The sequence below is a fragment of the Bemisia tabaci genome, chromosome 4 (assembly GCF_918797505.1).
Source record: "Bemisia tabaci chromosome 4, PGI_BMITA_v3".
NCBI classification, from domain to species: Eukaryota; Metazoa; Arthropoda; class Insecta; order Hemiptera; family Aleyrodidae; genus Bemisia; species Bemisia tabaci.
The window spans coordinates 13,216,597-13,360,179 of record NC_092796.1 but is presented as its reverse complement, the minus strand read 5'-3'; the positions used below and the strand labels follow the sequence as shown (position 1 = coordinate 13,360,179).

General features: G+C 36.9%; 9 protein-coding genes across 17 annotated transcripts in view; 4 read left to right on the top strand and 5 right to left on the bottom strand.

Moving 5' to 3' along the window:
- Ipk2 (Inositol phosphate kinase 2) overlaps nt 1–9,392 on the bottom strand; it is a 9,626-nt gene extending 234 nt beyond the window's left edge. Inside the window, exons 1-6 of one of the 3 annotated variants that reach the window (XM_019046087.2) lie at nt 9,263–9,392; nt 7,794–7,985; nt 6,655–6,831; nt 5,865–5,989; nt 4,483–4,618; nt 1–2,616 (exon numbers count right to left, since the gene is read on the bottom strand). The exon at nt 1–2,616 is cut by the window's left edge and continues 234 nt beyond it. In XM_019046087.2, coding sequence (XP_018901632.2) covers nt 2,309–2,616; nt 4,483–4,618; nt 5,865–5,989; nt 6,655–6,831; nt 7,794–7,905 — 858 coding nt within the window. In that variant the 5' untranslated portion in view covers nt 7,906–7,985; nt 9,263–9,392 and the 3' untranslated portion in view covers nt 1–2,308. Of the gene's footprint in view, nt 2,617–4,482; nt 4,619–5,864; nt 5,990–6,654; nt 6,832–7,793; nt 7,986–9,123 lie in introns of all 3 variants that reach the window. The other 2 variants (XM_019046086.2, XM_019046085.2) reach the window with 2 other exon arrangements.
- Nucleotides 9,393–9,400: 8 nt separating this feature from the next.
- LOC109033458 (CWF19-like protein 2) lies at nt 9,401–22,209 on the top strand. The gene is given in 12 exon segments (XM_019046084.2): nt 9,401–9,592; nt 10,235–10,472; nt 11,599–11,811; nt 12,486–13,277; nt 14,929–15,144; nt 15,146–15,199; nt 16,525–16,590; nt 17,515–17,727; nt 18,137–18,253; nt 19,070–19,225; nt 20,782–20,964; nt 21,898–22,209. Coding segments are annotated over 11 exon segments (2,214 nt in total). The 5' UTR covers nt 9,401–9,592; nt 10,235–10,406; the 3' UTR covers nt 22,036–22,209.
- A 2,580-nt stretch (nt 22,210–24,789) lies between these two features.
- LOC109033461 (calcineurin subunit B type 2) lies at nt 24,790–37,558 on the bottom strand. Its single transcript, XM_019046088.2, has 6 exons — nt 37,404–37,558; nt 36,582–36,621; nt 35,008–35,184; nt 33,770–33,891; nt 33,123–33,245; nt 24,790–30,426 (listed from the first exon to the last, which is right to left on the bottom strand). Exons 1-6 carry the CDS (start codon nt 37,404–37,406, stop codon nt 30,379–30,381), a joined length of 513 nt encoding a protein of 170 aa, XP_018901633.1. The 5' UTR covers nt 37,407–37,558; the 3' UTR covers nt 24,790–30,378.
- A 289-nt stretch (nt 37,559–37,847) lies between these two features.
- On the top strand, nt 37,848–53,051 carry eEF1gamma (elongation factor 1-gamma). Its single transcript, XM_019046113.2, has 10 exons — nt 37,848–38,014; nt 38,139–38,288; nt 39,374–39,437; nt 41,110–41,252; nt 42,630–42,793; nt 47,348–47,499; nt 48,245–48,359; nt 49,932–50,101; nt 51,416–51,540; nt 52,722–53,051. The coding sequence occupies exons 1-10, from the start codon at nt 38,003–38,005 to the stop codon at nt 52,875–52,877; spliced, it is 1,251 nt and encodes a 416-aa protein (XP_018901658.1). The 5' UTR covers nt 37,848–38,002; the 3' UTR covers nt 52,878–53,051.
- A 984-nt stretch (nt 53,052–54,035) lies between these two features.
- NTPase (ectonucleoside triphosphate diphosphohydrolase NTPase) lies at nt 54,036–69,898 on the bottom strand. Of its 4 annotated transcripts, none has more exons than XM_019046111.2 (12): nt 69,641–69,898; nt 67,915–68,044; nt 67,056–67,208; nt 66,494–66,573; nt 65,437–65,580; nt 64,229–64,340; nt 63,451–63,619; nt 62,638–62,784; nt 60,785–60,948; nt 58,901–58,957; nt 57,730–57,836; nt 54,036–57,035 (listed from the first exon to the last, which is right to left on the bottom strand). In XM_019046111.2, the coding sequence occupies exons 1-12, from the start codon at nt 69,668–69,670 to the stop codon at nt 56,958–56,960; spliced, it is 1,371 nt and encodes a 456-aa protein (XP_018901656.1). In that variant the 5' UTR covers nt 69,671–69,898; the 3' UTR covers nt 54,036–56,957. The 4 variants fall into 4 exon arrangements, with proteins under 4 accessions (XP_018901656.1, XP_018901655.1, XP_018901657.1 ...); XM_019046110.2 differs by lacking the exon at nt 69,641–69,898 and adding an exon at nt 69,293–69,483; XM_019046112.2 differs by lacking the exon at nt 69,641–69,898 and adding an exon at nt 68,977–69,102.
- LOC109033480 (mitochondrial 2-oxodicarboxylate carrier) lies at nt 68,681–79,291 on the top strand. 3 transcript variants are annotated; one of them, XM_019046116.2, is made up of 8 exons: nt 68,681–68,845; nt 70,944–71,097; nt 72,011–72,225; nt 73,705–73,767; nt 76,205–76,357; nt 76,688–76,807; nt 77,706–77,887; nt 78,965–79,291. In XM_019046116.2, exons 2-8 carry the CDS (start codon nt 71,025–71,027, stop codon nt 79,080–79,082), a joined length of 924 nt encoding a protein of 307 aa, XP_018901661.1. In that variant the 5' UTR covers nt 68,681–68,845; nt 70,944–71,024; the 3' UTR covers nt 79,083–79,291. The 3 variants fall into 3 exon arrangements, with proteins under 3 accessions (XP_018901661.1, XP_018901660.1, XP_018901662.1); XM_019046115.2 differs by lacking the exon at nt 68,681–68,845 and adding an exon at nt 69,509–69,714; XM_019046117.2 differs by lacking the exon at nt 68,681–68,845 and adding an exon at nt 70,024–70,045.
- A 3,271-nt stretch (nt 79,292–82,562) lies between these two features.
- On the bottom strand, nt 82,563–105,874 carry LOC109033455 (uncharacterized). Its single transcript, XM_019046080.2, has 13 exons — nt 105,708–105,874; nt 102,719–102,829; nt 101,921–102,109; nt 100,406–100,548; nt 99,002–99,206; nt 98,040–98,162; nt 96,543–96,690; nt 95,052–95,234; nt 93,645–93,733; nt 92,703–92,884; nt 90,095–91,752; nt 88,668–88,990; nt 82,563–87,519 (listed from the first exon to the last, which is right to left on the bottom strand). Exons 1-13 carry the CDS (start codon nt 105,708–105,710, stop codon nt 84,793–84,795), a joined length of 6,084 nt encoding a protein of 2,027 aa, XP_018901625.2. The 5' UTR covers nt 105,711–105,874; the 3' UTR covers nt 82,563–84,792.
- Nucleotides 105,875–106,912: 1,038 nt separating this feature from the next.
- Nucleotides 106,913–112,393, top strand: AP-1-2beta (adaptor protein complex 1/2, beta subunit). The gene is made up of 2 exons (XM_019046081.2): nt 106,913–107,156; nt 108,323–112,393. Exon 2 carries the CDS (start codon nt 108,499–108,501, stop codon nt 111,217–111,219), a length of 2,721 nt encoding a protein of 906 aa, XP_018901626.1. The 5' UTR covers nt 106,913–107,156; nt 108,323–108,498; the 3' UTR covers nt 111,220–112,393.
- A 1,401-nt stretch (nt 112,394–113,794) lies between these two features.
- On the bottom strand, nt 113,795–140,827 carry LOC109033457 (phosphoribosyl pyrophosphate synthase-associated protein 2). 2 transcript variants are annotated; one of them, XM_072299361.1, is made up of 7 exons: nt 140,415–140,827; nt 121,918–122,037; nt 121,288–121,397; nt 120,594–120,772; nt 119,248–119,526; nt 117,033–117,179; nt 113,795–115,965 (listed from the first exon to the last, which is right to left on the bottom strand). In XM_072299361.1, the coding sequence occupies exons 1-7, from the start codon at nt 140,441–140,443 to the stop codon at nt 115,807–115,809; spliced, it is 1,023 nt and encodes a 340-aa protein (XP_072155462.1). In that variant the 5' UTR covers nt 140,444–140,827; the 3' UTR covers nt 113,795–115,806. The 2 variants fall into 2 exon arrangements, with proteins under 2 accessions (XP_072155462.1, XP_018901627.1); XM_019046082.2 differs by lacking the exon at nt 140,415–140,827 and adding an exon at nt 124,550–124,888.
- Nucleotides 140,828–143,583: the final 2,756 nt, after the last annotated feature.

Here is a 143,583-nt window from a genome sequence, read left to right as displayed (position 1 = left end):
ATTACCTATTGATAATCCTACCATTTTTAAGGTGAGCTTGAAAGAGTACATCAGACCCTTAAACCTACATTCATTTATAAAACTATAAAACTTGAAAAATTAAAAAAAAACAAAATTGGCACAACTTATTTCTGTACAACCTTTGAGGATCACTTGTTTCACAAATTTAAGAAAAAGGGGGGGGGAGGACAAATGGTAAACAATGATAGAGAGCAGACAAACATACTGATGGTGAAACTACGCGCTAAAACATGTTTTGCACAGACAGCAATGAAAAATGTTTCAAAATTTCTCTCCTACTTGATGTTTTGAAAAAGAAATCGGCATTTTCCAATTTTAACCAAGAACTCCTTCATATGCAGGAAAATAAATCAAGAAACTTTTTGAGAAATGAGTGCATGGTCTCCCATTTCTGAAAGGAGAGTTGCAATGCTGCAAACTTGAAAACGTGTCTTTTTAGCGTCACACAATCGATAGGATGAAAATCTTGGTTGCATCTTTTCGAGGAAGATGAGATGTTTCACAGACAAAAAAAGAAAATTTTTAAGACCCTTGTCTTAATCTGATATCAATGATGAGATTCTACAAAGCTAAGATTTCACAATTTGTTGAAACGTGTTTCCTTGGGTGAGGTCTAAAAACTCTTCAGGAGTCTTCTACAAAAAAGGAGCTTTCATACCTTCCAAGTCTTTCCTTTCTTTACAATACATTTTCCAAAATGGGCAACTGTTCACTTAGCTTCTACCAAAATCTAATCTTGTAAAAAATTATTGGCGCAAAATTTCCACAGAAATAAGGCTAGTAAGTGCTTCAGGTCACTCAGGTTTTTTCTTTTTAAACTTATTTTACTAAATGAAGTACTGGCAAGAATTTTTTGCAGGGTTACAATGTAGTTTTTCTTAGGTAATATCTTGTGAAAAAAACCAGACAGTTTATTAAAAATTTAAAAAATCGTTCCTGAGGGGAGAAAAAGCTAATCAAAATCCGACAGTCGATTTGACGTAGCAAGGCCATACCTGAAGCTGAGTTAAGCCAATCAGTAAATGCCTTTCCCTCGTCTGGCTACATGGTCAGAGTCCGTCAAAAATATAGTTCCATACGGATTCAATTTTTGGCATTCTCCAAACAGGGTCCTTTTGCCACTTAAATTAAAAAAAAACTGGAGAAGCTTTGTTCACTCTAAACTTTTGGAAGATTAATTTTAAACCAAAATGGGTGCCACTAACCTGTTCCAACTTAGACGATATTACATGCATGAATATTGCCTTACAAAATAATTAAAAGGAATTCAAATGTACTGATTGAAAAATAAAAAAAAAGTGAAAAGCACCATGTCTGTTTGTAAAACTATTTTACAAAACAATATCAGAGTGAGCAATGATTTTTTTCGTTTTTTTTCAGCAGTTTTTGACTTCTAATCTTGCCTCATTAAGGACTGTCCTTGCTAAGCATGAACTCCTCAATACAGTCTTATATGTAGATTTTCTATGAGAGTTTCTGAGACTCTTCTTCCCATCTAGCTACTTTTTAATTAAAAATTTCTGACAGGTTTTTTTTTAAAATACCATCACAGCTCTCCCTACAATTATGGATTGAGCTAAATATTAGAATTTATTTCGATCAACAAATTGTAAAAAAATAAAATAGAAAAGGTCCATGTTCATGCTACTAGACAATATAAAAGTATTCAAAAATATTTCTAAATAGTTACTTCGCATGATCATTCATTAGAATAAGTAGTTAAGTTCAATTTTGATCAATAGATTTAAGTAGAGCGGTCAACAAGGAACACCGATTTAATATTAAACGAGAAACGCCAATTTAATAACTCCTTCTGGTTTAAAAAAGTCAATTTGTCTTGTGCTATTGACCCCTTAGAGAAAATTCTTAAGTATTGGTAATGTTCATTACAGCTAAGTAATTATAAGAAATCAAAAGTTTTGTGGACATTTTCTGATTACTTGAAGAGTTTCCAATACTTTCCGTGGCTTTCATATGGTAAAAAATGTATGCTAATAATTAATAAAGACATATAAACGGGCACATATATGACATATGTGAAAGGCACTTGATAATACTTAAATATACTTTGCATCAAATAGCAGATCAGAACCTGAAGAAAAGCATACTTCTACAATAAAAAAGACAATATTTTTTACATAGAAAATGTGCTTTGTTCATGTAAACAGCCAGAGCCAATTGAACAAAAGGCAGAGTAAGATAGAAGAATAACAAAAATGAGGAACATTAGCATCACCTCACATCAATTACAATGTCATGGTTCCAAAACTGTGTTCTTGGTACAAAATTATGTGGCAAGGAAAGATCTAAAAATTTCAATTAAGTTTTTCAGACCATTCAAATAATTCAAGTCTAAAACGTTGGTATCCTCTACAACATGAGCAAAATCTATCATAACTGCTTTTACCATTGAGTCATCGACCGTGGATTTTGAAGTTAATCCATCAGCATCATAGACGAGCAAAATAGAGCTTGAATAGAAGGCATAGTTCTTTTGGGTTTCGAACCATCGTTTAATGCGCTCCAGCTTCTTCAGAAAAGTAAGAACCAAATTTTCATTCAGACCGTTGTCAGCATTCAGAAATGTTTTTAGCGCTGGGGGAAAAAAAATATATAACACTAAAAAGACACAAACAGAGAGAAAAACCCAATTTTATTGAGGCAAGAGCTCCATTTCAGTTTTTTCAATGATCCAATGATTACAAACTGATTGCTGTTTGATACAGTGTGTTGTCTAGACAGAGTGTTAAAGATTCTGCCAACATGCATGTAATTTCAGTATAGTACTTGAATTCTCATTCTGATGAGTTTTTCCTCTCTATAATGAGGATATCAGTTTGAAACTGATATTAAACGCACATTGGCAAAATCACCGTTCAAAACCATACTTTTCATTATGCTAATGATTGAGATTAAGATTTAAAGTGCAAGACTCAGACACTGCAGATATTACCTTTCAAACAACTTTTGAGCCCCAATTATGTTACCAAGAGAGCATGGCCGTATAATTAGGTGAAACCTATCACCTTTCTCACTTTTTGCTTTTAATGGAAAAACCTCGACACACAATTAATACACACTCTTCTTCAGTTTTGGATGGAGTTAAGAAACTAGGGTGACTCATTTCTATCTAAATAGGTCAATGCCGTAGTATAATTTCTGCAGCAGGATGCTCAGAAATGCACACATTTTTAGCACAGATTGTGAAATTAGGAGTGATTTACCTGTCCTTGCAGGAGCTATTATCATATTATTAATGTATCGTAATTTCAACAGGTCTTTTTATGATCCTTTGAGAGGAGGTGACCCTATCTTGTTGTAGCATACTGCACAATTTTTCTTTTCTTTTTTTAACACTTTATTGGCACTATGAACACTTTTTTCTAATAATTTATGTATATATTTATCATTCTACCTCTTTTTCTCTATTGCTAATAATTGTTGAATTTCTTCTTTACATTTATAAATTTAATATATTTAAATGCTGTTTATGAGTACAGCACTGAAATATGATTAACTACATTCTTTTCTTAATACATATTATTTCTTCATTGTGAGTATGATCGGTTTTTGAAAATGTTTTAATTTGTACAGAAAAAAGTGATCCTATCTTGTACCAGCACTTATTCTAGTTTTTTGGTTATCCAAATGATTTCAGACTTTCTAGATGTGTTCATCCTGATTATATAGTCACTTTCAAATAGTGGAGTGCGCTGAAATCTTATTTCTCACTCACACATTACCTGGATGCCTATTGAGCTCACAAGCGACACAAAAGCAGGTGAGGCAAGCTGCAGCTTGCTTGTTCTGCTTTCGTTGCACCGTTGCCTACGAGAATGGAGAGGCCGTAACTACGATTCTGTGACGTCACACTAGTAGATGAAACTCGGCCGCGGTTTAACACGCGTTCTTATGGGAGAACGCTTGCTGCGCGATGATTTCTTGCCGATATCTCTTTCAGGGTTGATCTGACGCAAAATTTCATAAGAACTGTTTAGAAAGAGGATGAAATTTCACTTTAGAAAACTACCTAGTTCATTTGTGACATTGTCTAAATATCGAGGAAATGAATGCGTAATACCGAAAATCGTTACTCCACTCAGATTCAAACGGGCCGCTCCAGCCGCTCGCGCAACTTCGGCTGATCGAGAGCCACTCTGATTGGTCCACGCAGCGACTGCCTCACTCATCGATGCACTGATGACCCGGAGATGCTTGTTGTTTTCGGTAAATATCTACTAGCTTGACGTCACAGAACTGACTAGTTACGGCCTCTCCATTCTCGTAGGCAACGGTTGCACCTGTAGATTCAAAGGGCAGCCAAATGATATACAAAAGAGACACAAGGTTTCATTGCACGCCACTGCTTTCAATAAGAAGCTACTCTTTGGTTTGCTGTGGAAAAAGTATGCAGCAGACCTATTAAAAAAATAATGGAGAAAAAAAGCCGAACATATATACCTGCAGGTAGTGTTGTTTTATTCAAATTCCTCCCAAAATCTTTCCCAAATTTCAGGCATCTATTGCTGGTTGGACTGTGCACTATGAATCCAGGTATGCAAAATCCAAAATCACGCTTTGATTCAATGTACTTGGCCTGGTGAAGAAAAATTTAAAAACATGGCAATTTATGGCTGCTTAAAAATGTCAATTGAAAAAATCAGTGGGTAATATAAAAATTTAGAGATAGAAAGAGACTTAGTAATAACTGCCAGGCTACGCAAATACATGGTAGCATGGTATATGTCTCAGTCATTTCCCATGAAAATAATTGTTTCCATTGAAAAATACTTGGACCTAATTGCCCTCCTCGATTTTAAGTTATTCCATTTTGCGTTTGCAAGGACTCTTCCTGAAATCATGACTGGGATATACTATGTATTTAATTTTGTGGACAAAATCGACAATTGTGACGAGAAATTAAAAAAATTGTGACTGAGTTACACATCCCAGTATATTTCAAGAGATTAAAATACTTGTGAGGGGGAAAGCAGTACATTGCATATTTGTTAAATTAAGGATCTTAATTTGAAAAGCTTGATAACATGAAGGAAACGCCACTCTCCTCGGAAAAATTTTACATTTGGAAAAAAAGTGGGGAAAGAAAGAGAAATAAAGTGCATTTGTCCTCTACTGATACTTCAAGATGCTTGAATTTTAATCAGCAATTGAATCAGCTCTGTAATTTGAAAAGACGCCTAGAATGGTCTGTGATTCAAAGTCGGAATAGCATACTTTGCGTTTTGAGCTGGTAGAGCCAGAAATTCTTAAATCGAAAAGGTTTTGTTGCAGATTACATAGTAAGATCAGCAAAAGGAATGACCAAACTTTTGTTGCCACTATCTCCGGTTCACATTACAGATGACATTTTTTCCTTAACCACACAGCTAGTAAACTTCAATCTGAAGATAAGGGTAAAATGAAGAATCTTAAAGTGTTGGCTTAGATGGAAGTTACGGGATTGACACCTTAATCACTGAAAGGGGTGCAAAACATTCATTAATATAGGTGTAAGTTTACAAATTATAGAGTAATTAGCTTGTCAACTTAGATTTATAGTTAAGCTAGGAAAGTAGGACTCTCTCGGGAAATTACTTTACTTTGAATTTTTACCGACCCGCTCTCTGCAGTTTGAAATGTAGTTATTTCAAAGTTCCTTAGATAAAAATCCCCCACCCCTCCAGTTTAGAATTAGCAATCATTACTGTAATTTTTCTGAAAAAGCTTTCACTAGGTTCTTGCAATATTACATTTTTCTTTTCTTTTCTTTTTTAGCAAAGAGCCATACGATTAATTTTTCTTAGCCTCCTTAAAATGAGAATAATGATAAAATGAGTACTTACATCTTCAGCAATTTGTTTATTCTTTGGACAGTTAGGCTCCCATGTCTGAGCTCCCATTTTCACATCCATCACACAGGGCTTTAAAAATTCATCGGTTAAGTCCTCCAATCGAATGAATGTGACAACTAAATTAAAAAAATGAGAGGTGTTTAATCGTCCCTGAGCAGAAACTTGAAAATGAGGAGTTTTCTAGAGTAGGACTCCAATGACTTGAAGACTTTTTTTCAAAATATTTAAAAAATGGAATTTTGTAAAAACACCTCCACATGCCTTTACTATGTACGTATTATTCTGCAACTTTTGGACCCAGGTGATCATTTTTTTAATGACGGGTTTAAGGATGACATAATTTTTAGTGGGGGGGGGGAGGGAGGATATCCAGCAGTGGAAGACTGTTGGATACAGTGAGAGGGGAAAATGGGTGATGTAATTTATGGACGGCCCTCACTAATGACTGGATTTCATATTATGATTTATAAACTTCAATCTAGAAGATTAAGTTTCAACATGAGTCACCCCCGAGAAAATAAAAACAACTTTGTGTTTTTCTCAAAAACAGATTTATCATTATGGAGCCTCTTTTCAGAAAACTTCTGAGTTGAACCTTATAGGAAGTAAGAGCAGGAGTAGTCTCATTTGTCTATTGGTCGTTTACAGTTAATCATACCAAACTTGAAGAAGGTTATTCAAATTTATGGTGAAACACTCAAGCCAATGTTTCTCTAACTTTCTCAGTGAAAAAAAGTACAAAGGATGCTAGAAAATACATATATTAGAAAGTACTTTTTACCTTTGTCATTCACCTTCAGATCTACAGTGCCCAAATATTTAGGAACAAAACTTTTCAATTCGGTGTGAACTGCATTATTTCTTACTGATAAATTTTCATAAAATCCTATTTCTTTCTTTCCTTTGATAGCATTGATGATAGGCTTAAGAATGCATCCGGAGTTCTCCTTCAAGATGCCTGAAAATATGCAAAAGGGTTTAGTTATTCACTTATCCAACTTACAAGATTTTAAACACCACTTTAATGATGAGGATTTAAGGAGTCAGAGCCTAATGAAAGTCACTAGAGAATGAAGGAGATGAGTGGCATTTTTGAAAAAATTAATACATCAATCATTTTGAACAGGGCACACTTCAAAGAAATAAGGGCTAGAAAATTCAAATCAAAAACTTAATTTACAGCTCTGCAATATTAATTCAAAAGTCTAATGAGGCTGTGAGGCTAATTGTCGTACTTTAGCATTAACTTGAATGCAGAGAGTATGGTTGAATAATACTGCTGCTTGAATGATACTGGTGCTGCTAAGAAGAGATAGCCAGCTTAGGTCCAACTTGAAGACAGATGATTTAAATTATGACAAAGCAGAACAGGATGTATTTACAAAAAAATTCTTATTCTTTCTTTCGACCTCTATGATGAAAAGACTGTAATGCTCTGGAGAATGAGAAAAACTTTATATTCAATGACAATCTTTCTGACATCTCTATTAATCTTGGTCGCAAAAAAAGATCATCAAACTTTTAAATCTTTAAAATTAAAAGTTCTATAAAGAAGAGAGCACACATATTCTATTAGTATCACCCGTTTTCAAGAGTGAAGCTAACTTTGTGTTTAGTATAAACAAAGGAAAATTATATTTTGGAAGTTTTTAGCAGATCTTAAATCCTTAAGTATTTCTTCTTCAGCTTTACAAAACTTCAAAGGAATTCATGTTCTTTAATTCAAGTAATTTGAATGCCTTCAGAAAAAGTGTGTCCTGCCAATATGAGAGGTGTCTTAATATTTGTTCTACATGATAATGCATCTTAGCGGCTAGAATATGTCTTCGTTCTCCTTTTGCTGAAACTAAAAGGGTTCATTTTAATTATTCAATGAAACGTAATATTACAACTCAGAAGCAATAGAAAAGTAAAATTTACCTATGGAGCCATTTGTAAAATCATGTCCCCCAACCTGATTGAAAAGTGTGGTATTTTTCGGAAGAATGTTTCCGTGATTCTGATTATCATTGGGAACAACCTTTTCAGCCATCTTGAATCAGCAGAGAAAATAATTGGATTAATGCTGAAGACAATATTGAGAGCTCATCCCATTCCTTCTAACTTTGTACGCTGGAACAGAAGACGCATCCACTAATATAAATGCTGGAAGACAAAGTATTGGTTAGATCAGCACTCATGCAGTAAGTATGTCCTTTGAGATATTAATCACTTCGAATTTTATCATTGATCGTCTTCATTAATTTTTCCATGGACCGCTAGATGTATATGGGGTAAAGTTTGCACCAAACTAGTTAAATAACTTTCAGAGAGTAATGAAGGATCTAGGTATTGTCTTTAGTTCTGCATCAAAACAAATTACAGATCTCTCTTTTCCCTCTGGAAGTTGGCCAACTTATTGAGTGTAAACTACATTCGTCAGTTGCGGTTCTGCATTGTACGAGATGCTTTCTTCTGTCTTTAATGGCTGAACTAAGTTCTGAATAATCACAATGCATGAATCACGCATGAGGATAGACACACGCACATTCAGGGGATTGACTCCAATTATGAAACTGGAAAGATTTTAAACTCTAAAATGACGTCAGGTGAAATTAAAGAAATTCCAAACAATTAAAATAGCAATGTTGGTTGAACCATACATCCAATCAACTTCGATTAAAGGGCATGGCATTATCCATGGAACACATGGCGGTTCAGACCAATGCCATAACGTTCACGTTCCGAGCAAAAAAAATTCCAAGGGTGGTAGCGTTTATGGTTGTTTTTTTACATGATTTATGCTTTACAGATTAGGATTCTGCGTAACCGCAACTTCAACCCACCTCAGGAAAGCAATATAAGCATTCCAAAGGAACGCAAATATTGGGCTGGACCACGCCAGTGAACCGGAATTAAAAAAGTGAGGCGTTTCGTCGCATTCCGTTGCATTCAGATAAATAAACAAGCCCTCAGTTGACAACTTGAGTTTTCATATGAATAACCTGAAATAGGTTGAATATTGAACAAATTCTCTGATGTTAATGCAGTTTAAGTAGACACATTAACTGACGGTTAGAATTTTATGTGAGTCATTCCCATCTCTCACAGTAAGTAATCAAACTTTTCTAAGACTTTAACAGCCAAATGTCAGGAGTCCAGCCATAGGCTAAAACTTATTCATTTGTAATTTTTGGAAATTGACATCCAAAATTTTAGAGAATATGGCTTCAAAGAAATTAATAGAAGCAAACCTTGGTGAGTTACTTACTTGCTACTTACAATCTCTGTTATCACTCATAAGGAGTAAGGAGGACAGAATTACAAGATTGGTTCTGTAATAACACCAATAGCAAAAAAACTGGGAAGGTCACGTAGTAAATGTAGGTTGGTAGGTGAAGTATTATTACCAAAAATATCAAATAGTTTAGTTTACTCGGAAACTCCTCCACTTTTTCGGTGGTAAGTTTGATAACACAATATGCAATAAATTGGGAAACACACTAATCCCTCAGGAAAATTGATAACAGATAGCAGCACTTACTCTAACCTCCCATGAAGTATGTAAACAAACTTTCAACCTCCTGAGTTTTCCTTTTCACTCTGCAGTTTCAGATTAGTGCCATTTTTCTACTCGTTCTTGAAGTTCACCCAGTTTATTAACTGAATTTTTAGCTAGAATGGGACACAAAAAAAAATCCAAACACAAGAAGAAAAAGAAGAGACATTCGTCAACTTCTGTAAGTAGTCATCATAGTCATCTGCGCCCTACGCTCACTTATTCTTACACTTATTCTTTGATCATTCTACATGATTTACGAGCATTTACGTTGTAAGTGTCATTTTCACTCTTAAGACTCAGATTTAACTTTCATTGTTTGTCAAGTCTCGGAATGAAGCTGAAGCTTTGCCTGCCGACAATAATATCTGAACCAAAAGCACAAAATGTCATTTACAGTTACCAACTGAAAGCCTTTAAACACAGCAAATATGAAGTCAATTCAGCTCATGTATGAAGCATCAAAGAATTTACTATTCGAAGAAACCACAGAGGAAGTTCTAGGTTCGATACCCCAAAAAGCTCAAACAATTCGATCACGAAACACCTAAAATGGAATGCACCGAGTTTATGGCAACACAGCTGTGCTGCACCAGAGCGTTTAGCAACAGAGATAATTGGCGTTACCTCCGTCATTGCTTACGAAAGGCAACGGCTCTGTGTGTCTGAATGGCTCGCACCTCCGCAAAACCACCTCTCATGGTGATCAACAGAATTTGTGTTTTTTGATAGTTCTCTAATTTCATACTTTTAATGTCAAAGCAAGTATAATTTGCTAGAAAACTCTGCAAGTATTAATAAGTGGATGTCTCTTTATTTTCAGTCCTCAAGTAGTGCCAGTGCTGAAGAGTGGGTAGAAACTTCCTCCAAAAGTTCATCCTCTGCCACAACTGCGTCTAACAGTACGATAGCCATTACAGGAGACTGTGCCACAAAACGTGATGACTGGATGTCCATGCCTGGATTTATCCCGGTGGTGTCAAAGGAAAAAATAAATGAGGAAAGGAACAGGGAGCGGAAAGCTGAAGGAATTGGAAGAAAAAGATAAAAAAACTTACAAAGTAATTAAAAATTTATTTCAATTTACTTTTTAGGGAAAATACATCGCTAAAGTCAATAATATCCTATTTAGTATCCAGATCATCACTCGCTGAACAGTTTCTTTTGGAGTCCTCTTTTAAACCGAGGAAAAATACAGATGATAGGTTTTTGTTTTTTTTTTTGTAAAAAAAGAAGCTTAAAAGATATTCCTGAAATATGCAAATCTCTGGGGGGATCTCTGTCAGTGTCACAATGTCACAGGCAGTTGGTGAGTTTCAAATGAAGCATTGACAAGTTGTCTGCCGCGCCAGTTGTATCAACTGGCAGTGAGAGTTCCATAAGCACCACGATAGTTGATTCGACCAGGATGCAATTGCTTGTGTTGAACATTCATCGGTCTTTGGAGCCTTGCACATCCTTATGAATGACAATTGGTATGTCCCCAAGGGCAAGATAGATGGCTGAAGTTTTGTGCTTTATTTTGGGAGGAAATATCGTTGTAGGCAATATGTCATGGATTCTCTTTTATTGATCAATGTAGCCACTGGAGCATTCCATTGTTCACCATTTGAGAACGCAGAATCCCTAGATCAGTCTTATGTTGTTATAGTCATTGAATTGGAGGTTTGGTTTCCCACCCCTGAAGTGGTGGTTTGTATTACAGAATATATCGATCAACTCTAAACAATGATCGGTGGTGCTGAATCCTTTGGTAAAGGGCTCTATTAGTCGTCACGTCAGCATTAATTGATTAGTTTAAGAACGCAGCTTGATGATCGGTTTATCATTTTAAAAAAAACCTTTTTATGTCCCTCTCCTAGGTCCAGCGCTGTAAGTACTAAGTTTGACTTCACATCTGGTTTTTTCATCCAATCAAAATGATACACTACTTAATCTTGCTACATTTATTTTGTGCTCAAGGTGTAGTAAAAATCTTTTGAATGATCCCTTATTATTAAAAAACAAAATTCTGCATTTTAAATCACATCAAAAAAAAAAAAAAAATTGTAATGATTTTCCATCACAATCTTTGAATACCTTGTAATAATAAACAAAAAGTTGTAAGTATCAAAATTTAAATTGAATGACAAGTGACATCATTGATATGATTATAGTTTTCATCATCATAACTTTTACTATTTTTAGCCTGGAGAAAGTGACCGTGAGTTAAATCCATATTGGAAAAATGGAGGAACAGGTGTACCAGAAGAGGACAAAAAATCTGCTGAGCCGAAATTAACCAGTGTTGACGTTGGTGATCGAGGACTAGAATGGCTGCGAAAAGCACTTGTGCGGACACAAGAACAAGCAGAAGCGGAAGGGAGAAGTCTTGAAGATGTAGCAGTAGAGAGATGGGGGGTAAGCATCAATTTTGATTTTGAAAGGTGTATACAACTTACCGGTTGAAGGTTTACGTTGAATTCTATTTTCACATCTCGTAAATAGGAAAGGATAGAAAATGAACTTTATAAAGAGCTAAGTTGAAAAATTCTTTTGAGAAATGTGTTATACAATAAAAGTTATTTCAGTTTAACAACTTGGCACGAAAATGTACACCCGAATTTGCTGTCCGTTCATGACTGTCCATTAAAGGAAAGGACGGAAGTGCTGAAAAATTCAAAATTTAGATATAAGTACAAGTGTTGATAGAAGTTTTCGAAGAACATTTTTTAGCCCATTCTGAAATTTTTTAATTCCTGAAATGAATTGCAATTTGTATTTCAAAATGTGCTTTTTGGTTTAAAAGGTAGGTATTAAAGGTTCAATTTGCCATGTTTGCCATTGGCACAAAAATATAGTAACTGCTCTCATATTATCCTTTTGAATACTTAAAAGTATTTTTCATGGCAGAGTCAAGTTGTGATGTTTCAACCCAACCTACAAAAATTGTTTGCCTAAAAAAATTTTCTGCCATAAACTTTAATCTACTCTTCTACCAATGGTCTCATTTTTAACATCGATTTTGACTAATTGAATTCTTGTCATCCGCTGATTGAATGATTTTAAGATTTGATTTTGGTTTTATTTTACAGTCATTAAACAAGTTGTACGAGCTGATAGAAGAGGCAGAAAAGCAAAGTAAACGGAGTAAATCTTCTAGAGGCCAGGAAGCATCGAGAAGCTCAAGAAAAGGAGATAGGAATCAGCGTGGAGAAGATGAAAGGCACAGTAGATCCCATAGAAAACGCAAAAGCAGGTCTCGTGACAGGAGACGTGAGTCCTCGGATAGCAGTGATGAACGATATCACAGGAAGCACAAGTCCTCTAAAAAACGAAGTCAGGAATACAGTTCTGACAGTAGTAACGATGATAGACTCAGCAAGAATCGCGGTGGGAGTAAGTCTCGAGAGAAGCGACATTGGGACCCAAGCTCTGATAGTGATAGTGAGGATAAATCTAGTAGAAAGCGAAGGAGTAGGAGTGGATCAAGAGAAAGTAGAAGGAGATACTCTGACAAAGCAAAATATCATAAAGACAAGAGGAAAAGTGATGACCAATCAAAGAAGTTCCAAGCACCGAAAGATGATGATGACTTTACCTTTGGCAGTCATCCACAAACTAATATTAGCAAAAGTTCGACGATCCATGGGCAAAGCAGACCATCGTGGAGGAAAAGTGATGCTAGTAATAGAAAATCGCCTGGATGGTCTCCCAGTAGAGAATTACCTTCTGAACAGAAGACTATTGTTAAAACAAGGGAGTCCCCTCCAACTACTCCCATTTCGAGCGTCAGTGGAGATCAAAATCCTTCAGAGGAGACTAAAATTCTCACCGAGAATGAACTGGCAGCCAAAATGATGAAAGCAGAACTCATAGGGAATGATGTAAGTATTTGATTCCTCTCAGAGTGGGCCTGTTGCAAACTTTTGCTAGAACAAAAATAAGAGTTGTTCTTTATAGATGATGTCTCAAAAATCACGATGAGCGCATCGACAAACTCAGAAATGCACCCATAACTTCACTATCTGCGTAAGAAGTTTGCATTTTTGCAAAAAAGGATACTACGGCACAGGTGAACATTTCGTTAGAAGAGTCATTCCATTCAATCACTGCTCAACATGCTTGACGTTTCTGCGCGCAAGTTGAGGAGAGCACGAGGTCAATCATGGCGGATATCTATCAACGCGAGGAAAATGTGAATGTAAACACGCCCATTGTTATCAGGTGGCTAGAATCATTATCTGGTCAAATATGTTTTGGCAGATTGGCGTCGGCTATTTTGAATGTTGTGTATTATCCTTGTGAGCAAGGGTTGGATGGAATGACTCCTCTTACAAAATTTTCACCTGTACCGTGGTATCGTTTTTAAGGCGGGAAACTCAAAAAATGCAAATTTTCTTATGCAAATTGTGATGTAAGGAGTGCATTTTAAACTTTGTCAATGAGCTCATCGTGATTTTTGAGACAGTTACTGATAGAAACAACACTTATTTTTGCTCTAGCAAAAGTTTGCAACTGGCACATTGTTTATCCTTGTATTTAACCTCTGTCAATAAGCCATTTATTTAATTTTGGTAATACGATGAATGAGTCAGTTGAGCGAATCACAGATTGTTATTCAAATCATATAGGTTAGTTAAAAAATAATATAAACTGTAAATGCAAACGCATGCATCACCAACGGATAGCATGGAAGCACTTCCATTTACACTACTATTGGGCATGACAATATTAATCAACATGTTCCTCAAAGAATGATTTCATCATCAGTCATCATTAATATCGAACGTAATAACTTGACATTCGGACAAGTAACATAATTTTTACCACTCCATTAGTTTTGACCATCATAAACTTATTTACACAATGAGTTCATTGTGCCTATCACAGAATTGTGTTTCAATGCTTTGAGCTTACAGACAGCAAGAAATAATAAAATCTGTCTAAACGCCAAGTTTTTACTTCCAATATTGAGAAAGGAAATCTTCATTTCCCTTAATATATGTATTTCAGTATTTTATACTCAGCTCAATTGAGGCACTGGATGCAAAAAGGGTTCTTGATTGCGGTGTTTCAGAATCTTTGTTGCTAATTAATCACTTAGAGAAGAATTTATTGGGTGATTTCGCAAGAATTCTCTTCATAGAAAATTGTAAAATCATGAGGAATATTTAGTGAAATGGATGCATTCTCTTTCCTTACAACGAATGAAATATTAGAGGAGACTCTGAAATACTGCAACCGAGAAGTGCCCTTTTCGCATACAGTGCCTCAATTATGCAAAGTGCCAAGTTTTGACTTAGAATTTTCTCGGACACAGTTTTAATAGATTTCACTTTTTTGATCGGCTACATTCGAACTTTGTTTTGATCTGAGGATGCATTATTTTTATCAAGACCTGAGCTGTATCTGCCATTTAACCTTTCTTTTTTAGGAATCAGTAGTTTATTTGCTAATAACTTGAGTCATTCCTGTTAGCATGATTTGTTTTCTGTTGATGCTTTCTTGTAACTTTGCGAGTTATTTATCTGTTAGGCCTTGGTGGCAAAATTGAAGAAACAATTGGAAGAGGCACGTCAGAGAAACAAAGCAGGAGGCAGCCAGGCATCCCGCAGCCGAGCAACTGAGGAGGTTGTTGTTCTGACCTCCACAGACAAAAGAGGTTTCACAAAACCTTTATCTTCCTCAGAAAATCCCTATGGAGACGGCCGTGGTAAGAAACGAAAGGAAAAGGTTTCTACTCATCAAGCTGGGTAAACGTGAGAGATACTTTGCTGATGATGATAAATATACCCTTCAAAATATGGTAAGAAAATCTTGCTCTAACTTCTGTTGTTTTTCATAGGTATTTTATAGAGGTTTTGATTCAACACTCATGCGAAATGAGGAAAACCTTGCTCGAAGTTCATCAGGCTTAAATGGACCACTAGACAAGGTACGAATTTCAGCATTCTGATACATGTTTCATAATTAAAATTTCACGTAGAACACGATGCGAACAACAAAAATTACCGAAATTAAATACTTACGAAGATATTCAATGATTCTTGATGCGTGAATTCAAACCACCCGCTCATGAAAACTCAATGCTCTGCGTGATTCATATCGCGCGCTAAACGTTATCATGGCAGTCTCAGCGCTATAAAATTCTGGCAACCTCAATCTTGACGCTTTGGATCAGCTGTAGCAAATTGCCTATAGTTTGAACAACACATGGTGGGAAATGAACATTACTCGATTGAGAAGCTTGTCATGACAACGTTGTAGTGCGCGATTTGACTCACGTAGAGCTTTGAGTTTCTTGTAAGCGGGCAGTTCAAATTCCTCGTCACCAGTGTGAAATACAAATGTTAATATCTTTGTCAGGAGTTGGTTTCAGTAATTTTCGTTGTGTGAATCGTATTCTGCGTGAAATTCTGGTTACGAAACATGTATCAGATTGCTCAAATTCAGACCTTGTCTAGTGGTCCATTGTAAATTGTGCTCTGAAATTCAGGTTTAGAAGCCAAAAATGAGGGTTGCAGGCTTTTCACAAAAATTTACAAACTGGTGTAGCCCTGATTGCTGCTTTATCCTTGCTTTCTTTTCAACTCCATGTTCTTGAATGAAAAATCTTCAGTACCTCTTGAGCATCGTAAATGGCTCCTAAAAATTAGGCTCTTCAGCCAAGAATTTAAAACTAGCAACGAACGTTTTAAGTAATTTTTGCCTCTCTTTGAAAATTATCATCCCTCAAACCTAAACTAAACTACCAAAAACTAAAGTCATGTAGAAGAAAGAAATTATCGGAAAAACTACCTGTGCTGTGTTTTGAATTCATTGAATAATTTAAATTCAAATTTTTACCGTCAAACCAAATGTCCCCCCCGCTTATCTGATAAAAATTGGTGAACAAGCCAAGGGGAAACTCAATGTTTTATTTTGGCTCAATAGCATTTTTGAGTTGTACACAGAGTGTTTTTCCAGATTGATTCAGACTGGTGCTGTAATTCAGAAAGTAAGCAACCTGGTGAGTAGCTCTTGGTCTCACTTGGAAATAGATGTTTAAAAAAATTTATTGAGACATTAGACTTTCCTATCATTTAAAATTGCTGATAAAACTCGTACCAAAATTGTATTTCTTGTTTTCAGTTCGAACGGGAGAAACTAGACACAGTCGAGGATTCAAACGCTCTTTTTGCCAAGCTTGCTTTTAAGGTTAGTTTCTTGTTTTGTCCTCTCTATTTTACCATGAAAGATTTTCAAAAGAATCATAGTCCAAATACTTTTGTGCAACTGAAAGTTCGAGTTATAATATTTCAATCTGCTCACAGCATTCATACCTCAGCCAACCTAAGTCAAACATTTCTTACGTAATCTTAATCCTCTAAAACGATCCTGCAAATTAGTTAAATTTCGACTGATGCAGTATGGAATGGAAAATTTGTTCAAATGATGATAAACATTAGTATTGGAATAAAACAGATTAGTAGACAACGTTTGAAAAAAAGTCGTGCCTTGTCTCCATAGAATATCACAATGAGAATAATTCTCATTGTGATATTCTATTCATTGTTGATGCCTGAACTTCTAGTTGCTCTTATAATTATTATAAGAGCAACTAGAAGTTCAGGCATCAACCCCATAGTAGAATTTAAGATTAAGATTAGAATAGGCCATTAAACGAAGTTTGAAACCAAGAATTATCATTGCACATGTTTTCTTTTGTTGACTCCTGGAGACCACAATTTTTTTCCAAATTATACTAACTAGTGAAAAGTCAGCGTTGTGTATGTTTGTAAATTCAAACTTTGACATGCCCAAGAAGCCAAGTCAAACCTAGTAACCCATGCTCAAATGAAAGTGGGCGTCGAACTAATCTCAGTCTGTTTTATGACGAAAAAGTTTTCTTCACTGCACTGTCTTCACCCAGACAAGCCATTGAGTTATTTTATTGAATTTTCTCTGGAAGTTTTGAATGAACATTTGATTAAGAAAAACGTCTCTCGGTTCTTTAATTCGAACCTTATTGAGGTGTTCATTTTGATGTTACGTTTCTCCCACAAGTATTTTATAGAAATACAAATTTTTATTGGGTAAATCTGGCAATTTATTTTTCACATTACCTTTTATATTTTACAGAGTAAAATTGGGGAGGATGATGGAGCTTTTGATATGGAGGATGTTTTTATGGAGCAAGCGTCTCGTAAAGACTCAAACCAAAAACTTGAAGAGAAGCAGCGGAGTCAGGCTATTGCAAAACATAAACAAACTCAAAGAGTTCTCGAGAGCTGCATCCATTGCTTAGAAAGCGAGAAAATGCTGAAACACACCATCATTGATATTGGTAACAAAGTAAGTAACAACATTCACGGAGAATTCTAGAGAAATCCCCAGAATGTCGGGCTTTATGATCATAGGGGCGTTCTTGGTTGCTACATGGCTCAACCTCCAACAGGTATTCTCCGCCCTCAGAGGACCACTTTGCAGCAACAAAAATCTGGGTAATATGTAATGAAAAAATCTGAAGATAGAAGGCTCAGCGAAAGATTATATCTTGCTATCAGCCAAAAAAACATGAATATCAGTTTAGTAGATCTTCAGATATAATTCCAAAAAAGGATACAATTTTGAGAATAGGAAGCTTCTACTCAATAATGACAATGCTGTTTTTCTGTCTTTGACTCTAAAGCACAGCAGAATGTGATTTCAGGGATTTTTGCTCAGACAACCCTCTAATGCAGCCTTATTTTCCCTTTGACAGTGTTACCTGTGCGTACCATCTTTTCGATCCTTGTCAGAGGGCCATTGCTTAATTGTTCCCTCCTACCATGTTGCCTGCGCCACGCAGTTGGATGAAGAAGTTTGGGAAGAAATGCAGGTAAGTTAGTGAGCGCATGATTTCTGACAACGTTCCGGATCCTATCAAACCTAATTTGCCACAGATTGCACTACAGTGTTCTGGAAAAACATCTATCAATTAAAGACAACCAGTCTCTATAAGTCTACAAACAAATACCAATGGCCACACTTTAAGTATGCGCCATCCAAAAATTTTGCATCCGATCCTATTACAAGTTCTCAGAATTTACAGCATTTCCGACAAAATGAAAATTTTAAGCAGAGACTGTGCTAACCTGCGTTGCTCACTCAGCAAAATAAAAAGCGAAAAAGTGGTTTTGAGTATTTTTGTCAATTTACAATCTAAAAAGGAAATGGGAAAAATACGGGAAGAAAAATGCGTACAGGTTTTGAAGCCTTTGTTAGTCCTTGAATATTCTTATAACTAGGAAAATTGCCTAAATGTAAGAACTCGCTCACCTTAGACACGAGGGCAACATTTTCAGTGTTTTATGTCCCCGTCGGTCCAAGAATCAGATTTTGATATTTCCAAAGAACCCCCCGGTGTTCATACAAATAAGTTGCCAATGGTTTAGTTGATATTTTTGTGAGCACAGAAGGTGTGAAGTTTCATCATGATCGTGCGATTCTATGCCACGAACACAGGAGAAACGATTTAAATAGCTCTCTCTTAAAACTACGTTTTGTTGACTGTAGGTGAACATCAAAACCCTATAGCTTTAGTTCGGTTTGACATTTTGTGTAATTTCTGTTCAAAAATATTCCAAGAAATTTACTCTAATCCCATTCATATTAGATCTGCCCTTTCTCCTCGTGATAGACCTCTCTTTTTCAGAACTATCGCAAAAAGCTGACAAAACTCTTTCTCTCGCAAGATGAGGATGTTGTGTTCTTCGAGACTGCAATGGGTTTCAGCCGTCTACCTCACATGGTGTTGCACTGCGTCCCCATGCAAAAGGAAATCGGCGATATGGCACCCATTTATTTCAAGGTAAATCCAATTTTCACGCGGATTTTTTTCTGCGCACCTGTTTATTCTAGCAGTTTACGTCCACACGTTTTTTCGGCAGGGAAGTTTTGGTCCACTTACCAATTGAGACCCAAAGTTAATTTGTCCACATGAAAATACTGACGACAATTGCTCACGAAGTTTTTGGATGAAAATGTGCAACATCTTTAAAGAATAAGGTTTTGCTTGTTTTTGTTTTTGTTTGTTTGGCCCAATGTAGAAAAATGTATAATTGAGATTTTTGGTAAAAATGGGAGAGCGTCAATTCCATGAGGGAAAATTCACTAAAACTGTCTACACCTTTTCGGTGCAACAGGACCTAGTTATCTTTCAAGAAAATCCCATCTTCTTATACCTGAATCGGATAAACCGTTTGATTTGCCTCAGCTGAAGGCTCTCCGATTTTTCCTGTGTACGATAACTTCGTGACGGCGCCGACGTGCCGCGGCTCTTCGAGCTACTATTTCGCCATGGAAGTTTTGCAAAGTATCATATGAGATTGAAGGCACCTCAACGTATCAGGATTGATGGCATCTTTCAAAGCTCGAAGTTCCCTCGCAAATTAAATCGAGTGACGACGACATGAAGAGAGCGGTAGTCAAAAAACTTAATAAGTCCTAGTATCTGTATTCAATAACGTTTAGCATGATTTTTGAAGTACATAAGAGTAGAAAGTGACTTGATTCAAGCAGAAATGTGCTCATATTTACCGCCGAGAAGATTTCCTTTTGAATCAATAAAGAAAATAATGCTTGTTTAAAGAAGAAAAGATGCTTTTGTAAAAAGAAAAGACACATCAAGCAGAAACCTGCTTTCATTCAGCTATTTTATTCTTGATTCATAATAAAATTTACTTGATGGTATACTGAAGAATGTTTCTGCCTAAATTGAGTCACTTTTTTCTCCAATGAAATTCAAATAAATATGCCAAACGTTATTAAATACGGATGCTAGGACTTGGTGAGTTTCTGGACTACCGCTCTCTTTTTGTGGCGAAGTATCTTCATTCATTTTGTGACGGAAGCTTCGTACTCTTAAAAGATGCTTGTCTTTCTCACTATGTTGGAGCGCCTTCAATTTCGTATGATACTTTGCAACACGTGTGTTGTGAAATAGTTGCTTGAGGCACCGTGGCACGACGCGGCGGGCGGGCGCGGGCGGCCAGCGCGATACGCGCATTAGCGCCTACGAACCTAACAGGGATACTTCAAGCATTGCGCAATGCGTGAAGTATCCCTGTAGGTTTGTAGGCGTTTCCCGCTGGCAGCACGCCACTCCGCTATGTTAGGCTCTAATATTTAAACTCGTGGAGTCAGCGTTTTTCAACTCATGATTTTGAGATGTTTGATATTCCGTGCATAGTATTTTAATGCGTTATCTACTTTTTAAATCATTTTAATACCCCTATTTTTCTTAATGAAGGTGTCCGGAATTCAACCATCTTGAAGAGTGACTATATTTCATGGTGACTTTTACAGTTTCTCTTTGCCGCACTGTCACTCTTCCGTCCTTCATTTGTTCATAACATTTATTTTCAGAAAGCCATTTTGGAGAGTGAGACGGAATGGGCCCAGAACAAGAAAGTGGTTGATCTGTCCCAAAAAAGTGTTCGACGTGCCATTCCTAAGGGTCTTCCTTACTTCGCTGTCGATTTTGGATTGCAGGGTGGCTTTGCACATGTAATTGAAGATGAGAAATTATGGCCACGCAACTTTGCACAGGTAAATTCTGTCAATATGTAGCTACTAACGGAACAAAGGACCTTGATCCACAAATTGGAAGGTGACCTGTCGATACTAGAGCATAGAGAGATGCTGTTAGAGCTGTTAGGGCCAAAAAATCACCAAAAATTTCAAATCCGCTCGGAGTTTTGGAGTTCATAGTTCCAAAAGCCTAGTTTCGAGAAAGAGCCTTTTGAAACAAATCCTGATCTGCCGTATTTAGAGGCAAAATTGTTGGATTGTAATCCAACTTTATACCCTTCATTGCTAGAAAAGTGAACTAAACCACGTGAAATTAATTCTTGAGGTTGTTCTAGAGAATTAACTGTTGAAACCTTAAAATTCGCTTTTTCGACACAACTCGACAAAGTTGTGCAACTAAAAATTTTGACTTTAAGGACTTAGGCCTTTTTTTTCCATGGGAGGTCACACGTTAACAATAGATCTCAGGTAAGATAAGAATTTATATCCCGGAAGACATGTTCAAAATCTCCAGTGAGATATGTTGAAAATGTTTGAAATCACCTCACAAGTGAGTGCCTAGCATTCATCATTTACATTTGAAACCGCTAATTTAAACTTTTTTCCTCTGTATGAACCAAAATCAATAAAAAAAATCAAACATTTTCCTCTAGAAAGACCGGAAATTCAATTTTATGAAAATTGTTTTCCTCCTTTGATAAATAGAACTTTCGTGATCAGCAGGAAAATTCAATTCTCCGAGAAAATTATTTTCCTCCTTTGATTAATAGAACTTTCGTGATCAGCAGGAAAATTCAATTCTCTGAGAAAATTATTCCATTATGAAGCAGACTAAAATTAGTTTAGTGCTTGCTTTTACTGTGGTTGGGTTTTTCGTCCAGCAGAAGATTTGAGTATTTTCAGTTTTACCATGTAAAATTCATTGTATTTTATGTTTATTTTCTTTCGCAGAATATAATTGGAGGAATGTTAGATCTGGACCACACCATCTGGCGCAAAGAGCGACCAGAAAATTTTGAAGATATCAGACGAAAAGTCGTAGCTTTTACTAAATTGTGGCGTGACTTTTCCAAGGAAGAAAAGAGCTAAATATTAAATCCGGGAGATGATTCATTTCTTGACCAGAAAAATCAGCGGATCTTCTTGTAAAAACTGATCAATCCTATTTGTAAATATGTATTTTCACGGTCTGTATATTTGTTGCTTTAAATGTAAAAATGATGTTTGCAACTCTGAAAACAGAATCCAAAACAGTTTTTTAAATATTTTCTAATTTTTTTGCATTTTAAAAATCCCTCCCTTCAAAATAAAATATCCTAACTTCTGAGTAATGTGCCCAGGTTTAAAAGAATGCTGAAATAAATATTAAACGTTATTTTGAGGAGAATAGCTTTATTGTTAGGTACCTTCAAAACAGAATCAGTAATGCAGGTTTGCTCCTCTTCGAACAGGAAGATGGGTAACTATGTTAAACCAACAACAATGTAACGAGCTCAAAAAGATAAGACTCCTAGCAGTTTTATATCCAAATTAAATAGAAATACTCTGACAGGCACGCAGGCAAGTTAAAATATTTTCAGCCCTTTGGAAAATATCGATCTCTGAAGTTTGACTTTTTTCAGATGTGGAGAGAAAAGCATGACTTAATACATGAGTTCTGGGGACTTCAGCACATACTATTCATTTATCACTCCTTAATGGATGATTATTTTTCAAGTTTTTTCCACAATTTTTCAGCAGGTATTTTCAATTGTTAAAGAAGTTTCAGGCAGTCAATTGGCCATGAGATAAAAATAATAACTCGCTGCAATGAGGCTACTGAGAGGTTCTTTTGCCCTAACTTAATGAATATTCATTCAAGCAAACTTCTTTAACTAACTTTCATTTTAATTTGATTGATTTAATCCAGAGTTACAATTACAATGTAAAGATCTAAGTGCTGATGAGTGATACATATGAGAGGATTAATCGGATGACATTAAATTTTCTGCCTTAACACAGAGTATAATTAAAGACCAGTTTGACTTAAGGGGGACCCGTAATACGAATTTCAGTAAATAACTATCGTATTTATTCGTGGATAATGTAAAAATTTTAAGACTCCTCGAAACAATGAAATCTGCAGGATTGAATTTCACATCATGTCAAATACCACTACACGTAATATGATTATGATGGAGTTTGTATTAGCTCTATAACTGGTCTGCAGAGAAACCTTCCCCAATGTGGTAGATCAAAAGCTAAGACCATTTTTAATGAGTATTTACACAAGCCGCATCATTGGAGTTACACCCCTAGACTGCCCGTTCTCAGGGTTAAAATAAAAAATTTGCCGGGCAGTTTTTGACATCAAAGTACAAATTTTTTACTGTGAGCATTGATCTAATAACTAAGCCATTTTCAGCTAGAAGGGTGTAAAATAGTGAAAAAGTATAATTATTTTTTTTTAACTGTGAGCTCCTTTTGAGACGGAAATTTTACTTATTACAATGACTTTTGTATGCAGATTCTGAAGTTAGGCAAAAAGAAGACTAAAAGAGAGAGATGTTAATATTGGCAGGATGTTCTTGACCAAAACAAAAGATTCAGAGTTTGGAACAATTACTTCTCTCCAAAGGGTTATCCAATAATTTTTTGTCGGAGCATTCTAAGTTTCACAACATTTTGTCACCAAAGAGGCTCACAATGAAAAAAAAAATTACATTTTTTTTTAAAAGTTGAGAGGGGTTCAATTTTTTGGCCCTTGCTCAAGGACTAACAATAAGAGTCTTATTTTGAGCTCCAGAATATCTCCTTAAATTTTTTAGCCTCGACCATGGGGCCCCCTTTACTTCAAGCAAATTTCAGCTGAATCTCATAGGCTAATCTTCTGACGAATACAACAGGATTTTATAATTTGATGCATTTTTAAAGTTTTTCAATTTTGACAGCACCAATTACCTGAATGGCTGCAATAATTTTTTAATCAAATTGTAGTCACCTTTAAGGGTATTCGCCTTTTTTTCAATTTTAGTCCTTAACTTCCAGAGTTCGAGTGTCGATTTTCCTAATGGGTCTTAAAGCAAAGAGATCGTCATCTTTGGCAGTTTTAATAGTCAAGGAAAAGCAAGGCTTGGGAGTGTTTGGCACTGGATTCGGCTCTGTAGTAAATAAATTGTTCAATATTAATAGTATAATTAAAAATAATAACCCTATAGTAAAATTTCAGTTTATTGCTGCGGCGTTGTTTTATAATACCTTTCATTATGAATAAATCAAAGCTGGACTCGTGTTAACAACATCACTAGTGGACGGACTCTTCAGGGTTTTCACCCATTTAAGCGTTTCTGAATTTCCTGCCTTTTAGTTGCCCTTACCTGACTCAAAAATTTTCGAACTCCCTGATTTCTCTGACTTTCTCAGACATTCAAACAACACTTTCATTTAAATTGTTTTCCTCGCACATACGCTGCATGACTTTTGCTAAATTTTTGATACAATTTCCACTTCTAGACATTCAAATTATGGAAGAAGGCACTTGGAAGTTGTTTTTCCTCGCTCAAATGGCGCCAGAACTTCAACATTTTGCTAATTCCGTGACTTTAATAGATCCCCATGAATCCCTGATTTTCTAGACTGCTAGAAACCCAGTTCTTGCTTTATTATAGTCTGTGAGCACTCGCAATTATTTGGTTTTGACAAACTATTGTAAGCACTTGACACATTTTGAAATGAACTTGTTGCATTATTGAAAGCTTACCCTATTACAAAGGTATACGCAAGAAGGAGCAAAGATTTTTTAAAAAAACTGTGGAGGTGAAACTCGGCTAGCATTGAAAGTATGAAGAGTAAAGGAAAAAAGCGTTTGAGATTCTCAAGATGATGTATTTTGAATGTAAATTTTTTGTGACTCCAATTGTTGACCTACATCTCTTTACATGAGTTTGTAAGGAGAGCTGCGTATTATCAGCAAATAACGGTTTCTTCCTTTTTTCCAGAAGCATTTTACTAACATTTTTAGGATTTAAAAGACAGTCCAGCTGCCTATCAAGTCATTTTAAAAGCTAAACTGATTGTAAAATCCAGAGTTTGGCCAAAGTCCTTAACGTAATTCACATGATTTGTACTTTTTAACTATTTAAACTCATTTCATTGACTTATGCCATATTCAAATGCTCTAAAACCTAACTGAGAGAATAGATTTCAGAGCAAGTTGAGACTATAATATTCATCGAGTGTCTCACACAAATGAGATAAACTTCATCAAAATATTTAACAATGAATTTTACAATTAAAAAAATTTCAAGCCCACTTCATAATTGGAAATACTTAATACAAGCTCAATGAACTTAACTAAACAGATGGTTAGTTTCCAATTCAGAATTTTTATCAGGCAGGTATGTATGGCCGGATTTACGTATTTGCCGCCCTTAGGCCGTCAAGGTTTTGAGTCAAAAAAACATCGTCTTTCAAATTTTAAATTGCAAAGGGGGGAAGTTGCATTTTGGTAATAAAATAATGTGTGCCAAAGCATTCTTCAAAATAGAAAACAAATTTCTCAGGTGCCGCTTTTACGCCTTGTGTAGAAAAAATCACATAATTTAAGCTGCTTTTGCTGCCTGCACGGCAGCACAGTGGCGCTATATTTTGTTTTTCTCTTTGCACATTTTTTTGCCACCCTGCAAAATTTGCCGCCCTAGGTGGCCTATGCCTAAATCCGGCTGTGCAGGTATACACTTCACGCCAAACTGATTGACCAACGTTATGAGAAGATCGAGAATCATCATTGCATCTGGCTCTAATGCTAAAATGAAGATAGCAGATTTCTAAAGAAGGCCCATTAATTTGGCACAAACTCTAGCATTGAACTGAGAGAAGGTGATCTTAGAGAGAATTACATTGGATGCAGATAGCCAAAAATTGAGATATCCAGCAAGATATGTTTGTTTGAGTTGCGACAAAATACAGAAAATGGAATTCCCTGATTTCCTCTACAAATTTTGGTGAAATTCCCTGACATTTGAGGATGTGCAGGATGAAAATGATTTAACAATTTTTCTCAGATACTTTCATCATTTTCCCTGATATTTTCCAGTTTTTCCTGACAGTGGCAATCTTGGTTGGAATACAAGTAGGTATTACTCTTAGTATTGGACAAAATTGGATCCATTACATCAGGAAGGACAATCTATAGCTGCGAAATCCCAAAAAATATTTTTTGGAAACCTTCAATTTAAGCGAAACTAATCTAACATTGAGTTCAGTCCTTGATTTGACCGATGAAAATTCGACTTTAACTTCTCGATGGTCTTCACTTAAATTAGAGGTTTCTGAAAGAGTAATTCTGAGATCAGGCACCTGAGATATTCCTCTGGTTGTAATGAATTCTAGTTTCAATACACATTAAAAGTCAAACTGGTAAAAACATGTACTTCTCAAGTACTTTAACATTTGTTTGGTACTTAGATGTTGGGTTATGTTTGCTGGTAATTCAATCTAAAGATCACATAGTTCTTCAAAATTTTGCACATCAACTCATTGTATTCATGTGAGCAAATTAGCATAAGCTTCAATACAGCTGTTGAACTATCAAACTTCAAAGAGAGTCTTGCATTAATGATGATCTGACGATTTAAACTTTTCCTGCTAAATGGCCTCGATAATATTAACACTCTGATAATTGGAAAAGCACACATTTTTTTATAACTTATGATTTGATAGATAATATCTGATAGAAAAAATTTCTTACAAATAGTGGTAAGAATATAAATAATGCGCTTTATCGACAAATAAAATAAATATACTTGAACTCAATGATGAACAAAATGAAATAAAAAGACCAAAAGGGTATAAAGAGAGAAAAACAAAAAATAAAATTGGTAGGTAAAAGAATATGTAAGTTAAAACAATGCACATGTTCAAATTCACAAAAGAAAATGGCTAACTTTATAACGAGGTAATATTTACAACAATTCACCAAGAGTAGGCCAAAGAATCACGCTTTCAAGAATCCAGACTATTAAGCACTTCTATTCAGAGTCTGGTAGTTTTTTCCTTGTTATGGTATATACTGTACACTTCCTTTACACACCTTGGACAGACAGTAGAGACAAGGCAAGTTAGGTTGAAGCATTGGATATAGGCTTGCTAAACAAAAGCTTTCGAAACAACCATAAGTATTAAAAAGTCCATTAAAAGCAATTTCAGTAAAGTGAGTGACCTCAGATGGCTCGCTCAAAGAGGTTGGAAAGCTCTGAAAGTAATTTTGCTCTCGCAAGGGCTTCAATGCCCTGGCAAATGAATCGGCAATTTTTGGCCTTGGTCACAAGAAGTTACTTCTTCATCAAATTCAGTACCTTCTTATCAATTTGCGACACAAACGTTAACATTCCAGAAGAAGTAAGTCAGTTAATAATATATAATTAAAAATCAACAAAAAATAGCTTCATCACAAGCAGTGCCTATTCTTTAGACCAAGTTATTCCTCACATTTTGAATGAGAAGATCTTGCATCCATCATCGCGAAAGAAACAATACCGCTTAGAAAAAAAGAGAAGGTGGTTGCGTTTACCGATGAGTCAATCCGTCACGTAGGTGGGTACAATAGGGCGTCAATATATCAGGAAAATCAAAATTTCAAAGTATGGAAAACTGGCCGTACTATCCATTGTTTTGGTAAAATGAACAAGGAGAAAAAATTTTATACAGTTTTTGAAGAATGATTATTTTCCATGCGCCACAGAATTTTTTGGGAAATTAAGGACCAAAATTTCTGTACCCACAAAACGATGGACTTCTTTCCAAAGTGTCAGAGATGTAAAAAAATTTGTCCCCCTCTTTCTTTGTGTGGTGCGACTTAATTGGAACTGTTCGCAAGTACTTCTGACGAAAGTGATCTGTGCTTTGCAGAGTGAAATCAATGACTGAATTGTCCTTCGAAAAAAAAAAATTCAAGAGAGCCATCTGAAGATTTACTGAAGGCGCACTCAGAATGGCCGATTGGTATTTTTTCCAATACTTTGTGAGAACTTTGGTACTACAATTGAGCGGTATTGTTCCTTGCGTACCAAATAATAATATTAAAACAAGAACAAAACTTTTTACAGTATTATGGCAGAAGGAACACCTTCAAACTCAGAGGCTTCATGGACCTCCGAATGGCGAAAGGAATCAGTGAAACAACTAACTGGATAGAAGAGTAAAAACAAAAAATTGGCACAGGAACAGACCACAAAATCTGTTTCATTGGACAAAATGTTTGAAGTTCCGTTGCATCGATACCCTATTTGCCACACTTAATGAGACAGATAGAAATCTAATTTTTCTGTTACTCATCAAAATGTAGAACTAGTAACTGTGCTTTCAATCAAAAACTGGTGATTATATGAATAGAACCTGAATATTATTCAAAGTAAAACAGAAAAGTAGTACATGCAAATTCAGAACAATCCTTTTAAAATTAATTTAAGGCTATTGCGCTTATTTCAGAATAATTATAAATAAAAGTAAAAAATAGGATGTGAGAGAAACATACTCATTAATTGGTTTTGTTTTTCTTCCATCCTAATTTGAAAACAATCGTTCTTACATACTATACACTTGAAGGACACATCTCAGTTTATTTGCTTTGTAATGTAAACATTACACAAGCAAGTTATGAAATAATTTATGATGGCAAGTGCAACTACAGTTGAAAGTAAAGAAATACTCAGCAACTGTACAGGAATATTTTTTTGGATGAGACTTCTACCTTACACAATTCCAATTCTTTGATTATGATAGAGGCAGACATGGATAGATGAAATTTCCTTTGAGAAAGATTTACGACTTACAAGGGGAACTTACGGACCTGCCGCCTCCGATTGGGCTGAATTTTTTTTTTACAGACTCTATGGACCAATTCTAGAGGTCAATTTGAGCCGTTTCCCCGAATGTGCAATAGGAAGGGCGTAAAAAATTCCCAAAAGTTGCGTTTTCGGCGTGTGATTTGGTCGTGCGGCGCGTGGCAACACTGAAGCAGCCTCTAGTACCGCTTTATCGGCCGGAAGGTTTCAGCGAAGTCCGGAGCCCTACTGCACACGTACTGGTTCCATGATAGTGATGTCCCGGGTTCGATCCTCGACTTTTTATTTTCCGCATGATCACGTAACATTTTATTTTTAATTCTTCATCCGCATTTATAAATCAAGCAGTTCCGATCACTATCCCCCCCCCCCTCATTTTACGTACATTTTCCCCCGATATTTATTCACATTGGCCACATATAATCGTATGAAACTTCATTGATATAAATTAATGAATTAAAAAGCAAAAGAAAACCTTATTTGTTACTACATTATCTTCAAATGTTTTCCTGGAAAAATATGTAATGTGTAAATAAATCGAAGAGCAACCCCAAACCCATGTGCAGGCAAGGGTCACCAAGAAACACATTATTTTAGCCCTTTGCTTTTTAATTCATTAATTTGTATCAATGAAGTTTCATACGATTATATGTGGCCAATGTGAATAAATATCGGAGGAAAATGTACGTAAAATGAGGGAGGGGGGGATAGTGATCGGAACTGCTTGATTTATAAATGCGGATGAAGAATTAAAAATAAAATGTTACGTGATCATGCGGAAAATAAAAAGTCGAGGATCGAACCCGGGACATCACTATCATGGAACCAGTACGTGTGCAGTAGGGCTCCGGACTCCGCTGAAACCTTCAGGCCGATAAAGCGGTACTAGAGGCTGCTTCAGTGTTGCCACGCGCCGCACGACCAAATCACACGCCGAAAACGCAACTTTTGGGAATTTTTTACGCCCTTCCTATTGCGCATTCGGGAAAACGGCTCAAATTGACCTCTAGAATTGGTCCATAGAGTCTGTAAAAAAAAATTCAGCCCAATCGGAGGCGGCAGGTCCGTAAGTTCCCCTTGTTAGCCTACTTTCAAAATGTGTTAATTAGTTGAAAGAGATAAAAATTTTGATTCTTTTGCTGTTACAATTAGCCCAGAAATATTTTTTAATAAACATTATTAATTTTTTTACCCTTAATTTATTCAGAAAGCAAAATCAAATGTGTACTTACAACCAGAGATCTAACCAGTTTTCGTACGTCTCTACCAAATAACCAATCACTGCCATCAAAAATTATCATATTAAACAAGAATTTTCAAAAAAAAGTTACTGTGAATAATAAAGTAGAAAGTTTCTTTAGAAATTAGAATTTAGACGGTGGAAGAGACAAAAAGCAGAATTGCTGCAAATTGATGATGAAAGAGTGAAAAAGAGAAGCAAAGACTCTTTAAGCATTTTTGAAAATTAACCTTTTTATAGGTAAAGTATATCCTAGATGAATATGAATAAATAAGTGAATAAGAAGTTATTCAAATCTTAGAGATGAGAGGTGAGTGACACAGCAGTTCAGTGAGAACGATTGAAATGATATAATTTGATTTGATGACTTTAGACGTCGACGACCATTTTTTTGTGTATATCTGTGTTACCGACAATCTGAAACAAGAGGAAAGGAGAAAAACACCATGTATAAATGAAAATGGATTGACTTATCACAGGGAATCAGTGACGAAAAGATGCTGCTTAAACACGCAATTGAAGCCTATAGTTTGAGGTTTTCATCAAAGTTGCCACCCAAAAATATTATGCAAGATATTTCATTCTTATATCGCTGACTAACAAATTTGTTCCGTATTGGCTACATTTTCGATTAGCATTGCAGCTGAAATTGAGAGCAAGTAGTTTAGCTTTCAGCCGATAGATCGCGTTGAGATCGCCGGCCTGAGAGCTAATAATTTTGTACCTTTTTCCTCATTGATTTTGCTCAAATGAAGTCCTCTTTCCTGGACCTTGCTACTTGCCGGATAGATTGTTAGCATTTGTGACTAAGTAGCCTTTGATTTATTGTGTATTGTATTGTTAGCACTAAGTTGTTCATTTTATTCGCGAGAATTGGCGAGCTTTAGTTTTGGTTGCCCGGCCACTGATTCCTCCTAATCAGTGTCTCTGGGACGAGTTACGTAGAGCGAGAATCCCAACCCGGCGATGGCTAGATTACAGACAAGTTGCGTCTATTTAGCTATTGTCACCTCTTTTGAAGAGAGGCCCGGACCGGACACTGTTGCCTGAGCACGTGCTCCGTGTTTCGTCAGATTTTTTGTGATCAACCTTGGAGTTCTCAAGCCAAAGCTAAAAAGGCATGTTGAGCCTATGGTTTTGAATCTATGAGTCAACTCCTCGGTGCGATCTTTTGTTGAGTCAATCTTCGAGAGACCCTTAAGACAAGACTAAAAAGGCTTGTTGCGCCTAAGGTCTTGAACCTATAAGGGATCACCTCAAGTGCGACTAAAACCCCCCTTTTTTGAATGCTCGCGAATTCTCGCGAGTGTTAACAGGTGAACCACGTTGCGGTCACCTATAGCCGATTTTTTGTATTGAGCTGCTAAGAAGAGAGCTAAAGTCCAGATAGCCTTGTTGCGGTTTCTGGCACTTATTTTGAGTTCTTATTCGTCTTAGTCTGGGGGAGGAAAATTCGCGTTTATTTTGAAGTTTAGTCAGACTGCCTTGTTGCAGCATCTGAACCCAATGTCTTTAGTTTTTTCGGGTCGAGTGTTGCAACTATGATGATATACAATTTGATTAGTTTCGCTCTTCTATGCTACTGCAGCTAGAAGCAGCTTTTGTTCGTTGTTTTATTCTGAGTTGCAACCTCACCCATCTTATTGATTTTTGATCAATTTTGATTTAGGTTCTTATCGAACAAAATTCACGATTTGCACCTGCGTTTTCTGATTTAAAGTAATTTGAATATACTAATAACATAGACTTCTTCACGTTGGTAACTGATACATGCAGGGTGATCTAAAAATCTGGACCCCCCCCCCCCTTGTTAACTTTTGAACGGTTGCACTCAGAGATTTAAAATTTTAGGTACATTTTTTGGTCAAAAAAGTTACTTTGAGCAACATTCAAAATTTTGGCGGGGCCTTCCTAATACATCATGGCAAAATTTTCTAGACATTTCCAACTTGAAGATTTTCAATCCTGTCTATTTGCAACTTCCTCCAAGGAGATTGTAGAGGATTGTCAAAGTATTTCTAGACGCCTCATTGCTGATGAGCAGAGAAGTAAAGTGATCTAATCATGAGAACTTCTTCCTTGTACATTACCTACCGATACTTTTATATATTTGGTAGTGTTATGAGTAACTTTCAAAAAGGAGGAGGGGAGGAAAGAAAACATCACATTTCGGATGAAAGGATAGACATGTTTGACTTTGGCATCATTGTCTCAGTTCATTTTCCATGGTAAACTTTCAAAACAAAAAAGTAAACAGCACAAAAGTAGTAAATATTGTCTTTCTATTTCTAATTATCTGATTGCTGACGATGCTGCTGGGCAGGGATCTACATTGTCTGAGTAAAAGAGGTTTCTTTCAGGTTTTTTGTTTGTTTGTTTGTTGTTGTTTGTTTATTTATTTATTTATTTATTAAGAATATTTTTCATTTTCAATCCCCCACCACCATACACACCTAAGTAATTGTCTAGGAAGATCCAGCAAAAAAACATAAAAAAGCTTAAAACTTAAAAAGAAATTAGAAATTAGGAGTAGAGTTCCCATTTTACCCCCCTTCCATACCAATGAGGTATGGAAAAAGAAACTCTGCCAACGAGCTTGTTTAGTAATGTTTAATTCCCACATTTCTGAAAACTAGCGAGTGCACAGAGCTCAGGAATTTTTCCCGATTTTTTTTAACAATATTAACCCACGAAAAACGAGTTAAAGTTAGCTCTGCAGCGTCCTATAGCCCGCACATGGACTTTAAGACATTGTGCTGCATTCCGAATGGACTACAGGACGCTGCAGTGGGTAACTCGAGGAGTGTGGTCATTCTCCGACGGGCGGCCGCAGCGGCCATTGACAGAGACCCGCCGTCTCGCGTTCAAATGAGAGCTCAAAATACGAAAATTTAAGCTCGTTTTTCATGGGTTGATATTGTTAAAAAAAAATCAGGAAAAATTCCTGTGAACTCGGTGCACTTTCTAGTTTTCAGAAATGCAGGAATCAAACATTACTAAACAAGCTCATTAATCACACTACTTCCATGACTTAGGAAAAAAACTTTGGCACTTGCATAATTCTATGGGCTAAAGATAGCTTCCTGAGAATATAGACTTAAAATATATATTACCGAACAGAATTCTTCAAAATTTATCCTTCCGTCTTCATCTTTATCGGCAAACAAAATGGTCTTATCAACTATTTGTTGTAGTTGAGTGTCTTTTAAATTATTTCCGACCATCATTTTTAGGACCTGGAAGGAAACGACAAAACTATTACTTTGGAGTCAATAACATAAGATAAAAGGAAAAGAGAAAGGAAAATGAAAGTCAATGCATTGTCTGTGATTGAGAGTATTTCCAACTGAGAGGTGTTAAACAAAACAAGGAATCGCCAGCCATGTTAGAGAGCTTTTTCTTTAAATTCAGATGATGTAGTCTCTAATAAGAAACTTAAATTGAGGAAGTTCTGTACTAAGGATGATCTGCATGATCGCTTTACACAAGTCGTTTGAGAGATATTGATAGCTATAATAATCATTGGTAGTTTGCTTTAAACTTTCGAATACCAAAGAACCTTGTTCTTCCTGTCCATTAACCGTTTTTAAAAAGCTACCCAGTTCATTGGTAAATTGAACACAGAATATTGTGCAAATTACTTAATGGTCTTCAGAACATTCATTCGAAAATTAAGGTACCCCAGGTTCTAACTTTCCTTGTACTATAAAAATCATAAAATTCAAGGTTACATGAAATCTGCCAAGATCAATAAGCTCACCTGAAATAATTCGCCATTTGAAATATAACCATCATTGTCCATATCATAGATCCTAAAGGCAAATCTTAATTTTGATTCTTTATCACCTTTCACACTAAACTGCGAGACACCTTGGATGAATTCTGAAATAAAGGAAAAATTAATTTAAGGAAAACGAACTTATGAAGATTTATGATCAAATACAATACCTATACTCATCCAACCCACTGATAGATGCTAGGTGCCCCCAGATGGTCACTTTGCAATGGTAAAAAATCAGGGTCATTGTTTGAGAATCTAAGGAGGGCTGGCACATTTGCAGATAGTGGTATTTTCACAATTTGTACATTTTAAGGCTGTTGGGGGATAACTTTCATAGTCAGCATAATTGAAGCTTAAAAAACTTCTGAAAATTTCATGACCACTTCTACTAATTAGATAGAACCTTCTGATCGCAGGAAACACAAGAATGTATGACTACAAATCATAACAGATCAATGACTTAGGACATTTTCAACCCCTATTTAGTAAAATATTGATTGCATGTTGTAAATAAACTATTTGAGTAACTGACTAGAAATTCACACCATTTTCCTGAAAAAACTATTAAATTCCTTCGCCTTTTTCATTAAATTTTCAAACACCCGTTTCCATAGACTCCTGCCCATCATCTTCAGCAAGCGAGTTGTGACTGATATTCTTAGCTCATCTTTTTCTAAAAATGTACTGCAACTCTTTGATCAATTTCTTGTTGTTGCTTATTATTGATTAAACATTAGGGCTGTACAAATATTCGCTTCCGCTGATTCGCACACTGTTTAACATTTGCAAATATTCTTGCCGTCACAAATAACGAATTTTCAAATATTTGCACTGTCAAAAATAACAAATTTCCAAGTGGCAATTATGAAACATTGCTGGAACTTTCAAGACATTGCGAACCTTGGATCTCCTTTGATCTTAACCAACTTTGCCAAAGTTTACGAACAACTGTGCAGTTGCAATTGGCCCGTGCATCTTAGTTGCTCCAAGAGTAAAAGTCAATCACACTTATTTAACGACTTTTGTAATACTTGTGAATTTTTGCGCTGAAAGAAGTCATTTTAGATTGTTATTACTGTTCATAGTTGTGAACATTTGACTTAAATTATTCGCTGTTTGTTTTGTATTCGCAAATAATTGGCAAAATTATTCGCTATTTGCTTCATTTGAGAAATTCACTGTTTGCACAGCCATGGTAAATATAAAAAAATTCTTACCTTTGAAATCAACTTCACCATTCCCATCTTCATCAAAAATATCTATTACACGTTGGACTAAAGGATTCTGTTGTAGTTCTGGCAATGACATGAATTCATCGATACTTAAGGCTCCTGAATTATCTAAATCTAACTTTCGGAACCGTTTGCCTAACCGTCTGATTTCATCAGCATCAACTGAAAAATATTAACATTAAATAAATAATAATATTAACAACAATAAATTAACATTTTTAACTCTCAGCAATATATTAAGTTTACTTAGGCATTGGACTAACCTGGTAAATGGTATCAAGGTCAATAGACTCCTCTTAGTTTGATGAGAGGATAACTTTCAAGATCTCTGAGTCCTGTGGAGTCACATATCAATGATGAAACGGCAAAAATGTGTATCTTGGTTTCGGTCAGTGTTCGAAACTCACAGGCGCCAATGCGCCAAAGAAATCAGTCATGGCACCTGAAAGAAAAAGGCTCTGCGCCGACGTGGCCTCTAAAAATTGCCAATCCCCCCCCCCCCCTCGATAAAATCCTAATTTTCCTGTTTGGTGATTTTTTGAAATGTCAACGCACGGCACCGGATTCTAACTTTTAACTAAATATGCCGTGATATATAGGCAAAAAGTCAATTCGGCCCCTGAAAAATCTACAATGGCCCCTAAAAATCAAGCTTGATGGGCCTCATGGCTCCTGAAACTCAAAGGTGAGTTTCGAACACTGGTTTCAGTGTTGAAGACTTCCTATACTACTTTAATTTTTACGTGGAGTGCTACTAAACATCATTTTTCTTCTCTAAGTAAAGAACATTCAGTGCAAATTTCAAGCCATGATTTTGGTTCAGCCTCCTCAAAGAAGATAGCATACGTAAAGATTTTGAACCACTGCAACTGAAATACACATTTTTGAGGTTTCAACGTCATTTTGCTCTGACTTGCAGATATTTTTTCAACAAGCTCATTAGAGAGGTAAGTTACCAACTGGAATCTTGTTCAACCAATTGGGTCCACTTTCCTCTTCCTGAAGCTGACTCAATATTCAGCTATTATACTTTGCATTGATTCTTTGTAATAATTGGACGTGTTTCTATCAAACGGAATTATGTGCATTATGACGTTAGCCCTGTTATGCACATATTCTTATGGGTTTCAGGGCTCATGTCTTAATGCACATAGTTCCGTTTGATAGAAATACATCCAATTGTAAGTGCAACACTAGCACTTCACATCTGTGACAAATGTAAGCTCTGGTTTATACAAGACGACACTTTTATCATGCCTGGTGGATCTAAGTGAACCTTGCATGCAAGAAAGAAAGCTCAGTCCATCAGTTTTCTTTCCAATGGTCTCATTGTATTTTGCATGAATCTTGTTAGAATCCCAAAAACGACAAGGGACTCTGAATGTAAGGGCCGAGGTTTTCAGCAGAGAGTTTCTTCTCTAATGATCTTTTCAGATGAAAGGGATCTCCTTAATAGGATGAAGGAAAAATCTATTCTATGTTAATCGCTGCAGTTAAGAAGAGAAATAAAACTTAATAGATTGCCTGTGATAGCAGGCTGATGGTATAACAATACTTACAATTGGAGCAAAGCTCCATCGGTAGTGAAGCTTCATTCCCCTGCAAAAAGAGAAAAATACAAATCGATGAAGATAAAATCATCATATTGGGTGCAAAATAATAATTTCTAGTTTCTTGACCATGTAGGTTCACCTAGGTTAAAACAGCATGAGAAGATAGCATACGTAAATAATGTAAATCAATGAGTGAACGACGTTAGCTTTATCTTCACCTAGCACTGGCCGAACATATTTCAATAGCTTCGTTTCAGCTCAACTGACTGCTGGTAACAGACGGACTAAAACTGCTGCCATTGATTATAGTAGTGCTTTAAAATTAGGTTTCAGGTAGGTTAGGACATGGTGCGATAGGGATAACCATCAATGGTGATAGCCATGTACTTGTCAATTATTTTTCTCTGCAATGGAGAGTACATCAACCTTAAAAAAAGTACACCAACAGGCGCATATGACTAAGTCAGGAGGAATAATGAGTTCTAGGGATATTAAGAAGAAAATCACAGCTAAAAATATGGGCAGCAACAGGCGACATCTTAGAACCTGTAGTGCAACCACCTAGTATGTCAAGGAACAGGGCATTCTTGGGCTGGATAGAATTATTGTAGAAGCGGTAACTTATAAAATAGAGAAAGACTGTGCTCTTGAGGATATAATAATTTATTGTAGATGAAAAATCACAAAGGGCTGCTTTGGTATCAATCCTCTTGATTTTCTGGGCTCTGATTTGTTGACAAATCAATACCAGATGTAATGTGAGGAACATAGTGGGCAATTGGACCTGCGTTATATGTCAGGGGAAAAGGAATGAAAGGACAACTTTACCATTATTGCAACGATTAACTAACTAAGACTGGAAAATACTATGTTTCACGAATTAATTACTGTGCTTTCTACAGCACACAAAACTTTGAACGATAAAATAACCATAAATAACCAACTTTTTCTTCGCACAAATTACAGTGTTGACTTTCGATGCTATCCAAATTCCGAAATTCCGCATTTCTGGGAAAGCGGATCACTTACACGATTCGTTTTCTTGATTGATCTCAGAGTTACAGGAATTATTTTGCTTTGATTTTTAATAATTTTTCTAAAAAAGTTAATTAAAATTCTAAGTACTCAATTTAAAACAAAACACAAAAAGCGTTGTTTTTAAAATCCGGAATTCAATAGTCCGGAAATTCTTGTTTGTTATATATTATTTGCCATTCGGCATCAGTGTTGAATCTGGTCCATACATTCCCCCTTCTCTCCGCCTACCTTTTTCCATCCCTTCTCTTTCACTCCTCTTGTTGTTGTATAGGTCTAGTGTTTTCTATCTCTCTCTCTCCCTTCCCCTGTCCATTCGCTGCCATTTCTTTCAGTTGCATGTTGCATCTTTGTCTCCTTCTCTCTCTCTCTCTTTCTTGTACGTGGTCAACATGGTGGCAGGGGTATGTATCTCATCTCACTTTTATCCCTTTCAGAAAACCACATCCCTTCGGTTTTTGCCTTATTTTGACATGAATTACATCCCAATTTGTTCGACAATCATGTCTGTTAATTTTTATTTTGCAGACTTTGTATACTTATCCGGAAAACTACAGGGCTTACAAGGCCCTCATAGCGGCCCAATATGCTGGCGCAAACGTGACCGTCGCCCCGAATTTCGTTTTCGGCGAGACTAACAAAAGCGAAGCCTTCTTGAAGAAATTTCCGCTTGGCAAGGTCAGTGCAAATTTATTTTTACTCTATTTAGCAGGTAGATGGATGTTACTCCAAGATGAATTTTTCCATTTCAGTTTCAGTGTTAGGTTAACTCTGTAACATTGCCTTTGCAATGGTGTGCTGGTTTTGCATTAGTTGTCGTTTCACCTTAAATACATGCATAGCTGCAAGATGCTGTCAACTCTCCATTACTGTGGACCATTTTCCCCGCATGTTATCGCACATTGAAAGTTCTTGTCCAGATCTATGCAGTCACTCGTCAACCGTTCATACGATGTGCAAGTTTATGCAAAATGGGCTCACTCCTTTATTATTGCTGGCTATGGCCGTTTAACTGCATTTCAAACCCAATTTGTCCGCGTTGGCATCATGTCTTGTTGCGGTTCCTTTGATAGACTGACTCAACATTGCACACCAGCAACTAGATGAATCCTCCAGAACTACTGATCAGGGATTTTTCACATTAACAGTTGTGTCTTAGGAATTTTCCTTGGTACTTAGTAGAGGTATAGCACTCGAGTAATGCAAATTTATTTTTGTCTGTCTTCTGAGTTGGACTTTCATGACAATTATTTGACCTGTTTTTTCCAAGAAACTGTGTAAATCATGATCAATGCATTTTTTATGATAATTTGACCTTTTGCATCAGAGAAGCTAGTTTCTGCTTTCAAAGCTACATGACGATAGTGACAGAACACCTCCTGAGTACTTGATGGTGTCCCATGAGCAGGGTAGCCACAGTTCTGGAAAACTGGGAATTGTTGGGGCATTTCATTGTGTCAAGGAAAATTCTAGGAAAATCTCATAAGAGGGAAGAATCGGAGAAGAAATCAAGCCCTGTCCTCTCAGTTTAGTTCAGTGTGCTATGCGCTGAGCTGCCCTTGGAATAGTGAGCGGAGGAATAATTTTTTATCAGGAATTGCAATTTTGTCAATTGAATGATAAACACCTCAAGTAAAGCCCGAGTTGACTGGTCAAACCATTCGTATGAGCTGTATACTAGTTCACTTTTTCTATGACCAATTACTGAATTCTTATTTCTACAAGCCACAATTTTCCTTCATGCATTTTTTTCTCGTTTTCAGGTTCCTGCCTTTGAAACATCTGATGGCAAATATATCACCGAAAGCAATGCTATTGCCTATTATGGTAAGAATATTATCCTATCTTTTCATACCGACGTTCTCTACCCACATTTTCAGCACACAATCAAAGTTGTTCTCTTTCCCTGTAGCCTGATCGCTACAGTTTGTGTTCGCTGACTGGACAAGACTAGATTTAGGAGGAATGGAGGTGTACGATTCATCAGCTTAGCCAGTCGTGCCATGTTGTTGTGCCTGTGTGAAACAGACAAAAAAATAAAATTTGCAACTCATGAGGTGACATAGGCTGTATGAAGGGGATGACGAACAAAGCAAACCAATCATATTGTAGCATTCTGCCTTAGTCTTGCTTTCTTTCGTCCACAAACTCAAAATTTCAATAAATCAAGTTGCTGATGGTATTAAATTCATCACTGTAGTCTTATCAGATTTCTACCCATTTATCCAATTTCTCTAAAGATGGAGTAGCAGGTCAGCTGATTGTCTGCTCACGAATAGTAATCAACTAAATGAGATTCGTTTGAACTATCCCAATAAATGTATCACATAATACTGCAATATTTTGTCACATCTGGGGTTTGAAAGTTTGAAATCACAGATAGCATCTCATCTTTCAACATCACATAGCCTGCTGCGGCAAATGGACCACTGATTCCCAATCATGTGCCCAAAAGTTCTGGAGAAAAGATGTCGTTTGTCCTTGGTAAATCAGACCCTCCTGTCTTAATTAGTGAATACCTTCGGCCTGGAATCATTCCCTCACTAGCCCTAAAGAGCAGAAATGAACCACTAGACACAGCATGAATTTAAGCATTCTGGCACATGTTTCCTAACCAGAATTTCTCGTAGAGCATGATTCGCGCCACGAAAACTAATGAAACAAACTCCAAGCGAAGATATTTACGTTTTTATTTCACTTTGGTTACGAGGAATATGAACTGCCTGCTGACAAGAAACTCAAAGCTCTTGAGTCCAATCGCGCACTAAGCTTCTCAATCGAGTAATGTTCATTTCCCACCATGTGTTGTTCAAACTATAAGCAATTTGCTACAGCTGAGCCAAAGCGTCAAGATTGCGGTTGCCAGATTTTTATTTTGCAGAGACTGTCATGATAACGTCTAGCGCATGATGCGAATCACGCAGAGCATTGAGTTTTCATGAGCGGGTAGTCTGAATTCGCGCATCAAGAATCGTTGAAGATCTTAAGATGGAGTTGATTTCGGTTATTTTCATTGTGCGCGGCGTATTCCAAGTGAAATTTTAGTGAAGAAACATGTATCAGAATGCTGAAAGTTGCACCTTGTCTAGTGGTCCATTTGAAAATGTGTTTTAACCTGTTCGCCGCATTTGATGAGTATACTTTGCGCATGCGCAGGACATAGCTCAGTTGATCAGTTAATTTGCGCCATCTGTCAGCATTGCTACAAGTTTTTTTTGGTAATGTTATTTTTTCTTTTTTCCGATAGATGGCATCTCAAGCGTAGCAATGCCGACAGATTGCGCAATTTAACTTGTCAGCTGAGATATTTCCCAGTCGCGTGCCCACTGAGGAAAGTCATCATATGAGGAGAATGGGTTAAAACCACTTCTTGCCCAACAAATTATTGGACAGCTACTCTTTTAAATGAGGAAGCTTCTATCAATCTCATAGTCATATTTTGGAGATCTCTCTTGAGCTATTCCTGTTCTGTTATTGTGATTTTTGTTTCTCATTGCAGTATCTAATGATCAACTTAGAGGGAAAAACGATTTTGATAAAGCCCAGGTATTAAAATGGTTGAGCTTTGCAGACAACGAAATAATTCCACCAGCCAGCAGCTGGGCATACCCATACATGGGAATTATGCTCTTCAACAAGCAAGTAAGTAACTGAAATTTTGTTTAATTCTAATCAAAGAGTCCAAATTTGACTGTTTCAGTTAAGAATTTACCTATTCAAGTTGCCTTTTTTCAGGGGTGCAGGAAGTGCCCTTTGGTCGAAAGTTTCATGAGACAGGGTTGCCACAGTCGGAATATGGGCTAATGTCTGAGAAAATTTGTTTTATCACCTTAATTCGCTTTCTAGCATGGGTTTGAGGTTTTGCACACCAAATCTTGCCATGAAAACTATTTTCAAGAATGTCCTCTTAACCACCTGTCTTATATTCAATTGTCAGGGAATTTCAACCAAACGTGTTAGGGAAAGACATTTTCCAAATTCAGTGGCAATCTTGATGAGATGTGGCATTTTTTCTCAATCACCTCCGAAAAAATTTTCGACCTTCCTAATTTTTTCAAGTGATTACTTTTTTCTTGTTTTGATCCTCACTTGCGTAAATTTCCTTGAATTTTGCATTGCATCTGTCTGAAATACTTGAAACATCTCCGTAAAAATCATAGATAGCAATAGATTGTTTGAATTTTTCTTATTATTTTTGGGGTGTGGATTCTCCCAATAATATCCCCAGCAGATTTCACACCCCTGTTTTTTTATTATGTCTAAGAAAAGCAAGAGACCACTTCTAGTGAATTTTTGCAGTACATAAACCTTAATTTTTCAAGCTAAATGATTATTTAAAACAGAAGCAAGTCCTGCAGAACCCTATCTGCATCCCTAAATTCCTGCAAGAGCCAAAGTTAAAATTCGTGAGCAGTTACTAGTGCTGCAACCTTGCGTAGGATCCTAGCAATTAACTGATGTCCAACATCAAAATAAATCCGTGGTATTCTATGAATATTGAATGTCCGCCTCAAATTGGCCCTGGTGTTCTTTTTAGAGGGCCAGTGTCATCACCAGGGGTGAAAGAGATCAAAAATTTAAGGAGCTATCCTAATGTTTCAAGAATTCAGCTGCTGATTGTTTATTTTTCATTTATCAGCTTAACCTCACTTTAGAATGGGCAATAGATAGGTTGAGGTTAGGGGGAAAGGATCTTCTGCTACATGAGGATCTTTCGCGAAGTTTGGCTGCAATTTGCCATCACTTCAGTAAATCATTACATAAAACTCGTCCCTGTTCAAAACCTGCAGTACTAATGAAGCTTAGAACGTTCACAGAGGATTTTGGTAATCATACAAGAATGAAATTTGAAAATCGTAATCAAGTGTGTCAAAGAAGATTGCCAGATCGAAGTAATAGTTGTTCCTTTTCATCTGATCGATTGAGTATTCTGGATGTCTTGCTCTGAAAAGTTATTGTTCCTTATTTTTATATTTCTCTTAAATCTCTCCTCTATAATGGTACCTCTTTTTCCTGTAGGTAGTAACAAAAGCAAAAAGTGACTTAGGAGCCTTGCTGCAATACCTCAACAATTACCTTTTAACACGCACATATTTGGTTGGCGAAAGAATTACTCTAGCTGATATTGTTGTAGCCTGCTCATTGCTTAATGTGTATAAATATGTCCTAGATCCAGAATTCAGGTAAAAAATTGTCTCATTTCAATGAGTACCCCATTTATCAATATTTCCTCCATTTATCTCTATCTGTTCAATTTCATTCAAAATTTGCTGAGAAGACCATATCTGTGGTTGCCTTATGCATGTCAAACGATCTTGGGGTACGGATTATTGGCCGGAGGCCAATTTTTTAAATGTTACGTTTGGTTTATTTTGAGTTTTTTGAAAAAAAAAATGATTTGTTTACGTAACCTTCACCTGGTGTGTGATTAGTTGTCGTCAGCCCTCTGATAAGAGGAACTTAGTGTTAAGTTTTTTTTCCTGAGCTATTCATTACATGATGTTCATTTTATTTTCTGACACCTCTACTGAAGTGACTCAGTCACGCAGATGTCAACACTTCTCTGATGATGATTCAAGTTCATTCAAGTGCTCTAGCTTGATTTTATAAAAATTTATTGGAACCATTTATATTATACTCCCTTTGTGCACTCATCTCATTCAATCGTCATTTGCATGAGGGAAGTCAAATTTTTCTGTCGATTTTGACTTTTGGTAATGTTAATGGTGGCTTTTCCTCCTAACCCTCAACTGGCATGCCGTTAATGTATTGTTATTTCTAAGTAATACTGATTTTCTTTAGTCTCGTTTTTCTGAAGAATTTTTTGCTGAAAACATGGGAGATCCATATTTTGCGTGGGTCTTCTACCTGAGCCTGAGCTACATTCATTACATGATGTTCCTAATATTTTCTGACACCTCTTCTGAAGTGACTTTGTCACGCAGATGTCAACTCCTTTCTGATGATGATTCAAGTTCATTTAAGTCATTTAACTTTAATGCTCTCAATATCAATTTTATTCTCTTCCTGCATTTTTCTCATCCTATTTGCATTCGCATCAGTAACTAACTTATTTTTCTATCAGTCCTTGTTTTGATTTGTTGTTGTTGTTGATTTTCTTCATAATTCGGCTCCCCCCCCCCCCCTTTTCCCCAACTTAAAGTGTTTTTACTTGTGATTACGAGTTGCTTCAGGTTAGGGGTCTGAAAAATTATCTACCGAAAACTTAGAAAATCCATTTTTTACTCGGGTCCGCTCCTTGTGTTGTGCTCATTGTATTATGTTTCTAATACATATGTTTCTGACACCCTTTCTGAACTGACTTGGTCACACTATTGTGAGGAGATGTTAGTTCATCTCTGATCAAATCTAATTCAAAGGTTGCTTAGGTTTCTAACATACTTTCCATAAGCACTTTTCATAGTGTACTTTTTTCACTTTCCTTCGTTATTTTTCTGCATGAAAGACAGCACATTAATTCTGTCTTTGTATTTGCACCTGGTAGGGGTCTTGGTTTATTTTCTTTCTTCAACCTTTCTCTCGAAGAGAGCTGTCTGTTGAAACCATGAGAAACCAAATAGAAACAGGCTAAATCAGTCCTTTAATTCCATCCTCATCGAATGATGATTCATGAGTATTCTGACACCTCTTCTGAAAAGACTCTTGTCACATAGATGTCAACACTTGTCTGATGATGATCCAACCAATTTCAATTTATGATCTTAAAATTATGCGTAATGCTTCTTTTTATGGTTTTCTTTCCAGAAAAATAAAGGGAAAAATTAAGTTTTTCTTTATCATTAAACTTCATTTTTTGGAGGGAAAAGTCTTCTCATCTCTCCTAGTTCACCCATGTACCCCTCATTAACAGTCTGAAAATGCTTTTTATGGCTTTTTCGGAAAGACAACTGAGGGAAAGCAACAAGGAAATCCTTACCAAGTTGAGTTGTTGTTATGCTCAATTTCACTATATTTCTCTGACATTCACTCTCTAATGAGAAAGAGAGCACTAAGATGTTCTGGAAGACTGCTATTTTGGAAAATCAAAATGTAGTAGTGGGCAAAAATTGCATATTGATATCAGTTCAGTTCGATGCACACCAAAGATTTTTTTAAAGAAGATTATTTTTTTAGCATATGCCCTTTGGTTTTGTGAAAGAAAACTTTCCTAATTGATGCCTCTTTGGCCCTGCTTTATGAGAAAGACAGAAATCGGTCAGGGCCCTCACTTCTAAAATCTGATCCCACATTGCATAAGGAGTGAGTGCATCACACTAATTTTTGTGCCCTCCACTCTCTTCCAGGAATCTCAAGAACTTCATTTTTTTTGTTTGTCGTTTCACCCATTTATTTAGCACTTGAGTGGAAACGTAGAAATTCAATATTTGTTTTTCTGGGAAAGTGAGGGGGAGGGGGGGATTTCCCCCATTTCAGAATTGATAATCAAGCAGAGAAGCTTAACTTGGTTCTGCGGTTTTGGTCAATTTCTTTTTTACCATCTCTGCTACTAATCATTCCTCTTAGTTCAATAAAATTTATCTGAAATAATGTAGCATTAGAGTAAGCACTTCTCCATTATTGATGTTCAGCAATCATACTGTTTAAACTTAAAGACAGCTTGTTTTCCTCCACTTTATTCAAAACTCACCAAGTGAGGTTACCTCTACAACAGTCCAAAATTAATTATAGTATTTATTTTGGAAAGACAGATGAGGGAAAAAAAATGAGTTTAGTCCACAAAGTTGAGTTTCTCCATTGCTCAACTTCACTATACTATTCTGACATAAATATTCTTCTCAGTTCAATGAGAAAGATTTGAAAAGACTCAGTGTCTCCTCTAAATTAGTATTATTCATGAATCTGACTGTTAAGCCTGAAGGCGGAGCATTTCTTTAGTTCGGTCAGTTATATTTAAATTCATAACTTGAAGTTGCTACATACCGTGTACACTTCCAAAAGTAATTATGGAATTTATTTTGGAAGACAGATGCAGGGATATATTTAAATTCATAACTTGAAGTTGCTACATACCTCTACAACAGTCCAAAAGTAATTATGGTATTTATTTTGGAAAGACAGATGAGGGAAAAAAATGAGTTTAGTCCACAAAGTTGAGTTTCTCCATTGCTCAACTTCACTATACTATTCTGACATTAATATTCCTTTCAGTTCAATGAGAAAGATTTGAACAGACCCTGTGTCATTTCTAAATCAGTATTGTTCATGAATCTCACTATTAGGACTTGAGATGAAGCATATCTTTAGTTCAGTCCTAACTCACAAAGTGAAGTTGCTGTATACCTCTACAACAGTCCAAAACTAACTATGGTATTTATTTTGGAAAGACAGATGAGGGAAAAAAAAGAGTTTAGTCCACAAAGTTGTGTTTCTCCATTGCTCAACTTCACTATACTATTCTGACATTAATATTCCTTTCAGTTCAATGAGAAAGATTTGAAAAGACTCTGTGTCATTTATAAATCAGTAGGTATTATTCATGAATCTCACTGTTAAAACTGGAGACGGAGCATGTCTTTGGTTCAGTCCTAACTCACGTAGTGAAGGTGCTGTATACCTCTACAACAGTCCAAAACTAACTATGGTATTTATTTTGGAAAGACAGATGAGGGAAAATAATTAGTTTAGTCCACAAAGTTGTGTTTCTCCATTCCTCAACTTCACTATACTATTCTGACAGTATACTGCACATGAGTACAATTAAAAAAAAAAAAACAACCTCCATTTCAGCCTCAAGTTTCACTGGTTTTTCAAATATATTATGGAGAAATTGTCTGAGAGCACTTATTCAATCCTTTATTGTTTGTTGTTGTTATGATGTATCTATTCCCTATGTCGTTCTCTCATCCGTTGCAAAATCTGCTACCATTGAAGAATCTTTTTTTTCTCATTTCATCAGTGGAAGTATTATCTCTTGCTCAAAGAGCTAGCTCCCAACTATGTTTTTTTTTTTTTTTTTTTTTTTTTGTTTTTTTTTTTCTAACTGCAAGGTAAAGGTCATTAATCTCACTCACAAAATTTTTTTAAATTTCCTCTTATGATAAACCCAAACGATAAGCAAGGGAATAGTTTTCCACTTGTTATGACCCTCTAACTTGAGTCCAAAATGAATATTTTTTTTCTATTTGGAATAAGGAGAGGAAAATTAAACAGTAAAGTCCACAAAGTTGCTCCACTTAGTTGTTCAACTTCACTAAACTTTGCTAACAATATTGTTTTTTGTGTCCTACCAATCAAATAGATGTATTAATGTTAACCTTTAAGTAAAGAACAAAATAAGTGGACCGGCAAGCATTTGCTTTACCTTAATTAATTCTATATTATTATCAATTAATTTTCAAGTAATTTCGTTTTTTTTTTTAATCGCCCAATTCAAACCTCTCTTGGGCAGTAGTTAAATATGAATTCATTGGCCTCTTCAACAGTCCAAACAAGTGTTTCTCATTTTTTTGGAAAGACGAAAGAGGTAAAGTGATCTTTGGTTTGTCCACAAAATTATTTCACTGTTGATAATAATTTCACTATACTTACCAGACATTTTCATTTATCAAAATATCAATTCATTGTCATTCATTTTTCATTTATCAGTTCATCAACTCATCATCGAGAATTGTCTAATCAAGTCTTCACTTTCTTTCCCCCAGATTTTTTTATGATTCATTTCATTTTTTATTTCTTTTTGTTTTATTTGTGACGAATTTGTATATCTGAATTTGCAGGAAATCTTATGGAAATGTCAATCGTTGGTTTGCAACTATCATCAACCAACCTCAAGTCAAAAAAGTAGTCGGCAATTTCGTCTTGTGTTCCAAAGCCCCAGAGGTCCCAGAACTTAAGAAGGCTGGTGGCAAACAAGAAAAAGCTCCCAAAGGTATGCAGAGAAAAAAGGAATATTTTAATAAATATCTCCTACCACAATGATTTTTACTTCCAATTTTTTATCCAAAATTTAATCCTGAACCACCAGTATGTAAGGTGATCCATAAGTCTGGCACCCTCAGCACCTAGCATCACCCTTGTCACGTCCAAAAAAAAATTGGGATTGAGGCTTAAAATTATTGTAAATGCTCTTAGGACTAAGGAAACGACTCTTAGAGCCCTCCACAACAGGTCAGTTGCGCTGGTCACAGAATCATGATTCGACTTTAAAGAATGAACTACGTCTGTTTCATTATTATTTTTCTTTACCTTACGATATTATCCGAAATTTCCAACAGAAAATTCCATCACTTGACCACCTACATTAGCTGCCAAGGTTTTGACCTGTGTCATTAAATCCTCCACTGAAATTGAATCTTAATAGTGTTACCATTGGTGCTAATGCTCACATTTTTATCCATGACCTTGTGTTTTATTCAGAGGTGCAGAATCCTCACAATTTTCAGGGACCCATCCACTGCCTCTCCACATTTTTTCCATCAGTTTCCCACAAAATTTCCTTGCAATATCTCAGAGAGGACTGTTTTCTTTGATTTTCAATTATTGACCCTTACAAATTGATCCTCCTTCAACACTTTTACGCACTTTAACAGGCCCCTAAGCAAGCACTTTCTGCATGCCTGTTTTTACTGGTTGAAAACCTTGAATTTATTTTTGCCGTTTCATCTCTGTCACAGAAAAGAAACAACCTGAAAAGAAAGAAAAAGAACCTGCTGAAGAGCCAGATGCATGTGAGGCAGCTCTACTAGCTGAACCAAAATCAAAAGATCCTTTTGATGCACTACCTGCTGGGTGAGTTTTAATACAAAATATAGTGCATGGAAAGAACCCCAGAGCATGGGCTCAGCAGCTCTCTATGAAAGTCGATGAAACTTTAATAGATTGATATAAAGTTCATAATTAAGGGAAAGCCATAAAATTAGCTCACTTTTGCGAGTAGAAGCCGAGATATTCGCGATTGAACCCGGACTATTTTCTGTGCGGCGGAGGTAAATTCTCCATTTCGCCTTACCTTGCTTGAGCACTTCGGCCAGGAAACCGCCTCACCCCACCAGGTAACTACAATGTCGCATTGTTTACACTCACTCCTTTCCTTAGGACGCTCCGTTCGGGCTGTGCGATATGGAGTTCCCTACTTCTCGCATCTCTCCCTTGCCGGTCCGCCGGCTGGTTTAATCTGAAGTGTAGCTGCTGAGAGGCTGAGACAGAAGTGACAGATGTGGGGAGAGGTAGATAGTACGGCATTCGACCCGGCTGAGTGCATAAGAAAGCACCTATCTACTCGTGAGTGACGTGAGGTCTGATCTAGAGGGGACTCTGAATTCCTCCATCATGCTGCGGCATGATAGAAAGTAGTCCGGATTCAATCGTGAATATCTCGGCTTCTACTCGCATAAGTGAGCTAATTTTTTGGCTTTCCCTTAATTATGAACTTCATATCAATCTATTAAAGTTTCATCGACTTTCATAGAGAGCCGCTGAGCCCATGCTCTGTGCTGGGTTCTTTTTTAGATCATTAAATTGCCTCATTGACTTGTTCTTCAAGTTTTCAGATTTCCAAGTTCATTGTCTGTGTAGATGCTGAATCTGAACTTTTAACCATATAATATGAAGATTGTGTGATTCGAGCAGAAATTTGAACGTTCCTGATTTTTTTTTTATTTCAATCAATTGTTGTAGCTTACCTGCCAGAGAGCTTGAATTAGACCAGAAAGGATGTTGACTTTCCGCTGTTCAATTTCTGCATCATCTCAGCAAAATTTTCCCTGTCCAAAGTACAAGTGGAGTTGATAAAATTATTGTAAATGGAAAGATAAGGTTGAAAACTGATGACTGGCAGTTGAGTTCACCATGAATGCCTTTCATACATTTTTTCATCAGGACCTCTATCACTTTCAAAGTTTTACTGTAAACCATATCAACTAACGTTGAAAATAACTTTGGTTTTGAATGAATAGATCTGAGTTTCTTCCAAGGCATCTAGAATCAGTCTGTCTAAAGTCCATCCACTCAGCATCGGGAATGAATTTGTACATAAATTTTGCAACATTTTCTTCCTGTGCACTTCGATTTTATGTCAGAATTTATGATGAGTTAATATTTTCCCAAATGCAGTTTTTTTGACCCTGTGAAAATCCAGCCTTCATAACACTTAAATATCTTGCAAGAGCAGCAAGTGAGTGTAAATGATAACAATCACCTCTATTTTCTGATGGAGTAGGAAAAAAATCCTCAAGCATTTTCCCCCCATTTAATTTAAACTTTTCAACTTATTTTTTATACTTCAACCGAAAATAAATATTAGTCTTTAGATGAAGGCCTACACACCCTGGCTATCCTTAATTTAGAATTGTTTGTTTGCAGAACATTTAACTTTGAAGACTTCAAAAGATTTTACTCAAATAATCCAGAAGAAAAATCAATACCTTACTTCTGGGAAAAGTTCGACAAACAAAATTATTCAATTTGGTTCGGAGAATACAAATTCAACGATGAGCTTACAAAGACTTTCATGAGTTGCAATTTAATCACAGGTAAGATTCTGTCATAGAACATCCTTTGACGAGAAGTTTCATTGTTTTTAAAGTAATTTGGTTAATCCACTATTCTCTCTTGTACTTCAATTTTCTTTTCCCCTGTTTCATTGTCTTCAAATTACAGCTGCTAGCCTGTTTTGAAAGTGATCAACTTTTAAATTAAATTCGAAGATGAAATATCAGTCCAGTTCGATGTGAAGGCTTTATTCTGTGTCATTATCTAGTCTTCACAAAGTTAGTGAATTGTTATATGAAAGCAGCGATCATTGGGCTCAATGGCAGTGTGTAGCTAATGGAAAAGTAAAGAGAAGGCTGGTAGGTTTAGCAAGTACCAGGGTAAGCTGTGAGCTCCCAAGTTAGATAGTGATTTTTTATGTAGCTTCCTGGCACTTTGATGCATAGCCCTGCAGCGCTTTCTCCAGCGCTGAAGTGAATTTTTTCTTAGGTTTTAGCCTATTTTCAGTCTGTACTGGATATAGCTATGTGAAAAGCATGCAAATTGCACATGTGTGGCTTACAACCTGTCAAATCAGGGTAATGGATCAGTCCACCCAATTTCACAAGCGCATTTGGAATCCATAACCTAATCGTCAGCATTCTTGATTGATATCCATTGTTATGCTAATAATGTGAGATTTTTTTTTTTTTTCTGTCCTTGCTAAGCCTTTCTGCCTCCTAAGTTAGTTTTGAATTTTCCTGAATACATGTTATGTTTATTGTTCATTTGAGTGCCATAACGTTAACTCCTTCCGCTAGTAGAGTGACGCCGACAAAATAAGCAGAGTTTGCCCTTCCGATTCTTTTCTTGCACGCAAGCCAATTGAATGAGAGCAGTGGAAAAGATTTACAACTTTCTGAATGAAGGTTTGTGATTAAAATTTGGGGTGCGCCGGTGTCATTAAGTGGAGGGACATATCTGCTCTTCCGGCTACAGTCAGTACTGCTTCATTGATATGCCTGAAGCTGGTAGAGTGGGGTGGTGACCAGCTGTGTCGTTGCTCCTTTCTTGATTTTGTGTGGAGAAGCAAACTGAAGGGGAGAGGCAGGAATATCAGCGATGAGAAATCAATGAGTAAATTTATGAGTCAGTGGTACTTTTTATGAGGTTTCCCTGCTAGCTTGAGACCAAAAGATTTTACGATCTAGATGAATTTCTGAGTCAGCTGATTCCAAGTTATGCGGGCATCCTCAGTATTGCATGGAAAAATAAGCACAAATGAATAAGCACTTTTGATTGAAAATTTCGCCTTTGGCTTTTGCTGGAAGTAATTAATATTATTAATTTGGGTTTCTCATCGTGTTTGTTTACAGGAATGTATCAAAGGTTAGATAAAATGAGGAAGCAAGCATTCGCTTCAGTATGTTTGTTTGGCAAAGATAGCGATAGTTCCATCTCCGGTGTGTGGGTCTGGAGAGGCCACGATTTGGCTTTCACAGTAAGTTTTTTACCACTCATACTTTATTTTTTATTTTTTTCATAAACTTTGCTCATTGTTACATGGTGATAATTCTTTCCTCCAAAATCTTATGGTGTGTATCTCAGCGTTTGAGGACTTACATGTAACAAAAGCAGACGTAGAGTTTTCACATTGTGAGAAAATTGCGTTTCAAGTTTTCGAAGCTTTGCACTTTGCCGTCCGTAGAACTGAGAGGATTCCTATAATGATTTTCATGGATGTAAAAACATGCATATTATGATTTATGTAAGTGAAAAATTGAAAGAGTAACAGCGATTTGAAAAAAATGTGACATCTGCTATTTTTACTGAGAACATCATTTTATGCATGAAACAAAGTCTTCAGGAAGTGTGGTGTCGAAGTGTGTGCTGGTGAAACTATTGAAATGAACCAAAAGTAAGTTAATGCTAAGCCACTTAAGACAATTGAACAAAGAACTGAACTGTGTACCTTATACAACAAAAGTAAGGAGCAAATTGTAAAATCAGTTATAAAATCAACAATTCTGGCGAGACTGTCCGGATACTAATCATTTCAGTGTCAGCTGCAGCCCATGGCTGGTGCGCGGGCAGTTGTTGCAAGTGTGTTCGAATCGCTGTGGTGCTCTGCTGCGCCGGCCAGGGAGAACCATGGATTCTCAAATCCGCTGTTTTTACAAATAACATGGTTTTCAGTTCATACTTCGCCGAAAAATTGCGCTGGAAGTCTGAAACTTTGCACAGGCATTTTTGAGAGCTCCAGAATTCGTAAAAAGCGTTTTCCCTCTAAATGGCCATTGTCAGGGACCGCCACTGTTATATATAAATCCTCATATATTGAGTGATAGTGAAGATCTAATCTCACCGTGAAGTAAACAGTGTATCTCTGAGGCACCCCTTAGTTCCCATCAAATCACTTACCTAGCCATTATACACCACATCCTGAATTGTCCAATTTGCTCCATTTCTTATTGTCGTGTATACCTCAGTTTGTTCACCTCCCGTGATCCTTACCTCTGTTTACATTCGTACGTAAAGTGGGTATTTTCAGTCCTCTCTGTGACAGTGCAAGTAGGAAGATAATTTTTATTTTTCAATGGCTAGTCTATGGTAATAATTTCTTCAGTTTGCGTTCCCAATTTCCGAAACTGCCTCTAATCATCATTTCACATCCTCTTTCAGTTGAGCCCTGATTGGCAAATTGATTACGAGTCTTATGACTGGAAGAAGCTAGACGCTGACTCTGCCGAAACGAAGAAGCTTGTGGAAGACTATTTCTCATGGAAGGGCACGGACAAGCAAGGGCGCCCCTTCAACCAAGGAAAAATATTCAAGTAGATTTTAAATTTCCCGGTTATAACTGTTTGTTCTCCTTTTTTTTTTGTGTACTATTAACTCTTACATCGTGCTGTTTTTGTGACTCGCCTTATACAGAGTCCAGTGTCCCGTCGGACTTTTAAGTGAATTTTTATTGTGAAAGAATAAATCTAAATACAACTCATTTTTACTAAAGTCCTTTGTTAATTTTTTCCAAACAAATTATGTTTCAGCAAAAGAGAGAGATGAGTTTCAAATGATGTTATCTGAACACACGTATTGCCGCACTTATTACTTTTCATGTATGAAAAGCACCCCTTGGAGTAACTGTTTCATATCGATAGTGAAACTGCAAAAGGGTGGCTATAGTTTTTTGGCCGTTTTGAGTCAGTTGCACAAATGAGCTGTTGGAGCTGTCTTTTGTTTACCATCAAAATATTTTACTCCCAAATAATGAGGAAGTTACCCAAGAACATCAAGAAGAACGCGTATCTTGTGTCGGCATTTATGTGATTTTATTGACCACTTAGAAAATTGAGGTTCATAAAAAGACCAAACACTGTGTCAACTCATCTACCGCCACCATTTCGCTATGTGAACTGTGTGATTTCTTTTTGATCAGTTCACTGGAATTTGAGTCCAACATGGCAATCAGAGTTTTTTTAGATCAACAATGGATGTTTTATTAAGTTCAGTTAAGTACTATGTCCATCCTGACTTTGTTCAGTCTCATTTCGACTGAAGTAAGTGAACAATTGACCCAAAGCTTTAATGCCAAAATTCTTCTATAGATCACGGAATACTGTGTGTGTTTTAGTGCCGAAAAATGCAAATCTCGTTAACTCCACCAAGTCTCCTGAAAGATCAAGAAATTGCTCTCAATGCTGATAAAGTCTGAAAAAGCATCAAATCCTGGCTATCCTCAAGAATTATTTCCCCGTTTCTGACAGTAATGGGGTGCTCTGGCAGTTTCTCTCCTAAAAAATTCGTTCTCTGAGGTGCACACCTTGATAGTTTCACCATTGATAATACAATTAGGAATGAACCCATCATTAAACACCTCTTGTGAATGGAATAGATACATAATGCTAGTAATCATTACTGAAGATTTCAATTGATTTTTCGGCAGCCTTATTTCGCTAGGTTTAGTGGCACTTTCAGAACAATAAAAATTAAAACTTTATTTACATTAAATTGAATTTTATTCAAGAAAATTTGTAACAAAAGCGAAATGAAAAACATAACAAAGAAGGAAAAATATTCACATAAAATTAAAATCACTTGTCAAGTTCTAAAACTAAGAAATTTGATCAACCATATTCCTGTAAGGTCCATTGATCATTTTACAATCTTGAATATACTGACTTCCACCGATTTGATTTCATCACAGTCCTTATAATCTTCAGTAAAACTAACTTCAAATGTTCCTTAACAACATGAACCCTTTTCATTATGACCCCAGGGTTCACTAATTGGCTTGGACGAAATGAAAGAACTTTACAACGCCAAGAATGGTAAATGTCATTTAATGCAAAACAAAGAAATGAAACTCAATCACAGACATTATGGGTCTGAATTTTTTGGCAGATTTGTGGCAGACCGCAAGTTGAGGCAAGAATGTTGACTTGTTATTCAATCTCTGATCAATAGTTCGCACTCTTAGGGCACTGAGGGTGACTACAACCTATAGTAAAAAAGTTAACCTTACAAAGCAGCTTGAGTTTAGAATGATTTCTCCAAAACTCAATTTTAGGGGTTAGGTTTTGCAACTTGCAGATGATCGTAGCCAATAAAAGTTGGGCTGTTATGTTGTTCAGATTTTCCTATCCAATCGAGATATCAATGACTAATACGATCACGGAGTTCACTGTTAAAAGGGTAGTCAATGAAAATCTTAAAATACATAGAGGTGCTATCTATACTGAAAAGATGTGGTTTTCCATGCACCTTTCTTACTGGTAAATGATTAATTTGCCATCTTCAAAAATAATGATAGTGCAAAATTCGCGAAGCTATTTCAAAGAGCTTTAACTGCCCATTTACCAGCTATTCTCTCTGGCCTGATTTCAGGAATATGACAAGTATGTATAAGAATGACATAAGTTTGCAACATACCTTATTTTGTTGGTAAAAAAATATTAATAAGAACTCTAAAGAAAAAATAGCAAACATGTCACATAATTTTCATCCTATCGGATCAGGACTTATCATTCTACGAATTTCTAAGGAATCAGGCTAAGGGTTTAATATGAATCCCTGCAATATGTTTCTTAAATATTTGTAGGAAAATTCTTCAACACCGGCTCAGTAAAATCTGAGAATGACCCATGAGACAAAAAACTTAAGAAGGTAAAACATTGAGGGAGATGGTGACATTGAAGTTTGAAAAGAGAAAGCATGATACCAAATTCCTACAAGCATTGAAGTGAAGGCCACTACATGGATTCCACTCTCATAACTAAAATGTTATGGATCGCATGTGACCTGACGCTCTCACAACATTTTCGAGAAGAAAATTTAGAACATCCACAAACCTAGTTGGCTGATGATATTGGACACTCAGGCTAATAGACTGATTGATTTATGGTTTTGAGATCTCTTTTGTACAATGAAGACTTAAACGAAATGTCAATAATTTTGGATTCTTGGATGCAAAGGGACCAGAAAGAATTGTAAAGATTCCACAGAATTAAGGTAAAAAATAATGAGAGCTTGGAAACAGCTCAATTACTTTTCCTTGAACAAGACTTGGAATGAGATGAAAGAGTGAGAGAACGTTCCTCACAGGGGCTGTGAAGTCTTGCTTATAATTACTTCATCAAACAAGATCAGTAAAACTGATTTAACTGGGGGGAGGGGCAGAGATTTGGACTTTTTTCTGGTCCCTGGTGAACACACTATGCTTCATGTTTCGCATGTTAACACCATTTTTTTCCTCCTTACATTAAGGTTAATCTTCAGCTGTAGTTCCGAAAAAATCCACCACGTCGCGCTGCTAAAATCCGACTCCGAAATCAGTGATTATTTAAATATCACAATAGGTATCTTAAATTCTAAGACTCATAAGTTCTAGCAGCATACGTCTGGAATCCTTAGAAACAAACGCGAGCTTTGAAAGTCTAATAATAAGAGCTGTAAATTGATCCCAGTTTCTCTTACGGGATATCTGTAAGTGCGAGAGAGACAGCTCACGGTGGGAGAGAGATATCTGCCAACTGCTGAGAGCGATCAAGCGCGATTGGTTGCATCAAGGTCATTATGCTTAACCCTACTTTTTTCTGGGATCAAATTGCAGAGCTTCAGAAATGACTTTTCACGTTGTTTTTAGGGTCAATAGGAAGGAGAATGATATGGCTAGAACTTATAACTTTTCGATTTAAACAGAAATTCCTTCAACTTTTATAAAAGCTCAAGGACTCACGTGGAGCTGTACGGACTCTAAAACACAGCGGTGGCGCCCCCTGCGCGGAGAAATTTCTTACTTCACGCAGCTGTAGATAAATCTTAACATAATCTATTCCTTGCCTTGCCTTAAAGAGGATAAAAAAGATTATTTGCCAAGAATGCTTCAATTTGTCACTAAATTCTATTAGCATCCTTCTGAGCACCTAAAGGAAACTTCAAGGAGGTGGTCGTTAGTTTAAGATTTTTACCAAAAGACTGAAACGGCAAGTAAAAGCCAGCAAAAAATCATTGAAACTATTGGACTCAGCAAGTTGTGCGTTGTTCTCAAATGATTCTGCAACCGGTCAGGTTTTCAAAACAAGAAATTTTTATTCTTGTCCTCCTGGAAATCGCTGAATGGATTGTATCTCAATAGCAAAGGCACTCAAACCTGAACCAGCCAGCCACTACCTCCTGAAATTCTTCGGTGTTCGAATTTTAACAGACCTACAAGCAAAATACAAGAAAGTTGGACAGCTGCAAACATTGTTCAACGTCAGCTACAAAAAAAGAGCTGGATTACCTAACTCTGAAGGTGTAACAACAGCATTCTCTTACAACTTGGAAAAAAGAAACACACAACAGCACCATTTTAACCTTACAGTAAAAAAATAAATTTTTATCGCTAATACTGTTACGGAAGATCCATGTCAATGCTCACAAGCCTGTTCTCAGTATGTGGAACGCAGCTCCCAAAGCCCAACTGATTTCATGGTCGTCAATTTTCTTAATCAGCTGAAACACAAGAAAGAAACTCATAACGTTACATAATGAGTAATGAAACAGTTGAGACTGACTTCCTTTTTGTATTGAATACCTATTTCAGCAGAATAATGCCAAATTGTTATTTTTTATAGTAAACGGAAGTAGAAATGTTCTTGGCTCAGTGCTAGTGCCATCAAAATAGGGACTGCTTAATTATTCAGTTCCGAAAATACTCAAAAGATTTTAAAAACATCATAAAAAATATTTGTTTCTTGTTAATTTTCATCTTTGTCAGACACATTAAAAGGAAAAAGAGAGGAAAGATGTAACTTTCAAAAAAGTTAATACTCCACTGCAATTTTACTAGATTTCCAAAAATATGACCATCCTTGCTTAGAAAATCCACAAAATTGTGAAGAGGTTCTGCAAAATAATTGTTTCAATGGAGCCATGTGAAAAAGATGAGAGCCGATGTTGGTATAATAAATTTACGAATGTCGAGAATTTGGGAAATTTGGGACCCCAAAAACATGAAAACCCTTAAATATTTTGAAATTGAGAACTGAGGTTTTTTCAACATTGATTATTATGATTAGTAGGTCCTTCTATTTGGAAAGAAATAGACCGTATCCTATTAGAAAATTCAACCCAAAACTGTGTTGCCTGATGTTATCTTCATCATCAGGCTCTAGGAAAATTGTCCACAACAAAAACTTCAACTTACTCGTATTGATCTTGATGTGTCTAGTCCAAAACCATCATGCAGAAGAACAGAAATGTATGTTAGATCAAGGCACATGAAGGGCTGTTCTGCATTTGGAAATTTGCAAGCTGTAACATGAAATTAAAACTTGAACTTGAGGGAGAGCTTAACAGAGATCAACGGGCAAGTTAAAAACATAGTGCATGAAATATTACAGCTTGCAAGATATACATATTGAATAATAATTAGTACATTTTCCATAATCAAACTATCCTTATTTTAGTAACATTTTTTCTCATGTCATCTATTCAATTCTCTCAAACAATGAAAGTAAACAATCAGGATGCACAGTATCACAGATCAGACACTACAGGATTCAAATTTACATCTGCGTCCCTTCGTTCCAGAAAGGTTTAGGCTACCATTCTAACAAAGCAGAGAGGTCAAAATGATAACTCACTGTCCACACTTTGTTAAAAGTTAATTTTTACTTCAATTGGATGCAAGTATGATATGAACCTTTGTGATTTTATTTACCTACTCATGATTAACACTGCTGACTGACGGTCCTGCAGTCGAAGATTCAACTTGTGGACCTGGACAGCTTGAGTTTAGAATTGGGGTGATAGAATTATTAGAATTAGGTGATAAAGTTGATCTAACTTGCTGCAATCAACAGATTTTGAGCCGTGACATATGAAAGTTTTTGACATTTGAGTGTGAACCTACATAAAACAAAGGCTTGAATCGTTTGGAATTAAAAATTGGAAAAGAGGGACAAATCCTATTCTATTTTGCCCAGAAAAATGTTGGAAACGGAGTCAGGCACTGCAGTGCAATAATTCTGTGAGCTAAGTATCAATCTCCGCTTAGAATTCGATTGGGTTTTTCAAATCCTCTGGAATAAAATTGGTACAATGCAATTTCTGATAACCTATAGAGTTTATTAAACATGCGACGTTTCAATGTTTTCGAGTTCACGTATAACATTACTCATCCATGCATAGTTTCAGGCTTATTTTATCCTTGTATTTCCCTTGCATAATGAACTTAAGTTCTTGGCTTACTCAATCTCTGAGTTTATTTTTTGACTTTGTAGTAAGTCTCAATTTTAATTATTGAACACATATTTTTCTTTTTCTTTACTTATTTTTACACATGAGACAGTGCTAATAGACGATGGGATACTAACCTTCAAGGGCGCTCTTGAAGTAGTCAGTTAACTTTATTGTGCCACCTTGGTATGGATCTGATAAAAAATAGAAGAATTAAAATTACACAACTAATAATGAGGTCAGTGAGAATTTCAATGCACAAATGAGAGAGAGATAAAAAGTTGAGCCAACAGAAGTAAAGAGTGAAAACTGCGAGCTACAAAACTGAGGGAAAATGGGCAAGGTGAAAGCTAAATTCTAGCAGTTGATATTTAGGCTGAGATTTAACAATGAATCCTGCGAAGGCTGCGATGCACTGCCTTTTCATTATTTTTCTGAGTTTGAGTCCCTCCAATTTTGCTTATTGATCTTTGAATGGGGTAAAAACTTCTCTTCCTCAAGACATATTACCCGAACAAAATTTCACAATGAAGACATTATATGTATCTAACACATTCAAAAATTATTCATGAATAAAAATTAAAATTTTTAGTTTAAATTAGAATTAATCAATTCAAACTACCTGCTCGCAAAAAAACTAAAATAAACGAAAGTCAGATTGGCTCTTGGAAACAAAAACCATTTGCTCTTTTCTGTGTCACATTTGATAACATTTTTTCCTCAATTAAAAAAACTTGTAAACATGTCAAAAAAAAAAAAAAAAAAATTCAGAAAAGATTCTTCCATTGTAAAAAATAATGAAATTAGTTTGGTTCTTGCTTGAACTTGAATTTTTTATGAGCGGGAAGTTTGAATGAACATATCTGAGATATGATTTTTTCTTGTGTATGAGAGTAATTTGAAAATTTAGCTGGTCATAACTAACTGGCCGGTTATAACTAACCAGCTTCATTGAGCGGTTGCGTTCATTCATAAAAGATTGGCTAAGATGGCATTACCTTTGTGCTCAGAACGTAAAAGATGTTTATTTATCAAATTAAGATCGAATTGTTTATCACAATAACAATGATGGCATTTTTTGGCAAACAGATTCATTAGAGGATATTTTCGGCCACAGGTGACTGAACAGACTCCAAGCCAAGTTCTAGTTTGTTTTTGAGTGGAAGTTAGAAATCAAAAGTTGTGGATAAGATAATTTATCGATACAAAGTTTACTTTTCAACTGCTAACGTCTAAACTATTTCAAAATCAAGAAAACTGTCAGTCATGCGCGGCTGATACCATTGCCAAAGTGTTTGAAGCGAACATGAACAGAGAAGAGAAATGAAATCACCAAAGGCTTAATACACAAACCAACTTTTCAACATTTTTATCTTTCCTAGGAGTTAATGTCCAAGCTTGAATCGCAGAAATCTTATCAGACAGTAAATTTTAAAAACTATTATGTAGCACCATGACCTAAATTAAACTTTTTTAATTCATGCATCATGTTGACTTATGGTTCTTGCTAAAGCTTTCCTCCTGCAGTTAATGCTTTTTTCATTCCACGTAATAAAAGGAAAATTGAATTAATCTGCACAAATGCTACACAAAAATTCTCAGAAACTTAAAAATCTGATTGCACAGTTTGTCCCAAAAGTAATGAAAAAATCTTAATTCTGAGAAACGGGATACAAATAACATGAAGTTCAGACAGAAATCTAGATGAACTCATTAAAAATCCAACTAAACCTCTTTGAAAACCATCATTTTCTTGAGTTATTCAAGAAGATGACTTTATTCCTTCTCACTTTAAATCATCTGCGATTTTGAGGGTAAGATGCAATTTTTATTTTCATGCCAACCAACCTTCCAATTTTCAGAGGTCTTTTTCATAGCCTTCTCATTATGCAAGCAGCTGTAGCTGTTTGCAGCTGTAGCTGTTTGCAGCTACAGGGGTTGCTCGATTGAGAGGTTTCTAGGTCTCTGATTTTTATTTTTATCATAAGAAAGAGCAATATTTTGAAGTGTTCAGCACTCACCTACAAGACCTACTTCAGTGGCTCGATCAAAATAATACGAAAATGCAACAATATCATGCTGCAGCAGTTCTAATGGTTTGTCAACTTTGTACTTGGACACAACTTTTTGCACAATTGCATGACACTCTGAGTAGTTTACTGAAGCTTTTGCATTATAATAGCCACTAAAACGATAAGGATGAAATGAATTAGTACATACAGGCAAAGGATAGCATTTTTGAGTCATATGAGTATCTTGACATTGCTTGGTTTAAACTATTGTTCAATGGGCCACTACAAAATTGAGAATCTCAATGCATGTTTTCTTATCGAAATGCTACATAATATACAATGGACATATTAAAAATTTCCAAATTCGACCAATGAGTGAGAAAATAACGATTTTAGGTGACACCGATTCAAACTTTCCACTTAAAGAAAAACCAGAGTCAAATTGAGCACTGAACTAATGTCAGTAGTTTTCACGATATAAGAATCTTCACGTGTACTAACTTTTGGACAAAATGAAAGGTACCTAGTATAAATAGAGGAAGGAAACGCGTATGAGACCAAGGTCTAGTTATTGGCTTATTGTACGTTGATTCCAATTTTTTATTTTGCATATGTTGATTATTATTTTTTTGCACGCAGGAAGTTTGACTTCATTGTTTAAAATGTAAAGTATAGACGTTTACTTTTCACTCACGAGTTAAGTTTAGGTTTTTAATATGTTCCTGAAAGGAATTTCAATGGGGAAACATGTGCTGTAGTGGTGAAATTCTTACTCTGTTTGATGGTCCATTAAATTTCCTAGAGATAAGTAATTTTAGGAGTAAAGTTAATGAGTCGAGTCTTATGAATATAAAAATTTTTGTGTGTTTAGGTAAGAACCTCCAAAGGAAGGAGTATCGATAAAGGCCGTTTTGGGCCCTTCCTGGCTGAATTGCCTCAACTCTACGATTCTTTGCTTATTGAAGGTGTATAGTTATTATGGAGTTAATCATAATATAGTCATTTTTGGTCTCTGTTCAGGTCTAATACTGGCTTGAACATGGGTCTGAGGACAGATTTTGGCGCAAAATGCAGATTTTTCGGCACTCAACCGCAAACCCGCGTTTTCCGCCAAAGTCAGCTTTCAGATCCATGTTGAGGCCAATGTTGAATCCTATAAGAGACCGAAAATGACCAAATCATGATGCACTCCGCAAAATAAAGACCTTTAATGAGCAAAAAATTGTGTAGTTGAGCATATTCATGATGAGCCCAAAAACGGCCTTTATTGATACCCCTCCTTTGCAAATCTATAATGAAAATGCGGGAAAAGGGATGCATTCTTAACTTTCTCTGATGATCTCATTATGATTTCCTGACCACTTTATGCAGGGAACTGTTTTCATATTAGCTCTAATATCCTGTACAATTCTTTTTGTCTACTGTACTTGATACTTGATTTTAATTTCATTTTATTGAAACTATTGCAATTCCGTTGGAATTTGGACCTACTTCTTGAAGATGCAATGAAAAAGGGAAAAAAACCTCTGACCTAAAGTTGCAATAGCATTAAGTCATTGCATGAATACTTCATGCAATGAATGAAGCAGACAGAAGTATTACTTTCTGACTCATAACTTTTTTTTTTTAACGCAGCTATTCACCTGTTTCTATTTCAGAAACATCAGCTGTGCTATCTCTTTCTGATTTGATTTTTTAAAATCGCCCATTTTTTAGCTGCAACAAAATAATTATTTAAGGCAAAGCAGATAAAATATGAAGCTAAATCACACATTACTGGGCTCAGATTTTATTTCGTCAATATCTTTAGCGATGAGGTAATTGAAAGCAGAACTTTGAAAAAAAAACTTGATCAGCCATACCTGACTAAATATTCGACATTGCCATACTTCCATTTCTTATCTTTGATGACTGGATTCACACATTTGCTAAAAATACTGGTTGATTCTGGACTGCTGTCATAAGTCAGAATCTCTTGCCTCGCTGCCATTAGTCCAAGGCCTAGATAACTGGACAAAAGTATTAATTATTAACGTATCTCTAATTTAGCTCTTCAATTTTTGATGGGTGATGCTCATTGTTTGACTTGTCCTCTGATTGACTTGAATTGAATCTGATGTAATCAGTCTTCAACTTGGCTCTTGATTCTGACGTATCACTGGTCAACATCTGGGTGAGGCTAGAAAACTTTTGATTTGGCGGCATAAAATATTCTGTTGTCCATAAAACAGACTTTGCACAAAAGGTAGTACCTCTGACAAAAAAGCTTTGAACACTTTATTTACTATTTAATATACTACCACAATACTGAAGACAAAACAAAAAACAAACAGGAAATGTATTTAATTGAATATACTATAGTTTAAACTCCATCAAAACAGTCTGTGGTAAGGACCATAGATAGAATGAAGCAAAAATGCTTGGTAAAAATACCTCTCACTTTAAATTACAGAAACTTGTTTCAAAAAGGCGCTCCAAACGGACTTGTTGTTCCATAGAATCTTTGCAAACTGACTAGAGCTTGAAGTGTTTCCTTTTAAAATTTTTGGCCCATAGAATCCATGGCATTTCTTTTCTAGTTTTCAAATTTAGATGTTACTTATTTCCATCATTCATTTAAACATACATTCATTCTTTACTACTTTAAGTATAAACATTTTTCCAATGCAAAATACCTGTGAGTGTATATGTTTACTTCCTGCTGCATTAATTTAACACTGTGAAGATATTGTGGTGAGTCTCTCTTGATTCTGGAGTCATCAAGGGGGGCAAAAGTGATCTGAGTGGAGCCTCCACCCAAATCCAATGCGCCAACCGTGTCTTCAACGGATCCACCAAGCTTACCTAAATATAGGTGCACAAAAACAATCAATCTTTGCGATGTTTCATATTCTGTGCTTAAATTTCATTATTTTTATTTTTTATCTTAGATTTGCAGATTGTCACACCTATTTATGATCCTTTTATTTGATTGTTGATTAATAGTTTGTGATGTTGAAGATTTCATGGAAGATCTAGGGTGCTGTAAAAAAGCTCAACTTTCTGCAATTGGAGTTCAGAATATTACAAAATTACTTGTTGAATCTTAAAGATATGTTTGCATAACTTTTGGTCAACTGTAAGCAACAATACAGGTCCTGCAACTACTTTTCTAACAACAACAAAAAAAAAAGGTTAATCCATTAAATTAAATTTCATCTGCCAAATCAATTCGAGTTTATCATCTTATTCACCTTATGTGCTATAATCAACAATAATCAAAATTTCAAATTCGTGTCCAAATTTCAGATTTATTGCTTCTCATATTAAAATTTTTGATAATAGATGCTGCCATACTTTTTAATCAATCATTAATGAATGGGCAAAGCGGTAAACAATTAATTTTACATGATATCAACAGAATATTAGTCCCAAACAGCAGGTAGACATGTGAAATTCTTGACTTAGACTCACCCATCAAAAAATTGACAGTGAACCAAGAAAATAGACCTTCATCTCGGCCATCCATTATTGCTACGGAGTTGCTTGTTGACAAGAATGGGCAATCCTTCAGGGCGACGGCCACCTGAAAAACGAAAAATGAAAAATAGGGCATTTTTTTTTTAAAGTACAGCAAATCCTCAAGTATCCCATTTTGCATCTATGCGAGAGTAAAATTCCAAGCAGACTTCTGATAGCGCTGGAATTTAAGTGACTAATTTTATGAGAGAGAGTAATGGCATTTTGCAGCAAAAAACTTGCCAGATCTAAGAGAGATACCCCTCAGAGAATACTTCATGCCTACACACTCTGTATGTGTATTAATTCTACGTCCCATTTCAGATTACTTTTCCTTTTTTGCTGTATGCACAGGATAGGGAATTCCCTATCCTATGTGCATAAAGCGTAAGAGGAAAAGTTATCTGTAACAGGCTCTACAACAACATTTTAGTGATCAATGGACCACTGGACAAGATGTGAATTTTAGCATCATTATACGCCTTCCTCTTCAAAATTTCACATAGAACACTATTTTTGCAGTGAAAATTATTGAAAGTAACTCCTGACTGAGACATTTACGTTTTTTGATGCGTAAATACAAACTTCATACTCATAAAAAATGAAAAAACCATTATCTCTACTTGAGTCAAATCGCGCACTATACGTTTCCCTAGCAGTCTCAGCAGTATATATACGGCAACCTCAATTTCAGAGATTCGGCTTGGCTATTGCAAATTATCAACACTTTGAACAACACAAGGCAGGGACAGAACATTGCTAAATAAGGAAACATGCTAAAACCGTTGAAGTGCGCAATTTGATTGAAGTAGACTTTTGTTTTTCTTGTGGGCAGGAAATTCAAATTTCCCTTGGCCAATGTAAAATTAACATGTTACTACCTTAGTTAAGAGTTGATTTCAATAATTTTCGATGCGGAAATCATAGCCTACAGGAAATTTTGGTTAAGAAACACATATCAGTATGCTTAAAATTGTACCTTGCCTACTGACCCATCAGAATTTGCTCCAAAATTGTTGATCCACATTTTAAGTCATAGGGAAGATTCGCCATGTTCATTTTAGATTTGAATCAAGATGGCAAATCCATGTTTTACTCTCTAAATTTTCCGGATATTTCTCTATGAAACCTAACATAAGAATTGCCTTAAATAGATTGAGTACCTCTTGCAGGAGAGCTGAAGATTTTTCCAGTGGTAAGAGTCGCAAACCTGCTGTGGCCCGCAATGCAATTGGCGTTTCTGTCCATTTTCTTTCCGGAACAAAATCCAGGGCTTGATTGACTAGCTTGGTTATGGAATCTGCAGCCTGAAAAATATTCCAAAAGAGGATAATTAGGCTAAAATCAATGATCCCATCCTTTGCAGCTGATGCTCTGCAAAGGGAAAGGACCTTTCAGGGATTGAAGCTCCGACAGATTTTCTTTCAGACTTTACGTAAATAGCGATTGAAATATTGACCATTATGAAAGGAAAGTTGATATGAGCTCAATGCAAGACTCACAGCTATGGTAAAAATAGTTTGGTTTGTTACTCAGGGAGTTGTTTTGTTCATGAACCCCTCAACCTTGTACTGGTGCTCATTAGAGCTCAAAATTTCTGACTCTATTGAAATTTATGAACGTTTTGGCCTTGTTCCCTCCGAAAAATAGTGTGGACCGAGCGCAATTTTACCACCTTGTTAATTAGACAGTTTACAGAATTTTGAGAGAGAAAAAATTCCTAACCTTTTTTTTCAACTATTTTTTTACTATTCCTTGACTATTGAGCTAATTTCAGTAGTTAGATCTAGATTTTGCTTCTTAAACAGGCCTGCACTTCTTGGAGACTTATTTATCCTTCCAAAAACAACGGACAATGGACTACAAAACTATGAAATATTACCTTATGGAGGCAGAAAAATTTCATTTCTGATTAATTTTCTGAGATCTTACAGACCAGCCCTTCTTGTGCGCTCATCTTGCAACAATCCTTCGACTGACAATTAGCCACTTGTGTGAAAGTTTTTAAAATATTTTTGCTTGATCTTTTGAGCAAAATTTGGGACTTTTTTTTGACTTCTGAAACATTTTGGAAATACTTCAATACTTCCATTCTATTCAGATCTGCAGACAAACTGTCAAACAAGAGTAGAAGTTTTCTTGAGTAAAAAAATATTTCATTCTAGAAATCTTGCTTTTTCATTCACTGGTTATAGAAAGCGAAATAGAAGTAAAACTTACTCCTTTTGGGCTATCTTGGAAGCTTGATAGACTGGGTGCTCCTTGCAAAAACAGCTCCCTCTCTATTTTTATATTCCCATCTGAAAAAGAATAAAATTTAATACTCCTTGATATCCTGAAAAATATTTCGTTCAATTTTATTGTACAGCTAGGATCATTCATTAATTTTCTTAATAAAAATTTCTTGTCACCCCAATAATGAATTTTTATTACGGTGACATCGAGAGGTTTGATTCTTTTGATACAAGCAATAAAAAAAATTGTGTAACAGGCCCCATTTGGTCACTTTATTCTAGTCTAAGAAAGCAATCAAAAAGTTTACAGGGTCAAACTCAACACACCGTCTTCAAAAACTGTATAACTTAGCAAATTTTTGACTGACTTAGCTTGATCTTGTCGGATTGGGGTGTTGATCTTCAATCCTGAACAAATAGCATTGTGCTTGTTTGTTTTGTTCGTTCAGCCAAAGGTCAGTTTCAAAACTTTTGAGACAACGCACATATCTATTTTTTTGAAGTTGAGTTCAGATAGTACCTCAAAACTTTTAGGAAGCTTATCTTACCATAGAGGGATTTACGAAATTCTAGGGCTAATAATCTTGAACCAGTGCTTCCAGCATCGATTATCACAGCATACTGATCCACATGAAGACCTACTTTAAAAGCTAAGGAGTCAAAAAAGTTCGTTTGCGGAGACGGCTTGAATATTTGGTAATCTGAAACAAGAGGAAATGGAATACATAGTGTGATCATCAGACACTCACGTTGATAGAACAGATTTAAATAGAAGTTCGTTTCCTCAGGTGGAGGTGGAAGGAGAAAAATAAGAATCAGGATTTTTCTATTCATGACTTTACTTTCGAAGAAATATATGAATGTATCAAATATTTTATGGGAGATGATACTTATATGACAATAGAAACTTTAAAATGTCAGTTCAGATCAGAAAACTTAAACTTTTACGGATTACTTGTCTCAATTTCGCATTTTTTTTACCTTCGCCCCCTTCGTAAGACCTTGGTGGAGTAGGTTCCAATATCCTTTAATATGTAAGAGCGAAATGGCGTCATGCTCTCCTCAAATCGCCTCCCCCTGAAGTGTCACATATTTTAAGAATGACCCCTTGGTTGGATACCTATTGATGCATTGAAAAAGACATTTTTCAGAGGGCATATGCATATTCATCATTCAATTTGCAAGGGAACATTTTGCGGCATTGAAATGCAGGAGTTACCTTAATTCCCTCAGGTGGAAAACAACAAATTATTTCACATGTTTTTTTTGCTGTAACATCAAAAAAATCTCCATTTGTGTAGCCTCTTTAAAATTGGGTATTTCTAATACTTATAGTTAGGTAAAAAAAAAAAAAAAAAAAAAAAAAAAAAAAAAAAATGAAAATTAGAGGGAAAAAGTAATACTAACAATAAAAACTGGAGCAAACAAATGCAAGAATAATATAAAGAAAACAGGTTTGCGTGCGACTGCAAAGTTTTTTCTTTCTCTTTGGTATCATACTGTCTTTAGATTGGGATTCATCACCTCCTCCATTCTCCTAGAAAAAAGAGAAAAAAAAGCAAATTATTAAAACCTGGATTGAGATTAAAAGAGGCAAAATTAAAATGGTCAAACAATTTGATACATTACCTCTACAAGATTGGTAGACATATTTTGGCAGAATTTGTTACTCCAACAACATAACAGCTCTATTTTAGAATTCTTGATACACACACACGAAAAAAAATTCATTCAAACTTTGTCAGCTAGAAGGCATCAGAGTGAGAGGTTCCCAATTGTACTACAACATTGCAAAGTGTCATCTTTCATATTATTACTACTTTCAATTAAGTACTTACAGGTGTATATTTTGTGTTGAAAATTTCAGGAAATTTTCTTAAAGTCTCGAAAGACAATTCCCACAAAATTTTAAAAGAAATTTTGCTGCCATTCTTCTGTAAAATAAATAAACTGTAGGTACAGTTCAACTTCGCAACCCTGCAATTCAATTAAGCTTCTCTCTTCTGGCCCCTTACTTAAAGTGTGTGACCTCTCATCATGATAACAACAAACTGACTGATTATGTGCTCCGTAGAGCAAGGTGATCTTAATCAAAATTAATGTCATTCTTAGTGATGGCAGAAAGATTTTCTTTAAAATTTGTCAACTTAGGACATTTAAAGAGGTTGTAAGTGCCTGTTTTATAATAGTTTAACCATAATACTTACTATTAAAACTTACGTAGATTTAGATTAGAGTTTGAAACTAAGCATTACAGAAGTGACCGAGGGATGACAAGAAGCGTTAATGACGGTTGTGATTAGTGCCGAAAAAGCCACATCCTGAGACTACTTAACAGGTATTAGCAATATGAATTTCATAGCTAAAAGTATAGGGGAAGTACCGATCATTACATGATCACCAGTTTTCTACTTTCTGATTGCCCTCGTCACGTCTAGTAAACAATGCTGATGTGACTTCCATACTTACCTTAAATTGCAAAATTCCTAAAAAAACTGAGCTGAGCACTCTTACGCATGAGAAAAGACAAAGTGCCTTGCATCATCGCCAACTCACTCAACTGCTTCTATGATGGCTACTTGTATGATGTCATCATTTAGAAAAATATGCTATGGTGGCTTAGGGAATTTTGTCAAGATATGAGACGAAAACCGTGAAGAAGTAAGAGTGGAACTATGTATCAAGTTATAATGTTATTAGACCTCCCAATTTATACAAAAGTGTTGCAAGTCCAGAGTTGGGCTTTGAAGGATTGGGAAAAAGATCTTGAATAATAAAAACTTACTGATACACACGGAATTTTTTCATTGAGTTCGCTCATTCACTGTGAGACCGAAATATTATAATGCATTCAAACTACAGCAGAAAGGATAAAAAATAGGACAACTGATAAACTAGGGACTAAAACTCTGCGAATAAGTACACTGATAAGCAATGTAAACAGAGATTGACAGACGTGAATTTTTAGGTTAGGTCATCGGTCGCCGCGCGCTGTCGTGAGAAGCCTCTTTTCAACAGACAAATTTAGAATTTGAGTTCGAAATGTAGTTCAAATTTTTTAACTCCATGGTCTTTTACGATGAAAGTAAACTTTAAAAACAATTTTATCAAATGCTAAGGGTCACTAGCTTACCTTCTTTAACTTCGCGGCAGTTCGCAACATTACGTTGGTTCTTTGGCGTGAGAGGTGAAAAGTATATCGAGAAGGTAGTTAAAAAATCTTTTTACTTTACTTATATTCCATAAACCGTCGATTTATCACTATTTGTGCGTCCACTACAACATCTGAAAGTTTTCAAGCACTCGAAAAGGGCGAAATTTCCGGCGATGTACCAAGACTAGGACCGAACGCAGTCTTGAGTGGGAGAGTGAACTGTTATCATCTTTCTTGTTTTTTTTCTCAACTTCCGTGTTTTTGACCTTCGGTATCTTGCATTTTTATCATTCGATACTCTCAGTGACGTCTGTAGTCATTGATTCCCACCGATTCTTCACGATGTGAAGTACCTTCATTTTCAAGAGCCCACAATTAAATCATGTATTTATAATTACTCCTGTACCTAATCTGTAATTATTCTCTTCTCTGTCATAACCCTATAACTTTATCATGGTACAACCCACCCCTATCGATTTTGTCATTTCCTAAAAAAATGACCTTTTAACATAGTGATTCTATCTTATTCACTCCATTAGATCACTATCAATGCTGTGTTTACCTGCAACAAAATAATCCATTAGCACTCCTACACCGTTACTTGGTACCAACGTCAATTGGTTTCACTTGGGCTGTATGTAAATAAAATAGGAATTTTTTCAGTAGTGCCAACATGATGAGAAAGCAGTGTCTCTTTAAAATGGCTAATACTGATTCATCACTGGGTTCTGGACAAGCAAGAATTTTGAAATGAATTTGCAGAATAAGACTTTTCACAGCACTCAACTTTAAGGATGTCAGCATGTCAAGAGAGATTCAAATCTGTTCCTTTACAGTTTCGTTTAGAGCCCATAAACGATAACTTTTCCTTTTTTGCTGTATGCGTTGGATAGGGATTGTCCTTACCTCGCGTATACAGAGAAAAAGGAAAAGTTACCTTAAATGGGCTCTATAATGTCGTGCAAAGCATGGATAGCTTGCTAGAAAATTTTGGATTGAGGTAGCACCACACTCTTAAATTCCATGTAAGGAGGAGCTGAAAGTGGTTGTTCTAAGAACACAAAAGGTACAAGTAAATTGTAGCCGTAAATGAGTACTTATTTCTTTAAATTTAGAATACACTCATCAGACCATATTTCAGATTAATTTATCTTTTTCTGCTGCTGGCGTTATTACTGCACCTGCTAATTTTGACCAGGCAGACAAAAAACATTAACTTCTCTTAGCCAGGGTCTACCAATTATAATGCCATAAATTTTGAATTGTTCCTTTTTTTGACCAGGACTACTCTGTTGCTGTCAATGCAGAACCTTGGGTGTTTTATTCCATGAATTTCCTATCCTAAAAGCAACTTTTATCAAACATGGCAGAAAAAAAGAAGGATTTACCGTTGTGGAAACAAGCTGTTCTTCAAGTTGGCGCCGGAGGATGTGCTGGTAGGTACATTTCCCTCTCCTTTATCTACCTCCGTTTCATTTTATTCATAACGAGGGGGTACAAACCCCCCCCCCCCCACCTGCTGCGCATTCCAACCCCTCCTGAAGCACTTCATTCCCCAGGCGTTCTGCGTTTCAACTTGTGTGTTGCGCTATGATTTTTTAAAATAGAGTAAGGCTTTGATTTTTTTCTTCAATTGTCTCATTAATGTACACAATCATTTAAAAGTGTATGTTTTTTTTTTTTTTATTTTTTTGTAATGAATTTCATGACTTTCAGCTTACCTAATTTGGTCTTGGGCATTGATTAAAAACAGTAGAAGCATTTTGATAGTGAAGTATTATTCATCTCAGTGTGTTCCGCAGCAGATTCCATGTCTCATTCTACTGTTTCAGAGGAGTCGCAATCTGTGCAATCTTTCTTTTGTCTGTAAGACAAAACAATCTCCAAAAGTTTACATAAAAGTGTAAATCTTTAGGTATGAAGTACTTTAAAAAAATAAATACTGTCCATAAGTATTATAAACTGGACTTTGTTTTGCAACAAGGAATCACTGTTTCTGACTCATCTTTGAAAGCACCTAACTGCATGGAGAAACTTCAGTGGTTTTGTATCGTAAAATGTAGTCCAAATTTTTCTATTATACCAATGTAAGTTGCTCCTCACTAAAACTGATTCATTCGATAGCCGTCCAGCTAAATGAATAAATAGTACTCTAAACTGAACCATTCTTACAAGCAGTGGCCTCCATAGCTCTCTAAATTACATTCATGCAAACGGATGATCCAAATAAAAAAGACAATCCTAATAATGTTTCAATCGAATATAGTGTAGGCATTGTTGCAAACAAATGTACACATTTTCAATGTTCTTTGAAAGGAAATAGACCTAATTTCTGTTCTTTCCTGACAGGTTTTGTTGAAGTTTGCATCATGCACCCTCTTGATCTGGTTAAAACCAGACTGCAGCTTCAAAAAAAAACAAGCACACTAAAATCCAGTGATGTGCACATCTACAATGGGGTTGGAGACTGTTTTGCCAAGATGTATAGACACGAAGGCTTTCTGGCATTTTATAAAGGGATTGTTCCTCCCATACTTGTGGAGACACCCAAAAGAGCTGTCAAAGTAAGTATGTCTTTTTTCGATTTTTTTTTCATTATTTAGCTACCTTTGAAAAGATTATTTTTTGCCGAGACTCCTAAATGTCTTAGTATTCACCTGAATTGCATCCAGCCTAAAATTATTCACAAAATATTTCTATGCAAAATTAATTGATTTTTTTAGTTTGCTAGTCAGCATAAAATAATTCTTTACAGGTTGCACATAGGCACTCAGGGGAAAAAAATTCAATACAAGTGCGCATTTTAAAGTCTAAATTTTAAAAATTTCAGTGTTACCAAAACATACTTGAAATAAACTATTTATACTTGGCAAAAGCACCCAAAAACACAAGCCTTTGCTTTTAAACATGACATTTTAATCCCATAAATCACAATTTTTTAGTTCGATCAGCAGCAGTTTCAACCGAAATATTCCAAAAGCATCATTTTTTACATGGTTTCTTCAAGTTTTATTTTTTAAACAGAAAAGAAAGAAAGATTCTGCTTTGAATTTTTAGGAATATCTGGAAAACCTCATTAGTTTTGGTAGAGTGCTAAGTTTCTATTTTAAAAAATTAAAGCTGCAAGAAAATTAAGTACTCCACCGAAAACAGGGCTGTCGCAAATTAAACTTGTCATTGATGTTAACACCGGATTCCCTCTCCACTGGGGTCAATGAATTGAGAAAGGATGGGAAGTATGGTGGGTAGAAGAATATTCTGCCACCTGAGCAAAACTTGTCTTAGAATGCAGCAGGGGTGCAGAGAATACTCGAATCATGTTCCTGAGTAAGGGCGGCGTAAAAATGTGGAAAGGCCCTTGAAAATTTGGAAGGAGGGTCAAAAGTCGAAAATCATCCAGGAAAAGAAGGAATAGGTCCTCTTCTTAAATTGATTGGAAATTCTTTGGAAAACCTACTTATGAGGGAGGTGCCAGACAGGGGCATAAACACGTGAAAGCTTGGAAGATCCTGCACTCCTTTAATTCAGAGTTGGATTTTTATTTGTAAGTTCAAAACTCAAGTGGTCATGATTAAGAATAAAGACATAATTTTGGTAAAGAAGAAGCCTCTATGAAAATGTCTCTAATATGGTATAAGTAAAAGAACTGCAAGAACCTTTGGCACCCAGATAAGAGTGTATTTTTTGTTCCCCTTGCGATAGGCTTGAGGAAAAATCCAATGAGGCTGAATCTTTTTACATGTAACCAGCGCTTTTCACGGTGCAATGACTGATGTTATAAAAGAATTAGACCTGTTTTAAATATCTATAATATTAGATCTTGGACTTCATTTTGCAATGAGGAACAGATGTTTCTGTCTTGTCCATTAAACCATATATCTGCATAGGGAAACATAAGGCACACTTTTTGTGTCTAAAACGAGGCAGAAATATCCGTCCCTTATTGCAAAATGCGGTCCATCTACGAAATACATTTTTCTTTTTGTCTTCCTACTTCACATGTGCATAGCAATAGTTGATATTTACTTTCATTCTTTTTCCAGTTTTTCACTTTTGAACAGTACAAAAAAGTTTTCCTGTTCGGTGCTCCCAGTCCAACGCCCTTGGTACGAGTGGGCTGATGCCTTTATTATTATAACTAACCAATGAAAGTAATTATGTTTTTGTGTCGTTCACCTTTTTTTTTTGCATGTCTTTTTGCATGTCATGTGTTTTTTTTTCCCTCTGACATTGATTGTGAAACTGAAAAACTCTGCATCTCAAATGCATTATTTTGAAGTCTCTGCTCTTATTTCATTTTTCAGAAGAAAGCTTACCTCTAATTTTGCAAAAAAAAAAATCCAAAAAATAATTTCACAAAGCAATTTTCCCAAAAATATTTTTAGGCATGCCCAAAAACTTAACACTTTGAAAGCAATTGGTTTTTTTTTTCATCAAAGTAAAGAGGGTGTCTACCGTGCAACAAAACACACATTTCTTAAATTACAAAAAAGCACAGATCCTGAAATCAGAAAGGTACAATGTCCGTCAAGAAAGTATCAATATTTTTTTATTTCCTCAGATTATATTGGAGCTATAGGGCTGGGGCTTGGTTTAGACTTTGTTCATATTGTCCATGATGCAGTGACGCAACAGGTTTTTCACATTTTAAATCAGTTGTTTGAGGGATGTGATCAAAGCATGCGTGTCAAGTGCCTTTGTCGCATCTCATTTTTTGTAAAAATTACCAAGCGTTGTGATCACCAAGTCTTAAATTTTATAAGCTGAAACTCTTGTCAAGAGCATCAAAATTATTCAGAGAGCCTTTGGCAATGATTCTATGAGCACTTGCTGTGTTCGCGGGTGGTATGATCACATTAAATCACGTTGCAAAACTTAACTACCATGAGTAATTTGCAGTCCGGGAGACCTACATTGTGAATTCTCTTGAGAACGTCGAAAAAGCACAAGCAGCTGCACACCGCTGAAGACCGTCAACTGAAGGTGCAAAAACTAGAGAATGAGCTGAAAATCCCAAAAATCATAGTTGCAGAAATTTAATCAATAAACTCGGACTGGATCCTCAGCATCACTACCCTTCAGCCCATTCCTTGTAAAACAGTTTGTAGTGAGGCACAGCATGTATTTGGTTCCACATCTTCCCTACAGTCCAGGCTTAGCCTTCTGAGACTTTCAGCTGTTCAGCGAAATTGAATACTGGATGAAAGATACCAGATTTAACTCGATAGAAGAAGTGGAAAACAATACAAGGAGAATGCTGCTCGCTATTTCAAAGGCAGGCTTATCAGCGTGTTTTCAAAAGCTTTAGTATTGTTCGTATTGTCGGAACAAGTGTATCATGTCCTACGAATAGTACCTCAATGTTGCAGGTGAGCTCGCTTTCCGAAGAAATAGAAGTTATTGATACTTTCGGGACTGACTTAGCTATGAAAAAATGAAGATTAAAAATGATAAACAAAGTATTAAAATGTTAGAGTAAGAAAAGTTTATAACTCTGCTGACAGAGAAATCAAGTCCGTTAGTTCACCATTGATGAGTAACCTCCCAACTGGTTATTTATTATCAGATCTACAAATGCTTCTCAGGAAGAGCAAGTTTCTCTTTTTCTGTATTTTGCTGGTTTCTCTTTAGTTTAATGCATGTGTTAGTGTGTGTTTTGTAATTTTTTTCCCATGGGTTCCCATCTTTCCATTTTATAAGGATGGATCATTGAGTACTTTAGTTTATGTATCTCTTATCTTGGATACTAGGCATCAAAACTGGGAAAAATTTAACCATAGGTGTGGCATTCTTTTTGCTTTCCAACAGTCTATAAATCTTAAAATTTGACTTTCAGATTGCCAAGATCTCACATATTCTCTGTCTCTGGACATGGTACAATTCCTGTCCATTATGCCGTGTCATGTACAGTTCTACTAAAAATTGGAACTTTATGAAGTTGTACCCAATGATCTCATTAAATACCTAACCAAGTCAAGAACTTCCAAAACTTAAGTGGTCACCATCTGTGGTCTCTCTACAATCGCACTCATACCACAAAGTCTTTCATCACGCTCAGTTTTCCCTAATGTTTTCCCTTTGACTTCTTCCTCAACTTTAGAATAATCATCGATGCATGATATTATGCAAGTGGTTGAAGTATTGATTTAAAATGATAATACCTCTGGTTCCATGAGTTACCTTGAACTATTCCGTCATAAATAGAGGTTTGATGGAATCAACTAGCATAATTCACATGCAGTTTCAGTGCAGGCAAACGAAGTATGCGAAACGATATCATAAGTTCTTAACTACAACAAATAATTGTCAGTTGACAGCTATATCAATAGTTTTCTTTTAAAAAAAAATTGCATTAATTGACTTTAAACTGGATGAATTTACCCGAAAATACTGAAGTTTAACTCCTCAGAGTTTTAAAAAAGTAAAATCAAATTTTGAATTTAAAGTTCAAAGAAAGTTTTTTATGAGTAAAATTACAATTGAAGTCTTCCTCATTTATCTCAAAATGAAATTAAATCAAAAGCTCTGTTTTTTCTCCTTCAGACTTTCTCTGCAGCAGGTTTTGCGTCAGGTGTCACAGAAGCTGGACTCGTCACCCCATTTGAAGTAGTGAAGGTAACATTACAAGCCAACAAGGCCAAAGCAATCGAAACCCCAAGCACATGGTCAGTTGCAAAACAGATAATCCAAAATCATGTAAGTTCACTCCCCTATATTTTCTCTACTTTAACAGAAAAATTTTAAATCAAGAAACTTTTAAGTTAAGTGCCAAAAATCCTTGTCTGAAAAGATGAGCAGGCTTGACCTCTAACAATAATCCATGAGTAGTGAAGAAAGTTGCCCAGACCTCTTGAATTCAGTCAGAGTGTTCACCTGCAGTAATTTTTAGGTGCAATATACAGCATAGAGGACTGTGACAACTGTTTTTTATCCTAGATGAATTAATAAATTTTATTCTACCATCATTGCAATCTCAGGCTTAGCTCTAAGTGTCAGTAGTATTTTAATGTTCGTTATTTTTATCAGGGTTTTGGATCCCGTGGCTTGTACAAAGGATTTTTTGCAACAGTAATGAGGGGAGGTGTCTTCAACATGGTCTATTTTGGATTTTACCATTCAGTTAAAGACCATTTTCCGACTCTGCAAGTAAGTCATATATCGTTTCATAAGGGGTTTTCTTTTCGTAATTTGATTTCCACTCTTACCTTGGATGAAAGAATCTTGAAATAATTTTTACCTCCTTCCCCTGAAAAAAATAATTTCTAGTTTTATAATTGAAGAGAGTTGTTAATCGAAAGCACATCAATGTTAACTAGTCACATTTGGAGTAACATCACCATGTCAAAGAGCTTAGCTCACAAGGTTTTAAAAACTTCGAAACTTAAAAAGAGGCTCAATGGACCTTTGTGTCTTGGAAGTGCGCATTTATGGATCAGGGAAGAAATGACGTTGTTCAACACCGGTAGTTTACTGAAAGGTTGGGAACTCTATGCATGTTGATTTTTAGTGCTGATTCTGAAAATAACCTCCGTTTTTTTGGATTAGTCCTGTCGCTCCCGAAAAAATCGAAATTTTCCCTAAAATCGAGCTTTTTCAAAGAAAATTCAGTTCTCCAGGAAATGGGTGTTCCAAAGGGAAAAACCAAGGCCATTCTCGGACTCAGCAGTCAAAATTCAGAAAATTGGAATTCAGCAGTCAGGTTGACAGTGAAGCTTTCAGGACATTCTTTGTGTTTTCACAACGTACGCAATAAAAAATCATGCAAAATCTCATATGCTGAGTTAAGCAGTTGGGTTTTTTTTTTCATTCAAATAGAAGACAAGAAGTTAGTCATATTATGACTTGATCCACTGAGTTCTATAGTTCTGCCAGTGGTATATTACCCTTTTTATTGTATGTTTGTATGCTTTTATCAAATAACATGTTATTGGTACTATTCTCCTTTTTGCACCCAATAAAATATTGAATTTCATATACTAGCTTTCAGGCAAGTTATCTAGTCCTAATATCTTTTCATGATGAAACTATTTTTTTGCTTCCACAGGACCCTGTACATGAATTCCTGAGAAAAATTGGCCTAGGTTTTGTTTCTGGTACATTGGCGTCCTGCACTAATATCCCCTTTGATGTAGCAAAGAGCCGAATTCAGGGACCGCAACCTGAGCCTGGCGTGATCAAATACAAATCTACCATAAATACCTTACGAACCGTCTACATTGAGGAAGGGTATGTGTTGGTGTTCAAGTAAAATAATTTATTATATTTTTGTTTACATATAACCGTTCGTGGAGAAGTAGGTCTTATGAATAGCAACGTTTTATTGAGATTCATTCGTGCAAATAATTAGTTCTTTGGGCGCATTTCGACAGCTCTGCCCTCATCAGCGTCTGCTCGCGCCTGATCTGATTAGAACGTGGAAGGTTTTATTGCAATGTATTTCGCTGATCTATTCAATAAGTTGCCAGTTTGACTAAATTTAAATGAGATATTTGCCACGCCGGTTACATCCGCGTTGAAAGTATTTTGGTGGAAGATGGAAGTACTCGTCTCGAAACGAGTCCAAAGAAATAATAATTTGTGCAAGTGAGACTCGTTAAAATTGTATCACTTATACAAATCTTGTGCAATCCTGGTGAAAAAGTGTTTTCAAAGGTCTCTTTAAAAGACCCAACCTTTGACCGTAACCCAAAGAAGCAAAATTTTCAGTTGGGTGATTTTTTTCTTGTAAGGTAGAAACATCAAATTTGGAGATTTTGACCCCCCTCCCCTCCCCCCCCCCCCAAAAAAAAACCTCTAGATTTCTAAAGAGAAAATCTTAAGAGGTTGAGATCATTTTTGTGTGGATCGAAGGTGTTTTGCTTTATAATCCTGCGGTTATCTATTTTGAACATAGAAAATTAGAATTTTAAATAGCTTTCTCTCGAAGCTACGTTATTTGAACTGTAATATGTGAACGGCCTTAACTTTGATTTGATACAGCATTTTTGTCACAAATAGTTAGTAGGAAGAACATTCCTCTGTGCTTTGATATATTTTACTAAAATTTTGGTTTTGTGGACGAAGGACTGTTTTCTTCATCAGAGAAAAAAGAGAAGGCAATGGCAGTTTTTGATTTGTGTTCAAAGGTTTTTGAACAAACTTGTCTCTTAACACTCAAGAAAAAGCGAGAAAAATCAGAAAAATACTCAAGAAATATAGTGGTCAGAAACCTTGAAAAGTCAGAAAATTTTAGAGTCCAAGTAAATTTCTCTGCCTGTTGTTTAAAGTTTCCAATTTCATCTAGATTTCTTTCCTTCTTTGCAGATGGAGAGCTCTGTACAAAGGTTTGGTGCCAAAAATCATGCGGCTTGGACCAGGAGGCGCGATCATGCTGTTGGGTTTTGAGTACGCCTATGAATTTTTGTATGAAACTTTTGCTTGATCCCCAATAACTCTAGTCATAGTCTGCATTTATACTTAATTATCCGTCTGCAGGTGGATTCCTCTTAACACCTCTCAAGTTTGTGAGTTTTGCCGGTGCCTGTATCTTCAGGGAGAATATGAAAAAAAGCTGTGCTGTGTTTAAAATATTTTGTTTACTTTTTTAGCAGTGTTTTTTCATCATCAATAAATTACTATAGAATTGTGCCATTCAGTATTATTTTCTTTGAAATCCAAGTGACACTGAAAAAACATGAAGTTCCCTACAGTAGAAAATTTCCTTTTGAAAACGCCAGATGATCAAGTATTTGGGAAATAGTGTTAGTGCTATGTATCACATGCATGAAAAGTAGATACGTTACTGAAATCCCCTGTAAATCATCAATATTCAAGGATTGCTGGCTGATTATTGAAGTTGGTAGACAAAGGGATCGACAAAAAATACAAAAAGGGTTTGAAGGGATCCTATATTGGTGGAAGCAAGTGATTGCAATAGACAAAGGAGGTAGGTACTATACTAACTAACAGCAACCCACTAGAGTTCTTTTAGTTAGTCCATCATTTTCTCCCTTTTAGTCCAAAAGAACCACCCATTTCAACCAATAGAATCGCTTTGTACTCCTTATGTCCTCTTTGTCTATAAATTTCAACAATCAGCCTGCTGCAACGAAAACCCAGGAAACAGCAATATTTTGTCATTATTTAATATGATATTCTTCACAACCTTTCGCAGCCTGATTGTTGAAATTTTTTGTTTGTCGGGACGACATAGATTACATAGATTAAAAGGCGGAGCATGATTGGTCAACTATGTCCTATCGCTGCTTTGTCGTGTCTATGTCGGGTTGAACTAACGACAAGGTAATGGCACCTCTTAAGTTTCCTACAGTATGTCGTCCATTCCACCTGACAAAGCAGCGATCAGACATAGCTGACCTATCATGCTCTGCCTTTCAGCCCATGTCATCTATGTCGTTCCGACAAACAAATAATTTCAACGATCAGGCTGCTGAGCTCAATAAACCTTAACTTTCGATGTGCAAATTGTGAGAAGCACAAAGCTGAACAATGAATTTCTTCGCATTTCACATGTGCTTTCTCATGAAGACATGGCACTGCTGCTAGGTCGGATCTATGGGGCCTGTTGAAGCATATGCTATGCTAAATGGTCTCCGTGGCGACCACTTTTTCTCTTCATCTTAACCTAATATATATGAAAAAGGAAGTCCTGCTTGTATGATTCTTCCAGTCATAATTTATCCTTAAAAAGGTATTATTAATAAAAATGTGTTGATTTATCTATAATATTGTTGACCTTTTTTCTGAGCTCAACAAAGTGGTGACCCCGACGTGATTCTTTTCTCAAAATCTAGAAAAGAACTAATTATACTGTTGTGTGAAGTTATGAGTCTATCTCTGGTTATGGCTTTTGCTGATATCAGAGACTCAGTTGTTGGTTATGGCTTTTGCTAATACCACCTTGGATTTTGGTTATGCTTTTGCGAAGACCATGGATTTTGAACGGTTATGGCTTTTGCTAATACCACCTTGGACTTTGGTTATGCTTTTGCGAATACCATGGATTTTGAACGGTTATGGCTTTTGCTGATACCGGATGGATCGTTTTAAAGGTTATGGCTTTTGCTGATACCTCGGATCCTTTGAGGATTTCACAGTGTTGATATCCTCTAGACTGGCCAGTCAAAACTTTTGTTGTATGGCTTTTGCTGACACAACTATTGGCTGCACTGCATGCCTTTTCTTCTGTTGTATGGCTTTTGCTGACACAACTATTGGCTGCACTGCATGCCTTTTCTTTTGTTGTATGGCTTTTGCTGACACAACTATTGGCTGCACTGCATGCCTTTTCTTCTGTTGTATGGCTTTTGCTGACACAACTATTGGCTGCACTGCATGCCTTTTCTTTTGTTGTATGGCTTTTGCTGACACAACTATTGGCTGCACTGCATGCCTTTTCTTCTATTGGTATGGCTTTTGCTGATCCAATTACTGGCTGCATTGCATGCCATATATTGCTCGAATGAAGCAGAAACCTCAAAAAAAAAAAAAAAAAGAAGCTACAGAGGAGTTGAAAATGCGAAAGGAAAACATGGAATATCAACTGCCCAGAATTGTGAACTCTATGGATACAACTTCCGAAACACGCTCACCTGAGATAAGTAAAATAAAAGCCCAGTATACCAGTTGTACCAACTTGATTTTTAAATATTTAAAAGTAACAGGTGCATTTAAAGCACCTAGAGAGAAATTTGTTGAATCCTAAGGAGATAAATTCCTGACTCAACGATAACTCTGCATTGGGTTATAATGTGGCCTGACAGAAGATTACTCATGAAAAGAAGAGAGAATGCAGGTACGTGGCTTGGGTTGCGATGTGTCGATTTTCTGCCATTTGGACCTATGGTACAGGGTCGATTGTTAAGGTGTTCGCTGCGAGCACCCTGTTTGTCGATCCTTTTCCATGGGTTTGAGTTTCATAACGATCGATGTATCGCGGGGCACGCCACGCCACTGAGAGAATGAGCATAATGGAGAAATGAATCAAGTTTAACATACATGAATTTGTATGTAACTTATCATTGTCACGGATTAATTATCATGAACTTTGATGTATTAACACACATGGTTAAAGTAATACAAAAAACCAAATTAAAAAATCTTCTAAAGATCTAAAGATTAGATCTTCCAAGCTTTTCTGGTCGATATGAAGAGTTGCAGAGCTTCTAGAGAAACAGAGCGCTTCGACAGTATTCAAAATTAAATGAATTTGATACGGTGCATTTTATTATTATATTATTATTGTTATATTGTTTTATGAGTGTTGACCTATGGCTCAGCGAACGGTTTGTGCCTAGAAAACGGTTTTCAGAACCGTGCGCCCAATAACAGTTTCCTTGAACTGTCCCAATAACAGTTTAGATTTTCAGACTGCCAACATAACGTTAGTATAACATTGAATCGGGTTGGCGACTTGATTTTTAGCTAAGTGAAAGTTATATCATATGTTTTCATTGCATTGTTGCCAAAGTCGCAACACGAAAAGCAAGTTTAACATATATGACTTTAACTTACTGCTGTACAATTTATTACTCTCTTACTAACTTATTACTGTTGTGGGTTAATTGTCATTAATTAACAGCCCACGTATTTCGTTTGCGGAGTTGAAAGATCTACACTCCCATTTTAGTCTTTTGAAGGAGAACAAATCAATATCATATCATTCCTAGAAGTTTACACAGAGTTCTCTTCATTTAGAGAAGAAAAATCACGGAAGTTTTCAAAAATTGATGTTCATCAGTTTTTCATCTAAAAAATAAAATACGACAGGAAGTCTGCAATGTCCCAAACTGGGATACATGGTTTGGTAGTTTCACCGTTAATTTGTTCATGCTTGGTAGGGTAATGGCTTGAGAGGAATTACTTATGCTCCACTTCAAAAAAATTGAGGGAAAAATAAATATGGAATTTTTTCAAAGGAATAAAAATTTTATAATTATAAACAAAGATTGAAATAGGTTTTTTTTAAACAAAATTTAGAAACATGATAACTCTGACAGGTAAATTTCAAACAAAAAAATGATAAAATTACGAAGTTAATCTACAGTGTATATGCCAAGATTCTGACTTCTTGATCTTCCAAGAATTCATGAAAGTTCTAACAAATGAAAAATTAAATGCATTCATGTTGAAACATTCAATATCATTGTACTAATTTCTTTCATTAAATTTTTAGGACTATGTGTGTGATAATCCCCCCCCCCCCCTTCATTCCTTTTACTTCAGCTCATAATAAAAAGAAAAACCCTGACTTCGCATCCCAAATGCACTTTGAAACATGATTAAAAACCTAGCACTGATACAAATCTAATAAAAACAATTTCAACAGGTGTATATGTACATAACAATGAATCTAGAAAAACAAGCATATTGTTGATAAGCACAATAATTCTTAAACTCACTTTGAGAGTCGAATTTTAAACAACACATGATAAAAAAATTTACAAAATCAAATAATGCGGGTCAATGCCCTACCTCATTAAAGTCCATATTCTCTTGGCAGACAAATATACGAGATTTCAAAGGAAATCAGCAGCCAGATATTAAGAATGTATCTACAAGATTAAAAGCACCAATTGTTATCGTCAAAGAGCTTTCAAAATAAAAAGGAGCAAAAGTGTTTCGATTTGTTGCAGAATTTTAAGTTTTCAAAAACATTGGAATTTCAATTGATAGCATTACCCTGACTCTCAACAATAAGCAGCAAAAATGTGCTAAAAGATTGGTGCAGTGGCTATTTATTTTAAAGCTTTGAAATTTTCGCAAGGTACATATGTATTGTGTTCAAGATATTTTTGAAAGAGTTCAGGTTCAAGAGGATGACTGTATTAAAAACTATTTGAGGGGGGGAAACCTCATATTATAAAAAAATAAACATTTTTTGAAGGTACAGTTATGGTCATTTGAGAACATAAAGCTACGGAAAATAGGGTCTAGCAAAATAAGTTTATGTACTTGCAGAACGCGAACAAAGATCAGCTGCCTTCAATTTTGCATTGAAAGAAAATACAAGAACCAAAAGAGCAGCTCTTTTGCCACTTCCTAAAAGTACTTGGACTTATTTGGCGAGGACTCTATATTTCCGTTTCTACTTAAACTAAAATGGAGTAAATGTGCCATATCACGGTTCATAAGCGGTTTCATACAATGACTTAACATGTAAACAATAACCAATTTTTGGCTTGAAATACAATGCTAAGATGATACTAAAATAAAACTCGCACACTTTGATTTCAGAAATGGCTGAATGCCTTGTGCGTTTTCAAACTAGAAGTCAGGAGAAGTTTCGTCTTAGTTGATAGGGTATATGACTGACTCAAAATAAAGTAGCAGCATCTTTCATTCCATCACTTCATTGTTCTCGTATTCGGTCCGATTGACCGATGAGAACACTGCATTTTGAATTGATCATGTTGCGCCTTGTTGGCGAACAAAAAAATTTAAATAATAGGCTTCCTGCTCATTTGCTCAAACTTTTAGAGCTTAATTGGACGTATTTCTACCAAACAGAACTATGTGCAGGTGGGGAAGATGGGGTATGCTCGTTTGTTGAGGGCCGTAAAAATGAATGGGGATCTTAAAGCGCCAGTGACGTCAGCAGCGACGACCGAGCTGAAGAACCACGATCCGAGGCATTAACTTATGAGCCCTGTCCGCAACGTTCTAGACACCTGTCCACGGCTCACTAGTCCCGCATGAAGTTGGCACATAATACCGTTTGGCAGAATGTAAAATCCCGCCTTTCCGATTCAGCAAAAGCTGTATGCCGGACTCATGAGCCGTGGGCTTGTCTCCAGAGCACTGTAGACGGGGTTCATGAGTTGATGCCTCGGATCGTCACTCTAGGGCTTCATTGTCGCCGTAGACGTCACTAGCACTTAATAATTCCCATTTATTCTTACGGCCCTCAACTTACAAGCACACCCCATCTTTCCCACCTGCACATAGTTCTGTTTGGTAGATAGAAATACGTCCAATTGCCCTGGCTTCTAATGAAAAGATCTTTACTTTACTAAAATGCAAGACCTGCAGCAAAGAAACGTATCGCTACCTGTCTTTTACAGAGATGAAAAAGAGCTATAAAATACTCGACAATAATACTCTTCACTAAATTATTACTTTCGTTGATTAAATTACTTTTTCTTCAAACTGGCGGCAAAAAGTTCTGTATCAGAGTCCTCATCATCTCCGAAAATACTGGAAGCATTTACTTTTGGAAGGGACACTTTCTTCTTCGACGGCTCAACAGTTTTAACTTTAGACGGTTTCACTTTCCCAGAGCTGAATAGATCTTCATCTTCTTCTTCATCAAGGAACAATGTCTGCGATTTTGCTGTTTCTGAGCTTGGACTTCCTTTTTTCAAGCCGCTTGTTAGAGAAGTTCTGCCTGGAAAACTGCCTCTGGGCGAAGGATTTGTTTTATTCAACGAATTTGAACTAGAAATTACAGGATTTTTTGTAGAGAGCTTCGATGGTACTCCAAATAAAGTATCATCATCTTCTTCTTCATCCCCAAATAAAGAAGGCCCTGACTTCGAAACTTTACCAATGACAGTCTCGGGGGCCACAGAGCTTCGTAATTTGGGCTGAGAGACAATTTTGAATAAATCGTTCCTATCATCATCATCATCAAATAATGAAGAGCTTTCTTTAGAGAGATTTTCATCTTCTAATGAGGTGGCATGTCCCACAGGCTTTGTATCATCTTGTTTTTCAACTGTTGGTGAAGCAGTATTATCTTCTGCCTTAACTGGGTGACTATTAGTTTCTCCTGGTGACACTAAATCACTGGATTTATCAAGATCACTATGGATAGATGGGGCTGTTTTGAAAGATTCCTCTATCATTGAACTATCGTCCATACTTTCTTCAGGCTTGAAACTGGGGCCATCACTATTACTTGACTCTTCCGGTTTTCGGTTTCCCTCTCCAACTGGGCTCAAGGAGGAATTGTCGAATATATCCTCTTCATCGCTGTCTCCAAAGTCTTCAGACAACGGATCGACACGAGGTAATTTTTTGGGACCGATTTTTACTTTTGGGAATAATTTTTCAATGTTGTCTGTTTCAAAAAACAAGTTATCTTCCGTCTTTGTTTCACTTTTTGAGTCACTGAAATTTACCTCGTTTGGTAAGATAGAAGAAACAGGCTTTGAGTTGCCAGGTCTGAATTTGTTAAATGCTGAAACGACCGGTTTTGTGCTATATGAACCAAAAAGATCTTCATCAGACAAATTATCGAGTAGAGGGTTTTCGGATGTAAGAGAAGATTTTTTTACGTCAGAGGCCTTCCCTGTTTTTGATCCAGCAGTTAATACATCTTTCCTAGTACTTGTTGCCTCATCATGCTTATGGAGAAGTGATTCTTCATTTTTTCCTTTGCTCTCCGTTTCTGATGGGACTCCGGCAACGGCTTTTGATTCCGGTGCTTTTTGACTAACACTTGGATTGGAGAATAAATCATCTTCATTTGTGGGTGAATTGAACAAAGAGGATTCAGGCGCGCTTGTTGAACTGTCCGCAAGAGAGGTATCTGTTCCTTTCTTTTCACCAGACGAATAAAAAGAAGAACCTGCGTCAGACACTGTGTGAGAGCTCTCTGGAGCAATTTCAATTGATTTCTCTGACTTCATGGAGCCAGATGGAGTCTCATCTCCAAGTTCTGGGGCAAGGTGTGTGATTATGTTGGCTGGGCTTGTGTGGACAGCCTGATTCTTATTCTCTGAATTTGAGATTGCTTCAGCATCTTCATTCGTTAGTTGTGCTTCATTGGATGATGTTGTTTCCTCGATTAAACCTGTGATTTGCTCTTGGCTCAGTTTTTTGACTGGGCTCTCAGACTCAGGTTCGAAGAGAGGAGGGGTTTCTCTGAAAATGGAGGAAACAGATTGTGGAGGGATCACAGAAGCTGAGGAATCTGACACTAGCTCATCAACAGCAGAAGATGAGAGATCTTCATCAAACATGCTATCTGGTTTGAAAGGTGGAGGTCTATCATCAAAAATGTTTGAAACCAAGGGCACCTCTCTGGATTTACTATCTGAATCGAGGACAGACATTTTGGCAGTTGAGGGGCTAAAGAGATCATCTGATTCAATTTCAAACGACTTAGATACGACAGGCACTTTTGGTTTGTTATCAACAATAGGAATGTGAGAGGATACTTCATCTGACTTTGCAAGATCAGGAGCACTTATCTCTTGTTTGGGCTTGGATTTTTGAACAGGCAAAGGACCAAATAAGTCATCGCTTTGACTTTCTGAGGAGGGCGAGCTATCATCAAAGAGGGATGCAGTCCTCTTTGAAAACAAGTGACTCTGCTGAGTGGACGGGGATTCTGAAACTGAGTTTTTCACTGATTGGTCAGACGGTTTTTCACTGAACAAATCATCTGGTTCAAACGGAGGAGGCGTTGGGTCAAAAATGGATGAAACTGATTTTAGTCGATCTGATTCTTCACTTCTGAAGGTAGCTGGTGACTTGGTTTTTGGTTCCTCATCACCCGATTGAAGGGGAGAACTATCTTCAAAAAGGGATGAAACAGATTTTGAAACTGTATTTTCCTCCAAGAAGGGAGGATTGTTCCTGGGTGAAGTTGATCTAATGCTATGAGAAAAAGTATCATTGGATCCATCTCCAAGATTACTGAACAAATCATCAGATGAAGCGGTATTTTTGGTTAGCCTAGCATTGTTTCCCCCTGTAGTCACAGATTTCTCAAGTACATCCTCTAGTGGCCTTGATGATTCTCTTGGCGGGGGACTGCCATTTGTTGTATCTAGAATTACAGGTGCTTTAGCTGCCTCTTGTCGAGCTTTCTGACTGGGTGGCCGACGTTTCACACTGATTTTTGCCCTTTTCTGTGAATAAAATAAATTAATGGATGATAGAAACAAAAAATAGAAATTCATTGCAGACAAACAATAATTAATAATGATTCAACCACAAACGACACCATACGATTGACAGAGTAAAAGGATAGCGGCAATTTTCTTATAGGGAAGCAGGTAATATCAATTAGTGCACATCGAAAACGATGAAAAAATGTGGTTACTTCAGTTTACACTGTGACTAAACCTATAGATCAGGGCAGGCATTTCTTAAAAGTTACTGCAAAAATGTATTATTATTTTAAAAAAATAATTGCAAATGTAACTGATAATTTTACTTTGGTTTTCCCCGGACACGTTGATTTTTTAGACTTAGATGATAGCTATTTCGATCTTTTTACATCCGTACTTGCAACATTCCATAAAACGAACATTGGGAACATGGTAAAACACTAAGATTAAAAAACTTATTGATGTATTAACTCTATTACCATTAAAACCACACTGGGTGTTTTTTAGCCATTTTCAGTTACAACATTGAGTGAAAGGTCTGTTGCGTACAAGAAATAAAGCTAAAAGAATAGACTCTCTACGGGTAAAATGGCACAAGAATCACTTTAGGCACATCAAAATAGTCTAAAACCCACACCTTAATGCGCAATCTGCATAGAAAGTAACTTGTCGTCTGCCGGAAATTTTTCTCAGCCGCCGGCAGTTAGGTTTGCCCAGAAAGAGACTTAAAAAAATCTATCCTAAATAGACAAACCATCTCACGAACTGTTTAAAACTTTCCTTGCATAAGATTTCAATCGATTCAAAGCTTTTGTCTTTGCAAAATAAAGAGAGAGGAGGGAAACATACGCTTGAAATGATTGAAATCATACACTAGAAATGCAAAATTGTTTGTTCTTTCAGGTTAGATAATCTTACTCCTTTGTCTATGCAAACTTGATCACCGGTGACTGAGGAAAAACTGCCCAAAGACGTGAGAAACTTTAAAATATGTATTACAAAACAAGCTGATCGCACACTTATGAGTGGATTTCAGAATTTTTTAATGTGCCAATCGCGCGATTTTCCCCGCAGAGAGTCTATTTACTTGGCTGCATCTCTCGCAACAGACTTATTGAAATAGAGTAAAATAGTAGATTTAATGAATGAAATTAAAAATATCTCACCTTCATGGCATCGTTTGCTAAGAAATGTGAATAACCAGAGGCTTCTGCAGGAAAACTGAAATCAGAGGGCTCATCAGATGACAAAATATCGTTGTTTGAAAGAGATACTGGAAGAGAGGTGGACTTGGGGACTTGTCCACTGACAGTGAGTGATTTTGCTGGCTGCTGACTAGATATATTGGCAAGTGCTGGCGCTGATTCGCTGTTAGACAAAGTTTCACCCGATACTTCCACGACTTCACTCTTTTGAAGATTAGGGCGTTTGTAGCCTGGCATCAATGCCGCTATGTTAATATTATGACCTCGATTTGGCGCTAGTTTTCCTGGAACAACAAACACAAGAACATTTAAAATATTATTTCTACAAGGCAATAAAAGAAAATAGAGTCTCTCACTAATGCTAATTTTTCTCTGCGGATCAATTTGAACACTCGAGATTTTTTTTTAAATTACGATTTTAAAAAAGTAGGGAAAACGATAAAGCCACAGAATATCATTTATATTTCTATAAATATTTCTGGGATAAATGATGTAAAATTGTTTCATCTTCATGGTTCCCATTATATTTTTTGAGCACCTTTTCTCTCACTCTTTTGAAAATCTGCCCAGACTGATTTAAAGAGAGTAAAAGAACATAAGATGAGCAGCCGAAAACTTTCCTCCAGGATCCCTTTTTGAGGGGAGACATGACATGAACTGTGTGGAGTTACTCATTCTATGAAATTTCCACTGGATTTTCAGGGTTCCTTTTTCCTCACCCAATTAAAATCTACCTATACTCTTAAATTATCTAAAAAGAAAGAAAGGAGCCGAGATGGATAGCAGAGAGGCATAAAATATGCAGAGTTAGAAATTACGTATTTATTCTTCAAACCACCTCTGAATTTTTGGTGGTCAAACCCTCTCACCAGAATATTAAACAACCCAAACTCTTCACTGATACTGATAACTTTTGACCAGAGGAGCAGAAAGTTTCTAGTCTTCCTCCAGATTCAATTCATCTTCTCCCAAATTCAATCAACCTTCTTTCATTTTTCACCAAAATTCATCATCACTTGCCCTTAAAGACTATAAAGAAAATCTTTATCCGAACGATAAGACTTTTTAACCGTTATGTCACCTTATTTTGTACCGAGTTCCCCATGTTGTCTCGTTTTCATGAGGATTCCCCTTTTTTTACCCATTCTCACGAAGGTTCTCTCATTGCACACAACCAGCACCAGACCAGGCTGGTCGTTAGGTCAAAAAGTTTTTGCCCCCCCGGCTATTGAATATAGATATAGATTTGAGTAGATGAACACTCGCCACTTCCTGTAGTTACACTTCTACTTAAAGCACTTATTTGACTGTGATGAAAAAAGTAAACTTTCTATCTGTTAAGAGTAACGTAGCATTATAAGTAAGAAAAAATTATGAATTTAACAAACCTGGATTGACAGTTTTTGGCTTAGGGTTTGGAGAGCTGTCGTCACTGGAAAAATCATCACTTTTGGTTGTCATTAACCTCCTTTTAAGTTTATCGATCTCTGATAAGGCACTAGCACTGGGCTTTGGAGATTTTTCTGGTTTTCTTTTTGTATCACCGGAGTTGCTCTCAAAGGGAGCTTCTTTTGCTATAGTGTCTTCACCTTTGGGCGAAGTAACATCAGATGCTACTTCAGACAAAGTTTCTTTCTTTGGTCTATCATTATCATCATCAAATATGCTTTGTTCTTTAACACTCGATTCAGTGGGGAGCACTTTGGGCGAGGTTGATCCCATCACAGTACAAGCAGTTTTACTTTGATCATCCAAATTAGGATTGTCAGAGCTAGAATTAATTTTAGTCGTAATTGACTCAGCGAATACACTGGATTCGTCCTCATCATCAAAAAGGCTTAGCCCTGAACTTTTCTTGGGAAGAACATTCCTGTTGGAGATTTTACTGCCTTCAGAAAAGAGGTCATCTTTCCTGAGATCTTTATCATCTGAAATATTCACCGCTGATGTTAATTTAGGAGGCTCCTTTGACTCATTTATATCGACTTTGCTCAAAATGGATTTGTCAAAAATACCTGATTCTTCATCATCATCAAAAATATTGGCACTTGATTTTTCCTTCTTGGGGTGATCTATAATAGAGGTTTTGTTCTTTCTGGAAAACAGGTTGTCTCCGTTGGGAGATTCATCTCCTGCAACATTCGCTAGTGAGGTCGATTTAGCAGGCTCCTTTATCTCACCAGTTTTGACTTTACTCACTGCAGGTTTGGTGAATATACTTGCTTCTTCGTCATCATTGAATATATTTTGACTTAATTGTTGCTCTGGAGGGTGATCTCCGACTGAAATCTTATTACTTTTGGAAAACAAGTCTTCTTCTGAAGGACCTCTATTCAGAGCAGCAGATATTGCAGTTGCTTCAGGGGTGTTTCTACTGGAGGTAAAAATGGATTTCTTGTTGCTGATAGTACTGCTGAATAGAAAATCATCATCATCATCATCTTCATTGTCATCAAATAAATCTGATAATGGTTTTTTGCTCAAATTTTGAGTATTCGATTTGAGAGGACTTGCCAATTTTGTAAAATCAACAGTATCACTTGCACCGAAGAGACTCTTTTTACTTGTATCACTTGTTTTTTGTGGGACCTGGCTTTTTGCGATGGAAGCTGATTCTTTCTCAGACGAGGTGAATAGGTCATCGTCTGAATCAAATAGGCCACTGGATGCAGATTTCGCAGTTCCAAACAGTCCTTTTTTCGAACTTTCAGGGCTATGTTTTGCACCAGCCACTGTTGCAGGGGTTGCAGAGTTCACTGATTTGATTGCGCTACCTGATTCTTTGAAAGGGCTCCTTGTCTCATCTGGAGGCACAACTGAAGGTTGACTATTTGATTTTGTTGCATTTTTGCTCGTACTAAAGAGATCTTCTGTATCATCAGAGAATATACTATTGAAGGGTTTCCCAGGACTATCAGATGATTTTCTTGAGGGAATAGTGCCAGGTTTAAAGAGGTGAGAGTTGAAATCTTTGCTATCTACATCTTCATCATCGTCAAAAAGAGACTTTTTGATTGGTGCAGAAACTTTAGATGATGGTGTATCACTAAAACAGAGAAAATCATACGGATTGATTTATTTGAAATAAAAACATTCCTTCACTTTTCTTTGGAGATTAGGCAAGTTGCTGAATGTAGTGACAAGTTAAATCAAAGCTTGATCCTGAGTAAGTTAACTTTTCAATTCCCTTGGTTAGAATTTTAACAGACATAAAAAGACATCAAAAACATAAAGAAACTGGTGGAAAATTTATTTCAGGGGGAAAAGAGTTCAGAAATTCTTAAATTCAATTACAAAGACAACGGAGCACTCTATTTGACAAAGATTGACAAATAGCTTTCTTTCACTTTGTGTAGATAGTCCCAATCTGTGCATGAATCAAAAAGTCAAATTGGAATTGATGGGGAGATAAAGAAGATGAGCCTTAATTGTGAGTATACGAAATCATCGACTATTATCAGGACACAAAAAAAAGAAACCTTAGAGGCACGAAACATTCAAAATAGATATTGATACCACTGCTTAAAGGAGTGCTTTACAAAACTCTTGGCAAACAAATGCATAAAAAGGTCAACTAAAGCAAAGTCATAACGATTCAGGTTTTACTATCCAAAACTGCAGTTTTAAGAAAAAGCTATTTCAAGTTTTCGTCTGCCATGTTTAAAGCTCAATATTATTGGATAAGTACGCAACTCTACACCCTGTTAGTATGCTCGCTGGACCAGCTGCAACTCATTTTGTGGGAAAATAGGGGGTGTTTCTTATTAAACACTCTGTCTCCGTTTTTCTAACCCACTTGGACCAAATTGCTTTTCCAAAAAATTTGCCTCCTTATGCAGAGGTCTCTCATTCTATGGAAATTCATGGTTTGGAAGTTTTAGACAGTATCTTTACTCTCGACTTGCTCTGAGAAAATTTTAGCAGAAAAAGGTAAAAACAATGAAATTCAATTATTTGATTGAAGAACCACAGTAAAAACTTTAGAAAAATGCTCACAATTTAGGATTTCCAAAGTCAGTTGAACTTGTATGAGAAACCGAAAAACCATCTTCCGAGCTTGATTCTGGAGTTTGTTCATTTTCATCTTCATCGCTCTCTTCAGTTCTTGAAAATAATGAAGGATTAGGTGGAAATGGATTCATATTTCTACCAAATATGCTTACAGCACCAGCTGGAAGCTGTAAAAAAAAAGGAAAGTCCATTATATTCTTTGGAATATGGTAAACAAAGAAACAAAGAGGATTAGGAAAGAAGCTAATGAACAAAGGTTAGATGTAACATAGGTAAGATGTTTTCTAAAGTGATTCTTCTAAGTGTTTTTTAGTGTTTTAGTTTTAGTGTTCACTTTTGATGCTGGGTACCCAGCATTAATAAGTCATGCCGGGTGTCGGCTTCCAATGTTGAACCAAGCTGTGCCAATGTTCCAGCTGAACCAATCGATATCGATACAATCCGACCCATTTGATGTATCAAATACGATCTATTGAATTCATTATCAGTCGCGTCTCGCGGGGCAGTATGAGGCACGTGACCGATTCGTGTGCCACCGGTAACGGAATGGCATTTCTGTTATCTTGATTCTTTGGAATAATCGCTGACGATACAACAGTGTAAGTTTTGAAACTCTGTGCAGAATTTTGGGGGAAACTTTCGTTTATATCGGTTTCAGACCGAAATTTTGTTGCAATATAAGCGGGTTCCGATATATGCAGTTCCGATATATCCGGGTTTTTTTTACATTGTTCTTATGGGCAAAAAGACATGACGAAATTTCCAATATGAGCTGGTTTCCGATATAAGCATAGGACAATGTAAGCAGGTTTTACTGTATATTAATTAAAATATGATGTCTCAACAGACATATCAGCTAAGAAATATCAAAAAGATATTGGTGACTTTTGTGAGTTGAAAAAGGAAAAAAAAAATATAGATACTAACCTTTTTAATGGGAGTTTGCTCCTTGGGAACATTTGAATCTAATTTAGGTACTTCTTGGGGCTGACTGCTCTGTAAAATCTGCTCTTTTCCTAAAGAGAGAAAATAGAAGGTGAGAAAATGAGTACAGCTCAGATAGATCAAACCATCTAAAGAACTAGGGAGCCATTTCAAAATGATACTTAAGGTAAAGGTTCGCCTTTCCATGATGGATTTTGGAAATGAAGCAAAAAAAAAACTTCTTGGGTCTGTTCTTCAAAAATGGAGATCAAAGTGATGGGTCTGATATTGTTAACTCCTCTTGGATAAAACGAGTAAGACTCTCCCTCCTACAAAAAGACAGAGATTTAGGAATTTGAAGAGTAAAATAACCTGAAAATTTGGAACTAAAAAGAAAAAATTCTTTAAATTTCCTAAAATTCTGAATTTGCGTTATTCCTCAATGATAAAACAAGAGAAAGTCCAGTTTTTGTCATGACAACCTAAAGGGACAAACAGTTTCCAATCTTGGATATTTATGTGTCTCTATTTTCGAACAGTGGACCAAAATATATATTTTTCTGGATTTATTTTCAAAATTCTTGCCCAGGAAGATATCTGGCACCCTGAAAAAAAAATGACGATCAAAGAAGTATGAATTATAAGATGAGAAAACTCAGAGTTTCAGAAAAATTTTTTTACATCCTCATTCAAAAACATTGCTAAGATTTTAGTGAAAATTTATGCTGATCAGCTTCCTTCCTGTTTTGATTGAATGACTCTGTCTACCTCATGCACAGACCAGAATACTAATCTAATTTTTTTACTCGTTTTTTTTCAGAAGATACAGAAGTGTCATTTAACTCTTTCAGCAGTATGAAAATAAAATTGTGTTGCATACTTAACTCCATAACGTGCGCAATTGTCATGTGAAATTTTTTTATGGATGGCATCATTTGGCGGTACGGTACCGCCGAATAATCACTTCATTTTATTATTTCTGCGGTTACTATAAAGATGGACTGACACAATGCATAATAGAATACAGTAGCATGCTGATTTTTTGTGTGAATTTGGTTACTGCATACTAAGGGACTGTAATGCTTAATCTAATCATGATTGGCTGTTCAAATTCCCCGCTGGCTAACAGACTTCCTTTTCCAAGCCACAAAAGGTCTTCTAACAAAATTTTCACGAGGATGACAGTGAAACGCAACTCTCAGTCCGATTGACGTAAATCTCTGAGACTATTGAATAATAATTTTGCCATTAGTAATTTTTCCCCAACATATTTTCATTTGATTATTTTAGTCCTAGGCACTAAATACTTACAAAAAGACATTTTTTACTGCGCAGTGTTGAGCATGCCCTTAAAAACCACAAAACACCCAAAAAGCAAGGAGAATTTTTTTTTTAGAATTAGCACTTTACCAGTATTATCAATTTCTTGCTTTCTGTTTTGTAGATCGGGGGCGTCGTCATCATCTTCATCATCATCAGTAAAGAGATGGTTACGATTGTGTTTCCTGCCCGCAAAAAGTGATTCATTATCACTATCTTCGCTACTTTCTTCAGCATTGAACGGAGGAGGAGCAAACAAACTTGGAGCGGGACCTGAAATAAAGGAGTAAGTTGAATTTTACAATGGAGAGCAAATGCATGGTGCTTAAAAATAGGGACAGGTATGAAAAATGATTCCCTTTGTGACCGTCCACATGGAAAGGAAGCTTAGAAGCTTGGTGTGGAGTGCTAAAAACTAAAAAATTAAGATAATGATCCTACTGTTTAGAGGGAGTTTTATTAACACTTCTTACAAACACAATTTAACAAATCAACAGCGTAAGTCCGCAGTCACATATCTCGTTTGGGGTGTCTGAAAATCACCGCCACTATGTTATTTTTTTAAAGGAGAACAAATTGACATCATTCCTTTAAGTTTTTGCAGAATTTTCTTCGCACAGAGAGGAAAAATCACAGCAGTTTTAAAAAATTGCCGTTGAGCAGTTTTCTGTTTAAAAAATAAAGAATGACAGGAAGTCTGCGATGTCGCAAACCAAGTCATGTGATTGCCGACTTACACCGTCGAAGTGCTGCTCTCCTAACAAATTTAATTCCATGAGATAAGGCCCTTTTGCTCAAGAATAGTCGCATTTACAGAGATTAAGTCAAATCCCCCCTAATTCTCAATTGGAGGTCTTCACAATAATTAAAAAAAAGGAGATAAAGGCTCCTTTGGAGGAAAATTTAAATTATAAAAGTGAATTAGACAGCCTGTCATCTCTAGAGAGCGCATCCTCAGGGTGGGGGATAGAGGTATACCCTTCAAATATGATAGGTAGGTAACTTCCTACCCGCAGAATAAACAAGTGGGGCAGACAAGCCTCTTGGCTGTGGTGGAAGTAACCTGTCTGAAAGAAAGTACTCCAAAATCAAATGCTGGTCCTCTAGGTTGGAGTTTAAATCATTGGGCTGACTCCTCCATTCTCATAAAAAAACTCTATGTTAAAAAACCCAAAACACTAGCCATGGTATCAATCAGATTCAATGGAGAAATCAACAAGCATTACAGTAACGTACCCTTTCATTTGAAACTTGAAATATGCAGGGCATATTCAAGAAATTAACGAAAGTGGTATCAGAGGTAAGAAGTCACAGGGTTGACATGATAGTGATAATGAAAACAAAGAAAAAAGACCACAAGTAAGAGGACCTTAAAGGGTATGATTTATTCGACAGTTAGGTGCCGAAATATTAGCAGGCTCAACAGGGTTTCGCAATTATGCAGCAGAAGATAATGACTCTCATTCTGAGGTTAAGAAGGAAAAGATTTTTCATACTGAAGCAGATTCAAGTTTACGTTGAATTTGAAAGGAAATAACACAGATAAACAAAAAAAATGAAGAAGCAAAGAGAGATAATCACCTATGTGATGACTAAAGAGATCTTTACTCGAAGGCTGGACCGCTTCTTGAACAGGGGATTCATTATTCTTTATATCACTGCGATGTTTGGAATATTGGTTTGAAATGTCTGCATGATTCAGCTGATTGGAATGCTTGGCTTCATTAGGCTGGGAGAAAGAAAGAAAAAAAGCGTATAAGCGGCAAGAGCAAAGGTAAGAAAGCAATAATTTTCTCAAAACTGAGGCTTTTTTTCCCTTCTTTAAACAAATTTTATTTTAATATAACATAACTACTACAAGAATATGTCTTGTATCTACCTACGTGATTTAAATAAACTTAATTAAATCAATTAAAAATAAAAAGTAACATTGGATAATATTACCATTATCTGAAAAAACAGGAATTATAAGATTTTCTGTCTTTTTTTTTTAAATAAAAAATTAAAATATATGAGTCACTAGTTTAGTTACTTGACATTCTTCCTTTTGCACTTCATTTACACTCTCATTCATATATTTCAGATATCTTCTTACAAACTAAAGCTTGATGGGAGTATGAAGGTCTCCCACCTCCAAAACTGAGGCTCTATCAATAGAATGAAACTAAAACTCAGAGGAAAATTGGCTAAATCCGGTACAAAAACATAAATAAGGGCCTGTTTTTAGCTCATGATAATAGTGTAGAATATAAATTATTTTTTCTTTCATTCGTGCATAGACTGGAAGTCAGAGCAAATTTTGGATTTTTGAAACTTTTTGAGGATATTTTTAAGGAGATCCAAAATATTAGGGAGTATTTGAAGTAAATTACATCAACTTTCATCTTAGTTCAGTCAATACAAACTAAAAAATACCAAGTAATACCTTCAAAATGGACCTCTAGACAAGGTGCTGATTCAAGCATTATAATATGAGTTTTCTCATTAAAATTTCACACAGAACACAATTTGAGCGACAGAAATTAATGAGACTAACTTCTCCTAACCAAAATATTAACATTTTTTGATATATGAACTCAAACATCCCGCTAAAACAAAAACCCTGCTCTACTTAAGTTAAATTGCAAACTAAACTTTACTGCAAACATCGCTACAGTGCAAAATTATAGCCTTCATCTCACTGCTTTGGCTCAGCTGCTACATATTGCTTATACTTTGAACAGCGCAGAGTGGAAGGGAACACTGCTTGATTAAAAGGCAATCTCAATGCAATTATGAGGAAGCCATTTGATCTACTTAGACCCTACAGTTTCCTTATGAGCTGGAACTTCAAATATTTCATGAATCTAGCTAAATAAAAACGTTGGTATCTTGATAAGGACTTACTTTCAATTATGTCTGTTGCACAAATTGTGTTCTGTGTGAAATTTTGATGAGAAAACATACATCATAATACTTCAATTTGCAACTTGTCTGGTGGTCCGTTTTCATGGTTTTACGTACAAGTAAAATACCAAAGGTTTTATCCAGTCCTTTGATGATATAAAACTCAATAAACTACATTAACTTTTTACATACCTGAAATTTTCCAGAGGAATTAAGGCTATCTCCATATCTTCCAAATATATCATCCGCCGGTGAGGGGGATTTTGATTCCTCCATACTCCCGGGCGATTCAACAGATCTACTGGATAGAGAGGCCTAGAAAGATAATAATTTGTCGATATTTACACCATTGATGATCAAATTAAGACAAGGTCAGGAATTTTAGATTCCTCTTGGCCCCTCCCAATGCACTTTTCACAAAAATACCTACATTACACTTTATTTCATGAATTCGCCACACACACCCCCTTCCCTCACCCACTTCCCTATTTCAATGAAAAATCATCATTTTCGGTCGGTCTTTTGGCAGGAACTATGGAGAAATATTAATTTGTGCTGAACACAAATCTCTTTGTCATATCAACGATGCGATACCCTTTATACCCTTTACTTTCTCTTTCCTCAGTTAAGCATCAGTTACATAACTAGACCGCATTTCTTTCCTCCTCCAAGTGAGTGACATAATGGGTCAGTAGCACTCATTTTTTAATTCATTTTCTGAAAGTACAGAGTGAACTAAGCTTTGAAGAAATTTTCAGATTTTTTTGAACGTTAAATGGTGCAGAAACTTTGTTTTGAAAATGCCATGAATGGGACTTGTTCAAAAAAATATTTTTGGCGGGCGCTGATGACATAGCCAGGTGGGGGATGTTGGGTTGGTGGGCGTTTGCTGACTGGCTGAATTCAGATTCAGGCATCACCTAGCTACGTCAACTTGTCGGCTTTTGATTGGAAACTATTGAGCAACTCTGCAAAAATTTCTTGCTTCTGCCCTGTTTATGAATGCATCTAAGGTTACATAAAGTGCACACCATTGCTACTGATTAAAGATATGAATCCAATGGCATATAACAATTATTCTTGATTATGCATGTATAACAGTAACTAAGAAGAAATGAGACAAATAATGCAGGTTATGGATCAAAGATACGCACTCGACCAATGTTAGGTTTCAGTGCAGCCGAACCAATTTCTTCATCTTCATTTTCATCTTCGCTAAGACTTGAGGTGGAGCTCGAGTCACTACTTCCCGACGGTGAGCCGAGGCCAACTTTATCGTCTTTAAAAAATTCTGCAGATCCTATCACATGGGGGAGTGATCGCGCAGAGTAGCGATTCTTTGGTTTGGGGACTAGGCGGCTGTAAAAATAGAGAGCAAAAATCAATGAAATAACAGCATGGATGAGGTGAAAAGAGCAGAAATCAAGGGAGATTGTCTACGTGGAATAATCAAAAGAATAGAATGAAAACAGTGGGGGATGGGATTAAATATTTTCAAAAGTAGAGGAGTACAACTGCGTGTTACAACATTAGCAAGAAAAGTTAGACTTAAACGCTCATACGTCTGAGGAACAAACAAAAAAACTGATAACATTTAAAAACACCACAAAATCATGTGATGATTTTGCAGGTCTGTCACATTGATAGGGAAAAGAAACAAACTTACTTTTGGTTCTCGATCCTAATGGGTTAAAAATGTAGTGGCACAGTATGAGGGCAAAAATTAGACTGAGGACCGATCTGATTGAATAAACTCGAAATTTGGCACTCAAAATTATATTGCATAAAGTAAATGCAAGAAATTACCAGAACTTTACGAGAGAAAACAAGGTTAGGGAATTGATGATCCTCTACATGTTTTTAGTTCCCAAAAAAAGCAGGAGAAAGCCTTTGAGTAAAGTTGTAAAATTCATGTTTATGCCGCTTAAAACCCCTATAATATACTTTACCTTTTTTTTTGAGAATACGATCTTGCCTCACAGCCCAAAATTGGCCTCCCGATCCGAAGATCGGCCGATTACTGAGATCCTACAATTGCAAGATTGGGCATTTTCCGCACCTCTGGCGTACCATGCACACTTTTTTCTCTTGTAAAAGGAGTGAAAAAGATGAAACGCAGGAGACTGCCCTTATGAAGAAAGGAGGGTTGGCAACTGTTGAATCATGTGCCAGGGAGGGAGGAAACCACCGCTGCTCAAACCATTTGATCTCAACTGTCCCTGTTTTCTTTTTGTCTACAATCTCACCATCTATTCATCTCCTTTGATGACAAATGAGATGTGGATTATGTATAGCACTAAACATCGAATTACAGGTGTTTTAATTTAAGATATGGCATCACTCATCACCCCAACCCATCAAAACCCTCTACAATTGTGCTATTTTTGTATCCAAATATGGACAAAAATCTACAATCTAATTATTAATCTACAATAAAACCGAGAGGGCATAACATTGTCATACCATTGAAACCTTCTAATTTATCTTGTTGGTTGAAGGGATACATAATTGGAAAGACATACAATGTAAAGGATTTGATGTTTTATATAGATAAATACCTTGGGGAAGAGAGTTCTTCATCTTCTGAGTCACTTTCTTGTAGCCGAAACTCAGTGTAATTTGCATCAACTAAGTCTATTCCACGAGAAAACGCATCTTCAAAAATGCTCGATAATTCTTTTTCAACCAATTCTGGCTTGGGCTATTGGAATGATATAGGAAAAAAATTTGGTAAAACACATTAGGAAAAAAGGAAAATACTTGCTATTAGGGATATCTCTGGGTTTCCCAGTATCTTATTTCAAATTGAAAAATCCTCCTTCCTCCTCAAAATAACAAAGCATGCCTCCTCTATGGCTGCTTCAAAAGTAAGGGACCACAACTCGACAACTCGACTCTTCATTGATAAATAATACCATTTAAGGTATTTCATACTTTACTAGTGATAATTCATTAAATCTAATGTTATTTTTGGGTATTGCAGAATTTTGGAGTGTAAGTCCAAGAGTGGAGTGGAGTCTTTTTATATCTTAAGGTTCTCATTTTATTGTGATCTTTAATGGACCACTAGACAGAGTACAAATTTTAGCATTCTAAGACATGTTTCTGGACCAAAATTTCACGTAGAACATGATTTGCGCAACAAAAGTTACTGAGACCAACTCTTAGCGAAGATATTAACGTTTTTATTTCAAATCAGTTACGAGGAATTTGAACTGGCCGCTCACAAGAAACTCAAAGCTCTACGTGAGTCAAATCGCGCACTACAATGGTTTCAGCAAGCTTCTCAATCGAGCAATGTTCATTTCCCACCATGTGTTGTTCAAACTAAGCAATTTGCTATAGCTGAGCCAAAGCGTCAAGACTGAGGTTGCCAGATTTTTTAGGATTTTTTGCCAGAGACGTTTATGATAACGTTTAGCGCACGATGTGAATCACGTAGAGCATTGAGTTTTCATGAGCGGGTGGTTTAAATTCACTTACCAAGAATCATCAAATATCTTCGTAAGGAGTTGATTTCGGTAATTTTCGTTGTGCGTATCGTGTTCTACGTGAAATTTTGATTAGGAAACATGTATCAGAATGCTGAAATTCGTACCTTGTCTAGTGGTCCATTGAGGAATTTACTAGAGCCCACGCCAAATAAGTTGATGCACCTCTAGACAGTAACAGAAGGTTGTCTGACACTTTTACATGTAAAAAGAAAGCAAGAAGCAAGATGGCGGATCCTCTTTCAGTCTTAAAGTGCATAAATTTACTTGTGAGGGACTTTTTATTTTTATCATTATAAAATTATAAAAAGTAGATTGATTTTCTTTATTTTCTAGTGCCATTGCTTTGCTAAAAATCAATGTTAATGAATTGAACAGATTATTCCCTCAATTCATTTCCTACCTGCGTCAGAGCAGAAAAATATACTGGACCAAAAGTTAAGGCGTTTGTTTCTTTGTTTATTTTCTCTCATTCACAGCAACTAACATAGTGGAATTTTATTTTTGTTATTGTCTAAATGATATATCTGGCATCATTTACGATATGCATTCAATATTCATTGAAAACAAAAAGTAGCAAACCTGCACAGTAGTATTAGAACCAGAAGGAGTTAAATCTTCATCATCATAGACCCGGTTTTCAACAAATTGTGTATTAGCAAGGAAGAGAAATTTATCGCTGGTATTTGATATACTTGTGGCAGTAACATTCAAGTCGTTACTGAGAGAGTCTACAGATTGTAGGACAGCATGCGTGCGTTCGATGAAATTCTATTAACAAAAGTATGTAAGAATTAATGAAATAAATTTTTCTTCGGTACCATGGATGAAAAAAGTGAAGAAGAAATACTCGACTTTGCACTTGCAGATGGTGTTTGGTTCATTCATCGCAGCTAATTCCCTGCCAGACAGTTCCTAGCCAGACAATAATTCCCCTCATGGATAAACAGTGTCCAATTTTCTGCCCTCCAATTTACTGCCATCGCTTGTAAGATATTATTAAGATTATTGTTTATTCGATTATTATCTCTCTACCTTTTGTAGAAATTGATCATTACAAAGGGCTGTTTAAAAAATAAGGACAAGAGGATAATATAATGTGACTATATTATGAAATTTTATGGACAAAGGAATTACATGACATTTTTTAGAATTCTAGAGAAGAATATTTTAACTCAAAAATTAGCGTGGAAATTAGGTGGTAACAGAAATATACTTTTGACTCAAATATTGAAGTGAGAAAATAAAACTTAGTGTTCAATTTGCTTACAAAATATACTTTGAGACGAATTTCGCTCAAATTGATAATCATATAAATTTTTTAAAGTATTGCCTCATCCATGATACCTTCTCATTGAAGAAAACATTATTATAGTATACCTTAGATAATGACTGAATGTGTTCAAATAAAGCCGCATCTGCTGCCAAACTCCAGTCATTACAATGTGATCTGATATCTTCTGTGCTCCATACTTTTTTTTCATCATTGTCCTGAAAATTACCAATCACTGATCAGTCCACAGACTGATTTTTTTCTACATTACAGGTGTAAATTTACAAACTAGCCAAAATAAACTGTAATTCACAGGCAATGCTGGAATGGTTCTTGATTGAAAAAAATCTATGATCATTGATTAGTCCACAGATATTGTTTAGTGCAGTAAAAACCATTCATCTGTATACTTCGGGATGAAACCATTTTTCACATTTAATCTGAGGTTTTTTAAGAAAGGAAAAGAAAAAAATCCCTCAAAATCTCAAAATATTAATTTCCAACCAATGAATATAATCCAGGATTTTTCAAAACATAATATACCTAGACTGGTTTTCCTCTGAAAAACGAAAGAAATATTAGCTTCAAACTACATACAGTCTCATATTTTGGAGGAAAATTCAGAGAGGAGAGATAACTCTGCAACAATGGTGAGGATTTCTTACTCTGACAATATGCAAAGTAGGTACTTTATCTAAACCTCCCACTGTAAGTTTAACGGCTGGTTTTCCTGATGATTATGAAAAAACAACGAGACTCTAACAATAACAATAAATCCCTGTTATCTTTCTGACCGCAGTCCATGTATTTTTGCAAAACTTTAGCAGCTGATGACAAAGTTAAAAAAGATAACTCCTCCAACTGCTTTGCTGGACAGAAATGTCACAAGCTAAATATACTTAGTCCTTCATTTAGGTACTCAAAGAGTATCTTATTATTTTTTCCCAAAAAACTTCATTGAAGTATTTCCTTTGATTACTTCTGCTAGGAAAAAGGACAGGAAGAAAGAAAGTTTATTCCTTCTAGATACTTATAATTGGACCAAATTTAGCAGTAAGGAACTACGATTTCTGCCTCATTTTAGAAACAACATATTGACGGTGAAACTACCAAACCACGTATCTCGGTTTGCGACGTCGCAGACTTCCTGTCATACTTTATTTTTTAAATGAAAAACTATTTAACGTCCAGTCTTGAAAATTTCTGTGATTTTTCCTCTTTGCGCGGAGAAAATTCTGTGAAAATTTCAAGGAATGATATTGATTTGGTCTACTTCCAAAAAATAAAATGTGAGCGTAGATTTTTAAACACCGCAAACGAGATACGTGGTTTGGTAGTTTCACCGTCGATATATGTCATTGGTTTCCCTATGCAGAAAGGTGCTTTTATGGAGGAGCCAGAGATAGTGGTTCCTTATGGCAAAATGTAATCCAATTGACTGTTATGCTGAAACATCATACCCCACATAGGCCTTCACTTGGGTGTGTGCTTCTGAAATTAGTGTTACTTACCTTATGGTAAAATTTCTGGTTTTTTCTCTCTTTTCTTAAGTACACTCTCAATTCGTTTAGTAATTTTAAATCTAAAAATAAATTATTTGATCCTATGATGTAACTTGTCTGGTTGTATATGTCATGTCAAAGACACTTCGATACCCTGCCTCCAAGACAATTCGTCCATCCATAATTTCTCTGATGTCTTATAAATCTAAACCAAGGTACCTAGGGACCAAAATTATCACTGGTAAAGGACCACTATCAAACTGAAAACATTGCAGGCCATGAATTAAAGCCAATATCGTGATGAAATGTCATTCTATTTCCTATTAATTAGAGTAGTCCGAACAGTTAATAGCCCTATGTGGCTACAAGACCTTTAAAGCTCATCCTCTCCTTGTAAGGGGAGAATTTATGAAGCTGGCTTGGTCATTGAACGGATGTTTCATAGAATTTCTGATTGGTGCACAGCCCTGGATGCACTGGTGTCAAACACAACCCGCAGCTCTCAACTCTAGGGCGCTCCACCTCAAATTTTGGGAAAATTAGTCAGTTACTTTAGAAAAATATTAGCCAATGATGTATGTTGATGAGAAAATTGGACCATGGAGGGCGAAACGTCATGAGGAACGTAATACCTAATCTTTATATTGTGATTGAAAAATAATTTATAGTTTGATACTAAACTATCTCAGAGCAAAGAGGACAGTTGAAAGCAGCAAAGCTAACTGTCACAGGTACTGAATTACCTGCAACTTGTTCCTTTCTTAAACTTACAAATTTTTCATGCATATTCACTAACTCATTAGGGATGGCTGGATTTTGTCAACTTTCCTCTTTTTCACTTCTAGGCACCCAGCCATCTCCTACAATCGCCCATTAATTTAATTACTGAACTTGCAGCTGATAGCTCCACTGATTATAGCCAGCCAATAGCGTGTAGACTTGTTGTCTCACCACCTGTGACGTCAGCAAGTCTATAAAAGCTTGCGCTGCCCCAAAATCGTGGTCCTTTTTCCATCTGACCCGTACATGTACGTAGTGCCCTTTTTCGCCCTTTTGGCACATCTTATAGTGACTATTTCAAATCTTGTAAATCTGTAATTCTCTCTCTTTTGATCAATACATTCCAAATTCTATCTCCAAAATTTCGTTATTTAAATTTTTCGCGTAAATTGTTGTTCCTACTCAAAGAGCAACTGGTGCCGAACGACTCTCTCAACGCCTCTTTTGACACTAACTGAAAATTAAACCTGTTTAATTAGAAAAACTGGGGATGAATGTAAGATTTTGGTAAAATTTTGGAGACTTACTACAGCAATACAATTAAAACCAACTTCTTGCTTTACAACTTCAAAAAGATAGCAATTGACGGAGAGAGTAAAATACTGGCTCAGGGAATACTAACTCTAAATGTCCAATTAAGTGACAAAGAGCAGTTAGGCATCAGTAATTGAAAAAGGAAATACAACTATCTGGCATGTGGTAGACCAAGGAAAACATCACTTCAGCTGAAGTTCAGACTGATAAGTACTTAGCCTTAGAGACCAGAGAATGAGATTCAATCAGTAGGTGAAAAATACGGAGTAAAAATTCATACCATTGAAGGAGAACGATTATGGAACTATTAAAAATGCACTTATGTAACATGTGAACTGAAATATTGTAGGAAATTATCACAGTCACACTACTTTGCCAGTCTCTCGTTAATTCATTTACTTCGTTGGTAAACAAAACCATCGACTCGCAATTCAAAAATTGAGGTTAGAATTTAAGGTTACGTCACTGTTTATCGAGATTTGTTTACGTCATTTTAAATTTTGATTGGTTCAGCTGCTTTGTGCTTAATGCATAGAGTACAATAGAGTCGCAAAGTACTGGAGCGGCGATGAAGCCAATCCATAAACAGGCGTTTCCGAGCCGCGTGTGCTCCGAAAATAGTGAACCATTTGTGAACCCAACGGCATTTTGTAACACGGCGGCTTATGGAGAAATCAAGAACTGCTTGTGTTTTTTAGGTATTTTATAATTCAATCAGCATTAATTTTTGCAAATTTTGCTATTTAAAGGTAGTCAAAGCCATAATGAATCCATTGATGTATATTACTCCTGGATAATATTCATATTGGGATTTAATTTCTGACTTATACCAAGTGTGAACCAACCGGCATTTCTTATCACGGCGGCTTACGGGAAAAGCAACGACTGCCCGTGTTTTTTCGACATTTTTTAATTTCATCGATATTAATTTGTGCAAATTTTGCTACAATTAGATAGTCAAAGTCATAATGAATCCATTGATGTATATTACTCCTGGATAAAATTCATATAGGAATTTAATTTCTGACTTATACCAAGTGTGAACCAACCGGCATTTTTTTACACGGTGGCTTATGGAGAAATCAACGACTGCTTGTGTTTTTTCGACTTTTTTTAATTCCATCGGTATTAATTTGTGCAAATTTTGCTTGAAATAGATATTCAAAGCCATAATGAATCCATTAATGTATGTTACTCCGAGATAATATTCATATATGGACTCAATTTCAGACTTATTACCGGCCTACTTATTTTAGCTGGTTCAGTGTGTGTCTAGCCGACGAACGGAGCCGAGTCGGGACTGTCGGGAGTGGGGAGCGCTGAGCGCGAGTCTCTGCGTATGCGTCATCGCTAGTCGCCGCACACTAGTCTCCGGAGAACTGGACAAAACAGCCTCGAAAAGTGACTTCATCGGCGATCCAGTACTTTGCGACTCTATTGTACTCTATGGCTTAATGACGTCAGCAAAATAATGCTTGTTCCTTTACTGCGGTTTGTTTGGTTTGTACCGTTTGTGTGGCATCGTACTTCCAATTTTATCAATAACTTGTTATCGGGGCGGCACTCACACCATTTGATCGCTATTCGTGCCTATATTATTTCCAATCGCTTGAACGAGACTAGATTTCAATTATTCAGAAGTTCTAGTTCATATCTTCATCCTTCATCTTCACCACTTTACCTCTTCAGCGGAGCGTGGAAACCAGTACCAAACCACAGGAGGCAATAGGTAATTCTATCAACTGAACCCTCCCTTTTAGCTCTGTCTCTTAGTTTATGCATATCTTGCGTGGTTTAGTAAACTAATCATCCTTATTATGGAATAATTTAATCTCTTTGATCGCGCTTTCAAAGCTCATTCCTGGGGCATGACCCCAGAAACGCTAGTTCTTCTGGGGCCAGAAACATTCATTTCTTGGTTAGGGCCAACGCCAAATCATTTGGACAGCTTCTATTGTACCTTCAACGCAAGTTCTGAATGTATTTTCATATCTGTTAGTATTCATACGCTGAAATGAGCATTGTATATTTTGTCCCCTTACCCTCAAGGTGACCAGCTTAAATTCGTGCAAGCACCAAGATGGATCCATAAGCCCAATTCACACTCTCCAACTTATCATCCGATACGATCGAGCGAAAAGTTGGATGGAAAGCTGGACGCAAAAAAATTTGATCAAATTACCGCTGAAGTGTGATATAGTCATCAGCCTGCGGTTCGGGTAGATACAGCTTTGGCTCATGTCGTTCTGAAGATTTTGTTCCAACTTTACGTTCAGCTTTCCATCCTATTGGCGCCGCCAATTGGATGGATAGTTGAACGAAAAGTTGATTGTGATGTCACATTCAAATTTTCATCAAATTGTCGTTTTCTCTTGTCAGTATCACATCCAACTTTTCATTCGACAAGTTGCATCCAGGAGTTGGATGAAAAGTTTGAAAGTGTGAATTGGGCTTAACGGTAGGTAGTTGAAGTAGGTGGTGATGAAGGAAGAAGACTAAAGAAACTCTGGCTTTCAGTTTGTCAGCATGATATATCAAGTAAGTAGTGCTACTAAGGCTTGGTAAACTGGGGAACTATACTGATGCGCAGCAGCTAAATCACTGTAGACATCGTGCCTCGGATAAGAGCTGTTCCTTAGTTGCTTTCCGTAGAATATTATCGAACTCTTCATTCAAGTGAGGGGTTAGGATAATATACATGAAGCCGAGACGAACCACTCGGTACTTGAATCACTTCAGGGAAACACTACAGCTATCCAACTTTGAAAAGGTGGACTAAATCGTTCACACCCACCACTCATGACTCTAGTGATGTGTTTATTTCTCCAAACGTGAAAATCAGTAGATTTTCCTCTCTTGTAATGGTTTCTAATGTTCATTTTTCTCTAATTTCAGAACCACTATTTGGATATCCCTTTTATTTTCTGCCTCTGTCTTCCTGCGTTTTCTTGATTGAATCGGGTGAATTGAGAAAAGAGACGACCCCAACTGAGCCACCAGCACTGTTCATTTCCACAGGGTGAGTTTAGTCCTCATTTGTTAGAGTTTCCTCAGTAAACTTCCAAAGTATCATGACGGACTCAAAATACTTTACAACCACCAAGAAAGGTGAGATTTTCGAGCTGAAATCGGAATTGAACAGTGACAAAAAAGAGAAGAAGCGGGAGGCTGTGAAAAAAGTGATTGCATCAATGACTGTTGGGAAAGATGTCTCTGCATTGTTTCCAGATGTTGTTAATTGTATGCAAACGGATAACTTGGAGCTTAAGAAGCTTGTCTACCTTTATTTGATGAACTACGCCAAGAGCCATCCAGATATGGCCATCATGGCAGTTAATACATTTGTCAAAGATTGTGAAGATACAAATCCTCTTATCAGAGCTTTGGCTGTTCGCACGATGGGATGTATTAGAGTTGACAAGATCACCGAATATTTGTGTGAGCCACTAAGGAAATGCTTGAAAGATGAGGATCCTTATGTACGCAAAACTGCTGCTGTTTGTGTAGCAAAGCTCTACGACATAAATGCTCAGCTTGTTGAAGATCAGGGATTTTTAGATCAATTGAAAGAACTTCTATCTGACTCCAATCCAATGGTCGTTGCGAACACAGTGGCCGCTTTATCAGAAATGAATGAATCTAGTCCAAGTGGGTCCCCGTTAATTGAAATGAATGCCCAGACCATCAACAAATTACTCACTGCGCTCAATGAATGCACTGAGTGGGGACAAGTCTTCATCCTAGATTCATTAGCTAATTATAGCCCAAAGAATGAACGCGAAGCTCAAAGTATCTGTGAGCGTATCACCCCGCGATTAGCACACGCGAATGCTGCCGTGGTCTTGTCTGCAGTCAAGGTATTGATAAAATTTATGGAAATGCTTAGTTCTGAAACAGACTTCGTGTCCACTTTGACCAAGAAACTTGCTCCTCCCCTCGTGACTTTACTGTCCTCAGAACCTGAGGTGCAGTACGTAGCTCTTCGGAATATAAACCTGATTGTTCAAAAGAGACCTGACATATTGAAACACGAAATGAAAGTTTTCTTTGTCAAGTACAATGATCCAATTTATGTGAAGCTCGAAAAACTTGACATCATGATTCGTTTGGCCTCTCAAGCAAACATTGCGCAAGTGCTCTCTGAACTTAAAGAATACGCAACAGAAGTTGATGTCGATTTTGTACGTAAGGCTGTGAGAGCGATTGGAAGATGTGCCATCAAAGTTGAACAATCTGCTGAGCGTTGTGTATCAACTTTACTGGATCTCATCCAGACAAAAGTCAACTATGTTGTCCAAGAGGCCATTGTGGTAATCAAAGATATCTTCCGGAAGTACCCGAATAAATATGAAAGTATTATCTCAACACTTTGTGAGAATCTTGATACTCTAGATGAGCCGGAAGCTCGAGCCTCCATGATCTGGATCATTGGTGAGTATGCTGAACGGATCGATAATGCAGATGAGCTTTTAGAAAGTTTCCTGGAAGGCTTCCATGATGAAAACACCCAAGTTCAACTTCAGCTTCTAACTGCGATTGTCAAATTATTTTTGAAGCGTCCTTCGGATACCCAAGAACTTGTTCAACAAGTTCTAAGCTTGGCGACACAAGATTCAGATAACCCAGATTTGCGTGACAGAGGATTTATCTACTGGCGATTGTTATCAACAGATCCTGCTGCAGCAAAAGAAGTTGTACTGGCAGAAAAACCCCTTATCTCTGAGGAGACAGACTTGTTGGAGCCAACCCTGCTTGATGAATTGATATGTCACATCTCTTCCTTAGCATCTGTATACCATAAACCACCGACAACATTTGTCGAAGGTCGTGCTGGATTACGCAAGTCTCTACCGGCTAAAACTGAACCCACTCCTCAACCAAGCGCGAGTGTAATTCCTGCACAAGACTCATTAATTGGTGACTTACTATCAATGGACTTAAATGCTCCTCCAACTTATAATCCACCCTCAGCAACCCCACCAGTTGTGGATCTTCTGGCAACCGGTCTCGATAATTTGTTAGGCAATGATGCCCCAGTATCCTCCACCACAACTGGTCTGTTGGGTGACATTTTTGGTATAGCACCTGTTGTGACTGGGTACATTGCACCAAAGCAAATGTGGCTTCCGGCTGACAAAGGCAAAGGTTTGGAACTATGGGGTACGTTCTCTCGAAAGAATGGTCAGATCAGTATGGACTTCACATTCCACAACAAGGCAATGCAGCCAATGATGGACTTTGCCATCCAGTTGAACAAGAACAGCTTCGGTCTTACACCCGCTAAACCTTTGTTGGTGACACCTTTGCAGCCGAGGTTATCGCAAGAAGTCAGTTTACCCCTTGCAACAACGGGAGCTATTCAAAGGATGGAGCCCCTGACCAACTTGCAAGTTGCATTGAAAAATAACATTGACGTGTTTTACTTTGCAACCATCGTCCCGATGCATGTCTATTTTGTAGAAGACGGGCAGATGGATAAACGACTATTCCTGCAGACATGGAAAGACATTCCTGCCCAGAACGAGGTTCAGTACATCCTCTCAAACGTGCAGTGCAATACAGAGACTGTTGTTCAAAAAATGCAGCAAAATAATGTTTTCACCATCGCAAAAAGAAACGTAGAGGGACAAGACATGCTGTACCAATCTATAAAACTGACAAATGGTATTTGGATCCTCAATGAACTTAAAATATCACCAGGAAGCCCTAATATTACTCTTTCGCTTAAGTCCGTGTCCTTGGATATTGCACCTGGTGTGTGTCAATCTTACGATGCTATTCTGCATTCTTAATCTCATGGATCATCTCAAAAACCCATTTTAAAGGAGAGACTGCAACACTAATCGATCTGTTGATTCCAGCCTCTTACCAGTTAAGACGTTTGTCCTACATTTCCCTCACCAAGAAAACTAGTGAGGGAACACTACTTGTTTATGAGACTGGTCAAAGTTATTCAGGTTTTTTAAGAATTTAGAACTTTCGGTAAATTCTCAAAAGAACAAAACTCGGAGAAATGGTTTCCCTGACCTAAAAAATCTTCACCAACCCTCAGAAGGAACAGAGGGTGTCACTACATAAAATAGCAAGCCGTATTTAAGCATTTACCGGTTTTTTGTCTGTTTGTTTTACTGTTGTCATTAAGTCATTCTATTTTGATTCACCTCTTCTCTGGATTGATCTGTTCCATTCTTTATGGTGCTGAAAAAGCACCAGCTGATGGTAAAAAGTGAAAAACATGCATCCCGATTCGTGATTTCTCGTCATGTTTTATTCTTTTATTGGGTAAACTATTGAATGCTATTTTTCTCAGATTTTCATCAATGGCAAGAAAATTTTAAAAAAGAGCTCTCGCTCAGTTTTCTTTAAAAAAAATGAAACATTAGGTGAGACTTTGAAACTTTTTAAAGATAGTTTTTTTTTTTTAGCATTCCATGAGATGTTAATGTTTTTACCTACACCTATTTATATTTTCATGGTGTACAAAGCAATCATAATGTCAGCGATTTCTTATTTCAACTTCTTCATCTCGTTATTTTGTATTATATTGTTATCATTAAGTTAATAGCAGTAGTCTGTATATTTGTGAAATAGTCCTAAATAATTGTTATAAAAATTAAGTGTATTTATTTGTTTCTTTTATTCCTGAATCAGATCTGTATTATAATGTCTCTCTGAAGTATTAATTTGACAACTTAGTCTCAGTTCAATAATTGTAACTGACTGAACTCTGTGTCTTCTTGAAGCATTTTTGCCATATCTTAACTTCAGTAGATATTGATAATTTTCCTTTTTTCTGCATGAAATGTAGAACAGTTCTAAAATAGTATTGGAAATTCATGTTTCGCTTATAATTAATGCAACATTTGAAGTCACCTAGCTTTGCTGAACATCAAGATGACTTATAACGTATTTGTGAATATAGTTCTTCACTAAAGTGAATAAAAATATCCAGTAAGAAAATGAAAACTTTTGTTTTTTTGTTTTCTCTTTGTTTTTATGGGTTTAAAAAAAAGTTTCTAGGAAATTGTACAAGTAACGGTTACTTCATGTGAGATGGCATAAATGGAGACTTTTCCAACCAAACAGTATATGAGGACTTATATGTAACAATAGCGGTCATAGACATGCGCCATTTTTAGGGCAAACGCTTTTTTCGAATAATAGAGCCATCTAGAATGTCTGTGCAAAGTTTCAAACTTCCAGCGCAATTTTTCGGCGAGATATGAACTGAAAACTATGTTATTTGTAGAAATAGCGGATGTGAAAATCCACTGTTCCCCCCGGCCGGCGCGGCAGGGCACTGTGGAGATTCAAACCCACTTGCGATAACTGCCCGCATACCAGCCATGGGCTGTGTCTGACACTTAAATCATATGTATCGGGACTGTCTCGCCAGAATTGTTGAATTTTAAACTGATTTTATAATTTTTCCTTGTTTTTTTGAAAAAGTTACAAACGGTTCAATTTTTTGTTCAATTTTATTGAATGACTCATCATTGACTTACTGTTGGTTCATTTCAATCGTTTTACCAGCCTTACCCCTTCTGAAGACTTTGCTTAATGCATAAAAAAATGTTTTCAGTAAAAATAGCGGATGTCACATTTTTTTCGAATCACTGTTACTTCTTCAATTTTTCACTTACATAGATCGTAAAGCGTGTGTTTTTTACAGGAAGAGTTGCTCTTCATGAAAATCTTTATAAGAATCCTCTCGGTTCTACGGGCGGATAAGTGCAAAGCTTCGAAAACTTCAAACGCGATTTTTTCTTGATGTGAAAACTCGACATCCGCTATTGTTACATATAAGTCCTCATATACCCATGTCAACATCTCTAAGATTGTGCAACTCTCCCTTTTTTTTACAAGTATCCAAAATCACCCACAATGTCTCTGTCAAAATATTCAGAACAATAGAAAGAAAATTTGAAGCAAATTTTAGAACAGAGCATGGGTACAGCTCTCAACCGACTAAACAGTTGAATGTAAACACAATCGTAACAATGTTGACATGGGTATACATGCTGTTTGGTCGGAAAGGTCCTGAATATCAAGAATGGAGTTGCAGCAAACTTGTCCGCTATAACCTTGGCTTTTGATAATCAACTAATTTTTATGGGAATGGCTAGGGAAAAGCAATAACTTAATGGACAACCCTCCTGGCAGTCCCTCTTTGTTACTTCAGTCCACCAAAAAATTAAGGCACATTAATTTAAAAGAGTCCTATACTTCTTTGAGCTGAGAGCGCTATCAGATTGAAGTGGTAGAGAGGCACCCTCTAATTCTCATGTTTGATGCATCGCATACATCATAATGGAGAATGTACAGGAACGATAAGATGAAAATGGAGATAAGAACAGAACACTCTAGTAGGACAAGATAACTAGTGTTTTTATTGAAGTGACTAATATTTAGAGGGTCTTTCTAAAGACAAATACTCAAAAACAGGTGAGAATGATAATTAAAGCCCTCCACTCAGGAAATGGCCCACTTTGACATCTTACTGAGTAAGATAATGAGATTAAACTTTTAAAGTTGTCTGATAATTCTTTTACATTTTTTGCCCAGTAGATCCAACAAAAAAGGAAAAAAAAAAGAAACTTAAAATTAGGTAAAAATTTTGATTCCAGAATTTTCCCGCTTTTTTTAGGCCTAAGCTTGACCTTTCTTGTCAGCTAAGACCATATTTCGATGGTAAAACTACCAGACTTAGTATCTTGATTGTAGACTTACCATCAACATATTTTACTCCCAGTCAAAATCGAGAGGTTACACAAAAAACGTACATAATTAAAATATGTACCTCTTATCTGGACACTAATTCACAAAACCCATACCTCTTTCCAGCACCTGTATAAATCTATCAGACTGCAAGGAAAATAAGGGGTTCACAGGAGCGTCATGTAATTACTTCTTACTGCTGATATGATTGCAGCGCTGCATTTGCCTTGCAAATACTTTCTAGAGAGTAAAGTTGGATTAAAAGCTCAGTATTGTAAAAAGGAACTTTGTGAGATAAATCTGGAGGATTGTACAGGGTAAATTTTAAGCTTGTTGCTCTACACGAATTTTTTTTGGGCCTTAACTTCATCTAAATCTGTAAATTACTAAATTCTGTAAATTACTTATTTACAGAACCTAATCTTTCATTCTACGTGCCTTCAGATAAAGTGTTGGTTCTTAATGCACAGCATCTCAAATTTTCTCTGTTATTGACCAACTGTTGGAATTATTTTCCAGAAAGCTTACAATTGGCTGAAAAGCATCTTGTCAGAGCCATTCTTACCAATTATTGTTTTTCCTCAGTTTTTATGCTCTCTGGAAAAATTGAGTTATCTGAAACTTATCGTTTGGTAGTTATACCATCAATTTACCAAATATAGAAGAAAATTTACTGTTGAAAAACTCTGCTTGATTTTCTCTGACGATCAGAGCAAATTAAGGCTAGTAAAATAATGATTTGCTCCTAAACGAAGTGTGCTGACTGGAACAAAAAAACTTTTCATTCTGGAGCTTAATTAAACAGCATGAGTCTTCTGCCTTCAAAAGATTCCAATGTTGCTCTCCTATCGGGGTTTTTTTACTCAGCTTATAAGATAGAAAATTTCCAACTTAATGGACACTTGGATGAACTTATGCAAGCAGTATCCATGCACATTGATAAGTTTGATCCAAGATACAAGAGCTTCATTTTCAGACTGGTTACATGTTCTGTACAGGGGCACTTAAACAGGTGGCAGAGGGCCAAGGCATGGATGCCAGTAAATTAAAACACAAAAACCACTTCTAACTCCATTTAAAGTCAGAGCCAGTACAAAATTTTTGAGTCCCCTGCAAATAGACTTCTCTTGCATGATGGGAATCTCACTTAGGACATATTCAGTGAAATAAGCCTACCTGTACAGAAACTTAGGGAAAAACCCCAATTAGCTGCATGTTATAGCCCTTTAATTTTGGGCAGTGCTTGATTGTGAATTTTTGCCTGACCTGTAATATACCCGAGGTATAACTATTGAAAATTATTTATTTACCAAAAAGGTTGAAAATTTTAATCTGATGTTTTGATTTTAGTGAGTTCTAAAAACATTACCTCCTTCAAACTTCAATATAGGGATTTAAGATAGCTCAACAATAGGTTAACATAAAGGTTTCATAAGTTATTCGTTCTGTGAACAAAACGTGTCTAGGAACATTCGCTCATGATAAAGTATGAGCAGAGGGAATATTAATTAACAAGTCTCAAGTCATTAACAAGTCAAAACTTAAGTGAAGACGTAAGATCAACAATAAAGTGCTTTTAAACTTGAATTATGCAAAACAAACTTATTTGATCAGATTTAAAATCTGCATTGTCCAAAAATCAGCTAGAAGACAACAGGAATTTAATCTTCAAGCGTTACATTCTTGAACAGATATGACATCGACTCCTTGTTGTGAATTCGCCTTATACCTTCTGACAGCAAAACACTGATGTCTACCGTCTTTATCTTATGACACTGGAGTTTTTGTGACTCATGCGGGATTGTGTTTGTTACAACAATCTAGAAATCAACAAATAAAACATCAAGTTTAAAAAACGATGATAAAATAAATTTTGTGTTTATTAGTAAGCATGAAATATTTTCATACAACATTCAAATCATTACGTGAAGAAAAATCAAAATGCTAATAAAAGTTCAAGATTAACTTGCATAAAAAACAATTCTATTTATATTTTTGGTCAAAGAATAGATAATAAACACATAAAATATATTCTACTTCTATTTTTAGTCAAATAATAGAAATTAAACAGTTACGTCAGTTAATTTTGCACTTTTATTTAGCACTTTGGCTACCTCCTCACGTAACAAATTAAGTAAGTGCTAGTACCATTACGTTACTATACATTTAAGTATTCTAACACTGGCTGAGTATTACAGTTGTAATGCCTATTAACTTAAATAATAAGATATGCTCTGAAAATTTTTTATTGGTGACCACTAATAAGAAAAGGGCACCCATTAACAAGAAAAGGGTACTTAGTGCTTGAAAGCAAATTTTTGACTTATTAAAAGACTTCTAACGGCAAAAAGCTAATGTTCGCCTTCTTTATCTTATAATACTGGAGCTTTTTAAGCATATGCGTAATGTTATTTGCTATGGTAAGTAATGACGATTAAATTATGTTTGTTACACATTTTATGAAAATCTGGATTTAAGTTTTTGGCAAGAAAAGCTTTAACATCTCAAAGAAGAGGTTGATTTTTGCATTAATAGAAGGTGCAAAATTTTGAACTGACGATGTTGAGCCCCAAACATGGCAGATTAAACTTTTAAATAGTTTATCCTTGAAACTAAAGTTTGATACTTACACTTCCAACCCTCATTACTCTGATTTCATTTGACATTCTTGGAAGTTCTTTTGTGCCTAAATACTTATGAAACACTCCTTGAAACAGTGGTGACAATGCCGTTTTTGAGTTATTCAGCTGAACAGTCCCGTTTCTTGTGACCAGTCGAATCTCTTGAATAAAAAATTACTGTAAGCAGAGCCCTTAGAAATTTGATAAGTTAGGGAGAGAAACTGAAACTCTTGATTTTTCTGATGTTTATAAAAATTATAACTCGCCTCATCAATAAGAGATGCTTCCAGCAAACTTGGGGCATCTGATGAAAGAAGACCATGTGTTGCAAGAACATAAATTTTGTAGGCACCACGTTCTTTCAGAACTTCTGCAGCAGCTACAAAAGACTGCACATCGTCAATCATATCATCCTAGAAAAAAATGGAAAACAGCTTTTCAAACATGACAGCAGAGCAAATGGAAAGACTTCTATTCGAATTTAAGTTGCTTGCAAGTTGTAAGGGAAGCTCTACCTGCTAATCCCTTATTTGATGATTAGGCATAGGTAGACTAGGGGGCTGCGCCCCCTGACCGCTTCGCAGCCCAACCCCCTAAAGGCGCTTCGTGCCTCTAATCTGCAGATATCGTTAGATCGTTAAGATAATTAAGAGTTAGGGAAAACCCGGTTTAGAGACGGCAGGAAGCATGCGTGGCAGGAGGGGAGTGGAGGAGAAACCAGTTTGTGACATGTTTAGCGTGACTTGGCACCTTTATGATTTCATACTAAAGAGTAAGATAGATACATGAAAAATTAAAAAGGGATTTGATTTAAAAGAGGTTGACAAACTCTCCATGAACAACTTCAGCTGCAGCTGGGAAGAAATTGTTACTATGTAGAACTCGGTGCGGTCAGACTGCAGGAATGTGTCTGTAGGTAAAAATAAGAATTTTCCTTTCTATAAAGTTTTTTCCCAAAAGAGTCCATAGTTAAAGAAGAACAAGGCATGGGAAAAACTGTGTAAAAACGAAAATGTACCTGGGAGGTTGGAATATTTAGAAATTGATCAAAAAATTAGAGTGGGTAGAAGTTTAAACCTTCATGCCCAGATATCAAACCGACACATTCCTGCCAACCTGAATTAAAAGAAAGATGTGGCTAAAAAAGGAAGTGTGGGAAAGATGGGATGTGCTGTGCTTGAGGTGAGCTGCAGAAGAAACAATGCAAAAGTGGTCGAGATTCCTTCCAGGGAAATGGAAAAGCAGGGTTTTACATTCTGCTAAATGGAACTTAGAGCCAACTGTATGTTAACTCATGAGCCGCAGGCATGTACTAACAGCGTTGTGGATAGGGCTCATGAGTTAAAGAAAGCTGAATTCTAAAAGCTCACTGACGTCACTGGCACCTTATAATTCCCATTCATTCTTACAGCTCTCAACTAACGAACACACCCCTTCTTTCTCACCTGTCTCTAGTTCTATTTGGTAGAAATACGTCCAAATGAACAAAAATGTATTTATATCTGAGCTAAAAATTGTGTAAAATCATGTCCTTCAATATTCTGGATGAGTTACTCTGTCTTTGTTTCCAAGCTATGTTTAGGCATTAGTTTATTTTTTTACAATGTTTAAACAAGTTTAAACCAATTTTACTCAAAATAGGTATTTATTGATTTGAAGCAAAATGATTTTTTTGAATTCCTCATTTTATTATGTGGAAAAAGGTGATTATGGGTTCTGAGGCAGCAATCCGTTTGGAAGTTATGAGAAATCAAAGTTGAAACGAGTCTTTGCAGATCCTTGTGTCCCTTGTCGCTTCTTTTATTCCCCCACCAAAAGTCTCACACATAGGCGTGGCCACTGGCTTCTGAGGCAAGAGAGGAGTGGGAAGATGAAGGGAAAGAGATGAGGTGCCCCAAACAATGAATGACTCCAGGATCTGCAAACAATTTTCCCAATACTCGCACAACGTCAACTTCGATTTCTTTTAACTTTCCCAAGGACCGTTGTCTCCAAGAGCAAAACCACTGGATACCGCATGCTATAAAACAAAAAATAAAAATTTTCATTTTCTTCAAAATTAACAAATAAATATTTTGAGGAAAATTAGTTTAAATTTTTTTTAATCATTTTAAAAAAATAAATAAATGTGTAAAGCATAGCTGTAAAATAAAACCCAGTATAAATCTTTTCTAGAATTTAAAAGAACATGATTTTACATAATTTTCAGTGCAAACCAGATTCTGATACCTTTTTTTGAGGTTTGGAGGTATAAATGTTTCCCTCCATAACACCACCCCGAAATGTTTTTAGGGTTTGAAATTCTGGAAAAAGAAGTTTTACAAAAAGCAAAATTGATAAACCAAAATCACAAAAATCTAAAGAGGGACAAAAAATGAGATATTTTTAAACAAGTACTGCTTAATTTCCTAATGGGCATTAGCTCTTGCAGACCATGAAAAAATAACAACTACAATCAGGGATGGATAAAAGGCTACATACCACCATGATTGCTATCCGGCCACTAACATCTCCAACGATATTGATAGGTGGTTTCTCTTTAGCCGGATGTTGTGGGACTCCTCCACCCATTTCCATGGTACGTGATAAACTTGGTAGAGGGGGTGGTGAATACCTGCCGTCCACCATGTCAGAATCTGCCTCTTTCTGCTCCCCATGGATAACAGCTATTCCTAATCTCAGACGCTCGGCATAAGAGGTTGCTTTCTTGGCTGAACCGGGGTTGCGAGCCACAATTACACCGTTTCGGTAGTCTGGAATCTGAGAAACAAATTTTGTTTTCATCAAAACTGAGGGGGGGGGGGAGGAGGATATTTCTCTCGAGTTTTTTTTCACTCCTTCACCCTTATTTTCTTCTTCTCCTTCTCTTTGTGTGGAATCATTAGCCATTCAGATGTAGAGAGGTTTCCAAAAAAATTTAGTTGAGTGTAGAGCTTACTTAATGACGCTGATCATCAACATTATCTTCGGTTACAAATGTGACCGTTGATGGGAAAAGAGACCTTAGCATCAAAACTTTCTAAAGTGATAAATTGGCACGTCTTACGGAAGTGCTTTAAAATTTCAGTATAATATGTGCCGCATGAGGTCAAACCAAAAAAATATGAAAATATGAAATATGACAATTTTGATGTTTTCTGTTCAAACTACTAGGTTTTGCTCACATTGCTCTACTTCTAGAGTCAGTTACTCTAATTTGGTTGTACTGACTTCCTCACTCCATTTTCTGCCCACTTGCGCATCATGTATTCAGCACCCTCCTGATCTTGTGCACTCACCACCTGGTCATAAGCAAAGTATAGAGTGAATGAAGTTTCAAAAGCTCCTATGAGAACACTGGGCCAGAGATGATGAGTGAAATTTCAAAAGGCTCAAATAAATTTCACAAAATTTGAAATTTATTTATTTTTTTTTTGGAATTATTAATTGAATCTTTGGAGATTCAGAAACGTTTCAAGTGGTCTACCTGTTGATGCGGTAGTATAATGCTACCCTACCAAGGTGCTATACACAAGAAGGAGGGGGGCACAAAGGGGAGTTGAGAGAGAAAAGCCCCAACCTAACCTCTAAACCAAATGAAAACATTCGCAATGTGTGAATTTTGTAGGATTTTTTTGAGAATTTCTTTGAACAACGTAGGAATTTTGTGAAATTCACGCGGGTAAATTTCATGAAATTTTCCATCCCTGTCATTCCAGCACATTTTCTTTTCATGTTTGCAAATCCCAATTTCTTACAAGCCTCTTCCTCATAAAAAATATGTAAATAAAAAAAAATAATAATATTGATTTAAAGGGCCACTAAGTGCTGAGGTGTAGGCTCCTTACGCTTTCTTGAATGTACTGCAACAAAAATGGAGAGGCTCGCAGATTGTCGACTGGGCAATCAAAAAATCCTTGGATCTCCTTCTGATGAAGATCCATTGTAATGACTCTTGAGATACCAGCTGAGCACATCATTTTTGCGAATAACTTTGAAACAATGCAGCCTCGCTTTCGCATTTTACCTGCAGAATAAAAACTGAAATTTCAGAGGCATTTTCATAGTGCTAACATGATTATTACAACATTGATAAGTATACAAAATAATTCATTACATAGATATGACAAAAAGCACATTTTTTAATGACATCTCTTCCTGTGTTCAGAGTTTAGGAAGAAAGTGGATTTCATCACATCAAAATGAAACATTATACTTTAAAGAGGATCATTTTCTTCAAACATGAACGTAGGTGCTGCTTTGAGATCAAAGAACGCAGAAATATTTTTTCTACTATAGATCTTCTATATGCTTCAAATAATTTAATGCAGCAGCATGGAAGCAGCACTGCGTACGGAGCATGGATAACTTTGCAGCAAGCTAAATTGATGGCATTCAAACACAAACACAGTAAAAATCAGTAAATAATCAGATATTCACTCATACTCAAAGGCAAGGAATTTTTTAACACAAAGTAACCTTGGTTTTTTATCAAAACTTGAGAAGCAACTGAAAGATAGTGATAGGAAGATGGATACTCACACTGCTTGCTATAAGGCAAGTAAGGAATTACAGCAACAATGCTTTTAGCAGAAGAAGTCTTGCATGCATATGCCATTATCAACAGCTCCATGATATCGTTGTTGCAATCTCTATAGACAATAAGAAAGAGAAAATATTACTCTTTTTTCTTAAGAAATTATTTGTAGTGAGGCTGCATTAATCACTGTCCACAGGAGAGGGGACCTTTGTACAGAAAACTCATGTTTGTGATATTAATACAACTGCATGAAGAGGTATTTTACATATATTTTGCCAAAAAAATGTCTAATAGAAGAGATGTTCTGACAATTTGGAGTTTGGGACTCAAGGAACATGATTTTAAGAAATAGCCATTTAAAAATTCAATTTGTCATGCACATAGTGAAATCTTTTGGTGTAGGTCCCAAACTTCGAGAGCTATGTCCCTCCAAAGACTTCAACACGACGACCGCTGCAGCTTAAGCTGAGGTCTTGCACTCTTTTTTAAGTTATCAAGGGTAAACAAAAGCTGCTACAAGTATTCCAATTCTATAATTTCCGGTCCCCACGCTCCACCCTACTCTGTACATGTACAGGCTTCAAACAGCTGATGCAGAGAAAGTAAAATCCATCCTACAAGGAAAAACATACTTCGTGCCTGTCTGAACAATGTAGATGTCTTTTCCTCGCACTGAGTCACCGATTTCAACCATGGTCTCACGGTTTGTTTTATGATATACCGAACATCCTCCAAGCTTCACACCAAGCCGGCTGAAAAAATTATCAAAAAGGTATTAAAAGCTGCACTTCAGTATTGCTGATGGAGGATGACACATGAAACAGGGTTTGCTACTGCTTTCAGGAAACCTATATTTATCTTAAACCAGTTTATCATTTTGTCAAAATATGTTCGTGAATTGTTCTAAGGATTGTGCATTTCAATCAATGGGAGATAAGTCCAAATTTCTTTAAAGAAAAAACAAGATCTTGATTTTTGAAGGGTCATTTTTCATTAAGTTGAGTCAATGTTTGTAACAAACCCATGAGCTCCACTGTAAAAAACGTCTACTTGAAGTGAGGCCTTCATTGAGTAATCGAGACAGCTCAGGAAACCTGGGCTCCACTTTTTTGATGAAACTTGAAAAACGAGGATGTCACTGAGATTTATTGGAAATAATGCAAATTGTTGTTGAATTCAATTATATAACGGATAATGCTACTTTTGGAGGGAGCTTATATTGAACCTCACTAAAACTTTGTCATTTTTTTCATCCTTTTTGAGATAATTTCCTCAGAAGGCCATCAAATTAGAAGGCACATCAAATGACCATCCTAATTTCAGAATGTCTCGACTGAATGCAGTTGATAAAATAAGGGAGTGGGTACACACTAAAGAAGAGTAAGGATTCATGAATCTTGAGAAAAAAAATCTGTGTTGTGCCATAATTCCTTTGGTAGGCATGAATTAGGCGACGTCTAACTCAAGATTCTTTTATTGAATATGTACAACCCTAATTAAATATGTAGTTTGTATTAAATAAATAAAGATTAGAGCATGGCAACCCCACATATCTGAACTGGCTAATAACATCCCTTCTGTAAAGCCATCACCCTCAAGAACCTAGTAAGTACAGTAGTGATACACAGCGCCCCTGCTTCAACAGAAAGCGGGGCGCGCCATGTACCACACCAGATGGTGGAGTTATCCTTGAAGGTGATTTTCCACAGGTGATAGCCACAGGTTTTAGGGTGATGTGATCACTGGTACATTCCACTACCCAAGAGAGGAAGGAACCAGCCCAAGCTGATAAAGAATGGTGGTCGCATTTCGACTTTGGCTGCAGGCTCGGACTGGCCAGAGCCGCTAGGCCGCGATCGTGCCGGGGCCTTCGTCCTCGGAGGCCCCCGAGGACGATATAATATTCAACCTAAAACGTGATTTTGAGAGCACGTAAGTTTTGTTTTACGTCAAAAAATTTCACTGAAATAACACGTGACAGTGGAGGCACCCGACTCAAGGGCCCCAGTCGTCGAAAACTAATTAACCCTTAGATTACAGCGTCTTAAAATTAATAAAAACAATTCTGGGGCCCCCGAGGAAGAGGGCCCCACAATTTTTTTTTAAATTCTCTTTCTTTGCCGTCGTCCTCAGGGCCCCCGAGGCCGAGGGCCCCAGAATTTTCATTTTTATTTTCTGTCTTTGCCCTCGTCCTCGGGGCCCCGTAGGAAGAGGGCCCCAGAATTGTTTTTATTAATTTTAAGACTCTGTAATCTGGGGGTTAATTAGTTTTCGACGACTGGGGCCCTCGAGTTGGGCGCCTTCACTGTTACAAGTTATTTCAGTGAAATTTTTTGACGTAAAATAAAACTTACGTGCTCTCAAAATTTCGTTTTAGGTCGAATATTGTATCAATCCAAACCTCTAAAAGTTAACAATTTTACAAACGTCCGGGAGGATAAAATTGCATTCTCGGGATATTAAACGTCCAAAAATTTTCCTGGGGGGTCTCCCCCCACCCTCCCACCCATGTGGGGGCCCTCACGATGCGCCGCCGCGGCCTAACTTTTTCCACGCCAGTCCGAGCCTATTTGGCTGTACTCTTGAAGAATACTGATGTCAAGAGGGTACGAGTTTTGCCATGCAATCCGTGGCCAAGCCGACTCCCCCGACCCCCGGCCTACATACCTAATACCATATGACTTCAAGAGGGTACGAAATGCGACCACCATTCTTTAGCCGCCTTGCCAGCCCTCCTAATGCCATCAGTCGGCTAGCCGGTACTTAAGACCCCTTGCTTCGGAAAACTCCTGTCCCTCTGGATTGGGCAGGGGAGGGGAGTGATATATAAGGCCCAAGCCCACTTGCATGCTGCTGCTTGTTCGGCATTCCTCGTATTCTCGCTCTCGTAGTCAGCTTGTTAAAAACAGGAGATGGAGGTAATGGCCGATGCGCATGCACTTATCCCCACTTTTAAAGCAAAAAAGGCCGTTAAAGCATTGCCTGTAGAAAAGAGGTACCAATGGTTCTGCATTACATGCAAAATAATTTACGGAGGTGCTAATTACTCTGACATGTCCCTACCACTATATTCACAATTCAGTACAGGTAAACAGGAGTACAGAAACTGTATATTATTTGCTGTGTACATGGTCTTCCAGTGCTCAGTGTCATGTACTGTCTCTCAAGTACTTGACATAAATGCTGTACGAACAGGCTCAACATAGTGAGAGGCATGATAAAGCATTGTTGGATGTGAGATCTAAGAAAATGTATTAGTGATACCTAGCAATTAGATCTGACAGTTCAGGGTGTGAATTGCCACTGATGATCATAATGTCAGTTGAAGCAGGACCATCCATGATGATGAGGAGAGGTGCACGCTGGATGCAGATGCAAATGAGTTCAATGAGCAAAGGTATGGATTTGAATAAAAATGCACTATTCTAGCGAGTTCTTGAATCTTATATCCATCCTAATGGAGGTGCGGTTGTGGTTAATTCAAGAGTCAGACACTAAACTCGTAATGTAGGAAGAGAAAATAAAAGAAAAGTCCACCCTGCTTGTACAAGTGCTCAAGAAGTTACTTATCTCGGAAATAAACAAAGCCAGCTGATTTTGTTTGTGTAGATAGCAACCGGAAGTTCACCCATGAACTTCCGTGGGGTCATCGTAAATCAGGAATCATTGAGGCGGTGCGTATTCGGGGGTTCGGTACTCTCAAAACGTTGTCATGTAAACAACAAAGATGGCGGCGAATTTTGCGCGGGTGTTTTGAAATTACGGAAATTGCGGGCGAGGTCCTCACCTGGAACGGATTTGGACCAACCGACGATCTAGAAACTATCGATAGGGGGATCCTACGCTACGACAATGGTGAATTTTATAACACTCAGGAGCACCAGTAATTAAATGCCCTTCGTAAACGTTGCAAGTTTAAAGTTGAAAGTGGGGGTCAACAGTGCATCAGTGGGATGAGGATAGTCGGTTTTTGGCCCCCCTAAAATTTTCAGGGGCCTCTTGGAAAGTAACTGATCACAACTGTTTTTCCTCAAATGAGAAGACGCCCTTTGTGATAGCTCGTTGGAAACATGGAACTTAGAGGTATTTCGGCATAAGATTAACAAATTTGAACTTAAGATTTCTAAAAAAAAAAAAAAAAAAACCAATTCTCGGTGATTTTGAACTTCAACCGGCGGGCATTTGGAAATTTCGGTTCTTATATAAAATCTGACGTCAAATTCGTTTTTCTCGTGTCAAAATACCCCAAGACAAATCCATTGACAAAAAACCGATGTGCCTGCAATTTTCGGCCATTTTAAACTTAAACCAGCCGCCAGTTTGAAATAGAGTACCTCTATAGTTTGAAACGGTTTGAGATATTGATTTCAACTTTGCGAGAAGATTTCTTTTTTATGCTCTTTCGAGCGAGCTACAAAGGGGGTTTTTTCATTCCGAAAAAAAGGGGTCCGTTGCCCCCCCCCCCCCCCCCAGAAAGTCCCCCTTGAGAATTTTAGGGGGGCCAAAAAGTGGCTCCCTTAGACCTAGGAACATCCTCCTAGTTTCAAATCTGTACCTTAACCAGATAAAAGTTAGAGAGGGTGGAAGGGACTTTTGGATCACCCTGAAGAGTACCCGATACGGAAGAGTGCCTATTGCCACCTGAATCCTTCTACTACAGGAAAAGGCGTACAGAATTCAACGTGAGTAATATAAAGGCAGGGTGTTTTCATGCCTCAATCAGACGCTGAATTTAGCAGCTGATGAGTGTGGAAGTCAACAGTCATCGCCCAACGGTTGAAATTTAGCAAATTCGAGTTATTTTCATCCAGATATCTATATCAAATCTACTCGAAAAGTTCAGACAAATTCAAAATTGGTCCGATGGTTGCTGAGAATTGTTGCTGAATTTAGCGCGTCACGCGCAAAATTCAGGCATCGGGCCGATGACTTCCACATTCAAGCCACATTCAGCTCCCACATTCAGCGTGTGATTGCGGTATCAGAGGAAAAATATCGCATTCGAGTGCAGTTTCGATATCGGTATCGAATGCGCTATTTTTCCTCTAAAAAAACCCCTGCTTTTATTACGTGGAATTTCTTTGTTCACTTTCTTTGTCTGTCTTTCGTTGTCATTGAAATTTGGTACATGAATTCTTTAATCTCATGACTGCAGAAGGGCGATCTCAAAATTCGAAAAAAAAAAGAAAAATAGCTGAAATTATGGAACGAATTGTTACGATATACCCAGAGTTAAGAAATTTCATGAAAGATTATAAAAAGAAATTTCATAATGAAATTTCATTTAACACGCAGAATTCAGGATTAAACCCTTGAAACTTATGAATCTCCTTAAGCTCATTTATATGCACGTGGTAAACTGTGAAAGGGAACTTTAGAAATGCCCAGAAAGTTGAGTAAAACAGCAAAAACATAATTTTGAATTTTTTTTCTTAAATTTTGGTTGAACACACAGCCGTACCGGTTGAACACCAAAATAAATTTTACGGATAAAGTAAGACGTTAGCTTTCATATTTGGAGCAAAACAAATTTCTTGACTATAAGGAATCCTAGTACCCCCTAACAGTATATCCTTCTTTTTTGGTACAGAAGGGAGGGAGGGATCTTGAACTATCCTTGAAACAATTTAAATGATTTTTTCAGAAATTTACAGTTTGAAATTTGAGGTTAGGGTCCCCGGTCCCCCTCCCCTTGATGAGCCAGAACTGCCAGAAGAGAAAGAGTAAGAGAAGACCAGAAGAGAAGAGCTGAGAGAAGACCGCGCTCCAATTGGTCTAATTGACGAATATTATTCTCTTTAAAAATAAAAACAAATTCTGTTAGAAAAAATAAGCATTTTTGACATTTTGTCGGTCGGAAGAAATTTCATTCGATGAAATTTCTTTTAGCAACTCTGGATATACCGCACGTCGCTCTGACAAAAAAAAATGGCAACCGTCGAATCACCTTCAGCACTTCTTCAGAACCGAACTAGAAGCCTAGTTGGTAGAGCCTGAGTCACTCGGTAACAGGTGGAAGGTCTTCAGTTCGACTCTACCGGTAGCTAAATATTTTTAATCAACCCAGTAACCCAGTGCAAATTATCATTTTTAAGTTGATACTTGCTACACTCCACGCACTGCGTGCTTGCTTATTGCATCATTTGATAAATGGCTGTACCTTACATTGAGTCTTCAGAAAAAAAAAGAAAAAAAAACATCAGACACATCAAGCGAAAGGAATTAATTCTCAAAATTTCCGTGTAATAACAATACTTCACTCTACTGTTATGAAGTTAAATTGCATTGATAAAATGATTATATGGATTTTTACAGTTAAATTTCCAGTTTGACATCACTTAATGATAAATTAAATGTTCACAACTTGTTTGTTATCCTAACAAGAATTTATCCTAACAAGAATTAGAAAAAAAATTAGAACAAGTATTTATACACGGAGTAGTTATAACTGGACCGCGTTTAACAGAAAGGAACCAAGCTACATCAGCCATTGCCAAATTTAATTGGGCAATTTAATTTTATACATGAAAACGGTTGTGCGGATTTTGCTGCGAATTTCGGTACTCCATAATACGAAGCTAATTCCTTGGAATGTTCAAAGGAATCCGCACAAACGTTCTCTCGTAAAAAATTAAATTGCCCAGTTTCTAACAATAGCTGATGTGGCTTGGTTCCTTTTTGTTAAACATGGTTCAAACTGTTCCATCGTACATCGAATTCCTTGGATATTTAAAGATTTCAAGCATTTTTTCCTTCCTCAGTATGCCAATTACGGCATTGTTATCCATAAACATCTTCAGTAATAAGTTGCGGGTTACATTCATTCTCTCTCAAATCTTCACGTTGAAATGCTCACACTTCAGGCATGCCAAAAAGGGTAGAAAAAAGATAAGTACACTGTATAATGAAGAAAATAACCAACAATAGCATAAATGATGAGAAATCTTTTATTTCAACTCCGCTGACAAATCAGAGCGACCACAAAACAAAACACAATCTCATGGAAAGTAAATTATGGTGATTAGGGTAGGATGGGGTGGTTCCGCTACTTTTTTGCCTCAAGATTTCTCCTGATTTCACTGATTGATGGATGAACTTGTTTGAATATTAAGAGTTATCTTTTGGACCCTTGACTAAGTACAAAAAAAATTTGGATACATAGGAGCATTTTCCTCCCCTCATTTCGAATTTTTTTAAGAAAGAAAAAACGGGCAGGGTGACCCTACGCGTAGGGTCAGAGTCTACCACATGCCGAGGGTCAGTCCGCCAGTTGCAAATAAAGACATGAGAGGTGCTGGAAAAAACAATTAAGTTAAGAGAAAGGAAACAAAACAAATATATATCAAGTCCGAACGTAGGTTAGTACAGAATATCCTATAACTATATGAATTATAGGTTTAGTTTAATGATTCAATAAATTTTGCGATTTTGAAGATGTATTTTCCTTTTAAAACAAATTTAAAACTCAAAAAGTTTGTGGGTTTAAAAATGACCTAACTACACGTAGGACAAGTGCACATGTTAAGTTACATGTAAAATATATGTAAGTCGCATTGTCATATGTAAATTACAAGCAGCTGCCACTAGCGGAATGAACCCCAGCGGCGTTAGCGGACTCACCCCATCCTGCACAAAATTGTCAGCTAACATAACAAAAATAGAGATTTTTCAAAGAATAAAAACGGAATCATTAGACTAGAGTGAGCAGATTATGATGACGCGGCCACTAAATTTCTATAAAAAAACCGTGAATGTGAGGACAAGCCCCCCCCCCCCCCCAAAAAAAATTAAGCTAGGCAGCAAAATTTACTCTTTCGCTTCTGGGTTGTATATAAAAAATTGGACCTTGAATGGCACAACAAATTATAGACGAGCGCTTCCCACTGCTTACTCCCGTGCTTAGAATTTCCAAATTTGACCACCGCTAGGGGCGGTACGATCGACTGATAGTGTGACCGACCCGGGTGGTCTGATCCCTTCTTATCCTACTTGACTTTTGGCTAAATAGCCAGAATATTTACAAAAAATTGGCGCAGTAAGCTCTTTGTAGTGTTTAGTTCGATATATTTATAAGAATGATTGAGTGTGAACAGCTAATGGGGAAGTGACCGACGCGAGCGTCAAGACTTTTTCGACGCTGAATTGGCTGTTTATCCCAGTGTGCGACGGATAAAAGAGTCGTTGCGGCAATCAGGGGAAGCCCATTAAATTTTTTCCATCAATACATGGTGCTGGGTTTAATAACGTAACCCCCGCATCCGTTCCTTGTAGCCTTACTTTTGAAAAGTTTGATAAGGGAAAGGAAAAATTTCGCAATATCTTGAACGCTTTCAGATTTACGCTGATATTACAGGCATTTCTGTTAACCCCAATCTTTAGAAGAGTATTTTTGGTCCGGATATTTACCAAATTCTTAAGTCCAGTATTCCAAGGGTGATTTAACGTCTTACAGTAAAACAGGAGTGTCTACCATTTCCTCTGTCGACGGACTGAGATCATTCTCAATGGAGGCTCTCAAGATTTTACTGAATGATGATATCAAACGGAAGTTGATGAACCGAACAATAAGTGCTACGAAAGAGGAGCGTGTTGGGGCGCACATCTTCGAGAGTTCTACAGGTTCTACAGCACTAGCACACATTTCTGGTTCGGAATGAATTTTTAACGTTATACATTTTTTATTGCGTTCATTATCTTTGTGTATTCTAGGAGTACCGTGCCGTTTATTCCGTTCCCATATCAAGAGAATTCGAAAGATTCTCTTATTCCACTGACAGTCGAAACACTGTGTCAGTCGACAAACGAAATCAGTCAGCCATACTACCCGAACCAACTGATTCAATCCTCAGAGATTGAATACGTAAATGGTGCAATGTTGACTATTCAGTTACTCTCGTATTCTGAGCGGTGCATCCGTTTCATCGCTCAAACACTATATTTCACCAAATTAACACCAATTCAACCCGTTCTCTGTTGTGTCAGCACTTACAGATGATGTTCGATGTTTACTGGGCAGAATCAGGCTCTCTAAACATTATCAGACTACTTTCTAAGTACACAGGCAGGTGCGCTATGCTAGACCTCCATTTTCTCCTGAGGGGACGGTCATTAAGAAAAGAAAAATTCCACGAATATTTAAGATTTATGGATCTGATTAAAAAGTATGAGTCTTACTGGACTCTTCTGACCAATGCTGGATACGTCGATGGTTCAAAACTGGACATGCAATCGTCGGAAAATCGGACATACTCGCTACGAATTTCGAACAAAGAACTGAGAGTTTATCTAACGACGAATTTCAAAACTCATCCTCGAACTGCAATCGCTGACACCTTCTATCAGGATATCACCGCCTAGTTTACATTCAACTTATGTCCTCCACCCAATGAATTGCTGGAATAGCATCGCTTTCTCTCTTGAATGCGAAATCAAAGTGAAACATCTGGTGCCTATGTCGCAGATTTGCGCTCACATTTGGAAAATTGAAACTTCAAATGCTCATGTGGCAGCAGTATTGCTTATCAGTTTTTGAAACGTCAGTTTATTCAAGGCATTATAAGCTCTTACAACGAGAAACAAACCGGCACATCAACACATCAACCGCAAAGCGATTCAGCCAGGAGTTGACTCGGGTTCCGGATATACCCTGATCCCTGAGTAATTCTGCGCAACCCACTAAACTTGGGCATCAAATTGAAACGTCTTTGTAAAAGATTCAAATCTCATGCTTACGGCATCATTAACATTGTCGACTATTAAGTCTCATATTCTGAACGGTGCAACCATTACATTGTTCGAACGCCTTCTTAAAATCCCTACAAAGTTATCATATATTAAAGTACGAATTTCTGGTTCGGAATGAATTTTAACGTTATACAATTTTGACTGCGTTCATTATCTTTATGTATTCTGCGAGTACCGTGCCGTTTATTCCGTCCCCATATGAGGAGAATTCGATAGATTCTCTTTTTCCACTGACACTCGAACCACTGCGCCACTCGGCAATCGAAATCAGTGAGCAATATTCCCGAACGAAGCTATCCAATTCCCAGAAATTTCATATGCAAACTGTCTTGTTCCGCACTACGGATTCAGTCTATCTTTTTATTTTCAGGATACTAGGACTAACCTGCTAACCTTGACGAATGAAGAAGAGTCTGATACCTCCAGAGACAAGGTAACCTATTAATTAACGCGAACCGCTTTTACTATTATCTGCTTGGGAGTAAAATAGAGAAACGTTCATACCAATGCCGGTATGAACCGGCACGAACGGTGCGGAGCATTCAAAACGTTCACTACGGATGCATACGGAAAAGAATTGACGCAATATTTTGGCAGCTTTATTGAGAAAATTGCTATGGGAAGAGAGGGCAGCACAGAAAACGTCCTGAACGAGATAAGATTGTGGCATGACGGATTTCGATTCACCACAAAAAATGGGTCCTTATTTAGTCCAATCTCTATTATCGGCTATTTGCGTTCCGAGGGTGATTTAAAGTCTTACAGTAAAGCAAGAGGACCTATCAAATTCGTCGATAGACTGCGATCATTTCCATAGGAGGGTCTCAAGATTTTATTAAATACTGATGTCACACGGAAGTCGATGAACCGAACATAAAATGGTAATAAATGCTACATCAAAGGATCTTCGTGGGCGCACAACTTCAAGAGTTCTGCAGGTTCTACAGCACTGGTGACTTTTCTATATCACACCGGTTACCTGAGCATCAAAAACTTCGACAAAGATTCAAGCTCAGAGATTTCGAAAACGTTTTCGAATCATTGTTCTTCGGTTTTGAATTCAACCACCGCTAGCTGGGCACTTTAAATGTGAATGAGACACCTGTTTATCAGATTGTATTTATCAAAAAAGGCACTGCTCATGTGTTCAACATTGCAAAGATGGACGTCATATCTTCTCACAACGCTTCACATGATATTGTTCAGCTACTGACCTTACCTCTAGTCGAAGAGAACTTGTCAGTCATAAAAAAGCTAAGAATCTCACAATTTTTTAAAGCCGGGATGAAGATCATCGTAAAAGCAGGGAAAGACACGAAACATATTCGTTTGCGATCAAAACGATAGTCAGTGAAGGGATGCAACTCATTACAGATAACCTTTTCCCCAACACCCACGGGCGGAATACCTCAACAGGACTTTTCTATGTTAAAAGGTATTGTGTTCCTGTGAACAAACGACGAATTTCAAAACTCATCCTCGAAATGCACTAGCTGACATCTTCTATCAGGATATCACCGCCTAGCTTAAATCCAACTTATGTCGAAAGTAGGGTCACTCATGCTTTACCTTCAAAAGCATCTCGAAATGATGAACAAGAGATCGGAAGCGGAACCTGGAATATCCACCGCTCAATCATCTCGAAATGATGAACAAGAGATCGGAAGCGGAACCTGGAATATCCACCGCTCAATCATTGAGATGTAATCAGCCTAGATATACCTACGCAAGCATCTAAAAATGCACATGACTCTGCATTTAATCTATTCGACTTCGGATCGAGACAGTCCGGTCCTCATGTTTCATCAGAAAATAACCCTGTCTGGTTGCAAAACTCTGTAGCACCTAGACCTACAGAAGGACAAGTTGCACTGAATTATAATGATTTAAGTTCTCAAGTAAATCGGAACCACTTAGGAGCCCTGGACGAAAGGCGCTTCTCAAATCCTTTCAGAAATACACTAGAGACGCAGCCTTTTCTCCAGCAAGAAGAGATCCCTTTTTATCGACATCCCTCTTATCAGGAGGCAATGTCAGGCAGGCATAATAATGCTCCAAGGTTTACGTATCACAGAGATCCCTCTGGGCTATTCTATAATCAGCCCTCAATTTATGTAAAACCCCCGAAGTTGGGCACACCGGACTTCAAAAAAGAAGAGCCATTAGAATTTTTAAAGCAAATCGAAAGATATGCGGAAATAGCCGGCTGGGATGATTCTCATAAAAAGGCATGTCTAGCGGCAGCATTAGAAAAAGCAAATGTATTATGGTACATAAATAATAGACAATATTTAATATCTTTATCGTTCGCTGATTTTAAGAAGAAGTTCATTACAGAATTTAAAAAAACAACCAATTTAGGCAACGACCTCCTACAATTTCAAAATATAACCCAAAAAGAAGACGAAACGTGCCGTGAATATCTGGAAAAGAAACTGTACTTGGCCACAACAGTGCGGGACAGAGTAACAGATAAAGAACTGATAGAAATAATAATCACTGGGTTCGAGCAAGAAATGGCTGAAAAAATATTTCTTCTTCAGAACGATACGATTGAACAACTGCGTGAAAATGTACGAAAGGTCGAGCAAGCAAAGAAAATTGGGATTTTAACTTCGAAATCAACGACACAAACAAACGCAGTGCAAGGAGGTTCGGAGCTTGTCACAGAGCTGAAGAATTTAACCGCATTGATAAGAAACATGCAAGTAGGAGAAAGTTATCGTAAGTAGGTAATTTTAAATTTCGTGCACTGCACCAATCCGTTTGAAATTATTACTCATCGATTCTCGTTATTGCTCATTGTTTCTCGTTATTGCTCATTGATTCCCATTGAAATTCTTGCTAAATGATGGAAATTATTGCCAAGCGATTCCAATTATTGCCCATTAATTCTCGTTATTGCTGATTGATTCTCGTTATTGCTCATTATTTCTCGTTATTGCTCATGGATTCTCATTAAAATTAGTGCTAAATGATTGAAATTATTGCCAATCGATTCCAATTATTGCCCATCGATTCTCGTTATTGCTCATTAGTTCCAATTACTGCTCATTAATTCTCGTTATTGCTCATTGATTCTAATTATTGCTCATTGATTCCCGTTATTACTCATTGATTCTTGTTATTGCTCATTGATTCCCATTGATATTATTGCTAATCGATTGAAATTATTGCTAATCGATTCCAATTATTGCCCATCGATTCTCGTTATGGCTCATTGATTCCAATTATTGCTCATTTATCCTCGTTATTACTCATTGATTCTCATTATTGCTCATTGATTCCCGTTATTACTCATTAATTCTCGTTATTGCTCATTGATTTCCATGGAAATCATTTCTCATTATTGCCCATTGATATCCATTGTAATTATACGCATAGAGCATTTTAGCATGTCTTGAAGCATTGAATATTTAAATTTTGTTTGTGATACCGAAATTTTGAATCTGTTTACGTAAGAAGTTGTCTTCTGCTCTTTGAATTGTTGAAAATTTTTTCTAACAAATTTAAGACGGTAAACATAGTTTATTTAGCGGCAGGTATTTATGCGTTTTTTTTTCATTAATTATATGATTTTATTTATGTATTTTAAATTCTAACTGAAAATTTCTATATTATGTAATTTAATTTCTAAACTGAATATCTAACGCGTTTTGAATCTGTTTACGTAAGAAGTTGTCTTCTGCTCTTTGGGTTGTTGAAAATTTCTTCTAACAAATTTAAGGCGGTAAACATAGTTTATTTAGCGGCAGGCATTTATGCGTTTTTTTTTCATTATTATAAGATTTTATTTATGTAGTTTAATTTCTAACTGAAAATTTCGATATTATGTAATTTAATTTCTAACTGAAAATTTCTTACTAATAATAAAATACTTCTATACACATCAGCTTGGGAGAGAAACTCTTTTTGGGGACATTTTTTTTTTTAAAGGAAATCTTATTCAAGATTCCCTTTCATCCGAGTGGGAAGAATGTGACGCGACTCTCTTCCGAGCAGAAGAAGAGAGGGGAGGGGGAAGGGAGACGCGTCGCTAACCGCTACTCAAGCGGCTCGCTGATTTGAGTAGAAAGGGTTTGAATCCAAATCCAAGTCTTCCACTGATTTTCCCTATTCCCATTTGACACTCCTGCTAACTATTCGTTCCCCGATCGGTGCCAACGGCGACGACTAGTTCGGATAGTTAGAGTGGAGGACGTGTCTGATCAGTTACGATCTCAACGAGGTCGCGGGTGATCAGACCCGCCGTCACATGCGCAAGCTCTACCAATTAACAGGCCTAACAACCTATCAAGCAAGGATAGGTACAGCTCACTGAACTTATCATCCACACCAGTTTTAAGGCCAATATCAGTTGGTATGCTGAGGACTTCAGAGACTCCCTGTACTGCCTATATCATAAACTTATGTCTTATCTCCATGTTGCTTCTTTGAAATCAAATGTTGACCTATGAACTTGTGAAAGTTTACTGCTCTTTATATACTTGTACCTAACTCCCCTGATGTTTTTTTCTTTCCAGATAAAGCTGAATGACAAAGGGCAAATTAAAGGAGTGGAAAGTAGGTGTCCGCAGGGTCAGGTGAAATGTTATCACATATCCGCTTTACTCATCCATGCCCACTGCAATAATTCTGTCACAGACAGGACGTATAAGTGGACGGTGAAGAAAGGATGGCTGAATCAGACTGTGCAAATTGTAGATGAATTGCAGTAGCAGCAATGAATATGATGCGACTTCCAGCACATTGAGTGATGAGAAAAGAGAACAAATTTTCAAGGATCTGTTTGAATCATCTGGTTGACATACAGGTAAGACAGAGACATTATATGCTGAGAGGGCAACTTCAATCTATTCCACCAGAACTGTTGTAAATGTAAAAGCTGCCCCAGTCTAAGTTCTAAATAGAATCCTGAAAAGATCTCGTTTTTTTTTCATTGTAGTTAAGCTTTATAATAATCTGAAGAACTGATATCAATTCTGTCTATGCATGGCTTTAAATAAAAACTGAGATGCTGTTCAAAAGATGTGGTACCTGAAAGTACGTAGAATCTTGTGTATGTTTGGACTTCAGATTTTTAGCTTATTTTCCAAGCTTCCAACCTCCGTTTCATATGATATATATTTAGTTTTCTTTTCTTTTATAAATCTTTCATGCTTTTAATTTTATCACTGAAAATAGTATCCACACTTTTTTTTGGTTGATTTCCGTTTTATGCAAATTTTTGAAGTTTAACTGTGATAGTAGTTCGGAAATTGTTGTTTTGTACCGTTTTTCTTGGTTGCACAACCCAGCACAAGTTCGCTTAAAGGGTGGTGGGTTGTTTTATTTCTTATTGTATTATTGATATTGTGGTACTGAGAGGTAAAAATAAACTAATGATTTTTTCTATTATTATAATAGGTATCAGCTGGATCCTTTCGCCTAAAGTTCCTAATTCAGCATTGTTACTGCATAACTGAGAAAGAACTCTTTTTGAGCCTCCGGTCCCTTTTGATCCGGATTGATAGTGGCGCGCTAATAACGCAGTAACGTATTTATTTTTATTTTTCTCGACAAGTTCGCGTGTTCACGATTGCTACATGTTCCACCTGAAGATGGACCGGAAAGGCCTGAAATGATCAGAGTCGCGTTGTAACAGAAAAATCAGGATCGAAGACTAAAACGTACGTAGAACACACAAATATCTATGGTTAGGTGTTAAACGTTTCTTGATTACAGCAAGTAATGTTGATGAAGTGCTGACATGTAACAGTGGAAAATATTCAGAGTCATTGTTTAACACTCTTTAATGCGCATATGGCTTAGATGGTGTAAAAGCTATTGAAGGGGGAAGAGAGAATGAGGCAACAGCCAGGAAGGCATTTGAGGAGCATTTTAGTGTGAAAGTTAGGGAGTGTGGTATTTTTTTGCATGAGAGTGTCCTGCAGGGTGTATTTCCTGATGGCTTGATTGCTGATGGAATCGTACTAGAGATCAAATGTCTTTACAAATGGAGAAATTGTCAAGATATCGAATTTGCCCTGATGGAAGCGAAGAAAAGTGATAAAGTCCGAACTGAAAATGACGCCTACGTGGTGAATGAGAAAAATGACTGGTACAATCAGATCCAAACACATCACACGGAAGTTGATGAAACAAATAAAAAATAGTATTAAGTGCTCCAAAAGAGGATCTTGGTGCGGCGCACAACTTCGAGAGATCTACGGGTTCAACAGCACTAGTGACTTTTCTTTATCACACCGGTTACCTGAGCATCAGAAACTTTGACAAATATTCAAGTCTTAGAGATTTCATAGGTAAAGGGTGCTATGTCGACAAGACGGAGTACTTCTAGGAAAGAGCAACAGAACATAAAGGTTTTGATTCCTGTCGCGCCCCCAGCGGTTCGGAATAACTATCTGAATCAGCACTATGGATTCATTTTTTGCAGGTGAAGAACAGCTATTCGGAGGTACCAAAATCAATTAACATTTCCTTTACGATGATTCGCCGAAACATCAACGCAAATGCCGCAGTTGATCTTACGATGGACCCCAAATATGCCGACATTGTGAACTTTACCGAAAGAGAAGAGGAAGATTTTCTTTTTCAACCGGCACATCAACACAACAACCGCAAAGCGATTCAACCAGGAGTTGACTCGGGTTGCGGGTATACCCTGATCCCAGAGTAATTCTGCGCAACCCACTAAACTTGAGCATCGAATTGAAACGCCTTTGTTAAAGATTCAAATCTCATGCTTACGGCATCATTAACATTGTCGACTATTAAGTCTCATATTCTGAACGGTGCAACCATTACATTGTTCGAACACCTGCTTGAAATCCCTACAAAGTTATCATATTTTAAAGTACAAATTTCTGGTTCTGAATGAATTTTTAACGTTATATATATTTTTAATGCGTGCATTATCTTTGTGTATTCTGGGAGTACCGTGCCGTTTATTCCGTTCCCGTGTCAAGAGAATTCGACTGATTATCTTTTCCACTGACACTCGAATCACTGCGCCACTCGGCGATCGAAATCAGTGAGCAATATTCCCGAACGAAGCTATCCAATTCCCAGACATATCATATGCAAACTGTCTTGTTCCGCACTACGGATTCATTTTTTGAACACGGAAAAGAATTGACGCAATATTTTGGCAGCTGTATTGAGAAAATTGCTATCGGACGAGAGAGCAGCACAGAAAACTAACCAATGTTTGATATGTTGATGGTTCAAAACTGGACATGCAATCGTCGGAAAATCGGACATACTCTTTACGAATTCCGAACAAAGAACTTGGAGTTTATTTAACGAAAAATTTCAAAAGTGAATTAGATGAAGCAAGGAAGATGAATGATATCTTGTTTTGCTCTTTTATTCATTTACATAATGAAGCCTCTGGTATTGAAAAAGTTCTGATTGATCGTTTCAACACTCACGCGCCTTATTAAAGGCTTCCCAAGAAGCCAGGTTTAGAAACTTTAAAAAACGTTCTCGAATCATGGTTCTTCGGTTTTGACTTCAACCACCGCTAGCTGGGCACTTTAAATATGAATGAGACACCTGTTTATCAGATCGTATTTCTCAAAAAAGACACTGCTCATGTGTTTAACATTGTAAAGATGGACGTCATATCTTCTCACAACGCTTCACATGATATTGTTCAGCTACTGACCTTTACCTCTAATGGAAGAGAACTTGGCAGTCATAAAAAAGCTGAGAATCTCACAATTTTTAAAAGCCGGGATGAAGATCATCGCAAAAGCAGAGACAGACATCGGCCACGAAGCACATTCGATTGCGATCAAAACGATAGGCAGTGAAAGGATGCAACTCATCACAGATAACCTCTTCCCCCACACCCGGGCGGAATAGCTCAACAGGACTTTCCTATGTTAAAAGGTTTTGTGTTCCTGTGAACAAACGACGAATTTCAAAACTCATCCTCGCAATGCAATCGCTGACACCTTCAACCGCATAGCGATTCAACCAGGAGTTCACACGAGTTGCGGGTATGGTAGAGTCTTACTGGACTCTTCTGACCAATGCTTGATATGTTGATGGTTCAAAACTGGACATGCAATCGTCGGAAAATCGGACATACTCTTTACGAATTCCGAACAAAGAACTTGGAGTTTATTTAACGAAAAATTTCAAAAGTGAATTAGATGAAGCAAGGAAGATGAATGATATCTTGTTTTGCTCTTTTATTCATTTACATAATGTAGCCTCTGGTTTTGAAAAAGTTCTGATTGATCGTTTCAACACTCACGCGCCTTATTATAGGCTTCCCAAAAAGCCAGGTTAAGAAACTTTAATAAACGTTCTCGAATCATTGTTCTTCGGTTTTGACTTCAACCACCGCTAGCTGGGCACTTTAAATAAGAATGAGACACCTGTTTATCATATAGCATTTATCAAAAAAGACACTGCTCATGTGTTTAACATTGCAAAGATGGACGTCATATCTTCTCACAACGCTTCACATGATATTGTTCAGCTACTGACCTTTACCTCTAATGGAAGAGAACTTGTCAGTTATAAAAAAGCTGAGAATCTCACAATTTTTTAAAGCCGGGATGAAGATCATCGCAAAAGCAGGGACAGACATCGGTCACGAAACACATTCGATTGCGATCAAAACGATAGTCAGTGAAGGGATACAACTCATCACAGCTAACCTTTTCCTCCACATCCACGGGTGAATAGCTCAACAGGACTTTTCTATGGTAAAAGGTTTTGTGTTCCTGTGAACGAAGAAAAGGAACTATGTACCTAGGATTGTAGTGCAATACGGTTGCTTTTAGTTTGGTTCATTTGCACATATTTCCTTTTAGGATAGAAACGTCCGATAGTGGGCAGAAGAGGCACGTTGTCCTATTCGAATAAAGCCTTCCGTGACTCAGGGCTGCGGATCATGTGCTGTCCGCAGTGGATACTAGGCTTGAGCAGCCTGAAGAGCTGTCCTCGACGGAAGGCTACTCATAACTACACGAGGTGAGCGCGTAGTTCGCAATCACCATCCGCCACGGGTAGGTAGTTTGAGCAACCTTCCGCCGCGGATAGATGGCTCGATCTCGAGTAGCCTTCCACGGTAGACACCTAGCTCCAATAGGTATCCGCGGCAGGCAACTGGCTCACTATGGTTGTTCCGCACTATGGATTCTTTTGCACCCAAAAAAGAATTGACGCAATATTTTGGCAATTACATTGAGAAAATTTCCAAAGAAAGAGAGAGTGCCACAGAAAACGCCCTGAACGAAATGAGATTGTGGCATGACGGATTTCGATTCACCGAAAAAAATGAGTCTTCATTCAGTTCGATCTCTGTTATCGGCTATTCGCATTCCAATGGTGATTTCTCGTCTTACAGTAAAACAGGAGGACCTACCAACTTTTTCGTCGACGGACTGAGATCATTTCCACTGAAGGCTCTCAAGATCTTACTAGATACTGATATCACACGGAAGTTGATGAACCGAACAAAAAACGGTAGTAAGTGCACCAAAAGAGGATCTTGGTGCGGCGCACAGCTCTGAGAGTTCTGAAGGTTCTACAGCGCTAATGAATTTTCTTTATCTTATTGGTGTCAGGTGTGGGGTGTCCGAGTAATTGAAAAATTTCTCCTGAGTGGCGGACCACGCCCTGCTCGCGCCGAACTCGGTGAAAACTTTCGCGCCGCGCATCTATTGTGCCGAACTTGTGCTGAGCCCAACGAAAACTTTCGCGCCGCGCAACCGTTGTGCCACTTCGGCGAAAACTCCCACGCCCGTGCATCTGTTGTGCTGGTCTTGTGGGATACTCAATCAAAGAAAGAGACAACGATCTCATTCCACATTCAACTATGAGTTTATTTAATAATACTAGGTTAGGAATATATCAGCTGATGAGTTAACATACTCCCCCCCCCCCCCTTTGAGGGTTCCTCAATTGAACACATTGCATTAGGACATTAGCATTACGTTAATTATGACATTATTTTATTTTTCATTTCATCATTTCCATTTCATAATAATCAACAAATTTTAAACTTTAATTTATTAGTTCTTGTTTTTCTTCGTAATTAAGTGTATAAAATAGTGCATCCTAATTTTTCACTGGGCTGTGATCTTGAAGCCACGACGCTAGGGTAAACGCCGACCGTTCTGTTATGTTGAGCATCACCACACGTGGCATAGGCCTTGGAACCTGCTTATTTTATGTCATGGCTAGAGATTATCACAACATTTTATCATACCCTTTGCTGGGTAGATACACAAACGACGAGCTAGTGTATAACTCAAGTGCGACGTTTTCAAGGATCACATCCACTGTGACAGTAGCACCAACCCCGATAAGGCATGTCCTACATCAGATTGGCATAGTATCAGCTGATGAGTTAACAGGACTCAACGAAAACTTTCGCGCCGCGCATCTGTTGGGTTGGACTCCCAAAAACTCTCCCGTCCGCGCATCTGTTGTGCTGGATTCAACGGAAACCTTCAGGTTCCATCTTCGCAGACCCGCCAACCCGCCGAAAAAAGGACGAGAGGAAGCCAAGCTGCTAGGGCATCCAGCCGTCCCATCATGCCGGCACTTCTGCTGCTGCTGGTTGTGGTAGGAGCGGCAGGCGTTGCGAGTGGAACAGCCACCCGGAATAACGGCTTCAAGGACACGGACTATAATGTCACATAGTCTGAGAGCGACCCAGGACTGGTCTTCTCGCCAACGTTTGCCTTCCAGCTTTAGACTCGTGGACACTGCTCACAACGGTCCGAAGCGACACGCTCTTCGAACAATTTAAATTTGCCCGGGAACTTTTCGTTTTGTAGGTAAACTTGTTGTCCGTGGGGAAACCGACGGAAATCGAAAACGTCCAGGTTGCAAAGGCGCAAGAAGTAAACTTGCTTAGCAAAGAGTTGAAAGCGGTAAGAATTCTCTTGTCAGCGCCACAACCCGAAAGTCCCGACATTGAGCCGGACAGAGAGCGACAAAAAATACCGAAGTCAACAACGAGCAAACCAAAGGGTGACGAGATAGACCCCGGGTACAGCGAAACACATGCCACGGAACCAAATGAAAACCGCAAGAAACGCTCCCTTATAACGTAAGGTCAACGGAAACGGCCTCCGCGCGAAAGTCCCGGGAGTTGTTCAACGGGTTAGGTGCGGCCATAATGTTCGTAATGGGGAACCTTGACGAAGCTGACACCGAATACTTCGCGCGGAAAATTGAGCAAGTCAGCGCAGGTACCCACGATATTTACGAACTTTCGCAGGCGCAAACGTCGCTCTCTTCAGCAACATTACATTCCCTCAACGGGAAAATTACAGATTGGGGAAGAGACCGACAGCAAATAATGGAAGTTGTCAACCGAATGGGAAAATTTCTAGAATTAACCAAGAGGGTTGGACGCAGCGAGGGTGGCAACAATACAAGGTCGACTCTTTAAGGAGCATCACATAAAAAAAGTAACGTATGCTACAATCTCCAGCCTCCTATGTGAGTAACCATTCATGGTTTTTCAGGGAAGAAAATGTTTGATAAGGGCAGTTGCCCTTGATTCAATTTTTTTCCCAATGATAAGAGCTTTATTTCAAAAATGGGGTTTTTAATGCAATGCAGCTTACTAGAGAACAGAGATTGAGGCAAATGAATTGTCACCGTCAAAAGAGGTGTTGGATTTACCATTCCTTCCCGATGACATGAAAGAGAACTCTGTATTTCTTTTGCTGGAGGCTGCTGTAGTAAGGAAGAGAGTAGTAACGAGAATTCAATGGCCAATTGAATCGAGGTATGCGAAAACGTCCGATGTCCATTTTTTTGGATTTTGAGTTTTTTGGCTTAACGTCATCTTCGAGGGTAGGCGCATCTATGTGTAGACGGATTTGACCTGTTTTTTGTTTTTTCGCCCCCATTTAGGGGGTCGAACCTCAAAAGTATGCGAAAACGTCCGATGTCCATTTACGAGGGTCATCCAATGAGGTTCCCTACCTCTTATCTTCCAAACGGAAAGAGATAAATCAAATCGGTAAAAAAGTTCTTATAAGGCATACTCTAAGCTTTAAAAGAAGCTCAAGTTTTTGAAAATTGGTTGAGGGGTTCGCGAGGAAACTTAATTTTACTGCGACAACTTCCTGTCGCCGCGCGCCCACCTTCGGAGTCTGGATGCGCGGAGAGTCGATTATTTCAGACTTGGGTTTTCGCCGCTAAGCATCATATCAAAAAGAAATTTGAAGGTTTTTATTGAGTAGACCTTACCTTACTTTTTGACGAAGTCCCTGCCTCTGTTTTGACATTTCTGGTGTAAATATTGCAGCTTCTTGATGCCTTCCGCGTAGAGGCTGGCTCTTGTCTTGGCACCGGAATCCGTCATTGACAGCGCTCTGTACTTCCGAATCATTCGGATTCCGCTTTCCACCGAGGAAGTTTTTCAGCTCAGTGAACAGACGAAAGTCACATGAGGCTGAATCGCAGGAGTACGGAAGATGGAGGGAAATTTTCTTATGCAAAGCAACTGATTCGGAAGTGTAGAGGGCTTGTCAATGACTGGTTTAGGTGCCAAGACAAGAGCCAGCTTC

Bases quoted from the DNA above. Each gene is read 5' to 3' on its own strand.
- LOC109033461 (XM_019046088.2), bottom strand. The intron at 33,892-35,007 runs GTAAGAATTTTT...CCTTTATTTCAG, and splicing joins TGGTGAAGTTGATTTCAAAG to AATTCATCCAAGGTGTCTCG. The intron at 30,427-33,122 runs GTAATATATATT...CTCTTGTTTCAG, and splicing joins ATTTTGAAGAATTCTGTTCG to ATTGTCGGTAACACAGATAT.
- eEF1gamma (XM_019046113.2), top strand. The intron at 38,289-39,373 runs GTCAGTGCAAAT...TCTCGTTTTCAG, and splicing joins AGAAATTTCCGCTTGGCAAG to GTTCCTGCCTTTGAAACATC. The intron at 41,253-42,629 runs GTAAGTAACTGA...TTTTTCCTGTAG, and splicing joins TTATGCTCTTCAACAAGCAA to GTAGTAACAAAAGCAAAAAG.
- NTPase (XM_019046109.2), bottom strand. From the start codon at position 68,238: ATGAATTTTTTTTCGTGTGTGTGTATCAAGAATTCTAAAATAGAGCTG. The intron at 63,620-64,228 runs GTGAGTCTAAGT...ACCTATATTTAG, and splicing joins CACTGTCAATTTTTTGATGG to GTAAGCTTGGTGGATCCGTT. The intron at 57,837-58,900 runs GTTAGTATCCCA...TTCATGTTACAG, and splicing joins CTTCAAGAGCGCCCTTGAAG to CTTGCAAATTTCCAAATGCA.
- LOC109033480 (XM_019046116.2), top strand. From the start codon at position 71,025: ATGGCAGAAAAAAAGAAGGATTTACCGTTGTGGAAACAAGCTGTTCTT. The intron at 72,226-73,704 runs GTAAGTATGTCT...TTCTTTTTCCAG, and splicing joins CACCCAAAAGAGCTGTCAAA to TTTTTCACTTTTGAACAGTA. The intron at 76,358-76,687 runs GTAAGTTCACTC...TATTTTTATCAG, and splicing joins AACAGATAATCCAAAATCAT to GGTTTTGGATCCCGTGGCTT.
- LOC109033455 (XM_019046080.2), bottom strand. The intron at 100,549-101,920 runs GTTTGCTACTTT...TCATTCCAATAG, and splicing joins GTTCTAATACTACTGTGCAG to CCCAAGCCAGAATTGGTTGA. The intron at 87,520-88,667 runs GTGAGATATTTT...TTTTATTCACAG, and splicing joins TAGCAAACGATGCCATGAAG to AAAAGGGCAAAAATCAGTGT.
- AP-1-2beta (XM_019046081.2), top strand. From the start codon at position 108,499: ATGACGGACTCAAAATACTTTACAACCACCAAGAAAGGTGAGATTTTC.
- LOC109033457 (XM_019046082.2), bottom strand. From the start codon at position 124,626: ATGGATGGTCCTGCTTCAACTGACATTATGATCATCAGTGGCAATTCA. The intron at 119,527-120,593 runs GTAAGGAGCCTA...TTTGTTTCTCAG, and splicing joins TGCAGTACATTCAAGAAAGC to ATTCCAGACTACCGAAACGG. The intron at 115,966-117,032 runs GCGAGTTATAAT...GTTGATTTCTAG, and splicing joins AAGCATCTCTTATTGATGAG to ATTGTTGTAACAAACACAAT.